We start from the raw sequence: 113960 nt of genomic DNA, 5'->3' as shown, positions 1-113960 counted from the left end.
TAATTATTGAATTCACCGAAACTGCTGGCAAATATCAGCAGTTATTGTCCATTTATGAGTTTGACATATTCTAATTAAGTTGGCAGCCAGAAGTGAAATGCAAAAGTGGGTATTAATTAACACGAACATCGATTGAGCTACTTTGAGTAATGCGATGCGCGGAAAGTAAACATTGTATGCACCGTCTAATTAGCCCACACTCGATAGTTTCGATGTTAGTCCCTCGTAAAACCAAAACCCGCGAGTTTCTCATGAAACAATCCTTTCTACATTTATTATCCGCCGATGTAACTCCATTCCTGTTTTATGAACTCTATTATCCGACGCTCCATTTACGATCAATTTTCTACTTTTTTCTAGCAATAGAGATTCTTCTCAGAATTTCAAAAGACCTGACAGAATGGTCACGGCGTATGGTTGTCTTCTAAGTAAACATGAACCTCAGGGAGGTGAGTAATATTTGAACAAAGACTCAGGTTGCAGGTCTTATTTCCTACCTCACTCGTTACAAGAAATGGAAGGTTGCTTGATGTTCGCGGAGAATCACGTAAGGGTAATCAATTTCTCTATGTTTGCGATTCGCAAGGTACGAGCTGGCGCGAACCGAATTCGAGCATGATTCCGGTGCGTAAGGATTACAAAACCGATGGGAAGTTAACGATGTTGTTGTCTTAAGGCGGCCCATCAATGGCGCCGTGCAGGAATAAATCTGGGCATAACGAACGGCGCGTCGGCGGTTCGCCGAAATTAGTAACGCAATCCTTCAATTCGACGCATATCTAATCTGCCGAAATTCCTATAATTCGTCCGTCGTTAATATGCTTTTCATCGAAATTGTCGGGCAATAAGAAGAGGAGGAACCGAGTGTACGCGGCGCGCTGGCAAGATGCTCCAGTGCACCAGTGACGTCAGCGAGTTTGCGGTCGCCAAATTACAATATCACGAAAACGATCGAGTTGAGATCGACCTATGGAGCGGAGGGCAGCGGAGGAAAGGTCCTTTCCGCCGGCCGTGCGCTCGTGGAATAATAGCCGCCTGATTATATGCATTATATGGGTTGAGATTGATACGGTTCGTAATAAAATAATGAAAATAATCACACGGCACAAGGACGACTTCGCGTTAGAAATCTGTTGACTAAACTGCGACCGCAGCGACGCATTGATGACAAATATTCTGTGAATGATCGGGGCGTTGCGGGCACTTTGCAAATTCCGTCTCCATTTCTACCAATAAGTGATATCGAATGTCATTCCGCGATGGTTAGAATAGTTTTTATTCTATGGCGACTTGGGAGAAATGTCTTGTAACGAGGAACTTATTTTCTTTATTGATTTATGGAGTAGTTTCAAACTTTTTGTAGGTAATATACTTTCCCCCAAGTATGACGAGTTTATATTCAGTATATCATACCGTTAAAAGGACGAAGGAACGACTTTTACTTGGCAAATAATTTTCTTCGTGAAAAAATGAAAGAAATTTCCCGTTTAGTTGCGAAGTCGCCGCACCTTTTCCTGTTCTGATCTCACGGCGCCACCAGGGCAGACATCAGAGCACACACACATACACATGACTGCCTTCAGGTTTTTTTTGCTTGATTCTACGGCAATCTTAATATTATCCTTCGAATTACGGCCCTCCGGTGATCCACGGCGCGCGTTCCCATCACATGAACACACCAATAAAGAATACTCAAATAACCGCACATGGAATTCGAAATAGAGCACTTTTCTTTGCGAACATATGTATTATGTATACAAATCTGAAATAATATAATGACTGAGAATTGCGAAATTGGCAGCATTTATTTTATTCGAATCGAAATGCAGTTTCTGTCGCAACTCTGTCAGCCCTGAGTAGTTCTTCTCTAATACCGAAAGGGTTTCAAATTTGTTTGGAAATAAATAAGTGCGTTTATGGTTTCCGCGAAAGCGTTGCAATTATGCCTGTTTGATGGGCCCTTTTTTATGAGAGATTGACGCTAGCGTTTCATTTCGTAAATCTATTCCCAGAATTACTATGAAGTTGTCCATGAATGGTCGCTTCGTGGAGATACAATCATTGGAATTAACTGGAGTCTCATTTTACGTAGATTAAAGAGCAATGAAGACCGAAATTTCAAGGGGAATAATTAAAACGGGAAATAAATTTAGAATGCAATTGAATATCTATTGTACTTACAATTTGATGTAATGCGATACTATAGTTAAAAAAAAAAACTAATTGGAGGAGAAATTTAATTAAATAAATTTGTCCACCTTACTAGTCCTAGACCTTAAAGGATGCTAACTAAACACACTACATATGCAAAGTACCTTTTCTGCTTTCGAAATTTTCTTATGAAACATGATTGCAAAATTGATTCTAAATCGATAATGTAGAACCCTGTTTCACAACAGAAGGCCGCCGGTCGAACGCGTGACGTCATAGTGGTGCTGTGTTCCTTTCCGTGCCACGCGCTGTGTAGTGATATTTACTTCATAAAACCCACCAGAATTCATAAGGTATTAGATCAGAATTCAGATACTGCTAACAATGTGTAGTGAGTGGAAACAGCATCATTTTCACAGATGCTAGCGTACCTTTTTCAGAAGGCAGGTAACGTACGTGCATGCAAAAATGATACAGTGCGGTCACTCTGATAGAACAGCCAATACAGCCTAGATTTACATCTAGACAAAGAATACCTTCATATTAGAACCCTATCGCAAACCAAGACAATTTAAATCCTTAGAGTTTGTTAGAAACAGCTGTATTTAGTTACGAAAGTAAGGTTAAGTTCAGTGTGCATCTTACGCAAGGTTCGCGAACTGAGAGCTGTGAGGCAGCACTGTGCTATGCAGCCGAAGCTCGTAGCTCCCCCTATAAACAGAATCCCATACTATCTCTTATCCGCGGTTTATTCAAATCCAATAAATCTAGAATATACATTTAACATTACACTATATTCCATCTAATTACTATTAATAATCGCGATACTATTACCCTTAGTTTCTCGTTAACTACGGCAAGCAACAGACTCAGAACTCATACTGTCATAGGAAACCAGGACGATAGAAGGGGAAGCGAAGCTATACCGCGGCGCCAAAGCGGTTCTTGAGTAGCATCGCGGGCGGGTCCCTTCTTCTCTTCCATTATCGTAATTTGCAAATTTCCTGGGGACCGTGATGAGGAATGACGAGAGGTGGCGCGCGATTTCACGTTCAACCGTTCGGCGACTCGATAGTTTCGGGGCTAGACGACGGAAGAGGAAAGAGAGGAGCGCGAGGGGAGGACGAAAGAGGAGAAAGGAGAAGAAGAACCGCGAAGACGGTGGCGGATTGGCGGCCTGAGGCGCGGTTGCAGATTCCCGGCGTGATGCCGGTGATTCGCGGCTTTGGTGCCCAGTAATCGCCGGTCCCCTTGCCCAGTATTCCTCCTCCCTCGCATCTTTGCTCGGTGAATCCACCTCGTCCCTTCTTCCCTCTCGCCTCCCTCTCGCCTCCCTCTCGCCTCCCCTCGCCACCCGTAGGCGTCTCGTACCTGGTTCGTCCTTTGATATGGCGCGGGCCGTTGTACACCGGAGGACAGGGAGGAAGAACGGGGGGCAATCTCGCGGTAAATACAGCAATCGCTTGATGTGCCGTCCGCATTAATATAATTAGTCACCCGGAGCGGTCGAAAGCGACCCGGTGCTCGAGAAGCCGACTGGACTCGACTCCACTCGATTCTGTTCGAACCATTACGAGGCCGGGGGCATTACACGTACACGCGAACCATGCTTCGAGTCCTCGAGGTTCCGAGGGTTGGAGGAACGAAGGCGTGGCCGATCCACGTTGGATCATTTTCATTTCTATCCATGGAAACCGATATCCCCCTCCATACATGTTCATGCTGCGTTCATTTTTGCATGCCGATACGCTACAGCCTGTGGACTACGGACAAAGAGGTATCGGCGTCTGTGGCCACCGTAAGACCATTCAGGCTGCAAAGCTCTGTTGGATAGTTATCGGATAACAGTGAACGCATACTCTAGTGTTCGATTTCATTTCATGTCGTTGAACGCTTTTCGAGTAGATGCGATAACGATGGATCGATATTTTGTCCTAGAATGGCGCCGAAAAAGGTCGACGAGCCCGAACGGAAGCCGCTTATCGGCCGCGTGGGGACCAATCTTAAAGTTGGCATAGTAGGCATACCGAACGTAGGGAAATCGACTTTCTTCAATGTTCTCACCAAAAGCCAGGCGGCTGCCGAGAACTTTCCCTTCTGCACCATCGATCCTAATGAAAATAAGTATCTCAATTCACTATGCATGCTATATATTTATATTGTCTTAATACTGTAGCTTGAATTTACTTTATCTATACCACTGCGAACTGCTAACCTCTTATTAACCTTATGTCATTTGTTCGCAACTGTATACCACGACACGATGAACCTCAAAATGAATCTTTCGAGAAAAGATTTTGTCGATCGCGGTAATATATTTAGCGATGTGCGACAAAGTTTCGCGCCACGAGAAACGCGATGAACGCAAGAATGACGGTGGACTGTTCTACGCGCATACGTCGTTTATCATAAAGAAGAGTTTCTTTCGTTACATTAAAGGATATCCTCGAGAGGAAGTCTCTCCTTCGTGGCTGGAGCCTCATCGTTGCGTATATCCGAAAGCTAACGTTTACTATGCATTCGTCGAGGATACGAATCCTTTTAGCAGGTTCTCGGCCAACTGCCAGTCGAGAAAATATGGAAACGTCCAGCCACACTTTGAACCCTTCGAAAGACCTCATGAAATTCGCGATCCCTACTACGGGTCCGAAGCAAGAGGTAGATACCTTCAAAAAGAACCAACGTGCTTTGCTATCTTCGGAAAACCCGATCTGAATACGACGAAGCTCGCAACTATGATCGCGGAATCTTGGAACTGTGTCCTGATTTCTCCAGCGGCGCTCATAAAAGAGGAAATGGACAAGGGAACCGAGAAAGGTAAAGTGATCACAGAAATCTTGAAAACTGGAGAATGCTTAGGCCCTGGTGTTGTCGTGAATCTAGTTGAAGATAGGATCAATAGAAGAGACGTGCTTCACAGAGGTTATGTGGTAGATGGCTTACCCTTGATTCAAAATGAGGCGCTCAATTATTGCTCCTATCCAAGTTACGCAAAAGGAGACATCGCTGAAAATCTTGCGCAATATTTTATGAAACTTTTTGACTCGTCGTTCTACAGAATCTGCGGCAAGAAGACTGGTCTTGAAGAAAGTTGCTCGCTTTCGAGCGATGCCCAAGAAAGTTCAATTTCTTCTGATCAAAAATTCAAAAATGATACTTGTACGACCAGGCCAAATTACGAGCATTATATTCCTAGTCAAATAGAAAATATGTTCACAACGTGGCCTATAAAACCATCAATAATTATCTACGCTGTGTGTCCGAGCGAGGACGTTGTGAGAAAGCGTGAACATTTTCGACTGGACTCAGTAACAGGTCGCGTGGTGGATACAAGCCACACAGGAATGAATAGGAATATCGAGACGCTGTTTTCTCATGATCGAACAGAGATTGATATGAACGTTTCTTTCGAGCTGTATCAAGAACTGATGAGCGAAGAGCGAATCCTAGACGAGCATCAAAGGAAATATTTATTGAAAAGACTTCCAGATAGAAAATCAAACGTGGAAGCACAATGCGAATTGTATAAACACTACGCAATACCTACTATCGAAAAATGGATCACATTGCACAATCCAGAAAACGTGATACGAGTGGATGCTCGGTCGCCAGTATCCCGAATGTTTCAGACTGTGATAGCACGTCTGCGAATTTTGCCGATTCCAAGAGTGATTCTTCCAAAAAGATTCTCAGATCCTGTTCAGTTTGAAGGTGAGTCGCCAGCGATGGCTGAGCCGATGGACGAATTTGAGGGAAAATCAGCGGAAGAAGCGTTTCGAGATTTGACGAACAGAGAAACCATTTCACCCTTATATCCCTGGAGATTATCCCCTTGGAACTTTCTCTGCCCTGTTGAACTAGCCAGAGGTAGAACCGTAGAAGGTCTATCAAAGTTCATCGTCAGGTTCATGAACAAAATTTTCTTTCTCTCGTCGGCCGAGGCAGTTGACTTGTTCATCGAGAATCCCAGGACTTTTTTAATCCCTTTTTCCCCAAGACCAACATGCAAAATTGCTATCTTTGGTCCCAAATATTCAGGGAAATCTGATTTGGCTAAAAAGCTAGCGCAGGAATTCAGAGGAACGGTATTAAACGTGAACGAAGTCGTGAAAGCTTTCGTAGATGCTGATTCCAATATTTATTTCGACTCGCCGAGTAAAGTAAGTTTACAGGAAAGAACTGATATCATTGTTAGAGAAATACAGAATATTCCAGAGGAAGAAATAGGTGTGGAAGTGTGGAGGGATGGAGGCTACATTGTAGATGGGATGTACCCTGATATTGATAACTGGAAGATGGTTGTGGAAGACTCGAATATTATTTTTGAAGACGTGATTCTCTTATATGACGAGGAACCATACGAATATTTATTATCTAAATGGCATAATATTCACGATGCTAAGGACTCTCATGTAGATCTTGAGGAATATGAGGAATATCCAGAAGATATAATTGCATCAGAAGACAGAGTAGAGGAGGAGGAGGAGACAGGAGAGGAGGAAGAGGAACCTGGAGCATTAGTACTGTATCTGAGGCACATTCAACAATTTCAGCTAGACTGGGAAGAAATAAGAGAAAGAGTTGCAGATAGCTGTAAAAATTTGATTACCTGCAACCTGAATAAAATCAATGATGTCCCAAAATACGTCATTGAGCTCATTAAGGATCGCTACGCGAATACAGCACGAGTTATGAGTGATGAGGAAAAAGAAAGGGAAAAGGATCTTGCAGAATATATGGCCATGACTGATACAGACAATCTCGAAGACGAGGAGGCGCGAGAGGGCGGAGAAGAGACAACAGAGCTAGACGTCAAAGAGGATAATCGCCGCTTCGGCGACACCAATTGCTACTGTCCAGTGGCGCTACTGCACTACAACATTTTCTGGAGAGGCAAAGAGGACTTCAGCGCAATTTTTATGAACAAGATCTATCTTCTATCTAGCGCTCAAGCTCTCGAACAATTCATAAGTAATCCACAGAAACTAAATCTCCCTTTTCGGAAACCATTATCCAGAATCCCATCTCTTCATATTAGCATCCTGGGCCCACTGGGAAGCGGAAAGACTACCTTGGCTGATGCGATATCTCGAGAATATGGCGTGGCTCATGTTGACTTCTATGATAGTCAAACTCAGTACATGAACAATCGAGGAATGCTCCCAGTCACTCGCAGAAGCAGCTTGATTTTGCCTGCGGACCTCGCGGAAGAAGTAGAATTACCCGAAGATTTGAGCGATGAAAGATACAACAGCGATGAAGCCACAGTGCAAACTTTCGTCCGACGCTACTGGAAGGCTGGTGGAGTTCTCCCTGAGAAGATGCTTCAGGAATGTTTGATAGCATATTTCGAAGAATTCTATAGTTTTTGCGGTGTCTTGCTGGATAGTTTTCCAAGTTGCTCAGAGGACGTGGAAATCGCGATTAAAGAGCATACTGTACCAGAAATGGTAATAGAGCTTCGTTGTAGCAAAGATAAGGCATATGCACGAGAAGTACCAGTAATGTGCGAAATTTGGAGGGAGATACTGGAAGAAAAGAAACGCATCGAAGAGCATCGCTACCTGGAAGAACTTGACGTCTATGAAAGAGATCGAGACTTATGGATCGAGAAAATGTTGAGCGAAGCGTTTGATCAGTACAGTATATGGCACAGGCCCTCTTTAGCCTCGATTGAGGAAGAGGAGCATGAAATGGAAGAAGACGTTGAAGATATCGATCCAGAATTAATAGAATTGAAGCGGTTTGAATTGGGAGAATCTTGGCTACGAAAGCACCCTGAACCGAAGCTTTTCACCGATTGGGAAGATTTCGAGACGGCGAAGGAGCGAATCGAACAAGCGTTCGAGGAAACTTACGAAGACGAATCCCGAAAGATAGAGGCAGTACGTAACGCTCTGGAAAATGAATCGATACCATACATAGTAGTTGACGCGGAAAGAAGTGTAAGAGAGGTTTTTCTGCACGTTGTGACAATTCTTGCTCCCTATCTTAATCGAAACATTTCCGCTTTGGAAAAAGTGTACACCATTGATCTTGAAACAGCTGAAATGCTCCTTGACTGCGGCTACTACCTCCTAAGTTCCTTTGGTCGTTGGTGTCCAGTACAATTGCACGAAGACAAAACCCCTATACAAATGTTTCTACCAATGGAAGCAAAGCAAGAAATCTACCCTGTGATACATCGGGAATTTATTTATTTTCTCGGTGGTAAAGATGCTCACGCTGCATTTTTGAAGAATCCATTGATGTACCTCGAGCAAGATTCCTGCGGACCCATTATTCCATTTCGGCTTTCCATTATTGGCCCACCCAAATGCGGAAAAACGACCCTAGCGCGGCGATTCGCGAAAACGTACGGTCTGAAGATAGTAACTCGTGGCGCAGCTTTGCGACACATCTTGAGATATTTTCCTTGGACAGAATCTGCACAATCCACGGAATCTCGACTCCGAGCAGGTCACATGGCTCCTGGAAAAGCTCTACTTCGCACTGTCGAAATGTACTCCGTCGATCCCCGTTCGACGTCTCAGGGATTCGTGCTGGATGGCTTTCCTACAAGCTGTGAAGAATTCGAGGAGCTGACGTATCTGGGTCTTCAACCGATGCTTATATTTGATCTTAAAGCGAATCTGGAATTTTGCTCGTACTGTTTATCACGCGAGGCTGATGAAACAAAAAAACCGCCAAACTTCTCTGAAAAATTCCTGGAGCATCGATACAAGAATTGGTCGATCGATCAAGAGAGTTTTCGCCAATGGTTGAAGAGATTCACTCAGAATGTAATTGAACTCGATGGGAGTAAAAGTATGTGGTATATGTGGACACGAGCTGATGAAGAAGTTCGTAGGAGGTACACCAATATTAGACGATATTTTCGTGAATCAGATTACGATAAAGTTCACAGGCTGGAATTTATGAGTGTCTCGCCATATGAATTCAAGAAACGGCAAAGTCTATATGAGTCGTATTGTCCTCTGTGCTTGTTCCACGAGAATATTACAAAGACTTCTGGATCTCCTCCGGATCATCAGGGAATGGTTCAATTCAGAGAGCATTTCTATTGGATTTGTCCACAGCACCTGAACGAATTTATTAGAAAACCGGAGAGATACCTTCCTCCACTAAATACCGCACGCCTACCAAAAGATCGTCCTCGAGTTCTCACCGAAATTGTCGACAAGGAACACCCTTGCTGGTCTAGACGTCTACAAGTGGGAGGATTCTGTTTAGTGACATACGTCGATAACCTGCCAAGTCGCAAACTAGTGCCTGGCAAGTCCAATATAAGCGTTTTATACAAAGATAATGTCTACCTATTTTGCTCAGAAGAATGTCGAAACAAATTTCTATTGCGGGATACATACGCCAAGGTTGAAGTGAAATTTTTGCGCACAATAGATCCAATTGACATTAGAGGTTTGCCTAATCTTGGATTTTTGGAGCAAACTGTTATCAAGGTATTAGTTCAAGGAATAACTGAAACCACTGTATTTCGACCGAAACTGCCTGGCGTATCACCTTCTGTTGCCGCTGCAATATTTCTTGGTGTGTTCTTGAAGATCAACAACGTTTCCTGTCCTATAAAAGACGCACAGATCTATGAAACAGTCTGTGCAAGGATGTTCAGTCGTGACAAGATCCTTAAAGTGGCGGTTCGGACGATAAAAAAGAAGATAAACCCATATGTGAACATGCCCATATACAGATATCGCTCCAGGTCACAATTTAGAATGAGCGGTGAAATGTCTGTATTGTCACACTTTTTTATAAAACCTTTGAGTCTTATCACGTTCCGACGGACCTCGCCGACGCAAATTCTGCACGATCCAAGCGAAGAAGAATCCTGATTTCATGTATTTTAACAGTATTCTATATTTATGTTATGGAAAACTTGTATCTCAGTGTAATAAACAAATGTTAAGTGAATAATATGTCTAGCTAAAGTTTTGTAAAACTAAGTTTGAGCCGCCCTCCAAGAAAAGAAAGAAAAATTTGTAATTTGGTATCTAACTATTCCTTTTCTTTCAGCACGTCGCGTACCTGTACCTGACGCGAGATTTGACTACTTGTGCGAGTATTTTAAACCTGTCAGGTGAGTGACTGCATAAATATTGTTCGATCGCAACGCGACAAATACCCGAACCGCGCCTCCACTATGTTAGTAAAGAACAGCCTAAAGTCTGGAGATGCCCCTCGCGATGGGAAACGAATTGGAATAACCATCGACATTTCCATACTTCTTCGCTTTTATTTTCGTGAGCTGGGGACAGGGTCGGAGGAAAACGGTACGTGATCTGCAATGCAGATTCGACTGAATTCGTCCACTGGACACGGAGTCCATGCTAAACGTCGCTCGACTTTCCTATAGTTCTCTTCCTTGCTCCCTTTATACTCGTCCCTTTCGTTCTTGAGACCGAGTTAGAAGAGAATTAGGATAAGCCGACGCCAGCTTTCGCGGAAATGAATACCTCGTGCAAAGGAATTAATCCCGCGAGGAGTTCATCAAAGTCCTCAACGCACACTCGGTGCTGGTCGACCGTGATGATGGCTGTTTCACTGAAACACGTGGAAACCGCTATACTTGCTGCGGTATGCATCAGCGTGGGTAACTATCGATACAAGCGGTGTTTACCGTGCCGCGCGTCATCACGCTGCCTCGTTGACACGATGAGATTGAATGTACAAAGCGGCGGAGTGACGGGACGATCGGAGAGCAAAGCGAACATTCGCTTAACTGTTAACGATTGAAAAATATTCCCCGACGGTGTGGCAGCGAGTCAACAATCGGCTGGGAGCAAAAGAACGACCTGACAATCGATAAACAGTAACTGTTCGAAGTGTAAAAGGAGGGAGTAATGAATAATTATTAAATGGAAGACCGATAGGAATCGAGAGAGTTTACTTTAGGAGACACGTGCTCGCTCACAATTCCCCCAATTTAGAGAGATTAAAATGCGAAACGACGATAGATCAAAGAGCGTCTGTTCAGCTTGGCCTCTCACGATCCAACTGCGGAGCACTCTTGCCAACGACATCGCGTGGTTGGACTACTGGCACGTGTCGGATGATTCAATGATCCCTAATGAAAGCCACCTAACGTGGCATCATCCCCCTTCTTGTTCATTTCACCAGTGCCTCTCTTCAAAGGCTAATTGTTTAATGAGGCTACTCGCATTAGCATTTAAATACGGCTCGTCGCTGCTGCAACACCCTCGATTCTCGATTCTAAACGCTAGCGTGTCAGTCCTATGAACGATATCCCTCTGGTTACTATGTCTGTTTGTGATCGAAAAATATCGCTCGAAATATCCTCATGTGTGCTTTCAGCAAAGTCCCAGCCTTCTTAAATGTGGTGGACATTGCTGGATTGGTGAAGGGCGCTGCCGAGGGACAGGGCTTAGGAAACAATTTCCTCTCGCACATCAACGCCTGCGATGGCATTTTTCATCTCTGTCGTAAGTCATATATTTAAGTAAATTACCAGTGCAGTAGAAATGCATTTCAAAGTGCAGTGAAAAATTGAGATTCTCAATTGTGCAACGATTACTGTATAAATAATCACTAACTTGCAAACCTTTATGCATTTATATATTTATGTATCTCCATGGTATATTCTCCACGAGTTGTTCGCTTAGCCTTCGCGTGTATGAATGAAAATGTTATTCTCGCGGACAAATGACAGCTGATAAAAGATTATGTTAAGGGGAAAGGTAATGGCTCGTCGACGAGATGGGAAGATTAGTTTGTCACCATGTTCGCTTCTTCCCTGTTTCGCGCATGCAATCCTGGATGCAAGCTTATCTAGCCTACACTTGTTTTTTATTAGAAGTGAAAAGCGCGTGTTAGAACTTTCGTTAGTTATTTTCCCAGAAACTGCCACTAAACGTATTTTGAAAATGAGGTTAATCTTGTCTTCTGGATCACCCGAATACAGGAGCGTTCGACGACGACGACGTTACTCACGTAGAAGGAGATGTGAATCCCGTGAGGGATCTCGAAATTATTAGCGAGGAATTACGGTTGAAGGACATCGAGTTCCTCAACGGACATCTCGAGAAGTTAGAGAAGCTTGTCGTTCGAGGAAACGATAAGAAACTGAAGCCTGAGTATGTAAGTAAAGGCCACCCTTTTGAATATTTTATGCTTCGTGTTTGCGCGCGGATGCACCAGCGCGATAGCGAACCACAACAATCTAGCAACGTGATCGCGATCCGCTGTCTACGCGATCTACCCTTTGTTATAGCGTACACACGTGTAATTGCAGCTCGATTATCATGTAGCTACGATATGTCGATAAAAAAAGTACAGCGGAGTGGTTAGATCTTAAAAAAGAGGTGGAACTCGCTCATAGGCTTCGTCCCACGATTAGAAGAAATTGTAAATGCAAGCATATCGTGAAGCCCGAACTAAATCACCGAGGAAATTAAGAGAGCGCGGTCGGTACGCTGGCTTCCTAGAACGAATCAATCGAATTACCCTCTTTCCGTGGATTGACCCACGGCAATTTCCGATCTCTCCCTCGTTCTAGACTTTGCAATTTGCTAAAACTTTTCGAGAGTTCGAGGTTGGCTCTTCGTCCTCTCAAAGTAATGGAGCGACGTTTCGCGAGCGCGCAGTCCTCTAATCACAGCTCGATCACGGAATCATTCCACTCGATGGCGCGTACTCGTGCGGCTAAATACTAGACCGAACGTTGCTTTCCTTCGATCGCAAAGTAAATTTGCATGGTTGGGAAGTTTGAAAAAAGAAGGCTGCTTCGTTGTCTCAGGCCGCGCAATGTAACGAGCCACGAACGCGTCAAAGTTTCTTAATTTATCTTCGAAACTACTTTCTGCCGTAGGATACGCTGCTAAAAGTGAAAGGCGTGATGGTAGATGAAAAGAGGCATATTAGGTTCGCCGATTGGAATGCTACCGATGTAAGTCAATTGTACTCCCAATTTTTTTGACTCGCGAATATTTCTGAATATATTCGAATTATTATTATGCTTCTTACAGATCGAAGTACTCAACAAATATTTATTCCTCACATCGAAGCCTGTCATTTACTTAGTTAATCTGTCCGAGAAGGACTACATACGTAAGAAGAATAAATGGTATGCGTAACAAATAGTTACTTCAAATTCTTAATTATTTAGCAATAATTTTTTCAGAATATGTAATATTCATTGAATTTTAATAATGTGTTACGTTGTATTATCCAGGTTAATCAAAATAAAGGAATGGGTTGATAAGAACGATCCAGGGGCAGTTTTGATCCCTTTCAGTGGAGCATTCGAGAACAAGCTTGTCGATATGGAGGAACCAGAGCGTGCAAAGTATCTCGAAGAAAATAAAGTTACTAGGTACGTAAAAATGACTATAATTTTTAGCAATAAGACCTCATTGGACCTAGAAGAACTCCACTTGAAAGTAGAATATCTTGAAACACATATCCTCAATCAATTATGAAATGCCAAACGTAATAGGCTATGAAGCAGAGAGACGATCGTTTGTAAAATTCGTGAAGGCAACCCTAGGGAAGCCGGTTCCCACATTTAACTAGGCATCAAGTTATCTTCTAACGGTAATAATAATATAGGGCTTGGTCCAAGCGTCCAGCTTCGGACCGTTCTCATGTAGGGCGACTAATAAAAACTACGGCATCTCTGCTGCGCCGCATTATATTTTTACGAACGGCTATTCAAATTCTTGCAAAATTACATGAAAACTTCCCAGCTGCCCTCGCGGGCATACTGGTGCAGCAGGGGGATGAGTGGAATGAGGATCGACCGGTTCAGTCGGCTAGTAGGTCATTCGCGAACAAGTCCAATTCGTGTTACAATAAATTTAATTAGATTATACAATCTGATTAAAAATCTGTACCAAACCTTATCGATGATGTGAGATCGAGTGATAATCGAAATAAAAATTTCAAACTAAAAGCATAATTCCAACGATCCTTGGACTATTGGTTGATTGCAGTGAAAAATATTAAATCGCGGTCGCCAATGGTGGCCAGTAATCTAACGTAGGTGGTTAGAAATCGAAATCCTTGGTCGAATTCTGTCGATCCTTCGAAATGATCGGCCGAGTAGGCTCGCGCAGTAATCACAGGGGACAAACGGAAGATTTCTAGATACCGCGATTTTATTTCGAGACCACGGATAACTGAGGCGCCGAAGCGGGCCTCGAGACAGACTCCGAGTGATAAAATTGCGGTATTAAGTCGTTCGGCTTTATGTGTATTCTCTGAAGTCTCGAAGTCCGTCGGGGCCCACGGTACGGGATGGCCTCCCTTTCAATACCCTGTCATTAAACGATATTCGGTTCGAGACAATCATATTCCACAAAGTCCTGCTCTTCACCACCCCCTTCTTTCAACCATCTGCATTCTTTTTCGAATACATCGCGCCACACAGTTCGTCATCTATTTATTTGCCAGCCATACCGATCATATTTATACGTTGTAATAATTTGAATCGTTTTCCAATCTCTCATACCATTTACCTAATGTTCACTTACAAATTACTAGTTCCACGTTTCGTTCTCGTTAACATGTATAATAACGCAAGATTTGCACGTTCTTTCTAGTGCTCTTGACAAAATCATCGTTCAAGGATACAAAGCATTGCAGTTGCAATACTTTTTCACGGCGGGACATGACGAAGTCAAAGCATGGACAATTCAGGTACGTGTACACGTTATTAAGGATAATTTCATAATCTTACTTATGATATTTTGAATATTCTAGAAAGGCACAAAAGCACCCCAAGCTGCAGGAAAGATTCACACAGACTTTGAGAAAGGATTCATCATGGCTGAAGTCATGAAGTTTGATGACTTTAAAAATGAAGGCTCAGAAGCGGCAGTAAAGGTGAGACCTGTGAAAATATCGTGGGCGCTATTCTCATAGATCTAGTATGTACTATTTTTATTGTTTTTGTGACAGGCTGCTGGAAAGTACAGACAACAGGGTCGCAATTACGTCGTCGAAGACGGAGATATCATTTTCTTTAAGTTCAATGCTGGTGCTGGACTCAAAGACGCAAAGAAAAAGTGATACTTCTTTTCCACGAGTTATATGCATTGTTGCTTGTGCATTTGTACAACATCGTCGGCATGACTGTTATACACTTCACACGCCTGTGAAAAATGACCGAAATCGCGTAGAAATACCCTCTGACATTTTTTTACTTTGACTTCAAACAATACATGCCACTATTGATAACAATAGCAACATTTCTATGGTGATATTCGATAATCGACAACATATTTTTACATTTTATTATACGATAAGAGTAAAGAGCGTCCCTGCTTGAATTATTCAATTAGTCTTTCAAAATCTTCTAATGTATCAATGTTGCCTACATTTGCACTACTCACAGCATTTTTTACGTTACATTTGTGATAAATACAACAAAGTTACAGTGTGTAAATAAATGATACTGGTTTTGTGCGACATAATAGACTGCTCCTGTTATTCTTTGCAATCAATCAAAAGAACAAAAAATGTAAAAAGAGAGAAAGTAAATTGTGTTTTTGAATTTGTTCTTTGTATGTTTCCATATTTATTCTATAAATATATTTACTGAAAAGTGAACATAAGATTAAATCACTTTCCATTATAACAAACTGTAAAAATCTAACAACGAAATTGATCGAATCAAAGTTCCATCTATCACCCTTTAAAAAAATCTAAAACTCTAAACCTTAAACTAGTTAAGCAAAGACATGGGTCGAAGCCACGTTCTATCCAGGGCAAGTTTAAGGGCTAGACCAAAGACGAGTGTACAGAATAGACTGGACCGGATAGATTATGGAGCTTCGTCTTATATTCTGAAATACCGACTCCGCAACGAACCAGTGGTTTTCAAGCGCCCTCTACAGTTTTCAAGCGGTGAATGTACGAAACACAATGTTTCATCACTAACGCTGGTAAAGTTAGCAAAGGAGAAAATATTCCAACCATACCCCCACATATACAAGGTGTTCCATTCAATTATCCTTTTTATTCGTGCCTATAATTTTAAGTAATATGCTAGAATTCTATTTACAAAAGATAAATTGTTGCAAAAAAACTTATATTAAAAAGATAATATTTATTTTAAATAAGATGTCTCACTTTTAATGGCTATCCGTCTCACGGGGATCTATAAGGAGATAGATCAAATCAAAGTCCCATCGATGTTTCTTCACAAAAATCTTAATGTCTAAAACTTAAACTAGTAAACTAAAGACACCTGACCAAGTCAAACGGTTCACTGGCCAAAATAATTCAGAGTGCCCCAGGGATGTCCAGGATAGTCCAGAAAGTTCCTTCAGAAGATCGCCAAGACATTCCGCGGCCGCTGGAGACTCCAAAACGAATGATCAGAAGAAAGAGAATCAGTTACTGAATTGCGAGATTGATAAAACGAAGAATAATCTATGAAAAGTTACTAATTTTCAATTTCGTTAACTAACAAATAGAAATAACAATAACTTACACAAGTGCAACACTGTATGTGATTATCATTAACAATATCTACACTCGAAATTGTTGCTGAGATGATTATTTTACGCAAAATATCAATTTTTCGCAAAATATCGTTCGTTAGATCAATCTCGAAATTTTAACCAACTGAAAAACTTCTCTGATTGGTTTCTCATCTTCCTCAAGACAATATAAATACAGCTGCAGGGCCACGAGTATCTCACTTGCCGCGGGTCCTCCGGCGGGTGCGGACCTCCCCCTGGGGACCTGGAGGGACTCCTGGGCCCTGGACCATGGACCACCATGGACCCATGGACACCGCTGACCAGTGGTCAACTGACCAATGGTCATCTTGGACAATAGGTGAGTTTTTGCTCAAATTTTGAATTTATTTCTACTGTTGTCCCACTTTTCTGTTTTCTCCTTTTTATATGTACCCCAGCCCCTACCGGGCTAAATGCAATGCTCTATCTCCTTATTACCATTAAATTTCGGATTCAATTGAATCCAGTTACTATTTTTACTTCTTATACTTTTGTTTCAACCATCTCTTTGGCTTACCAGTTATAAGTTTGAATTTTAAAATTTTTGTAAAGGGAGATCGATGGAACTTTGTTTCCATCTATCTCCCTGTGGGTCTCCCACCCACCAACCTCCTCGTGGTGAGACATGGGCGGCTTTGACCGTGCAAATGGCTATGTATCTTGTATTAGATGTAAGGGTAGTTACATACGGATATGTATTCATTCCTTCGTTCTCTGTAACATCTGTGGTTTCCTTTTTGTTGTTGAGGAGGCTTCACTTTAAGCTTTCACCTCAATCATTTATGTATATCTCTTCATCTCTGATTCATGCCTTGCTTCTGCAATCATTGACATGCTTCTGTTATTCCTCCCTTTCTTCTTTGCTGCATGACCCTCTACTCTCTTCTTCATATCATTACAGACTATAATTATCCTTCACATTTCATTTACAGGAAGAACATTCATCGAACGAAGACATCGTATCCCCCGAGGGATTTCACTTCCATTTCTAATTTTTAACATTTCAGGATTTAGGTGAAAATCAAATTAAAGTACTAAAAGAAAAATTCAATTCAATACCAACGTCGTCCAATTCTGGTTAAGCGTTCTCTCTTGATTCGGAGTAGGGATTGTTCTGTCAATGCTTTCTTATTTCTGTGATCTCCATATGGGTCTCCAGCACAGCAACCTCCCCGTGGTGAGACCCGGGCCGGTTCTGTCCGGGCCAATGGCTGTGCCAACGTTGGGGTATTCTTGGGGAGGCTCCCCCGATCATTCATGTATTAGTCTTCATACTCTTTCTTCGCTGGTTCCCTCTTTACTCTTAACTTAAAGATTGAAGAACGAAGACGTCGCATCCGCCGAGGGATTCACCGCTTCTAGTATATAAGTCACAATATCTTAGAATATTTTTAAGGCCCTATTTCTAAGTTTTCATTGTAAAGTATTGTAACACTGCCAAGTTGTCACTTCTTAGCTTTCCTTGCTCGGTCACTACCTCCTCACCTTCTGTGAGGAGGTCATCTGCTTCTCTTAGTAGAAGCAAATGTCCAACTGTGGAATCGGCGGTCGATGGAGCTTGTTCTTCTTCCCTTGGGGGTTTGTACTAGCGAGAGACGATGTGGACACCGAATGGTGTGTGGTATGACACACTTGCAGGTGGAAACCCCACAGTTCAATCAGGCAACTGATTGTGCTGTGAGGTGCCAGTCGCCTTCTCCTAGTACCCGCCTTCAAGGTGGAAGGACTCGCACCACCGATTGTCTATTTCATGGTTGCCTTACGCGGTAGACTCTAAATATTCCCAATCTTCACTCTATGATTACTTGGCACTTCTCTGCTTTAAGATCCAAGGCAAAGGCGTGGATAGAACTTGGCTTCCGTCCATGTCTTTGCCTCTCTAGCTTAAAATTACTGTACAATTGTCGAGTTGTCATTTCTTAACTTCTTTTCTTGAAATTTGTTCCTCATCTTTGGTGAGGAAGTCACCGCTGCTTCTCTTGGTAGAAGCATGTGACCAACCGTGGAATCGTCGGTCGGTGGAGCGTGTTCTCCTCTTGGGGGTCTGTACTAGGAGTGACGCGACGGACACAGTAGGGTGTGTGGAAAGACACACTCGACTGTGGAAACTACACGTTTCCGCCTTTTGCACATTCTCTTTACCAGCCTGTCGGAATTAGGTCTACTTCGGTAGCTCCTATGTGGCAGCAGGGAGCAATGGACAATTGACTGAATCATGTAGTGCCGTGCGCCTCTCCGACCTACCGGCCTTCAAGGCGGTAGTGCTCGCACTATCGCTCGTCTATTTCACGGTTGCATTAGCTGTAGAGTCTAATTTAACCAAATCATTCCTAATGATAACTCGACAATTTCGTACTTTAAGGTCTAAGTTAAAGGCTTGTATGGAACCTAGCTTCCATTCATGTCTTTGGCTTGTTACTTTAAGATTTTTGTAAAGGGAGATCGATGGAACTTTGTTTCCATCTATCTTCCTGCGGGTCTCCCGCACAGCAACCTCCTCGTGGTGAGACCTGGGGCGGCTCTGTCCGTGCCAATGGCTGTGCCATCGTTGGGGTATTCTTGGGGAGGCTCCCCCAATTATTGATAAAGTACTCTTCATGCTGGTTCTCTCTTCACTTTTTACTTGAAGACTGAAGAACGAAGACGTCGCATCCGCCGAGGGATTCACCGCTTCTAGTACATAAGTCGCAATCGCTTAGAATATTTTTAAGACCCTACTTTTAAGATTCTATTGTAAAATATTTGTAACACTGCCAAGTTGTCATTTCTTAGCTCTCTTTGCTCGGCTATTTCCTCCTCACCTTCTGTGAGGAGGTCATCTGCTTCTTAGTAGAAGCAACTCGCAACCGTGGAATCGGCGGTCGATGGAGCTTGTTCTTCTTCCCTTGGGGGTTTGTACTAGCGAGAGACGATGTGGACACCGAATGGTGTGTGGTATGACACACTTGCAGGTGGAAACCCCACAGTTCAATCAGGCAACTGATTGTGCTGTGAGGTGCTAGTCGCCTTCTCCTAGTACCCGCCTTCAAGGTGGAAGGACTCGCACCACCGATTGTCTATTTCATGGTTGCCTTACGCGGTAGACTTTAACTATTCCCAATCATTTCACAATGATTACTTGGCCCTTCTCTACTTTAAGGTCCAAGCTAGAGTTATGGATGGAACTTGATTTTCATCCATGTCTTTGGCTTGGTAGTTTAAGATTTTTGTAAAGGGAGATCGATGGAACTTTGATTCCATCTATCTTCCTGCGGGTCTCCCGCACAGCAACCTCCTCGTGGTGAGACCTGGGGCGGCTCTGTCCGTGCCAATGGCTGTGCATTTTGTTTAGATATTGGAATAGTTAGGTAGACGTATATATTAGTTTGTTCGTTCTTAGAACATGGTCCTTCTCTTGTTCTTTGTTTACTCTTTAACTGAAGATCGCATATAGAACGAAGACTGTATCCGCCGAGGCTATTTACTGACATTTCTAATATTTAATGTTGTAGGGTTTAGATAATCATTGTTTGAAGATATCAACAGGAAAATTGAATAAACCGACAATCTCGGTTTCTTTTACTTAAATGTGTTCTCTCTTGATTTAGAGTTTGGATTGTTTTGTTAATTTCTGCGCTGTTGTCTGCCAGCTCTATCGATTATTCTGTTATATTTTCTATTAGTCTTTTTTGCTACGAAATTACTCTGTGTTTCAGTAGGAGGCTCCTCAGTTTCCAGTACTTGTGATCATCCCTGGTCCGCTTTTTCGACTTTTTAGGACATCCTGTATTTATTGGCTTGTCGGTATTATAGTTTGAATTCTTACCACGTATAGCGCTGCACTCTTATTTTAGCCACAGCCGCTAACGTTGACTGTGTCACAAAAATGGTAGTCGGACTCTAGAGCCTCAAAATCGTGGAACAGAAAAGACATTGGTGGTGCAGTTTATCCTGCATACTCGTCTGTAAATGGATGAAGGAAACACACTGTCACAGAGTTACTGTCGAGTTACTCGCTACGGTATATTCTTTATTTTCCGCTTAACAATAATGATAGATCTTCACCAAAGATGGCGGTACATACACATTCATGTATGAAATGAGAATTATGTACATACATGTACATACTACATTTGAGATAGAAAACATACTTCAGTGTAATTTTATTAAGTAAAATACTTTATTTTTATTAGTGTATACAAACACTGTAAAATGTAGTTTTTCTTGTACAATTGTATTTGAAACTCTTAATATACTAAAGTAGGTAAAATACTCTTTATATGCTTTAGAATCAAATATTATCACGCCTTAAAATTTGTAAGTATGTATTTTTTATTTAGTAAAATACTTTTTCTCAATATGTTTCTTGGTAGTATATTCCTTTCTTTAAAAATATTTTTCCATTGACTTCACTGAAGTGGGCAGCCGTTAATATACAGCAGCCTGTCACTTTTTGTTAAAGAAATACTGTCGCAGAAAACTTAGTATAATTATCTTTGGCGCAATTTAGAACTAACGAGAGGGCATAGCAGTTTCACTTCATAATCGTTATCGTTTATTAATGTCATCCAATGTTTCGTTGAAAAGTCGAAATTTTAGCCACTGATACAGTTGTATTTCGTCCTCAAACAGTTTGAAGAGGAAATCTTTTTCTCGTGGCTTTAATATAGCCGCATTATCGGAGACATACTTCTTTCTAGGTCCTAAATAAAAAGAACCGGAAAAACTGAAACTAGAACCTCACAAGCTCTGCAGAGAAATATTTATTCTATATTTACTTACGAATATTTCTATAAATTTGTCTGGCACCACGAAAAAAAGATGGAAATTTATGTTCCAATACGCTCATCGATTGCTCTATGCAATCTAAAATTCCAACGACAGGATACCATTCGACAATATTTGTTTTAGCCCGTTGCAATGCCCATTTGTTATTTATCTCTCTATAAATTACACGTGCTGCGATATATAAAGAGATAAAAGAACAAAAATAGCACCGGAAGAAAACTTTATTTCACTGTATACTTACGTGCAACGAGGATCTTGCCCGCAGAATGTAGGAATGGCTCTACTTTCTACAATCGTTTTCGGCCTCTCGCGATACCTGAAATGAGAGAGCGCACGTGTAAACGCGGGATTTGACATTTCCATAATTTCTACTTCGCATTCAGCGAATCGTATCAACATCCCTCCTTTAAACGAAATGCTTTACCTTAGCAAGCTTTGAACACCTACAGGATTTCTTACTAGAGAGATAAACGTAGGAGCTTGTCGTCCGAAATTGGAAAAATTTAAAAATCTCACATCCCCATCAAAGCTCAAAGGAATGGCTTCCTGCCTTATGATATTGGTAATCTCTTCCACCAGTAGTTCCTGCGAAGTAACAGACAGTCTCTGAGATTCCACCACGGATGGAATCCCAAATTCGTCGTTGAATATTAAATTAATCTCGTCCGTGACAGGGGGACGCTCAATCGCCTCGTTGTGCATCGCTTGAAATTGCAACGAAATAAGCGCAAACACCTCGCAAAGTGTCACGATGATTGATTACCATACTCCAAATGTATCGAGTCTCTCAATATTTATCGACTTTCCCGCATAACCGTGCTAGTTCCTTGACACTGCCTGGCTGCTCCAAATAGAAATTCCCGACTTTGTCGATTTAATTGGAAAGCTGAAAGTAGCACAATTTCGATTGCAAATTGCAACACCGAAAACGTACGCCAATGTGAATATAAAGTGCAACGATCAAGTCGTGATCAAATTTTTCACGTACTTATGCGATCAATGAATCGGCTGCTGATTCACGTTTCCTGTATCAGTGTTCGCTTTTAAATCGATGCAACGATAAAATGATACCGCGATTATTTTGCAATAATCCACAAAAGGTGGATTGACCGAGAAATATTACTGGTCTCATTGATAAGAAATTAATTGGTATTAGAGCTAATTTATCTCTAATCTACATTGAACTCCTACATATTCATAGTACCTATACCACAAATGGTGTAGTAAAAATATTAAACATTAACAGTTTTTGACAAAAAAACTCAATAGTTGTTTCCGATCAATTCTATAGCTAATATGGCAGGAAGTAATTCGAAGAATTCTGCGGTGAATCATGCAACCGCAACATAGGAATCCATACACGATGTCCTAAATACTTTCAGCTCGATGCGTGTGTCATGGATTTACCTCTTGCAAAGTGGATAAGGAGCCATAATCGCCACGAGGCAAACGTATGTGCTTGAAAGCATTGTAGCCCTGCAAACGCTGGAGGATCAGGACCAAGAGCTCAGCCCCAGCGTCTGGCACACGTGTCAACATTAGGATATGCTCGTTCATCTTCGGCAAACTCCTGCGAACGCCCAGTTCCGCGAGGGAAGGCGTAACGTATCGATACGTCTGCGTAGTAAATCAGATTAGCGATAATCAGTGCCGTCTCTACAATTGGTTAATCGAATTTATCGCGACAAACGGGACGGTCATACGACGCAGAAGTAATCGTTAGTATCATTGTTAATGATGTTACGCGAAGCCCAAAAAGCTCTTTAACTTGATATACTACGCGCGACTTCCAGTGAACCCGTTTATAGATCGCAAAAGGGAAAGATCGCTTTCCAGCAATTACATCCTCCGCTGACGCACTTTCACTGCGCCGAGCACGCTTTGAACTCGACCAGTACAGCGATCCGAAAAAAAGGGACGCCAACTGCAGTGCACATTGGGATGCAACGAAGTCGCAGAAAATGTTCAACAGAAGCTCGAGAAACCGTCAAATGAACGCGAACGTAACTTTAAACTCGATTCATTGTTATTCGATGTAAATTTATCGTACACAATTCACCTGGACATTATTGATTTTCTGTTCTCCCGAGTAACGCTTTTCTACATAGCCTCTTGAATTATTCGTGAATTCTATCGTAGATTTCGAATTCAAAACAACGAACAGAATCGTCGAGCAGACAGCGAGACTGGTTAAGAAACCACGACTTAGACGCATGTCAAAATGGGATTAGACGTTTCCTACGCGATAGTGAGTATTTTCCTTTTTTAAAGAATATTCGGTCACCAATGATCCTGATTACCGACATCGAAACTTCCACTCACGGATCATCGACGGTTGTGTCTACTAAGAAACTGAGGAGAATGTCAGTGGGTCAGAGACTTCGTACTGCTTGATCCCCACATCTTCGGCTCAACTCCCACCGATGGTGGATCTCGTGAAATGCGAAACTCCGCTTTTCCAGCTGCATTTACTTAATTATAAATGAGAAATAGGTTCCAGATAATCGCATGGAGAATTAAATCCGCTCGAAGCGCTAATAAATTACACTAATCTGACGTTTGAGGTATGGTCTGGTTTCTCTGAAGCTACCAAGCTTAGCCCGAGTTACCCAATTTTCATTGCCTAACCACAGCTGCGAAGTTTATCGATTTTTTCATCTATCCAACCCGTAAATAACTTGTTATTTGTACGGTACAGAGTCAGGTGCGGTGAAAGGAAGGTAGAGAGCGATGATTCCACTTTGCGTACCGCTGTTTCGATTGACCTTCGTGTCTCTACCGATGTTAGTTCGATACGAATGCATTTAGGTAAATGGCATAGGAGATACGATCAATTGGGTCTCAAAAATGTTAGGAGCTTGATAGTTGGGAGGTTTCCTCAAACTTGGAACAGTTTTGTCTGGTCTAAGAGAACCAGACTATGATCAGAAATGACGAAACCCCCGTATCATAAGAATTTTGATAGAAAAATAGATTTTTAGAAAAATAGATTCGAGCCAATAGAAGAAAAATGGCGCGCACGCCATTTGGCAGCTTGAAGTTCTCTGTTTCACCACTGTTCGACCGGCCGGCGTAGTGGCGCAGCCGTCCACGTGGTACAGGCGCTTCGCGATCCTTCTATCTACGAGTTTATTTGTAAACACGCGACATCATTTCATAAGATGGACGCGTACGAAACACGTAGGAAAGGTTGGGAAGATTTGGAGGTGACCAAGGAAGAACTGAAGAATCTGACCGAGTGCTTGAAAAAGGAAGAGTTCCGCAAATTGCTGATCGAATACGCCGAAGAGGTGACTGATCCGGAAAATAGGAAGATCTACGAGAAAGAGATCACGCAGTTAGAGAAAGAACGGGGCGTCGACGTTACGTTCGTTAACCCAGAGCCTGGTTACGTCATAAAAACCAGCGTCAATGGAGACAGAAAATGTTTCCTGAACATTAGCAAAAGCGACATTGTGGCACGGCCGAGCAGTCAACCTTCCTTCGAACAAGGTCATCGGGGTTTGCAATGGTCTATTCCGTATACGTTGATACCGCCACGGGATGACCTTGACAAGAAGAATGTGCGTTGCATGGTCTTCGACGTGGTCTTCCATCCCGACACCCTTTACCTGTCGTCGAAGAACGCGCAGTTCCGCGAGATTGTCCATAGCACCGCCATGGATGGAGTGGAAAATAACTTCAAGGTACGTATCATGAATTCCATTCGTGTTTGTTCGTTCCTTGACCTCTGCCAATGACTCTGTTTCATCATCCTAGGTGAAACTGGACAGGAAGAATCTCAAGTTCCCCAAAATAAGTTACAAAGGAATATGTCATCCCACTGTGATCAGGAAGCCATCCAAGGAACCACCTAAGGAGAATCTGGACATAGATCCAGAGATTTATCAGAAGCTGATGACCAGCTATGATGAGAGTAGAGAAAGACATGTGAAGCAGCCTGAGAGAAAGCCAATGCGTGCTTCACCACCCACTACTTACTACAAGGAGAAATTGAATGAAAATGAGGATACACAGAGTAAATATGTTACACCCAAGTTCTTTATGAAGCATCAGTCTGATATAGAGTTGGAAGATTTCAGCAACAGTAAAAATGCAAAAATGAATGCTACTGTACCTAAAAGATTGATAGTCACTATAGATCTGCCATTACTGAAGACTGCCAGCAATGCTTCCTTGGATGTCCAAGAACATTTTCTTACTGTGAAGAGTGAAAAGCCTGCAAAGTATTTATTAGAACTTCCACTGCCTTACTGTGTGGATGCAGACAATGGAAATGCCAAGTTTGATCCGAAACACAAGAAGCTTACTGTAACTCTGCCAGTTATTCCACCGGCAGTGCCAGTTCCATTGGACACCAGAGAAGATAGCGGTGTCGATAGTGATCATGGTAGTCCTGTTCCCCTGCAGTCAGATGAGTCAGTGGAAGATTCCCTTACTAAAAGTCACCCAAGTGACTCAGTGTCTAAGTTAATCGAAGAGTGTGAAACTACAACTGGAAGAGTGGGAAATGATAGTGAAACTCTAGAGCAGTGTAGTGACACAGCACTACGGACTAGTAGTATAGAAGAGATCTCAGACACATTTCTAGATCCTAGCATTAAGTATTCACTGCCAACATTTACTTGTAATATATACGATAATCAATTAGCGATCACTGTAAATGTAAAAAACGTCGACCCGAATTTTATTCGGCATAGAATCTTACAAAATAATTTAGGCATACATGTACTATTAACGTCCGTTGGTGCAGGATTTTTCCCACAGCATTATTCGTTGTGTCTAAAAATACACGAGGATTCTGTGGATCCTGATTCTCTCACGATCGAGCCATGGGACAATAACGTTGTATTCACCGTTACGTTAAAAAGCACCAAAAACTTGGCGCGCTATTATATTGGCCTCACCCAGGAGTTCATGGAGGAGAAAGATTTCCCCACTGCCGCGTCTTTCAAAAATCAACTAAGAGAATTAACGGTAAGTTTTGTATACGACTTATGTTTATAAATGTTTCAAGTTTAATCGTACATGTTCAATGCTACAGGCTATAGAAGATGGCGAATCAGAAAAGGATCTAACAGTCGATGTACAAGCAGAGGATGACGGTGTCGTCATCAACGTCAGCTCGAATCAATTAGATTCCGACGATGAAGGGGGTCATGGAAGTATGGAATCAATAGAAGAACGGTATAGTCGACGGCACACCATGACAAAAGCTAGATCGCTCTCAGAAAGCAGCGGAGATGAATTGACGAGTAACAGTAGTGCCACAGGTACATTCTCAAAAGGTATATTAAAGTCTCGGCGCACTCACAATTTTTCGCGTTCAGTATCCGAATCGAGTGCAGATGAAAATGGAATGCCTGCATCGTCTGTGGACTGCCACTACGATTCTGTGCAAGACGTAAATTCTGAATCAGATTGCTCCAGTTTAAAGAAAACAGTTCGATTCAACGACGTAGTATCGCGGCAACTATTTAGGTACTGGTTACTTTCACAATATTAGAAGTAACCTTCCCATAGCAGTGCGTCATGCGTTACTAATTTCATATGTTTCATCTTTCAGATCGAACTCCAGCATTTTAGGACAACGTAAGAAGAATCAACGCAAATTACGGAATAAGAAACGCGCCCATGAGCGTAGAATGAGCGAGAGTGAGAATTCTGAGACGGAAGAACGGGACAAGTACAAGGTGACTCAAAAGAGCACAGAACCCTGTGAAACTGTGAAGCCTATACTGAATCGAGATAAACAATCGGCTCAACAGAAAACTGCCAATATCGAAATCAAGAAAAAAAGAAGCCACAATAATCGTTCCAAGCCTAAACGAAAATCCAGCGCTGAAGAACAGGCTGTTAAAGAGAATAATGCCGATAACGAGATCGAATCTTCAAAAGACGTAGTTAAGGCGGAATTTAAAAATGATTTAATATTCGACCTGGATATGTAGATTTTGGCGCATTGCCAAGACACACGTATGTGATAATTTTTTAAAGTCAAGCGAGTAACGGCGATCCACTGAGCACCTTGAGAAAATTATCGTCGTGCTACTTGCAGGGCTTGTTATAAAAAGAGAATGCGTTTATAGAATTTACTTAGAATTATGTGATAATTTTTTTAGTATTTAACCGGTGCGAGAAAGAGAAGTGGCTAGATAAAAATCACAGTCACAAAAATTCATCGCGAATCAATGAAACTGTAAATCTATATTATTTTAGGGAGCTCGTAGCTACAAGAATGTAGTCCTAGGTAATATTTTTAGCAGAAACAGTTTTAGTTTGATCATTTAATGGTAAAAGATCTTATATTCCACTATATTTTACCTTCTATATTTATAAAACATGCGTAATCAATCTATAGGATGAAAAAACTCGAATCTCCGTCAAAGACTTCGCAGGCGATCTATTTTAAAATTTCAATGTTTCTTAACGAGAATGAAAAAGTTGGCTTCGCTAAGGGTTTTCGTGAAATTTTCGGCAATATCTCACGGTGTATAAACGACTGCGAAAGCACGCACTCTATTTTGTAGAATAAAATTCTAAAGAATGAATTTGTACCAATGTTTTATAGATCGTCATACAATTATTTATATTCGATGCATTTAATACACACATCCTTTCGTAGTGTACGCACTTGTATAGTTACTACTATTTCATGATCGCGAAATATGTCACGTCCTCGTTCCAAAGTAAACAAACACATGTGTTTTTAGTAAGGTGTTTGCCATACTGAATGTGCATGCCACACGAAACTAGCCTGTTCCATGCAAAACCAGAGAAGCAAATAAAAAAAAAAAAAAAAAAAAAACGTAAAGTCGTAACGTTATGATCAATTTGTCATCATTCATCGTTATCGGATCCTTGCCCTGAAATCGTGTCAGGATTAAAATATACGGCAGTATATTTTAGCGCACCGTTTATATCGGTTCGTTGGCTTTAAATCAGACTGAACTACTCCCAATCTTGGTAGATTTAATTCAATATTTTATGGGCTCTCTATTTTCGTCCACCAAATGTTAAATCGAGTGAAGCTAATGTGTTTCATCTTTCAGTCACGAACAATTATACCCTGGATATCATTTACAATCACCAAGATAGATCTCCGCGTTTCATGACACATGAACGACTCAGCTGGGTAATTTGTCGTTCTATGCCGTATTATGTAATTGGTATAATTACGATAACAGTTAATAACGTAACGATAAGCTACCATGTAATTACGCGTTACTTAAAACATAACGCAGATAGGCAGTAGATAGTGCCTGATACTTGTAAATCTAGAGTAGCTCGAGAGGTTGGCATTGTTATCACTCGTAATTTTTATTCATTGCCTTTGCCGCAAACAATCCAAAAGAGACTTTGAAAAAAACATGAATCAGTCAATCTGCATTTGGAGAGTGAAAGAGCTCGAGGGATAATAGCTCGAGTTCGGGCATCGACAGAGAACAGAGTGGTCTCGCAAGGTGCGAACCACGAAGTGCGAGCACATCATCGTAGTAGTAAAACGTGATAGAAAAGTGGGACAAGCGAGCACGGCGGAGGCAGTCGGCCCACGCTGGTAGGAGCTGTGGATGAGAGGTTGCCCGGAGTTGGAGCCCATCGATCCCGCTACCTGCGGGGGTGTAAGGTCGTTACACTCGCGTCTACCTATGCACAAGCTGCATTGCATAGTTCCTCGTATTATTCCTATTGATGCCCCGCCGCAGGGCCGAGACAGCGACGACCCTCACGAATGCAATGTTCTAATTTCGCCGGCGCAACCCCTTACAACCACTACCACAGTCGCGGCCCGCGTCGACGACGACCACGACGACGACGGGGTCGCGGCCTGATTCGCAAACACTCTAGGAGACGACCTAGAAGGACAAGGGTCTCTCGTCGAAGACTGCGAAGGTACTCCCTCCCCCTTCTCTTCCCTATCACTCGGGAGCGCAGGCTAAAGAGTAGAATACACATTCAGAATCTTTTGATATTCTTCGAGTCGTCGCCGATCCTCCCTTTCTCAAATCGATGGATCCATCGTGGCAGAGGGCAGAGCTCGATCTACCTGTATCTAGGTAGGTCCTAGAGTGCAGAAAATGTAGATTGCAATCGTCGAGAAAGACTCGTGAGCCATCGTCGTGGTATCACGTATCGTTTGAGATTCTTCAGGTACTCTAGCTCGAAATCGATTTAGTCGACGTACTTGAGGGAAAATGGCGCGATCGAGTAGTCGGCCAGCAGATTTCGCGATTCGAGTACCGATGAGATAAAGGTGGTAGGCCTGACTAGCACCAGGTCGATAAGTCGTCCACCCCTTGAGAGAGTCAGAGGTCGGCGTGGGTGCACCAGGGTACACGTACCCCACGTACCGTAGTTACGGCAGGCACGACATCGGCAATGCGGCAGCCATTTACGTCGTTATATGGTCTGGCCATCGCACCTGGCACCACTGGGGAGCGCAGACCGGTATCAAATGCGGAATTACAGATGTTGGTCGTCGTCAGGCTACTTGCCACTACCACGATCTTGCCAGACCAGTTCCTTCCTCCATCGAGTTCAATCGTGGAGACTGCTAATAAATATTTGGACTCTAATCCTTCCAGTGCACGTCATCGCTGAACCTTGACTCGATACGTTAAATCGAATGTCACATGTCGTAATAGACTTGCTGGTCCCATCGTATTATTAGAAATGTTTAATGCTACAGTTATCTCGGTAATAGGAAATTCTTGTCTAGAAAGATCGTGCTGTTTGCACAAAGATGTAATAAGTTCTTTGGTCTGTGAAGAGCTTTAACCTGAAAGCAATTTCTCTGCGACCCAGAAGTGCAGCCAAAAGGCTGACGCGGTGCATTGAATGCTGGAGCTAAAATAAGTGTTTCGAAACACGGAGCGATGAGAAACGGGGTTGTTTATGCACGCGTACGTTACTTTCGACTAACGATGATGATATTGATCGTGGGTGCATTCAAATTAATAGACACGTAAATCGACGTTGCGCTTACTGAACTGCCTTCAAAACGATTTTATATGCGTAATTCTTGTTCCTCGATTCTTTACCATCCACAGATTATTACATCCCTTTCCCTCGCGTCTAAATCCGCACATTTTGCATATAGCTGAATAATGCATAAGGTCATAACAAATAGGCGCTTACGACTCCACTGTGCCCTACGGCAAAACCGCAAGATGCAGAGACGAGCAAATAAGGAAACTTTATCCATCAACTCGTTCAAAAATGTTCCTATTTCTATAATTATTATATTACTGGAAAAGTTTAATTAAGCTGCGCCTCGCATCGGTCTGTGGCGAGTGGAATAAAAATCCGAATGAGGAGGAAATAGATTCGAGTACACAGCTAACTACAATTTCATTAGAGCTTTACTTCCCCGCTCTATCCGCGAGGAAAACGATGTTTTACGCATCGTAAAGGTATGTTTATGCGAAACGAGAAGCGCAGCACGTACAGTCGGAAAATGTGCGTTGTAAAAAAAAAGCGAGAGCGAAGAGGTGAAGTCCTCCCAACAAGGAACAAAGAGAAGCGGAGTAAACCAGGGGGAAAAACAGCCAAAGAAAATGGACTCGTTAATTTTGCCGTCGTTCGTGCGAACGGCTTTTTATTATTCCGGCATTCCTTGGGGACGAAGGGAAGAGCTGGCAGCAAAACAGGAGGGAAAAGAGCGTGCTGGTAGGTACCCTTCCAGAGTCTCCCTGCCTCTTTTTTATCTCGATCCATCTCCTTTTCTCCATCCCTCCCGACAGAGTCAGGTACTCGAAGTAGTGAGGAGTATCGATTATATGGACCCTGCTTCGTGACCACGCGCCGTCTGTACGCCGTGCTGCCCGGATAACCCACTGACACTGACAATTTTCGTGCAGCACAGACATTTTTTCCTATCGATCATTTCCCTTTTAGCCGACGGAAATACCGTGCTCCTTCCGCGCAATTCTCGCCGACGTTTTCCCATTTTTCATTACGTCTGACGCGGGAACCGTTTTCAAGCCGTTTCTATTAAAATTTGATGTTGTTCCTGGGTACCCAGCCACACGCGAGGATTTCATATCCGTATCCGGCACGTCATGAAACTGGGGAAATAAATGTACGCTTTACAGATCGTTGAGCGTCTTGATCTCGCTTCCTCCATATTCTTGTATCTTGAGAAGTTATCGAGCACGATCGAGAGGGGATGAAATATACGTCGTGAGGTTAATCAAAGGAGCTATAAAAAATAGGACCAGGTTACGTCGCCCTGGGGAGCGACAAGGGCGAAGAGATCAAAAATGGACTTTGACCGAAAGGGAACGTTCGCTTTATTCGATCGACTCGTTCGAATCTTCAAATCCTCCCCAGAAAATGTCAGTTCTCGACAAAAGCATATCAGAATAAGACGTCTAAAAGCACGATCTATGCTAGCCAGCAGGCAGGTTGCCTCGGTCGTTTGGTTCGTGCTCAAAAAATAGGCCGGCGAGTAGGATTTGCCTTTCACACGCGTCGCGTTTGAAGAAACCTCCCTCCTCGGCAAAAAGTACTAATTACCCGGGGAAAGAAACATCGCGAGTGTTTTGTCCCTGCCTCAACGATCGAGCAAGATGGAAAAAATATGAAAAAGTTTGACCCAGCTGAAGACGTTAAGCTTTACTGCTTCACCCTCGCGCGCCTAATTTCCTTGAGGACAGCACGGCCTGAGAGCTTTCTTGGGAATGCGAGCACCCCCGATCGTAACGGAGCGGGATCTCGAGGAAAGTTTCACCTCCTGAAGGATAACGCGTTGACGCAATACGCATCCTAAGAATAGCGTTGAACAGTAAACATCCATTTCGAGGGTACACCAAGACACCATCGTTCTTCGTTAACCCGAATCCCTTGATTCCTCGTTGCGACTGCCACAGACGCGTCCGTCACCTTTCACCGTTTTCCCTCCTCGTGTCGTTAAACGCGTGATCTTAGCGGCGACCACGAGCCGGCAAGATTTTTCTACGACGATCTATATCGGGATGGCCTGCGAGATTGCATGCCTCGTTCACGAGGGGCTAACACGCGAATACAGTCGTCGACCCCCTTCGGCGCGGCCACCATTCTACAATACTACGAAACTGACCTGACTCAATGTTTCATTCAATACGTATAGATGTGTTTCTATGCAGAGCCGCGAGCGTGTACATAGTTAGCAAAAAAGTCGATGGAACGTTGCACGAAATCGCCGCGACGGTAATTTCATACGCTCCCCGTCCTGAGTCGTAATAAATATTATGGCACTTGCAGTGAATGTAATATTTCACGCGGTCCTGGTCGATTAAACGAGAAAGAAATTTCATCGTTCCTGCAATTGTATTTTACAGCTTGGAAAAAAATAGGTTTGCGTGTTTTAACGAGTAGCATCGATCTTTTATATTTTTTTTAAACAAAAACCATGGTGCGAGATCATTTCGGCGAAATCGGAAGCATCGAAGCGTGGAAAATCGTCGGGAAATTCTTGACGTTGCGAAAAGGAAGAAAATTCGCCTGGTCTCACCAACTGAATACATAAGGAACAATGAATTCCTTTATACAAGCTATATATCGCAGTATATCTTTGCGTATCTGCCTGGTAGTCGCGGATATCAAATAACCTCGGATATCGCCACTTTCATAATGCTCGGAACGTTACACATACGGGCCGCTCGATACCATCGGGGGTTCGATTTCTCCCCCGATTTTCGAGTCTACTTCAAAGAGGAGAGGCTAACAAGACGGGACGTAATTCTTATTGGCTTTCCAGGGGCCTTTGGCTTTCCTCTATTTCTCGGAATATGTTGAGCCGTTCCTCGTCATAAATGAAAAAGGAAGCTCATAGAAGTGAATAAGACGGTTTTAAAAGCGTTACGGGTCTTTGAAGTGTCCCTGAAGCAGTTCCGCGGATTTCGCATCGACTTCTCCGTAAAGCGGCGCGGAGTTAACATCTACAATAATCTTTTATGGAAGCTCGCTTTATCTCGGAAAAGCCGCGTTACTTAACGTCGCGAGACGAGACACGGATGAATTATTTATAACTGCTGGCATTCCTTTACGTGTGAAATTACGCGAGGACCTAGCGGAGACGCTGGTCCGTATCCACGCAGGCTGACCTTTGCTCGAGCTACTTCACTTTCATTTTCTATTTGTCGCGGGGAGCAGCGGCAAACAGCCGTCGTTTACTCTCTCGGTCGATCGAAGGATTGCAAACGGTAAATCACCGAGTGGGAAAGGGCAAAGGTGTTCACGTCGGGGTTGACGTCTCGATAAGGGGCCAGTAAAAAGCAGCCGTCTCGTTGCAGCTGGGGATAGGATTCCTCGTGGAGGGTCACAGTATCAATCGTAATCCTCGTCGTAATCACCGATGAAGGCGCAGAGCAACGCGTCTGATCCTCGCTCGGAGTCTTGACCCTGTTTCACGGCTCGCGGTATACACGCGTTGGGGAACGATCAGCGCGCGTGCGTGTGCAGGTTACACGGTTTTGCATCGGTGTACTTATCGGAGTACACCCGCGTACGTGGCTGCACGTATAGGTCGATGGGAGTGTGTTCGCGTATACCTTCAACGGTTTACCACATGTTGCGCCTTGGTGCGCGGAGCGCAAGTCAGCCAGGAGCCCGGGCCATCAGGATAGAGAGAATCTCTCCCCTCGGCTCGGTCAGTTACGCGAGTACCAGCGAACGTTCCGCGTGTCTGACACGTTTTCCACGCTGAGACCACGGTAAAAGCCCCGAATCTAGCGAGACGCGACAGAAACACGGCTTTTCTCTTTACCAACGTGTTCAGTGCGATTCTGTGAGACCTTTGAAACTGGAGGATACGAAAATAGGTGTAGTGCTCCCGACAATGCTTAAGATGTTCGGTCAGTGAGGTGGAACTTTTCTCTCGATAAGGTCTGTATTAGTGACTTTCGATGTTCAACATTTTTTATGCAAAAAAGGGAAGCAATTTGCCAGTCAGAAGTTATTATCATTCCTCGTCTCCTTTAGCAAAACCGCCATGAAATTTTTTAACGTGTAACATGCTTCTTATCTCAGTCCTTTAGCCAAGCTTCCCTTCTTGATAACAAGATCGCTGCTTAATTTTCAAGACCCGATAAGAATAATATTACGAACTATTTCAAGAAGTAATTTCACTAAAGGAGAAGTAACGTCTGTATAAGAATCGCTTGCACCAGAAATTCTTTTCGCGTGGTGCAATAGAGCTGTTTAAAAAGCCGCGCTTAATTTTCCTGAATAGAGTGGCGAAAACAGATGGCTTGAAAAAAGTTCTCGTGTTGGATAAGCCCGTAGTGAGTGTATCCTACACTCTATCCTCCTCTCACACCTGTTACATTGCCAGAATCGCTATACGGTGGTACAGATTTGTCTCGTGGCGAAAGTAAAGGATAACGTGTTGGTATCAAGCCATAGAAATAAATTCGCGAAAGCTTGTAGAGTCGATAAAGTTTCAGTTTCTATTTTCTTGATACTCCTGAAATGATAGACGATCACAAATTACTGGTTAGTACTTCTACTTTTTCATAAAAACCCGCGAGTTGATTTTATTAACCGACGTCCGAGTTGAAATGAAAGTTACGAAATTGGATAACGGCGAAAAACGCAAAACCAGAGTGAAGTATCTAATTGCTGCGTTCTATATCTAACACGTTCAAATTTTTCTTTTTCATCGTTACGCGCGACGACAGATAACACTGACTTAAATTTATCACGTTTCCTATTTATAAATGACATTATATGTTTTTATTTATAAACCGGTGAGTTATCATTAAAGTTTAACCTAGTTTAAAGATTTCTTAGTCGTACCAGGCGGATACAATTTTTCTCTCCAGAAATAGTCCAACTTTCAATGATATTCTAACGAAATTTGAGTCCATCGCGTAAAATTAGTTCCACTTTGAAACAGGCTTTTATTCCTGCCTTAATACCGAATATTATGGCTCACAACATAACGTGGAAAACACTGTAAATAAGTAATTTCGGAATATGATTATTATCATTAATCATGAATACGCTATTATGGGAGCGCGTAAAATTATAACCTGTGGAACAATAACGTGCATGCAAAGAGGCCTCGAATGAAGGAAAAGTGCAACTTCGGTTGGATTAATTCCAGAAATCACAAACACTATTGAACGAGCGAAGTAACAATAGAACTGTCCAATAATGACAAGCTATGAATATCGCCAACTTCCAGGCTTCTCAATGAGACTTCTCGCGCAAAATGCACTTCTGTACATACCCTTTAAATCACACATAAAAAAAAGAAGGCTGAAAGAATTCCTTGCAACGTCAATGCGTCGTCGCGTCGCGCAATACATTCAAAGCCGAAAAAGAGCGAAACTGTAACAGCGATACACAAAAAGCTCGCGGAAAAGTTGGGGGAAATCATTCGTCAGCGTGTTACGTAAACGTGTCGTGAAATCATGAAAGGGGCCGAAGTAAAAACGGGATAAGTTTTATCGAAATCGGCGATCATTTTACGAGCTGTGTTAAATTAAAACTCCTGACCCAAGAATAGCTGCATTCGACTTTGCTTAGCCTGCAATCATCTATCACTGCGCCGCTATACTGCACGCAATCCTTTATTTTCTCATTGGACCACTGACCTACCTATCGAAGACTCGGACCTTTTTTCTCATGCATAATTTTCCAAGCTTAAAGCACGCTTCTGCACACCGCTGACCGAATGACAAACGACCTCTACTTTTGCGACCGACATACATATGCATTCGAGCTCAAGATCCATACGCTGTGCATAATTAGGATGACAGAGTTTTCATGCATTTGATTAAAAACGATGTTCTCGGTTTCGTTTCCAGATTCGAGCGCCTGACAGCGCGGCGGGGCGGCCCCAATGCCGGTCAGGAAGGGCCTCCTCGCCCCACAAAATACTTTTCTAGATACTATTGCCACTCGCTTCGATGGAACCCGTAAGTATTATTTTGTGTCTCTTTTATTTTGAAGTGTATTCAGTCAAAGGAAACAGAATTACAGAGGGATATTTTTTTTATTCCACTGGCTCCCAGCTACGCCATGTAATTGATTCCCTCTAGGAATTAAAAGGCGAATTAATCGGGGATAAAGTTTCCTGCTTTGCGGAATCGTGAAGGGCATAAATAAAATGAGGTATAACCAATGAAATTCCGATCACGCCACACCTGCCGCGCAACCATTCGCGCTAACTTTCTAGGGGTATAAAGGGAACGAACGAATCGCAGCGTCGCGACCTTCGATTAGCCCCGATCCCGACATTCAACAACGACCCTCGTTTGCACGTTGTCAGGCTACAACCGGGCAATTTGTCAATAGAAAAAGTTTCAAGCGGATCCCGGTAGTTTACGGAGGGAATCGTGATTGATCGTTTACGTATCCTTCGTCTGATGATCGCGCGTTTCCTTATCTTACGTCGAGCGGAATTTGGGAACACGGAAGCTTAGTTTCCTCCCAGGAAGTGTCGACATGAAGAGATTCTAGTTTCAAAGGATTTTAGAAATCAATTTCGGGAAATGTGCATTAGAATTCTCGTCATTACTTCGAGTATTCCCAGAGACATCGTCCCAATAAATCATCCGAAGCAAGATCGCAAATGGCAAACCAGCTGTGTCTACTTCGAATAATGAAAAATGTGCTGTCACATACTGCAACCAGGCAACCACATTTTCAGCACAGGAATAAATTTCAAAATTTCGAAAGTGCAGAAGAAAACGATGTCTTTCATTCGATCAATAAGAACATCCCCGTGATGCGTATTTTGCTTGAACATTGCACCCAAATGAAACAACATCTAATGTGATTCTGCCCCTCGTACGTGTCCCTCTATATTTACCAATCGCTCGATCAAGCTGCAAATTAATACCGAAGCGTCTCTCACTACTTGCCGCGCCCGTTGACGTTGCGCCACGCTAATTCGTATACCGATATATAGTATAATGGGTCGCAACATTAACAGCCCGCGAAACCGAATTGTCTCAGAACCGCTAGAGCGCTGTCGAATTCGCAGGATGGAAACAATTTGGCGGGATGATTACGCGTTGCTTCGCGGCTACATCACGCGCAACAGTAGAAAAGTAGCAGCCAGTCAAGACCTTTTCGCCAATAATAAAGCTCTACCTAGCGTCGCCGCCTTCCCACGGGACCAGCTTCAACCTTTCCTTCCACGATCGGAACATAGTTTTGGGGTTCGAGAGGAAAAAGTAATCTGAACAGAAACTGTAGCTAACACCTTAACTGGGATCCCTTTTCTTCTCGATCTGCGATAAAAACGACCAAGAAGGACCAGGAGCGCGATCGACTGCATGGGAACGTCGCCTTTGCAAAGGAACGTGAATGTTTCACGAACAGAAACTACCCAGTACGTTTAATTCAGTCCGCGTTCAGCTATTTGACCGACGGTACGAAAGCAATCTTTTCGGACAATCTTCGCGTTTAACCTGATCCACTTAGATCTCCCGCAAAGCCTTCGGTTTTTAGGTGAGGTCAAACGATGGCCAAGTAAAAGCGTCCAGTGATACCGATACTGAAGCCTGGGTCTACAAACCAAGGAAACTAATTACAGAGAAAGAGTAGGCCAGGGAATCGCCTCCGTCATTGCCGTCGTAAAAGAATTACAGAAAAGTTACGTCCTTGGGTCGTAATGGAATCGTATTTTTCCCCCTTCTTCGTCGGGCCGCTGACGAAATTGCATTTCTGTCCGTCCAACTAATCTCCGGCAGTGCATCTCGATTTAATTGCGGGATATAAATTGGGGATATTTACTTGCAACGAGACCTAATTTGTCGCATGCACTTAGGTATCGTATCCCGTCGAGTTATTAACGCCTGTCTTGCGTAACGAAAGGGTTGCTCGACACTTGCGCAACGCTGGATTATCATTCTCCTAAGAATTAAATTCGTGAGGGACACCTGGCCAGTGGTGTTAAGACGATTAAAGCTGCCTGACCACACCACATGCGTCACAATGAAAAACATCGTCTTTATTCGCCGGATGCTTATATTACGGTTCTTTTCCATTGGATTTCACAGCCCGAGAAGTTGGTAACGAATATCGAGGGATTTCCCCCTTCCATTCGCCGCTGCTTTCTCAGGCTATACCTTCAAACTCGATTTGCTGGATCGCATGCAAAATGGTATTTGCATTAGTTCAAGTAACTTAGAATAGTGATCGAGCACTTGCTTGTTTACCACACTCGCGAGCAGACGATCGTGCGGTTGTAGCAAGATGTCTCGCCGCACCGAGAGGATACGACGACCCTAGAATTACGCTATTACCGCTCGATCTTTCCCGCTCCATCAAATACTTCGGTTACTCCTCAAACTCCATCGCTCTTCGGAAAACAGGACTGTAGTTTACACAGTGTCAAGATAAAATAATCAGACAGAAGAGAGCAAGGAAAAGAAAGCGGAAGAGGCAGGCGTCAAACACCAGATGACACCATCTGCCGATGCAAACAAGGATCAACGAGAGGAAATGGAAGCAATCGTGCAAATGCATAATTAACGGTCAACTCTAGGTCGGGTAAATTTTTCACGCAGTGCGTGTATCGATTCGGCTGGTTCCATCGCGCGCGAAACGTCAGGGAACAAAAGTGTGTACGCGTGTATGAGTGCAAGTCCGCGACCTTTCCCCATCGCAAGCGCTCCGAATTCGCTTCGGGAGAAAAAGGGAAATAATTGCTCGTTAACAACGCCCCGAGTACCTATCCGAAGATATTTTTGGCACTCTCTTTCTTTCTCCGAGCGTGTTTGGCGCACCGCCAACTGGGCTAAAGGATGGTTGACGACTGTTCAAACACTCGTTTGTCTTTGCTGACCAAGACTCATGGAGGACCAATTGGAATATTCGTTTTAGCGGCGTTTCACGCGTCTATCTGCGGTTTTTTTATCGATTCAAACGTACACAGACGGGGCCACGAATTTCCACAAAAATAAAGCTCGTGATAAAGCGTATAGAACGTTGCCACCGTACGGATCGGTCACAAATATTTTCTATTTACTCGAGAACAATAAATCTGTTTAATTTCAGCCAGTTTCTATTCAGACTCGTAATCGACAATTTCGGAAAATTCCTGGCCTCCTCCGTATCCAGCCCCTGCGGCTGGTCGTTTCAATTCGATCTTCGATTCTTGATGGGAAATTTAGCTACCGCATCGTTCGCTTGATTGCATCGACCACGGGGAGCACCGAGATGTTCAAGTTAAGAAGCTTTACTTAATTCAGCGCGGCAGAAGAGAATATTCAGACCGAAAGAGAACGCTGAGAAAGACATGGAAGTTTGGTATAAGTTAGAATAAAGCAAACTTGCCGGTGTTTCAATAGCTGCGCCGAAGGGGATGCACGAACCTCTGGCGATGGCGCACGGGGGTTCTCGGTAATATGCCCTCCAGTTTTATCACGAAGTCCGTCGACCCTAGACGAGTCATGGAATATTAATCTAACACTGGCGCCGCGAAAATCGACCTTATTCTAACTGTATACATGCTTGTGATCGAATCGTGCGCCACGCTCAATCGCGATATCCATTCGCGGATGAGCATATATGCACTGCAGCGCAAAACAGATACGACAGGCGAATGAAACATTGATATAATGTATTAATGCCTGTTTATCCGTGTTTAATTATCCCGAAAACGGCAGATTAAAATACATTAAATCCACCAACCGTGAGGCAGTCGATTTGCACGCGTTACAGATTTCAGGTTTTGTGTTGCTCTTTTAACGGGGGCTGTTTATTAAATAAGATATTGCGATCACGCGAGCACGTGGCCCGTAGAAACGGCTATGAAACGGGAGAGAAGTGTCGCCTGTTTCGTGACCTTAATTCAAGATCATTAATTTCTTCTTAACGATCGATCAAGCCACTCTTCTTTAATTGTTCTCCTCGAGCGTCACGTCTTTGTAAGTGTATTCATGTCGTGTTCCCCTATACCGAGGGGGGATCGCGCGTAATTCTAGCAAATGGCAAAGGGTGGATAAATATCGATGAATATTACCTAGAACGACAAATAGAGCCACGCACAGAATTTTCCCGAACAATGTATACAGATTCTATCGCGGAACATGATTAATATCCCGTTCGTTTCTCTATTAAACTCAGCGATCCGAGATTCACGATGTTTCCTTGTTAACGGAGAGCGAGGCGTGCAGTTTGCGAGCCACTCTGCAATTTGTCGAGAAGTTTCGCAGAGCTTGTGGCAAAAAGGTCCTTCGTTTCGCGAAATAAAGTAGCCCACAACGTGCGGCCGAGTAACGATAGACGTCGAGTGGGAGACTGGAGAGTCGGAGAGGTCAAGAAATCTCTTTGTGCACGTGGAACGACCTATTTATTCGTCGCGGTTATCTTCTTGCCTTTGTTTGGGTCCATTTCGCTGGAAGAAATTGACAATTGCAACATACGAAGCTGGGAGGATCGAGCAATTTCACGAGAACGAAGTCATGAGACTTGGAACAAAAAACCGCTCTTGTCGCGGAACATCTGATTTATCCGTTCTTGCCTCGGGGGACCTATCTCGTCGGATCGCGTAAAAAGAGTCTTTCCCGAAAACCTTACAAATTCTCCTACAGAACATCAAACGGACGAATTCTCGTCGCGCAAACACAGTTACAGTCAAATCGAACGGGGAATCGATTGCGAAAACACCGTCAATTTTTCCAGCGGGGACAACTGCTTCTCTTCTCATTTCTTTGACTTCTTTATGGATGCTGGCTCTTGCTGACACATATATGTACCGCGCATTTTTATTCATTTTAAACGTAGTTGACAAAGACAACAAGTACAATTTCTCGACAGAAGCACGACGAGTTTATGTTGAATTATTTCTCGACAGCTTCTATACATTTCTAGGAATGAGTTTCTGAAGAATCAATTGTCCAATAAAAATGAAATTAATGATTCATCTTACAGGACCTATAATAGTCAGGATAATTCCTTGGGATACACTTCATAGCACTTTCCCCTACCAATCAAGTGAACCCTCTTCGACCTGACTGAAGCAGTCTCAAGTAGTAATGGTCAAGCAGACGTCAGCCAAGAAATAGAAACGCACGCGTGCTGGTTAAATGCTTCCCCTCGAGGCTCGTCTGACGTTACTACAACGTAACAGATGAAACGTAAATACAGAAAGGAAAGCATCAACCGTCGAAAGATATAACGAACATTCTGAAAGAAAAACGAAGTGAACCGCGGAGAGAAATTGAAAGCAAAGCAAGCCTCGATATCCCTGACAGCTTGAAGCTCCCATCTGAACGTCGAATCTAGGCTCGTGTGTATACCGAAACGCTATACCTGTCACGGCGTTTGCGCGCACATTTAACCCAGCTATACAATCTCGCTGCATTCGCAACGAATTCAAAGCTGCATATCACCTCTGTCGCCCGCGCAACTTCTGCTAACAGTCGAGTGTTTCTCGCAAATAAATTCCACGACGGGGAAGTTCACTGGCCAGCTTTGTTCGCGTTTCGAGGGGACCGATAATGCCACAAGTGTTAATAACTTTAATTGCCTTGCGGTTGCCTTTTGCGCCGATGCGTCGTATTCGATTTTAAAAGTAGCGCGGCTGAGGGAAGGAAGCACGAAGCCTGCAACTTGCTGGAAAATGCATATGAAACGCGCATCTGTGCAGTTTCACTACGTGCCTGGAATTAATTGCATTGCAGCCTTACGCGACGATAAATTCATAAGCCTCGCAAGCGAACTACCATACCGTATCCGTGTGTCTGGGAATTAATCTCAGAGTTCCGATTGACACAGGACATCGGGTAAAAATAAATTCGTAGCGAAGTGTCCATGGATTTGAACACGCACCGATGAAACGAAAACAGAAGAATTCGCGTTCAGCCATAAACGAAACACAATCAAGATTTATTCAGGAATATGTATTCCATCCGATAGGCGAACAAACACCGTATCGCTTCCTTAACGCTCCGTTACCGTAATTGCACGATGTTCTTGCCGGGCTGGAAATTGATATCGATTTCGTGTCGCGACAGGATACGGGCCACTCTGCAAAAATCGCTTCCGGCTAGTTAAACCACTCGAGCGATCTGAAACTATGAGAAGTCTGACGAGGAGAAGCTACAGTGGCGATTATATGGACCATCGAATTTCATCGTGGCTGCCGTTCCGTTTTTAAATAGACGCTCGACGGATCGAAGGGAGTTCTTGTTCCCTTAAAACCGACCCTAGATGCATGGCCTTAATTTCGCGCAGTCGCGAGGCACAGCTTTTAAGTATATTCACCACGAAGCGTCGAGGAGGAAATGCATTCACCTGTCGGGGATTCAGGTATTGATCAGCAAGGCGGGAGCTAATGATTGCTCGACATCGATGACGCTTATCTTATCGCGTAACAATCGAGGATTGTGACGAAAGATAATGACGCAGTTCCTTCCTGAGATAGATACATGCACGTTTATAGATTAAAGTCATAAACTCGATCGCTTTCGAGCATAATGAATATCTACGCTCTGCCGCGTGTACTGCTTTCGACGGGTATAAATCGTTTACGGTTTGCTGCAGTTCCACGATATCGTGAATGAAATGAAACTACTGAATGCCAATTACAAGACATTGTTCCATGCGAAACGCGCAACGTTCAGCTGCCGGCGAAGGAGCACTCGATAACCGTTCAATTTCCCCGACGAAACGCGCTGGACGTTCAGCGAATGAGAATACACTAGCGATGGATCCCTGTATCGAGGGACGATGAGCGAATTTTTTCCGAAAGAGGACGGCCAAGCCACTCAATAACCAGCGAAGGAGACCCGCTATGGGTTCCCTTAGGCAACCGACTCGATACTGTCAGGCTTAATCTCTTCATATTCCGGTCCGAGGAAGGCATTCTACAGCGAAGGGAGAGCTAACTGGTAGGGTGAAAGAGGAGACATCGGGCTCGAACGAGCGAACAGGAACCGTCTTTTATTTCAGTCACCCTTTTGAAACAGAATTCCAAGTTTTCTCAATTCGCTGTAACTACGCTCGCTCGAAAGGAGGAGAGAAATGCTTAAACATGATACGCCCGACGTAAAACGAAATCACTTCCTCTACTCTGAGGTAAATTACTTCTTATCGGCGATTATTTTGTTTGCACGCGTCGCGACACTTGGGAAACTTTGCACAAAGGGTGTGAAACTTATTCAAAAGAGTCGAAAGACGTTTGGATATTGAATCGAGGGTGAAATTCTAGGCGAGATAACACGTTTCATACGAATTATACGAGCTAACAAAGTGTGAAAGACGAGTGGTTTCAGAAGACAAGTGTTTTTAAGCGAGATGAATGTTTTATATCTACAATGTTGTTTTATGATATAAAAACCTGAAACGCTTATCTTCGTTAGAGAGAGGTATTCGTTTAAGCTTGTTCAACGTCTAGGTACCTATAGACGGTAACATATTTCTCTTTTCCACGGAGCTATGTACTATTCTTACAGGAGACGCATGAAACAAGTAACGAAAAAGACGGTCTCGGTAAGTGGCCCCATTCTACGTGCCCTTTTAACAACGATCTGTTCCCGGAATATCAGCTGGCCTTTGTGCGTTCCCACGCGGCGAGGAAAAGTCGCGTCAAGTCCGAAGGAAACTTTTGTGAAATGAGGCAATTTAAAGCGCGGAACGAGAAGCCGACTGTTCCATCTGCCCTCTTCATTTCACGTACTCGAAAATTTTGTGGGAATCTGATTAGAAGGAACGGTACACCGCGACCTCCGTGGAAATTGCTAAGTTATCATCGTCACGGACCTCAATCATGGGTGATAAAGTTCCGCTGGTAATGAGTCTCCCTCGACCTTCCTCTTTAAATTGCCTCCAAGAACCAAGAAGATTATAAATACGAAATCTCGGTTCGCTCTCGTTTTCGCGGCGATTCACGTCGCGTTACGAATCGCGCCACAGGATTCTCGATCGCCGGTTCATCGATGAAGAACAAATAGAAGGGGCGACACTCGTATCGCAATACCGGTGACGTCTGTGTACCAGGAATAGAATCTTAGCCCCTTCGGAAGGAGGTGAAACGTAACATAAAAGATTTTGAGCTAAGTGCTTTCCGGCTGGAATAAAAGTTTCTTCGCGGAACGAGAATATTTTCGGTTGCGGAGTGTTTAAAAGAAACTGCGGCCCTCCTGATGGAGGTCAACTTTTGCGAGTGCTCTCGCAATCCTTTCAAGAATATTACGTCCACGACAATGAGCGACACAAAGAGATTGCAGCCCTCGAGACGGCAGTAATTTTATGAAAAAACCTGCTGTCGAGCAACCGATAGGGCTTCTGAAGGAAGTCTAGCCATGGCCAACGAGCGAACGATCGTTTCCTTCGACGAATTTTCAATCGAAACTAATTGAAAGTGCAACGACGCCCCGATGCACGTAAGAAATGAAAAAGCCCTTCGGGGTATCGAGTACAACTGGATACCATTTTCTTCCAAGGTTTTTTCCTCTTCCGGCTACAATTTTCACGCTAATTTCGAACTCCATTTAAACCACGTTTCTACATTCTCTACATTCTTGATTGTAGTACTGCTACTGCAATTAGGAACGCAGTCACTTTCAGCAGGAAAGTCCAGGGTCCAGATTTTAATCCACGGAAGGGAAAGATTGCAGAGAGTGAAATGGAGGAAAAGTTGCGATGCATGAATCATTTATTTACATGGACTTTACTCGAGTCCATGGTACGTGATGTAAAACGCAAGGTCGACATATTACGAATAATTCCATATTTTTAATCCCTAATGACCACGATATACCGTCGTCGTTAAACAACGCTTAGTTTTCATTACCACGTAACATAACCATTTCGACACGTTCGTAAATTTTCAGCCAAGCATCACGTTTTCTTAATCCCCCCTGTGTATTGCCGCGACAAGAAGAATCAAATCCCAGTGATCGTTTTCCTGATTGTTCGATTCTCGCTAATTCAGCGGGATACCGAATCAAGTATACGATGTGATTCAAGGTAATTTATCCTTGAGAAGTGAAGACCTTCAGAGCGATGGAAAAGTGGGACATTTTCTCAAATGACGAAATGAAGATCCTGTTGCTTGAAATTCGACATAGAGACGCCTATAGAATGGCAACCAATCTGTCTTCGTTGCATCATCGAACATCGGTGGAACAGAATCTTACAATTAGATCCAGCCGAAGGTCTGAAATTGAAGCTCTGTCCATATTGCACGGTGTTCCGATATTCGTTAGCCAAGTTTTAATACGCCGAGATTTAATATTATTTTTAACTTTTAAAAACTGAAGTGGATCTATTTGGTGTTTTATCGGTTATACATACATGTATTTGTGCACGATTTTTTTTATTATCCTCATATCTATACCCAAAAAAATGTTTCATATTTTCGGGAGCAGTAACGCTGTACACGCTCTATACAAATCGGTTCGCAAATACGCTCCCGTTTAACACGCTAAACCGGACACAAATTCAGTCGCATTAACCACAATACCTACAGCAACACACCGTCCTATCCACTTAATTATTTTGCGGTTACCGGGAAATATGGGCAGGAACTTATGACGTAGTTATCGCTTTTCAATTAACGACCGGAAAACACGAAAATGTGTTTGCCTACTCTGAATACGGTTACAGTTCCGAAAATATTCGCTAACTGAGCCCAGCCGGATTGCTGGCCGAATTTTACTGAATTATTTTGAAAACGGATTTCCGCGTACTCGACGAGCGAGACGAGAGAAAATTTGCGGGTAATAGGAAATGGTTAATCCTTATACATTTTCCAGATATCGGCAGTAACGGGAAGACTATGTAAAAATTATTAATCTCGAGTAATGGGAGAGAAAAAGAAGAGTACTCTTTCATAAAAAAACATTTCAAATGGTCAGTGCAATAATTAACGTGAGATAACTGGGTATTGCTTTAAAACCATTACCTCTTTCCCACTTTGTATATGAAAAGTTAACAGTTGTAGCAATCAAGTGCCCATGAAAATTAGAAAATGAAACGTGGGGTATTGATAGACCCGTTAGATCGAACGGAGCTACCTTGTTTGTTTTTCCTTGCGCTAGTTTTCCCGCCGTGCATTGGTACCATCATAAAATCCATATTTGTTTAAGATGTGCTTTTCACGAACTGCATCTGTCTTTATTAGATCGTTTAATTATTTACGATGTTACATTCACGCATATCCGATTACCAATTTTCATCAGACAAATTTCGGGGATAATAATGATGCACTTGTAGTGATCGAAGATCCGCGTATTCTGGTCGACTTTTAAAATTAGAATTCTTGAAAGAACTTCAATTAGAGCTTTGTCGATAATCGAATTCTACTGACAGTGTCGATGCGTACAGGCTCGATATACACGACACAATCGGCTCCATTAGTCTTTGCTCAGACGCGAGTGAAACTGTAGCGTTTACGCCGCTTTTAGCGGCTGATGCGATGATCGTAAACGCTGTCGTTGTCGTGGCCACGAGTTTATGCATGCCACTATGCCTGCATATAGCAGGAATTGGATATTCGAACGATGATTTCACTTGCTTATTGAGTATACGTAAACGAGAATCAAAGGGGACATTGAAAAACCTACTTAAACACTAATACTATCCTCGATTAATAAAAGAATTAAAACAACGTGTGATTCAAGGAGAAAAGCAGTCTATTAAAAGTAGCATACTACGATCAAAAGAACGTCTATGTCTTTTTTCATGTTTATAATTAATAAGAAGCTTACAGAGAAGCCTACACACCACTCTGTACATCTATCAGACACACCACTAATGGAAGAGTCACCCTTAAATTTTGTTTTTTTACCTTGCAACCCTTTATGGCCGAACTGATTGTTTTTCACGTAACATAAAGGGTGGCATAATCGCCACTCACATTCTATTAACTGTAAAAAAAAAAGTTACGGGATATTGTTTGGACGTGCTCGTTCACCGATGAAAAAGGAACTTCCATCCACATCGAGGGAAAGCTGTGGCGTTTTTCCATGGCCGGACAGCAAACAGAGCATTCCTCGAATTAAAAGAAATTCTCAGGGGTTAATGTTCGATCAAGTCTCAATCGGATGTCTTTCGAGCAGGAAGCACGGGAATTGAAATCGCGTGTCGTGACGTTAAGAGAAGATGAAAGTGTTTCAGGGGTGACCATAAAATTAAAAATAGTCTCCGTCGTTACCCCTGAGAGAGATTATCCGTGACGTCAGACACGTTGACAAAGCTATCAACCAATGAACTGTGCCATGCGATGCAGTCATGCATCGACCTCTTGCATCATGCCTTTCACGCATGTGATTATCAAAATCTTGTTTACATGGCTCGACTTTTGTTCTATCGTAGCGTAGCGTGCGACTTTCGCGATGGAAACAGGCAGAAAAATTGCTGTATCCATTTTGTAAAAATAATTCGAGGACAAGCTGCATCGAATGGCAGTTTCTTCACTATGCTATCTGATTAATGCTACTACTTCATTTTCCCCTCCTGAATGCAACCGTATAAACTGACACCTTTTGTTTCATAAATAAATGGGTAGGTGGAGACTATGGAAACGCAGAAATTATATTTCACACGGCCCATCTGGATAGACCACTTAATTTCCCCCTAACTATAATGCCACGAAACTTTTTAATCACGCGTTCCCACCGAGGAACTGAAAACGATCAAAGCTTGTGGTATACTGCATGGCGGAACTAATGTGACACCCCTTTGTGTCGGGGCGAAACTGAATTGGCTAGTTTCGTACGGATTAAAAGTTTAAACAAAACTACTGCGCATCGCTCTCTTCCCCATTCTTTATATAGCTAGTGTTCGTTCGATTGAATCCTCTCGTCAAAATTGTCGCGCTAAGAAATAATTGAAAACAGACCCAATACACGCGGAACTAATTTGTGAAACCTGTGGTCGTATTCTCGTATGAAAACGAAATATATCACCGTCAAAACTGAGATAAAATACTGACGAGCACACACTGCGTGCCCCCAATTTTTCTGCTATCGATTAGAAACGTAGAGATGCGAGTATTTAATCAATAGTCGTGCTACACGCTTCATTCTTCTATTTCAACTGAAAACATTCTTTTGTTCTGTTGGCAGACAGCAACTTTGTGCTGGGAAATGCGCAGGTTCCGTCGCTCTACCCGATCGTCTACTGCTCGGACGGTTTCTGCGAGCTGACAGGATTCACGCGAGCGCAAATCATGCAAAAAGGTTGCGCTTGCAAGTTCCTGTATGGGCCGGAAACGAAAGAGGAGCAGAGGGCGAGGATCGACAAGAGCCTCGAGAGTAAGACGGAACTGAAGATGGAGGTCGTATTTTACAAGCAGAACGGTAAGCATTATACGCCCTGCGATACATCGATTCGCTCCAAGCCGTGAGCACCGGGGCAACCTCGAAAAACTTTCCGATTTTTCCGAGTTTAATCGGTTAAGAAGATACTTGTATGAAGTTTAGATCCTCGATACAACTTTACGAGCTAGAAAGCGGGCAATTACGGACAGTAGAACACGTCAGTCTTTAATTCGATTTCTTCTAACAACTTCGAGTTTACCTGGGAGCGAGCTTCGTGTTATTCTCTCGACTTGCTTCACTTTTCTTTCGCGTAGCCGCTGTGCACCGTGTCTCGATTGAAATTTAACCGAAGAAAACTGAAAGAAACATGGTTTCATAATTGGTTAGCTTGATGATTTGCGACGCAGCAACCGTTGAATCTAGGATTCGATAACATTAGGGAAAACGATTCGATGCGAGCGCGTGCACGAAGAGCACAGGTGCAATAGAATACAATTTAATTCAGCTAATCGATTCACCGTAACATACAGTTACGACTGCCGCGCGTTTTCGAAGCAAACTTTTATCGCTCTCTGAAGACAAGGCTTTAAAGTTCACGTTCAATTAACGCGAGCTGAAATCGTGGGAATAAGGGACATCTATGAGGATTCGCAGACCGTCGTTTGACATTAATTATGGAATTCAGAAGACGACGTTAATTTGCAGGAAGTCCATTCGATTGCTTGCTCGACATTGTTCCGATTAAAAACGAAAAAGGCGACGTCGTTCTGTTTCTGGCATCGCACAAGGATATCACCCACACGAAGAATCTTCAGCTGTGTGAGTTGCACGATAGTGGTGAGTTCTAGCCATGCTTCGCTGCCGATCCCCGGCCTGACGAAAACGATTTTCCCTGGAATGCAGTTCCATCGACGCGACTGATGAATTGCATTCCAAAGTATCCCGGGCACGGACCCATACGGATCGGGTATGAATTAAACGTTCCCAAAACGTACACGATACTTTTTCCTTCGATGCGTTACCTAAACGTTCCGTTGCTTCCTACACCGCGACCACGCAAAACACCGCTGCACGTGAACGATGCAACACACTATTATCAGCGAGCCGAAACACCGAAGAGCACAAATCACCAAAGCCAAGCCAACAGCAGTTCTCGAATAGTTTGCTTTTCTTGTAGAATTTACACGTCACGCGGTTGCACGTGTTAGTTTCGTTACAAAATCAACCTATGTAGACAAGCTGCCGTACATATTTCACTTTGGATCGGATGGTATTTTCAACACGCGTGCTATTTTACACGGGATACACTTGAAGCGAAAAAGCAGATGAGGACCGTGCTGTCTCCGACGAGAGGTCGCCTGTATCTAATTGTTAATTATAAAAGTATACTGTCCTCGAGTTTCTTGATTGCACGAGAAGTAATTTTCAACCTGCATGGGAGTAAGAAAGCGTGTACAGCAACGGTCCGACTGCATTTCAGATGCAAATGGCGGTCTCGATCCAGAGGCACCGCCGGCTAATTATGGCAGGAGAAGGAGTCGTGCCGTCCTTTATCAGCTATCAGGCCATTACAAACAGGACAATAAGCACAAAATTAAGTTGAACAATGTAAGTGATTCGCCATTGTTCCGGTCACTAGTTTCTATCTTTTGTTTCTCGAGATCTCTTGCATTTTTTTCCGAGAGCATTGATTAATGCGTACTAGTCATCGAAATCGAACTTGTTTCTTGTTACTGGGGAAATAAGTTCCTCAAGCACAACAGTCACTTTTTAATGAGTCTTTGCCGGTTTGTAGAGCTCGAAGTCAAATACAAACATAACCTGTTTCAAAGTTTAAAAAGTTTCAAATATTCAAATATTCAAATTTTTAAATTTTCAAATATTCAAAATTTCAAATATTCAAAATTTCAAATATTCAAATTTTCAAATATTCAAATATTCAAATATTCAAATTTTTAAATATTCAAATATACAAATTTTCAATAAGATGTTAATTTTATGCTAAATCTATTATTTTAGAATCTTCTGCATTCCACTGGACCACCCCTACCAGAATATAAAACAACGGGAATCAAAAAGTCTCAATTCGTTTTGAGCCACTACGGTGGCTTTAAGTCTTGCTGGGACTGGTTAATACTACTAGCAACCTTTTACGTGGCAATAGTTGTCCCTTTCAATGCGAGCTTCATTAATACCGACAGGCCTACGATGGTCAGCGACGTGGTGGTCGAAGCCCTCTTTATAATTGGTGGGTATCGCTTTCCGCTACTTATTTTTACGATTCTATTCAGCACGACTGTCTGTATCGGTGGGGATTCGCGAGGAAAGAATTTTCAACGCGACGACGAGCTTAAAATATTTGAAAGCAGAATTGTCGACATATCGATTGGCATGCTTTTAAAACAATTCAACAGGGAAGGAACGAGAAAGGTGCTCTTTTTATCCCATCGGTGATTCGAGGAGCTCGTTAAGACCGAAAGTCGCGGATTTTCTCACCCCTGTTGTCAACCTAGTCGTTGAATTCAAGCCACTCGGATCGGTGTTCCTCAAATGAGAGCACAGCGCAATACCCTTTGCCTTCCACACGTTTATTCATTTCTTGACACGCGGTCTAGATACGGAATTGATTCCGCCCCGTTTATCCCCGCGAATCAGGGTCCTCGAATCACCTCTTTAACGGGTGACGGATTCGCTCTACAAACGCGGCGGATTAACTTGTCGCGTTGAATATTGAGTAACGATCTATCGTGGAAGAACTCTTGGCGGGTGTTTGATAGGACTGTCTCTGTTTGAGGAGAAAAATGGGAATTGGATTCGCGAACGCGTCAAAAGAAGCGATTCCCTCTTTAAAGACCACTCTTTGCGTTCTCTCTCACTAAATTCATTTTCACTCTACCGCTAGACGACCACAACTTCGTATCAAACTAGTCTGGCCGTCCAGTGCGTACACGGGCGTGACGAGCGAATTTCGAGAAGACATAAATCCGGTTTGCAAACGGGATTAAAAGCAGTTCGCAGAACGAACGCGAAGTTCCTTAACGTGGTGCATTTCCCTGTTGCGAAACTCGAAAGGACGAATAACTGTAGGAGTAGTTTGCCCCTTTGATCGACCCCGCAGACCGAGCACTACCTAGTCTGGCTCTGGCATTTCTATTTGCCTACGCAGTGCGCACCGTTTCGTCGCGGCAATTACCTAGACTACCCCGTGACGATAGTGTAATCCGTACTTTGCTTTCCAACAGATATCGTTTTGAACTTTAGAACAACGTACGTGAGCAGAAAGGGCGAGGTAGTGAGCAATAGCAAAAGCATTGCCGTCAATTATGTAAAAAGCTGGTTTTTCGTCGATGTGGTCGCCGCCCTGCCCTTTGACTTTCTTTACGCCTCTGACCTGTACAGCGGCGAGGTGAGTGGCTCATTAATTATTCTGACATACTTTTTAAATGGCTTTAAATCTTGGAAGAAGGGTGTCGACCTGGGCGAATTGTTTTTGCATACAGAGTTCGACTCAAAAAGTAGGGGCTAACGAATTCCTCCCAATTCTTTCTACTCCCTTCACAGTTTCTAGCTCCAGCTACAGCGTTTTATCACATTTTTTTTCGGTTCGTAGAACCATATTCGTCGACCTTACTTTAATATTCCAGAATTCGTTCATGCCCTGCAGCCCCTACTTCTCGACGAGCCGAATTGTATACAAAAAGCGCTCACCCAGCGCTCCTGATCAGACGAGGTACATAGCTAGTAGCTATTGAAATCAATTCGCGTATTGGGAGCTTTAAGTCAGTATAAATTTACGTTATTAAATTTCATGGCTCGATTACGAATATCAGAGAAGTTCTGATGTCGTCAGAAAGCGCAGAAAAGGTACGCGCGCGAAATACCGTCCGTAGGATATCAAGAAACGAATCGTGAATAGAGTTCGTTTACCGAAGGTCGACGTATTATTGCATTGAACGCGTATTTTCGCTGGAACAGCACTACGTTTCACCATAGTAAGTCGAACATCATGTCTCAACTATGAATGGCACAATCATCTAGCCGTCATAAGTTTGCAGTCCGCTGGAATTCGTAATTACATTGATTGCCGTTAAGTCGGATATTCAGAATATGAACATTGAACATTCTGACGTAGAAATTCCCTTGCGCTTACGTTCCTTCAAATTATTTCCAATATTACTTCTCGTGTCGGATCGATAGCTAATACCGTAGAAAATCACGACTGAAATAGTGGCCGGGTGGTTCAATCTTTTAAATGTTTTGTGCTTTAGGAATCGGGCCACGGTAACATACATTTGGTCAAATTAACGAGGTTACTAAGGCTCGCGCGACTGCTCCAAAAAATGGACAGGTATTCGCAGTACAGTGCTGTGATCTTGACTATGCTGATGCTCTTTTTCATTCTGGTGGCACATTGGTTGGCCTGCATTTGGTTCGTTATCGCCGAAAAGGAGAGGCTGAGGAACGACAATGAGTGGGATCTTGGTAAGTTCGTTTTCTTTTTAACAAAATTCCTATTCATCAGAAGTATGCTCAGAAAATTACAATTTAAACCCGTGCCTTGTAACAACGAGTCGTTATAAAAGAACAAATCGCATTTCAAGAAAGAAAGAAAAGACGGGGATGCCCTCGACAATTGTTTATTCATGAAGTCAGCTGTTAATAATGAACTAGATATCAATTTATTTTTCTGACGATCATAGTTGTGATAATCCTCTATAAAGACACGCCCAAAGGAAAAAGAAATAAAGATCTAAGTGGGAGTATCCTCTCGAACAAAAAGATCTTTTGGCATTGCTTTGGGACGTGTCATGTGTAGCCCATCCCATACCTGCATGCTTAGATATACAGATCGGTCTCCTGTGTCTCGTTTCGAGAAACTTGTCTTTAGAGAGCTTTGGACCCTGCGTGGAAAACGCCGCCTGGGAAAGTTAGAGCTGCATTCGTGCTACCCACGTAAGCTTTTCTCTTTTAAGGGCAACTGAAGCACGTAATTTAACTGCGGGCAGTTGCCGGCAGGCGGTTATAATTCCATTGCTCTTTAATCTGTCCGCGTAAATTAATAACGTCTTATTGAAAATCTGGAAAACCGAGAACAACGCGGATTGTATCTAAGCGCTTGCATCGCGGTTCTCTCTTTCCCCAGATTCTATAGAGATTCAATCTGTTATCCGCCTTGAGAATGCACGCCCGTGCATCCTACTTCGATGCGATTGAATAGATTTTATCGGTTCTAGCAAACTTGTGACCGACATTCCCCGCGACGTGTTATATTTTAAGATTCTGTTGCTGTTTAACCCTGCTGTTCTGCTCTACTCAAACCCAAGCGATTTTTATGTAGCGCTACAGAATTAATAAGGAAACTTTTATCGTATTTTTCATTTTATCCTCTTATATCTATCTTCTTACGTTCAATCGCTTTACTAGCTGCTTTGGGTTTCTGTCTCCACAAGAAAATGAACAATACTCCAGGATTGTTCATGAAATTTTTACGACATGTCGTCTTTCTACTACTGATTCGATTCGAGATATATGTATATATTCACGAAAACTGACAAGATTATATTTTATTACTATTAAGAGTGTCGAAACGTATTTCTCTGTTAAAATTTTATTAGGTAACCTGATGATTTATGGAACAGGCTAATATTTTAGGTGAAACAGGCTCTGACAGAACGGCAGAGTTAAAGATCAAGGAGCAGAGAAATGTTGTATGAAGTAAAAGTGTCGATTCTAATAATGACAATTTTTCAGGCTGGATTCACACATTGGCGGAAAGATTAAAGATTTCCGTGCAGAATGTAACGCACGCAGAAAGTTACATCACAGCGTTGTATTTCACTTGCAGCAGTTTAACATCGGTAGGATTTGGCAACGTTTCGGCCAATACGTTCTCGGAGAAGTTCTTCTCTATTTGCACGATGCTTATTGGTGGTTAGTAATCGCATCATTAATCGATATAGTACACCTTAATCCGAAGGGATTATCAATTGATTATTGCATAATCAAGTACCGGTCCGCGGAAGCTTGTTTGATCGCTTAAGAGTTTGCGCTGTACGCACGTTAGATGCGGACGCGATATTAATTAGTGTGAGATCTGACACAAAAAGGACGAGAACCATGACTAAAACTTCTTCAGTTTGCTCTTTCAATTTGATAAATTACCACTGCCCAAATCTTTTCTCCAGGTTTGGCGAGAAACTTTTATTTCTACTGACAAACAATAGGCTCTCTTGGGCCTAGCTTTGATCTTCGAAAAGAGAGAAAATCTCAGAAGCAAAGAACTGTTTTGTTAGCTGAAAGCTGCTTAAATACCTTGCATATTTACCACCCTACTTCTCTGTACCTTTTTTCTGAAAATTAAGACTGTACTCAAGGGAGTTTATCCTTTGTCAGTAGAAAAAGTAAAAGCAGAAACAATAGAGCTTTTCAAGAGACTTACAGAAAGAGATCTGCGTAATGATTGAATCAGAGGGGTTTTATTTCGGGCCTCTGCGCGCAATGAATTTGATTAACTTTGAAATTAGACAAAAAGAAAAGCTGTCTCAATTTTGTACCAGATCTCGTATAAGATAAAGTTGACGTAAATTTATAGTGGGAGATATTTCCACACACTGTACGTATCGTGTATGCTACAGCTCTGATGCATGCCGTGGTGTTCGGTAACGTGACGGCGATTATTCAAAGAATTTACTCTAGAAGATCGTTGTATCAAACAAAATTGCGGGATCTCAAGGATTTTTTCGTATTGCATCAGATCCCCGAAGAACTGAAACAGCGAATGCAAGACTATTTTCAGACCATGTGGTCCCTGAATCACGGTATCGACATTGAGGAGGTAAGGTGTGCAACAGTGGTACACGAGTAATTATGGTTAGCGACAGGGCTGAGCTTATTTGTAACGTAATCGCCTATTCGGCGAGATTAATAGCGGCTGGCTAACGAGACCAGACACATTAATCCTTTTAGACCCTCAAACAATTTCCCGAGGAGCTCAGAGGAGACGTTTCGATGCATCTACACCGCGAGATCTTAAATTTACCAATATTCAAAGCAGCGTCTCAAGGTTGCCTCAAACTGCTCTCCCTCCGTATCGGCAACAATTTCTGCGCCCCCGGCGAGTTTCTCATTCATAAGGGGGATGCTCTCTCTTACATCTACTACTTGTGCAACGGCTCGATGGAGGTCGTGCAAAATAATATGGTCGTTGCGATCTTAGGTAGGATTCCAAATAATTCCAGAATTTCTCAAACAAAGTGTGCTGCTTAAAATGTCATTCAATTCCATTTGAAGGAAAAGGTGATCTAGTGGGCTGTGACATAAACGTTCACCTGCATCACGGCAGCAACGGCGGCGGAAGTGGTGGTGCAGGGGCAACAGACGTCGTAGTGAAATCGAGCTGCGACGTTAAAGCGTTGACCTACTGCGATTTGAAGTGCATAAATATGCAGGGTCTGGTCGAGGTGCTCAGATTGTACCCAGAATATCAGCAAGAATTCGCGGACGTTATACAACACGATCTTACGTACAACATACGGGAAGGATACGAAGCCGAGGTAATTCTGAATTCTATTTCAATGTCCTTGTAGGAGCACGAGAAAATACGAGAACTGTCGGGGTAACTTTTATATTCATAAACTTTCAGCAAGAGTCTGATATGAACGGACCGTCTGTAACGCTCCCATCGATCAGCGAGGACGACGAAAACATACCTGAAGAAGGGGAAACTTCGCCCTTATCGCCACCGACCAAGTCACCCTTGCACACGGCAAGTCCGCGACACGCTAAGTTTAGGTAAAGCTCACTTAAAACCCTATTTCTCTTACAAGTTGTAAGTACACTTCGATATCGTTCGATAGGGAAGAGTATCGAGATGGAAGAAGAGCAGGAAGGGGAGTCTTAGTCAGAGGAAGGGCGGCTCAAATAATAGCTCAAGAATCCATGGAAGAACACATCCGAGGGTCGGTGGAGAGGCTGGATTCGCAATTCTCTGCCCTGCATCAAGACGTTATCGCGCTCAGTTGTCAGGTAATTTGTCATGAGATTAAGTCTGAGCTATTATGCTGTCAATATAATGGAAGTGTAACACTGTTCATCAGCTTCTTGCATTAGTTCAATAGCCACATACAGTATGAATGATATATTTCCCAAACAATAAATGGAAACGTAATAATTCCATCACATTAGCTATGGATTAAGGGAAAAAGCTAAGTACGCTAAAGTGATGGACTTAATAGTAATTTCTTAATAAAATAAATTTTAAAACTTACCCTATTCTTCAGTCCATTGCTTCAGCGTCAGCTGCTAAATAAATTCAAGGCAAGACGGGTGCTCAGTTCATGTTCCCCTTTTGCTGAAAACAGATCAGAAATGCCATTCAACCTCTGCAAATGCTAGCGTGTTCGCCGCGGAGTAACCCGAATTTGCCCACGCCCGCGAGCCGTGGAAGTGGCGTTTTAGCGAGAAGTTCGTCCCATCCGCCAGATGCTATTTGCTGGAATCCTCCAGCGAAAGTGTACGAGGCGTCCACGCAAACAGATTGGCCCGTGGACTTGTTCGAGGCTTGGGTTCGAGCAAATCCCCATCGAGTTCTAAGGATTCTCGAACTCGATCCAGCCGTTCTTTTGAGGCAACCCCCTTCTCCGACACCCTCTCCGTCTTCGCCCCCACCGCCGCCTTACGAGCCCCTATCGCCCGTCGTGGGCACACCACCGCAATCGCCGTCCCCATCGCAAGGTAATGACTTAAAATATTAGGTCTGCTGGGAAGTTCTGTCGTGCTACCCGCTCACGTTTTCCATGGGATTTCAAATTATTTAAAGTTATTATCTGAGATTAGATTGTGTAAGATCGTTTAAGGAGACCGATAAAAATGAAATTAATTAGGGTGGGAAAGTATGAGTCACCCGGCGTGTTTGCCCAGCCTCGCCCTCTTCGATCACCACCCATTTCGATTCATAGAATGCTTCCCAGACACAGGAAATTTCAAATAAAGAAAGTGACAGAACTTCCCGATTCTATCATTTCCCTATGCAATATCCTATGTTAAACGGTTATTTAATTAAAATTCCAGGAAACGATAATTTCGTTTTTGGAAGTAACCACGGAGAAAGACACATTCCTCGTTTATACAAACCAACCTGGGACCCTGAGAATAAGGTGCCGCATCGTTTCAGCGCTGGCGACGCAGACAACGCGTCTTTGTATCAAGCACTGAGTCGTTTACCGGAATCACGATCATTAAAATTCGACCCTTTCGAAAATTGAACGTCTTTAGAAACATATCAGGGTAACGAGCCGTGGGGCACGACCCAAGAACGGAAGCGAAAAGAGTGACGAGAAGCAGGACCACAAAATATCTTGAATATTCGAATTCGTTCACGTTTTATCAGCTAATCATGGAAATCGTAAGACCCGTGGATTTTTTACAGGCACAAAATAGTGGTATTGATACTCCCAGACGATAGAAAATTTCCCGATCCTAATAATCCTATTGGAATGGTTGAAAGAATTAATCGAAAATTCATTGTACCGCATTTCGGAGCATTAATGGTTTTCTTGGGAATCCCTACACCGCGGCACGTGTATGTACAATCATAAATCTGAATTGAAAACATGACGGTGTTTGTACCGTTTTTTCACAACTCTATTTCAAAGTAATCGGAGAAACGTTTTCATCTGAAACATATTTTTTCATCGACTCTTCCAATGTGAATATTTCAAAGTCGGATGTCGATATTAATACGTATTGGAAACCTATTTCTCTTCGAAAGAATTTCGCTCGTATCATTCCATACGCGTACATGTTGCTGTGATTGATTAAATCTAGGTAGCGAGATTATTTCGTTTAAGTCGTCAAGACGTATTTCCAACATTTACATTTAAAGGGAAGAAAGACGTTCTTCCACGGCGATTCTGCTGGGAATAAATTCAGCAAAACGCGTGCAAGAACGTCGTGTAATTTTGTTGGATATAAAAAACGTTTAACGTTGAATGATATCGCGAAGTCTTCTCCTAAGTAAATGGGAAGACTTTAAAAACACACGGAGAGAAGGAAACATTAAAACTTTAGCGTAGCAATAATATGCACAAAAAACTTTCGATGTATCCGCCGACGCGACGTCCAAATTAGATGATAGTCATTGTAAAAGTAGCAGAAGCATTTACTTATCACATTCAAAACAATGTTGATTTCAAGGATAGATAAGATGACACATCATAGGTAGATGAATCACCTGCTCGATTCGAAGATCGACGTACCATATAAAATTGTGTCGCGTGAATGTATATCCGATTGTAAGTAATTCTTGAACGGATTCAATGTACATAGTATATCGCTATCGAAAATATGTGATAAGGCACGGCTTTGGCCATGCACGACAATTGTATTCGTTCACCTTTCATCGTCATTTGTGAAAGTCTTACGATAAGGGAGGTTGCTTGTGACATTTATAGTCTGAACGAAGTAAACTGGCTGTCCAAGGTCATGGGTCAGTTATCTCCCTATTAAATCGATTAGCTATCCCTAATATTTTGGGTATCTCTTCTAACAGAGTAACAAATTAACGTAGTGTAATATAGAATTGACCTTTCGTGGCCAGTGAATTTTGTTCCTATCTCTAGACCTCATATCTTAATGAATTAAAAAAAGAAACAAATTAATCCCCAACAGACGCCATAACATTTTACAATCAAAGTCATTGTAAACACCGCTACAAAAAAAGGTAACTATAGCTGTATCATTTTTTTCACAACTAAAAATATTCTACATATTTTCTTGTAACGAATCAATCAGATATTTAACGAACGATATTAATTTTTTAACCAAAACAATAAGCAATAATAGTAGGATTAATGAAATAAAAAGGTAGAGCATTCTAAGAAATGATGGTACCTGCTGAGGATTAAATAATTTTCGAAAAATGAGAGATTTTGCGATAGAAGTTATTCAAAACAATCACTGCATCGAAAGAATATCATTATTATCGAAGAGACCAATAATCGTTTTAAAAAAAACAATAAAAATACCCCGTCTATGTAGAAATCAGTTTAGAACATGAATAATGAAATGTCGATAGTTATTAGTTGTTATAACATCGCGATTTCACAAATGTCAATGAAAGCAGCCGTTTTATAAATATTTCATATATTTTGTTATACTGTTTCTATGCTCCTCACTTTATAATTCAAGCTAAAACGTATTGTAACGTTGTCTAGCCCTATTTCACATATTCTACTACTTTTTACACTCTTCGAACGACTATATAAAAAAACATTCGTCATTTTAACGTGTACGAAAATGTCGATGAGCACAAAATATAATTACTCGTTGAGCGTGCAACACTTGTTGTGCACAGAATGTTGAAGAATTCTCAGAGAAAATGTGTACAATTGTATTATTCGATATACCAATTCAAAATTGTATTTAGAATTAATTGAAAAGGAAGAGAGATATACAAATTGTTATCCATGTTAGATATGGTAAAATGTAAATCATCGATGTATGTATATACATATGTATGTATGTATGTATACGTACATGTGTACGTATCTAACATTTCCCTGTACGAATCTAGTCAGTAAGTTTAACGTCAAGACGATGTGAAAAGATACATCAAATTATCGAGAACATTTAGCTAAACTTAATTAAATTTTTTATCGTAAGTTTTTTAACCAAACTAGTTAGAGAACTTCGAACCAACGGCCTTAAAATAAAGATTTATTTTTTTCACTGCTCTTAAATGACCGAGGGATAACAATCAAGAAATGTGATTTCTGTGCGACTTACGCCCATGGTTTTCGTTTCAGACGCGTATCAAATTACAAAACACTTCGGAAGCGTGTGCCAGAGGAACTCGATGAAAAGAAATCAACCGTAGAACGTACAACCGAACACGGTCGAATTGTTGCAAATACCTAATTGCCATGTTTTGTAAACGTATCATTGGACATAATCATAACGAAAATTGGATTCCTTCGGGGACGTCGAATATCGAATTATTTTGTATAGTTTGAAAATATTGATATTGTACAAACGCGGAAAGAGAAACGTATGAGTCTAAAGAGGCAAAGTTATATTTATAATTACACTATCCGAGAGTAATGAGATCTTGAAAGTAATATCGTTAATGAACATGTTTAGCGTGAGAACGGATAAAAAATTCTTTTTCACCACGCTTTCACGGCTGAAATTTTAGTTTCTACCTCGCGCCTATTGTACAAACTTTTTATCGATATTATTTCAAGAGAATATCGTTGTATTAATGCGCGTATTATACTTTTTAGCGATACAGAATAACAAAGTAGTGAAACAAACGATAAGAAAAGCCAGTCTACTCTTGTGAAATCTTTCAAACGTTTGTAAATATTCTTAAATGCTTATTGTACAGTGTGCATCATTATAATTGGCATCCTTTGTTCATTCATCTCATTATAAAACAAAAACAGAATAACAAATAAAAATAATCACTGAAACAATTTCGTGGTCTGATTTCATTATAAGAACACAATTCCACTGCAACGGTTCAGACACTATCTTTCAATTATTTCACATATTCACATGAATGTCGGACATGTTGAAAATGCTACATAACGTTCTTACTTCGCGTAAAATGAGCGTCACTGGAATCGCCATGTTGTTTCACCGGTTCGAATCAACGGTCAAAAACTTTTCGTACAGTTTAGACACATATTCTCGATGTATGAACGCAGACACATCCTCAAAGTCGTGACAATATGTAATAAAATAGCAAACAAACACTGAGAACACTATGTCATACGATATCAATCACTATCTGTCATACGTTCGATCGTGGATCGTACCGGCTAACACATTCTTTGGACAATTATTTTACAATTTAAACTGCAGTGGTACGCTCATGCACTTCAAAACACATTTCGGCACTTAATTTATGTCTATACTGTATGAGTTTATCGAATTAACGATGTTTTATCCGAAAAAACTAACGAAACAGCAAAGTTGCATAGCACCGAGCTCACGCGCGCGACGATGGTGATATCGTGTAGCATTTTTTGGTGAATTTATCGATAATTTCTACACAAAAATATCTAATACTCGTAATAAATATCGTATAATTGTATTTGACTTACTTTTTGACCAGAAAAACGCCTTTTCTCAACCATTTTCTTACTTCAGTGTGCAGCACCTCAGCTTCTCACTTCGCCGTAGCACGATCCGATCACAGCCACCGCTGAAGACAATGAGTCCGGTAACTACGCTAGTTAAAAACGCCATGACACCACAAGTGGCAAACTTCGTGAACTATGTAAAACTCACTAACCATGTATAATAAATGTATATTAATGGATAATATTAGCTGATTCCAAAAAATATTATGAAAAAAATACTGGAAAAATTTTTTTTGATATTTTTCATTCACTATTTTTTACTTTGTAATTTTTAATCTTTATTTCATTTTTTAATTTCCAACTTTATATCCACTAGGTATTCATTCTAACGGCTATTTCTCTACACGCGTAAATACTGACCGTGTTTTAGAGATAACTGTTAATTTATTACTGAAAATGGAAAAAATTAATGCATAAAACTAATGAAAAAGAAGTTAAATACAACGGCAATTATGTTGCTTCAGTTAAAAAATTCAAGGTGACCTATGAACAAAAATTATTCACTAAGATATTTCTGAAATATTTTGTATTTTTACATATATCTCGTACTTAGCCCAGCTATATTTTGATTAATAATTTTTTCTTACAAACAATTAAAAAATTGAGAAAAAAGCGATTCATATACCAATCATACATTCCCGCCTCGCACTTCCTGTTCAAATTTCGTGCGCATGGTCACGTGACTGCTTGCAAATTTTAGTCTTCGGAAAGATCGTCGCCGGTACGCGTTTCTCTCGTTTTTTCGTGCGATTTTATTTAGAAATTTCGCGAACCAGTATTCTTAAGTGTTCTAAAACGTGAAAACAGTATGCAAGGAAGGCAGACTAGCGTTTGTGGTAAGTTTGATTGAGTATTACATTCGATATTATGATAAATATGCATAACGGTTTTCGCGGGAGCGTACCGAGGCTAGTATCCCTGTATAATCGACCTGTTGCATCACTAAGAATACATTTGCTTGTAAATTATTCATTGTCTCGCCTCCTCAGTTTAATTGTAGCATCATAAATGTTTATTTTTCTACTTGAACGTCGAGAATGATATCACTAATGATTTGATTTTTGCAATAGATCGTTGGAAATAAGCAGCGGTTCTCCACCAACGACACTGTCATCGGATCCATCGACTGGTGTTAACGGACTTGAAGACAAGGAAGCCTCAACGAATGGTGAGTGGAATATACATATACTGCTAAAGTTAAGTTACCGTTGCATATTTAGGGCGATTTTTTTGAATTTGAATTTGAATTTGAATTTTTTAGTTTTGAATTCAAATTTTAAATTTGAATTTTGAATTTGAATTTTCAGTTTTGTATTTAAATTTATATTTTTAATTATAAAACCCACATATTTGGTGTAAGAGAGTTCTATGTTATCGGCGTAATGCCTTCGTCATACATAGTTGAGACAGTGAGCTTGCGAGCAATAGTGTGCTACAAGATGTCGCTGATCGTTCAAATATTTCGGAGTACAAGTGGCGGAGGGTAAAGGATGGAATTCAACGAGAACTTGATAATCTTTCATTTAGATTATTTTACGCCTCGTGACTGGTTCACCTCACTCGGGAACTAGTTCTCTTTTTATTAGGGAGATTTTATAAATACCACGTTTATTTCTAAAAAATTATTAATTTTTAAATTGTTATAAACTAACTTTTTGCAAAGAATTTTTATTATTTAACTGACAGTTACAGTGTCATACAAAAGTTGTTAAAATGAGTAATCAAAAGTCAGTGCCAAATGTAGTGAAATTCCTCATTGGAGGAACTGCGGGGTTTGTCCTTCTGTTTTTCTATAATTATTGTTTTAAAGTTAATGCATTCTGATAAAGCAATTTTAAAGTAAATAACATATGAATGTGGAGAGAGATCTATAGAAAGTACATTCATTAGACCTTGAATGTCATACAAATTTTATTCTAGATTATTTACTTTAATTGCTCGCAGTGTTACAAGTACAATGCAGCAGAATTGATTTTTTACTTCAAAATAAATTTTTTTTATAAAAAATGGCAATGATATCAAACAGTTATATAAAAGTCTTTAATATTAGCTTCTCTCTATTTTGATGTTAAAAATAACTTTGTGTAATTTGTACTTTATTCTTGGCTTCCTGTTTGAGTGTAGCATCTTAGATTGCATTTATTTATTAGTTGCATCTAAAAACACTTGAAAAAATAAATGCAAAATTTTCTACTCAATGTATAACTTTATTCTAGAATGGCTGCAACATGTTTTGTTCAACCATTAGATTTAATAAAGAATAGAATGCAATTAAGTGGTACTAAAACATCAACACTAAAAGTGATATCTTCAATATTAAAAAATGAGGGTTTCTTAGCTTTGTATTCTGGTTTGTCTGCTGGTTTATTACGTCAAGGTACATATACTACCACAAGACTTGGTATATATGGGTGGCTCTTTGAACTTGCTTCGTGAGTATAGTCTTGTTGTTAAAAATTAACATAAAACATATAAAAACTATTACATTTTCAATTATCATTTGGCTATATATGCAATCCATCTATAGAAAGGATGGCCCACCAAATTTTACTGTAAAAGCACTAGTAGGCAGTGCTGCTGGATGTGTAGGAGCATTTGTAGGTACTCCTGCAGAGGTTGCTTTAATTAGAATGACTGCCGATGGCAGATTACCTCCTGGTATGTCTGTAATTTATTGATTATTCAATTGTGATGTTATAATACTCAACAGTGTCATACTTTTAGCTGAAAGACGCAATTATAAGAATGTATTCAATGCACTGATTCGTATAGTCAGAGAGGAAGGTGTTTTAGCCTTGTGGAGAGGTACTGTTCCAACTATGGGAAGGGCTATGGTTGTAAATGCTGCTCAATTAGCATCATATTCTCAAACTAAAGAGGTTCTACTTAACACTGGTTTGTATCTATTACAAATAATGCTAAAGAAATAGCAAATTAGTTGCTATAGCATTTTTCTTATGTGTTTGGATAGGCTATTTTCAAGAGGGAATTTCATTACATTTTGTAAGTTCCATGATTTCTGGTTTAGTAACAACAACAGCTTCTATGCCAGTTGATATTGCTAAAACAAGGTAAATATTGTAGAAAGTTAAATTATTAGCACTATTGTGTAAATGCTTTCACACTATTGCTTTAATTTCTTGCAGAATACAAAACATGAAAGTTGTGGATGGTAAACCAGAATTTAAAGGTGCAGTAGATGTTATAATTCGAGTTTGTAGAAATGAGGGTTTGTTTTCATTATGGAAAGGTTTCTTCCCTTATTATGCTCGTTTAGGTCCACATACTGTTTTAACATTCATTTTCTTAGAGCAAATGAACTCAATGTATAAAACATATATTGCTTAACCATAAGTAGAATTTCAATCTAATGTACATGTATGCAGTGAATTAGCTAATCTTTCACAATATTCCACACACTTGTTACTCAGTGTCTTTTTCATGGATGCTACACTTTTCCAAAGTATACATTTACAGAACAGCATTTGTTCTTGAAATACAATGTATACATAGTATCCTTTACTAATCATCATATGTTGTATGTGTATACGCACAGAATCATTGTTGAGTTAAAAAAGTGCTTGTCTTCTACCATAAATAGTATATAAATTATTATAAACCTAATTTCTTTTGCTGAAGGAATGATACATTTTCCTAAGATGACAAATCGTTTGATATGATTGTTATGTTGTTATTAATGTATATTTTATTCTTTTATAATATCTACATGTAGAAGTCATGCCATAATGAAACTACAACACAATTAAAGTATCTCCAACAAATATTTTATAGAATTTGTACAAATGAAAATGCAAGCAGATGTATAGACTACAGTGTTTAATATCAATAATAGTTGCTGACACTGTATAATACTCAAAGTGTATAAATAACTGTTGAATAAACTGATAAAGTTATTTTTGTACTTTAATGTTTTCATTCACAAATACTGTGTCCTAACGCGGATAATATCTCAAACATTACTTAGGAAGAAAACGGCTTAGCCGTTTGAATTACCCATTCTGTTGAATAGCGCCACCGTCCTGCTACGAAAGGTCTTATTGATAATGAGGCTGGATTCTATTGTAGTACGTCATAAGCGCTAAAATTTCAAATACAAATTTTTTGCACAAACTAGCTTATAGTGTTTGAATACGAAATAAAACAGCGCGATCAAATTTTTCGACATATTCAGCAGACATATGTAAAACAACAAAACACGATCGTGCTATTCGATATTTTTTAAAGTAAAACAGAAGCAATGCGATTGTATTACTTTGCAAATTTTTAATGCGTTTCCGTAACCGTTTATGGTACCCAGCAGTTAAATATTCAAGATAGTAATTTATAAACATAAAGTAGGATGACCTGTCACATGGCCTACATTGGACGCAATAGTTTGTGTATGGCATTGACGGTCATTTAACACAAACATGTTTTGTACAATGTGTTAGTATCGTGTTTAAAATTGTTTAACTGCTTCTTGTTTGCATATTTAATTCGTATTTGTAACGGTGTAACGAGGCATATTGTTGATAATTTTTTCTAGTAAGGTTATGCTACATTGATTTTTTTAAACACTTTATAAAAGAAATGTTTTATTGCATCACGAGACGTAATTAATGAAGAAATGATAGATATTAAGCTCCATTTTAATATGCTGCCTTAAAAAATTGAATTGCACAGTGTTTATATTTTATTTAAAATCTTTTACAATGTCTAAAAAGAAAAAAGGTGAAGCCTGGGGGGAGAATGGATTTGAAGATTGGGTATGTAAAGGAGTAATTAGTACTTTTATAAACAATTGAATTAAATAGATTTAGAGATAACATAATGGTTCTAGGGTGGGTATATGGCTGCTAAACAAGCAAAATTAGAAGAACAATTTCAGATTGAAGCTAGCAAAGAATTTAAAAATGCATCAAATATATTTCAAGGAATTGCAATTTTTGTAAATGGGTACACAGATCCAACTGCAGATGAACTGCGTAGATTAATGATGGCACATGGAGGTGTATATCATCATTATATGAGACCACAGGGTACAACTCATATAATTGCATCCAATTTACCATATTCTAAGATAGTATTATACAGGAAAAGTCAAAATCCTGTTCCTATATGCAAACCTGAATGGATTATGGATAGTATAAAGGCTGGTAGAGTTCTAAATTTTCAAAATTATTTGCTTTATTCGAATCACACAGATGTTCAGCCTCAATTAATGTATAAAATAAAAAATAAAAATTCAGCAAATGTTAATTTGAATGCACATAATGAAGTGCAAGGAATTAGTCATGTTTCAGAGAATAATGATGATAAGAAAAGTGAAACAGTAAGAAATATAGTTATAGATCAAGAAATATCAAATCCTGTAGCACCTCTCACTTCAAGAGATGCTCATTCATCAAAAAATTCAGAATTCATATCAGAATTTTATAGCCACTCCCGGTTACATCATATCTCAACCATGGGAGCTACTTTTAAAGAATACGTCAATGAGTTAAGAGATAAAAGTAATGGAAAATTTCCTGGCCTCGCAAGGTTGAAAGAGTTAAAAGATAGAAAATTATCTACATTGCTATCTAGTTCTCAGTCCAGCTTCAGCAATGAAATATTTGACTTAGAAGAGGAAAATAAGACAGAAACTAACCAGGGATCAATTATAATGCATATAGATATGGATTGCTTTTTTGTGTCAGTAGGCATTAGGGACAAACCAGAATTAAAGGGTGTACCTGTTGCAGTGACACATGCAAAGGGGAATAAGAAATCATTAAATAGCAAAAAAGAAACTTCAGATGACAATGTAAATAGAGATAATGTTAGAGATGAATTAGGGTCATTGTCTGAGGTAGCATCTTGCTCTTATGAAGCAAGGAAAGCAGGGGTGAGCAATGGAATGTTTCTAGGGGAAGCATTGAAAATATGTCCTAATTTAAAAACAATACCATATGATTTTGAGGGCTATCAAGAAGTTTCTTATACATTGTACGATACTGTAGCTTTGTACACATTAGATATTGAAGCTGTTAGTTGTGATGAAATGTATGCAGACTGTACAAAACTCCTTGAAGAATCTGGCTTAACACCAATGGAATTTGCATCTGTGATCAGACAAGAAATAAGGGAAAAGACAGGTTGTCCTGTATCAACAGGATTTGGGAGCAGTAAATTGTTGGCAAGATTAGCAACTAGGAAAGCTAAGCCTGATAATCAGTTTTACATAAGACAGGAAAATATTGAAACATGCATTGGTACCTTTAATGTTCAAGACTTGCCAGGTACAAATTACATTTTAACTCTTCTTTTTTTTTAAATCAAGGTAGTTCATTAACTACGAGGTCATTGGTTTATTTATTCATATCAGGAGTTGGATGGACGACAAGTAACAAGTTGAATGATATTAATGTCCGCACGTGCACAGAATTACGAGCAGTTCCGTTATCAACATTGCAAAAGGAGTTTGGTAAAAGAACAGGAGAAATACTATATAATATGTGTCGTGGTATTGATCACTCGAAACTCAATTTAGAACATATTAGAAAATCGGTTTCTGCTGAAGTTAATTACGGTATAAGATTCGAGAGTAACGAGGATGCGATAGATTTTCTGAAAAAATTGTGCGTTGAAGTATGTAATCGTTTGAAAAAGGCTAACGCGAGAGGTAGGTGTATCACATTGAAGCTTTTAGTTAGGGCTAAAGAAGCGCCGAAAGAAACAGCAAAATTTATGGGTCACGGGTTGTGCGACTACATGACAAAGTCAAAGAATCTTATCGCTCCTATCGACGATGTGGAAATAGTAACGAAGTGAGTTATTTACTTTTCTGCTTTCGTGAAAATGTACATGATTGCTGATGTAATCTATTTCTGTATACTTTAGGGAAGTCATTACCCTTTGGAATCAAATGCAAAAAGTGCCCGAAGATGCAAGAGGCATCGGGATACAAATTACCAGATTAGAAATAATGAAAACCAAATCGCGCGATATGACTTTAACTAGTTTTGTCAACAAGAAGAAACATACTGATACGATCCTCCGATCTACTGAAATAAATAAGATTAATGAAGTTCAAATTCCAACATATTCCAATTCTGAAATATCAGTTCCTGAAAAAGTACCTTCTATTGGTCAGCAGGATGTGGACATTCCAGCTCATATCAATGAATCGATTCTCTCTGAATTGCCAGAAGAAATTCGAAATGAAATTCTAAACGTTCAAAAAAATAAAAATTCGGTTACTTTGGCAAATAGTGGAGAAGAAAGTAAACCTGATGCACCAAAGATTAATGAGAAAAAACCTCAGAAATCTGTACAAACACATCCTGAGAACTTCTTTAAACAAACTAAACCTGGTGTTTCGAAATCGACGAAAGTTGAAATGCCACCTATACAAGAAATCGATATGTCCGTTTTGATAGAACTACCCGAAGAGATACGAAACGAAATTCTTAACGAATACAGTACCAAGAAAAATCAGGATAAAGTAAATGTTAGCTTAGGCCACGGTGTTGCTTCTTCGTCTTCAACAAGTAAAGAAGCCACTGCACAAATTACTCGAGATGAGGAGAATATATCTTTCTCTCAAGTGGATCCAGAATTTTTGGCTGCACTGTCGGAGGACTTAAGACGTGATGTTCAGGTGTACTGCACGGCTAAAAAAGCAGAACATTCTTCAAAAATAAAAACAGACGAGCCAGCTCGTAACAATTTACAGACGAAAGGACAGAATATTCCAAAAGAAAATAAAAAAGTTGAACGTAATTCAAAGGCAAAAAATAACGGTAAAAATGCTAAAATATCGTCTTCCAAAAATCACAAAAAGAAAGGTATACAGGCTGCGTTCAAAAATGTACAGAATAAAAAGGAGCCTGCAGGAATACCGAACGAAAAAAATAATAAAGAAATTACCAAACCTTTAATGCTTTGTACGGAAAAAGTGGAAAGTGTTTACGATCGACTTACTCCTGATGAAACTGAGGCCATTCTCTCTCATAATCGTACCATTTCGGAAGATAATGAAAGTGCTGTTCCACATCAAAACATTTTAATCAATCTTGTGAATCGGTTACTTAATCTACCTCTAGAACAGGTAGTGTTTATGATTATACTCATTTATCGCTATAGAGTACTACATATTTTCGCTTCATGAAACGTCTTCATCGGAAAGCATACAAAATGTTATTGTGACAATATCGGATATCGATCGAATTACTTATTGAAGGGGTAGTGGGGGATAGTTGCAAGGAATGCATGCTCGATCATATATCATCTTTTACGAATGCCATTCTGCTAGGACCGATACAAATATAAAATACACGGTTGCAGGTGAAGATGCAAATACAAACATGGATAACTAATTCTACAATCGTGAACGAAGTAGATTTCCTATCACTTGCAACATTTCTTAGCATGCTTCCGGAGAAGAAGCGCATCGAAGACTTACATCTTTTATTAAAAACCATGCATAGGTAATCTGTCTTATGCAAGATTTGTTTATATGTATATATCTATATGTATGTATGTATAAACACCCGTATAGCAGGTGGATATTATAATTAATATAAACACATAGGGCTTTAAAGGATAGATATCGTTTTACTCGGTTACGATAGATAAATAAAAAAGTGATATTAAAGACATAATACATTAACTTATTTATGTTCATATTTTTAGATGTATGACAAAAACTGGAAATTGCATTTGGCATAGGACATACAGGAAAACAGTAAAATACGTTCAACATTATATGCAGATTGAGTACAACAGCGATCTAATGGTACCACCAATCAAATGCAACCTTTTGCAGTGTAACAATGATATAGTGTAAATTCTTTTTTTTTCGGAATTTAATAAATTAATATTTTTTTACAATGAGGTTAATAAGAAACCTATTTACAAGCAAACGTGATACTTACCTTCAATTTCATTGAACACAGTATCAGTATTCGTATTTTTTTTTTCATTTTTAGATAACATATTAATTTACAATCGAGAACATATATGTTTTCTTAAATGAATTTTGCTCAATGATTCCATATAAATCGGTAAGAAGTCACAAAACCTCAAATTCGTACGTACTTTTGTAATATATATCTATATATATTTTTAAATATACTTTTTACTTTGTAGTCGTTACGCGCAGGGATGGTGAAAAAATAGAAAGGGGTGAGTTAGGGATGAGCGTTTACTACTCCCATTCGGTAGTTCCCGGTGGCTTAGATGTTAAGTCATACAAAACACGCGAGATACCGGGTATTGCAGATATTTCGATCACCATCTTCTTGACCACCTGCAAAATAAACAACAAATTTCGTTACTCCATTCTTGAAAGCCTGTGTCCGAATTTGGCCACTAATTTAAGCTATATCGAACTCACATGTAGCGGTAATTCTTTGCCCGGAATAGCTGGTGTGCCGGTCATAAAATCGTTAGTACAGAACGGCCTAAGAACAACTGAACGTTGGCATGAAGGTATTCGAGAAGCAGCATCGCGATCAAAATGTATGGGGATTAAAACTACTGGCATCTGACTGATTGCTCCCATACAGTCATTAGCAGCTAACACTTGGTTGGCTACATGATCTGCTTGTCGAAGTGTGGCTATCACATTTGACGTTAGATGAGTCGTTGTGATATCTGTTACAGGATGATGCAATTGACAGCCAAAAATGTAACAAACACGATTCACATTGTGACATACACGAGGAATTAATTTTGCAAGGAACAATAGGTCTTCCCAGTCCGTTCCCTCGGACATAATTTCTTCGTTAGATAAACCTACTACATAGCTGTAACTTCTTCGATCTCCCTATAATAACAAAATGCAGTTAGAATCTTTAAGGGCTTCATTATTGTTTCAAAATTTCAGGAATTAAAATGTACCTGAACTCCTACACTACGTATAGGCAACAGTGTTGCAGCGATATGGCGACGACTCGAAACTCGTCGCAAGTGTTGGCGCTCGAACTCACTAGTTGCACCCTCTACGCGATTCAATAGTCCGTGTTTTTTCTGAAGCATTTGCTCGTACTCCGCCATTATTTTAACTATCACCTTAGATTAAATAAAAAGTTGGTTAGCTGAGTGGAAGAGGTACTATATTTTCGGGGATATTGTAAAAGAAGATACCTGCGTTTCCGAGAAATCCTTATCCATATATGGTTCATCTGCGCAAAGAATACGCACGGCTAATCCAGGTCCAGGGAACGGGTGACGAGCAACCAATGATGCTGGCAATCCAAGATCACACCCTAGTTGCCTAACTTCATCCTTGTGAAAGTCCTTCAAGGGTTCTACTACGTGACCTTGTGCTCTTAACGCCCTGACGAGTTCACTATCATTGTGATGTGTTTTTATAGCATCTGCTTTACCTGGTAGAAATGTTTACATTTCACATAATTCTGTGTCATTTATAACATGTAAACAATGCATTGAAAAGTATCAATTTACCACTTGCTAATGAACTGGCGCTTTCTATGAGATCAGGCCTAAGTGTGCCTTGTCCAAGGAACACTTCTTCTGGCTTCAGACCCATTTCTGCCATTGCTTCATTTGCCACTTTTACAAAAACATCTCCTATGATTTTTCGTTTTTCCTCAGGATTGATGGTTGCGCATAACATTTTGGTTAATCTTGTTCTCGGGCTAGTTCCCGTTCCACATATTCCTTTGTTGTTTATGGTATTTGCATTGGCTACTGAGGTAACAGTGTCCAGAGGGACAGATGTAGTTCCTTGCATGAAGTAATGTGCAGCGTTGATTACTTTTAATCGAATCCCCAATTGCGCCAAGCTTTGCTCCACAAATTGTGTCTCTCCTTTCCGCATGAAGCCGTTATTGATATGCAGGGCAATGACTTGATCTTTGTTTAAAGCTTTATGTAACAGCGCTGCACACACTGTAGAATCCACGCCTCCGCTCACTAGCAACTACGATGATTTTTTTCTATTTTAATTGGCAATCACATTTTGTGCATCTTATACTACATTCTTAATCTCTCCTAATTACGATTCGAAATAGCTTATGTGATTGTTACAGTATATATAGTTACATGCGTGCAAATTAAACTCTAAACTTTAATTATCTATATGTCTTACCAAAACTTTTTTGTTGCCGACAGTATCTCTGATATACTGAATACACTGTGCCTCCCGATTATGAAGCGTATATGTGCCAGTAAGGCCAACAATGCTAAACAAAAAATTGTGCAACATTGTCTTTCCATTAAGAGTTAAATCCACCTCTGGGTGAAACTGTACTCCATATAAATTCATTTTATCATTTGCTATCCCTGTTATAAAGTTTGATGATTTGGCAGTAACACGAAAACCATCAGCCACCCTATCTATACTGTCCCCATGGGTTAAGAGTACCATTTGTTCTCTCTCCATGCCCCTACAATTAAATTTGTATTTTTGTTAGAAATGAGAAAATCAGAATATGAAATCAAATGAAGATTTTTCATTCACTTACTTAAACAACAGACACTTGGAATCTATTTCAATTGGGAACTGACCGTCTTCTCTACCTTCCTTCGGCATTACTGTACCACCAAATTCCTTATTCATCATTTGCATCCCATAACAAATGCCTAGTACTGGAATTCCTATTCTAAAGATATCTGCATCATATCTAGGTGCATCTTCTGCATATACTGAACTTGGCCCTCCAGAGATTATAATAGCTCTATAAGTTTTTGTTCAAGTGATGAGTACTATTTACAAATACTTCAATCGTGATATCAATATAACGCAATCAGACATTAAGACCATCTTACTTATAGCCCTTCTCTTGAAGATTAAATGCAGGGGTGTCAAGAGGCAGAATTTCACTGTGAACATTTAGTTCACGAACTTTCCTGTCTATCACTTTACCATATTGTGCACCGGCATCCAAAATGGCCACTCTTTCTTCAGCACATACCATATCCATTGCTCCTTCATCAGCCCCGTTATTTCTCTCTGCGCGAAACAATAATCCGTCCGCGCTCTTTTCCATTTCAGAATTCCTTGTATTGCTATTGCTATTGCTATGATTTCAAGAACCCTATAAAGATTTCATAAATACTATCAGAAACAAAATAAAAAAATGAAATTAATACTAATGATATAAAAATATTCATAACTTTTCTAAATTCTCAATAACTTTTTAGGATTTAGTATCAGATAGCAAATAATGACAATGCAAAAACGTTCAAGTTCGAAAACCTTACATTGTGCTATAAATATCACACTGTTACATACATTGAAAGAATTAGGTGATAGTACCAACATTGTTATAATTAGACTTTAAATTTAATTTCAATGCATGAATAGAAGTATTATGACAAAAATGCATTAATGATCTAAGTTCATTACAATTTTCATAATGAACTATAATCTGTAAGTAAACTGATTTGTAAACATAAAAAGACATGGACTACATTTAAGAATTATTTTATATTGTTGTAGAAAATTGAATATTATGGATCTTACTAAAATTTTGTTAAGTTCTAATTATTTGGTCCTTTGTGTTACACCAAGCCTGCTTAAAACAGCTGAGTAAAATCACTCTATACCTTATGCTATATAAATATTCTTTGATATTAAATATATTTATATTTCGTATTTGTTTTCTAATCAAGTAACAAAGTTAAAAATGGAGTCACAAACCACGAACAATAACTAAAGATATCGCTACATATAAGATGCTATTATAGCATGACACAACCCAGCACAAGCTCTGACAACTACTGTACATTATAGATATCAGGTTCAACCTAAATTTTTATAAAGGAAAGTGCATATCTAATCTGAATGGTGTAACATACGAGTGTGGTGACAATTAAAAGAAAAAACTACTAAACACGACATTTAGCAAAAAATAAATAACCGGTCGTAAATTTTATGAGCACGTTTCGTAGAAACGAAAGTGTTACAATAATGCACCTACCATACGAATCATCTGTCTACAGGTGCTTAAAGTGTATCGAAAGACTTACCAAATTATACGAGGCAGAGAATATTTCACGCGTAAATCACCAAGTAACGTAAAATTAATTACAGCAAAACAGAATGTGCATTCTCTAGACGAGGCAGCCATTCAATCGCCTGCAATAGCCACAGTATAGTGACTACCTTCAACCCGAGAGTAATGTAGGTATCCAACATTACAACGCGAAAGTTACTAGGAAAATTCGTTTTTTTTTTAATTAATTGCCTCATTTGTGGCTCAATGTTAATCTATGTTTTAATTTTAGTCATTCTCATTATAAAAATGTAATGCTTTAATGCTGAGAGCCATTTTCCTGAAGAGTTTGTTCTTAGTAACCAGATGACTTCTAATTCATCTAGAACTTTTACGAAATGGGAATAGTGTGAAGCTAGCAAAATATGGAATTTATTGAGCAGCATTTTTGGACACGTTTAACGTTGCATTTATTGTTCTTTCTGTATTTATATAATACAAACACCCTAAGGTGTGGCTACAATAAAAAGAAAGGAAATTGCAACACATAATAAAACATATCAATATCCCCGATTTATCTCTTTCCAAATTAGCAATATAAAATAGGTCAAACACTGTTTCGTTATCATGTCGGATGTTTCCGTAAACTAGAATTGATGTCAAGAACAAATCAATTATAGAATTCATTATCACTAATTACCTAATTATTACTGTTACTAAATATGTAACATCTACATGCTGTTACATCAGTCAACACAAATGAAAATCGTTCAGGACAAAGCCCAAAAAAAAAAAAGAATTTTTGATACCATAAAGTATCAGAATGTCTGTTTGCGTGACGGAAGCTGCTTCCTTCGAAGAAGTCGATCACGAATCTAGTACAGATACCATTACTGATACTGTTAAAGAGGACAAGTATTTTCTACCGACAGAAGTGTCGGTTCATAACACCCCAAATGACTGTTGGGTCTCTTTCAACGATAGGGTGTATGATTTGACCAATCTTTGCAAAGCTTGGGCTGGTAAGAGAGAACTGAAACCGATTTTGGCTTACGCTGGAAAAGATATAAGTCACTGGTTCGATCACGAGAAAAATGACATTAGGCACCACGTGCATCCAGTTACTGGAGTTCTGGTGCCTTATTGTCCTCATGGACCCATACCGGATGTATCTGCTTATGAGGTTCCTTCATCTGCCTGGCGACCTCTCGATAAATGTCCTTGGTGGCTCGACGAAAAGTATTGGATAGGACACTTAACCAAAAACGCACGACCATGTAGAATTCTAAACGTGCTTACAGGAACTCAAGTTGTTATCATGGTAGAGGCCTTGCTTTTGTTTTAACGAAAGGAATTCGAGATCAAAGCGAAGGGATTAACGAAAAAATTTCATGAAGGTTTGCGAGGAGGATTCTATCAGACGCATCCAAGAACGTGCTCTAATTTACAATGCGAACTCAATATTTTATACGTGGAAATTTGAAGGAAAGGATTTAAATATTGACTGGACTTTAACGCAAAATGGTATTCCTGATGAACGTGAGCGTTTCGCTGCTTGTGGACTTCCTTACGATTATTATATTCCGTCTCTTATGTGTTATTTTAACGTCAAATGACTTGTGGGATCATATGCATAATTTTGTTACAGAAAAGCTAAATATTAGAAATTTTGGGAGATTAAAAATAAATTATCGTTTCCTACGATATCATCGTTGGAAGATTTAATCATGGTACAAAAGATGGCACCACGCACACTCATCACACTGGGTACCTAACTTTTGGCCAAAAAATACATATTTTACTTAAAACGTACTTGTAAAGTATAATTTGTTAGGAAAATTAAAAATTACATCATCAGTATTATCTGTGTTTCCTTACGTATACTTATATAACTACTCTTAATATTTTATCGCTAATTTCTTTTTGTTATTTGTCTTCAGTCAAAGATTTATAATACTGTTTTAATATTACAAAGTTGTTTTATCGTTAAATGAAAATCTCCGCTCTTCCATTTATTATCCTAAATGATTTCTTATTTTGCGCACGTTCAAGCAGTTTATTACCTTGTATAGACACAGCCTGTAGCCAGGACATAAATTCATTTTTTACCTTACTCTTGATACTTGTTCCTGGAATGTCGTCCAATTATTTAACTTTGTTTCGTATTTTGCGTAAGTCTTGAAGCTTCTAAAGTAGAAAAGCACGCTTTTGCTTTCTGCATACGCAAATAGATATCGTTCGACCACACGTGACGAGTCAATCATTTGTTCAAGGAGTAAAGCATGTTAGTTTTCCACACACCGATAAGTACCTATCGGTAAAAAAATGTTCAGTATATCGTAGAAATATTTATAGTAATCGTAGAAAGATAATGTAACGATATGTTCTCGTTTTTGATCTCTATGTCTCGAAACTTCACTTCACGTCTCTTTCACCGAAAGTGTCTTCACATTTTGACCGAAAAAAATGCATCTCGGTTGCTTGAAACGAAAGAGAATGCTTCGAAGAAATGCTTTCTCGAGCAATTTAATTCGTTTTCATCGAAATCCATGAAAATAGCTATCCTCGGCGCTAGCAGTGAAACGGGTAAATAGTTTAGGTTACATTTGCCTAATTTTCCTTCTCTGTACTTATATTGTACTACTGTGTTGTAGGAAGCTGCCTCTCATTATTTTTGAAACAATCATATTTGATCGACGAGTTGGCACTATACGATAATAAATCTACTTATGGTCTCGCGCTGGACTTGAATTATATCGACACGAAATGCAGGGTTAGCACGTGCAATTCATCTGAAGCAGGTTTGAAACAGACCCTCGAAGGAGCGAAAATAGTAATGGTTGTTGCTGATCGAAGTATTAAGAAAGATTCAGATCCGGAAGCAACATTGAAATGCAATGCCGATACTCTATCGGATTGGTTACCGAATGTTATTAAATACTGCCCCCGGGTAAGCAAACGAAACTTATGATTATAATTGTGCCCTACGATGTAAGCAAATAGTTATGCAAACAACTCGTATCCCTTTCTTGCGTCCCTTTCTCGCGATATCTTGCTGAACGCTTTAAACGCGGTTCCGCTTATCTCGATGGATATATCCTCGACTAATCATGATTTAAAAAAAAAACTAAGCATGATATCAAATTGCAATTTCCTCTTGTTAATACCAAAACAAGAAATCTTTGCTATCGTCCTCTTCAATTAAAAGTGATCACCGTTACTCTAATGTATACTAATTAAGCCATTTACTCTGATCTTGAGCTTCTTATTACGAGTCATTGATCCTCTGTCGGCAAATTAACGATATTACTGACGATTCTCCTGTTTCTTCACTTCCTGATTTATTTGTTTATACCTTATTCCATAATCGAGGAATTGTTTAATAATGAGTATGTATTTATGCAGAGAATTGTGTTCATAGAAGTATGTCCAGGACGTTTCAAAACATATGGTCACAGTTTGAATGTAGAATTAATGAAATACAAATCTTCTTGCAAGTTGAGAATAAACTGAATTGGAATAAAGGTGTATACGTTTGTACATGTATGTTGGACGTATATGCCCACGTCTTTTGAAATCCTCTCTATAAGCGCGACATAAAAAGCGAACCGAATAATAGCCCAACGTGGAGCTTTATACACAGTCGAGTGTAGTTTCTTTGGTGTAGCAGTCGACCTCGGCTTTTAACGCCCTCGCAGCTTCATTAATTATGAGCTGGCTGTTTTCGACATTCCTCGTGACGATCCCAGCAAGGACGAGGGTGTTTGTCGTCGGTCGTCTTCCATTTCCTTTATGGTGATGACGCGTTTCTTTTTGTGGCTTGTTCGTTCCGTTCAACTCGTAAATTCTGCGAAATACCAGTACCATTAGGACGTCACACAACTTCAATTCCACAAACCTCCGCGCCAAGTGCTTCTCGCCATTTCAACCATTTTTCTCTTCAGGCGATGGTCGCGGTTGTAATGAGCCCGATAAATAGCTTAATACCTCTGGCACTGGAGATGTACAAAAGGGCTGGAGTTTACGAATACAATCGACTCTTTGGTGTAATCAGTCTCGATTGTATCAGAGCGAATACGTTCCTCGCGGAAGTCGTAGGAATCGAGCCAGAATGCGTCACGGTGCCCATAATCGGTGGAAGTTGCCCGGAGACGTGTATACCGATCTTTTCTCAAGCCAAACCTTGCAACAAGTTGTCCCAGGTTCATAACTATGCTAAACTTTCAGTAATATCACTTTCGTCACTTTAGACGACTGACTTTTTGTTCATCGTTCAGCAAGAAACTGATAGATTGACAAAGGCGCTGAGATTCACTGATGTGGAGATTGCAAGAATGGATAAAAACAAAGAGACGATTTCTATCGCTGTGGCTTTTGGAGCAGCCAGATTTTGCATGTCTCTTTGTAAAGGTATCTTAATCATATATTTACATACTCCACAGGTTATATTCTTTATGATCAAATATCGTTCCATCTAGCTTTACGCCACCAGAGTGGAGTCATTGAGTGTGCTTACGTTCGATCCTGTGTGGTACCAGATGTAACTTATTTCGCTGGTCCCTTGGAGTTAGGCCCTGAAGGGATTCAGAAACATTTAGGAATCCCACCACTGAACGATTGCGAGTGCAGACTCCTCAAAAGAGCTGTGCCTATTTTGAGAAAGGCTATTTCACTTGGCGAGGTAATGGGATGTTTTAACGAGGAAAACGCGAAGACTACTGTACTCCAATTTTAACAAAATTATAGGTGCTTCATTTTGTCATAGTTTCAGTTTCTTTTGCAACACTCTGGAGACCGTTTAGAAGACAATTTGCATACGTGCAAGGTTTCATTAAAATTGGAGTGCAACACCTCGCGCGGTTTCCTCATAAGATCTTTCACCGTGACTTTTACACGTTCCAGAAACAAGATAGACATCTCTCTTTGTCATTTTACAGGCTCTTGCTCTTGGTCACGAGAGCATTTCCACCGAGGCGTGTGTCCGAGAAACCTGTCCGCCTGAAGAAACGAATTCATCGTCCTAATGTCCCCGGTGACTTTGTTACGCGCGAATGTGCGATTAAAATAATTTACAAATTTGCTCAGCCTCCTACATTTACGATTGCCCAAAACTACCAAGGCGTTGCTATATCCTTCCACGTCAGCTTCGCTCTGAACAACCTCCACTCGTTTTCCTACGAGGGCACTTCCCGTTGCTCTCCAGGATTTACTTTTGCAATGCCTTCGTGGCTTTCAGGCTGCTCTCTAATGACCGTGCTCCAGCTCGCTCGACCAGAAGGATCTCAAAGACGGTCCGCCGATCTTGAAATTCCGTCTTCGAACTCTTCTTCTTTCTCTCGCGCTGCCTCCGCTGTCCCTTCATTCATGCTGATCGTTATTGACGACAGTTATTGCGAGAGACGCGGGAGGTATCCTTCGAGTGATTTACGATCTTATCCAGTCGTACCGCCCGTTGGAATTAACCTCGATTCATTACGGCTGAAAAGACCACGAGCTCCCCATTGACGTCCAACCGCTTTATTTGCGGATTCGGCGACTACAGCGCTTGAACGCGTATCCTGGTTTCATAAGAGAAACTATCCTGAAGCTCACTGCCTTTGGTCAGCCCACTACTCTATATGGCAAGCACTGAAATAGGCATGGAACTCATTGTCAGCTGGAGGTCGATTTCCCTTCGCTCCTCGACGAACGGCCCTGACCAAAATTTGTGAACTCCAATGTAACTAACACTTTCCCGCGATCAAATGAATCTATCACTTGCGCTGCGTGGTCGACTCGCTTTCTGCGTCAAAAAATCCCCCAGCAACTGTCAGCGAAGTAGAAACAATAGTTGGCGGAGAGCACCTCGTCGGAGCGAGACGTGGCGCTCGAGCTCCAACCACGATAAGCCTGTAAAACAGTTAATGGCGATCGTAATAGTGGCAGTGATCTGTTGTATAGGGCACTGCTTTACGAGCGGTTCGACCGGAGATCTGGACGCATTTATTTTCACGTAAATCGACGAGCGTCGCGCATAAACGCTCGGCCGAGTTTTCGAGCGAGTCACAGCTGAAAGTTCGAAAACAAAGCGATAAAGATACCTCGACGGCGCGGTTGAAAATATGACTGGAAATCGTTTGGTGCGTCTACGAGCGTTGGGGACGTCGGAACGAATGGGTTTCGTATTTCGTCCAGGCCATCGAGGGAAGAGAAATCAAAGACGACACGAGAAGAAGTCCTCGTTTGATACGGTCGTTCGAATGCGTATTATATCGAAATTCTTGGCCTGTTATAACGGTGATGCTCTAATTATAAGAAACCCCACCGGTTTGATCGCGCGAGGTTCGCTCGTTTATTATATGTATTGCGGCGGGCAGCTTAACTGGAGTCCCCTGACCAAGGAAGCCTTTGGATCTGATAAGAACAAATACAATCTGGTCTCAAAGATTCTAGAGGCGGACGCGCGGTTTTCGAAGAGCCACCGCATCACCGCGTCTCAGGTTACCAGGTAGATACGCGCAACAAAAGTAGAAGAAACTCGTCCTTTCCGCATTCCCGACACGCTATGGTGTTCCCAAGTGTGCGCCGCGACTGCAGACAAGCTATACCTACGTATATACACGTACGGGACGACTGCAGCTGGCAACTCTTTGGCAGAAGGGATTATTGCAGCAACTCGCGAGGGGGAGAAGGCGCGGGTGTTGCCTATCGCAAATCCTCTCCGAGCGAGTCTTAAACTCTCTACATTCCAACGCGATTCGACCTTAGCCACGGCGAGTAGTATAATAATACCGAGCCGCATGAAACGCCGCGTTTCCCTGACGTAACCCTCCGCTGTCTCATCAACTATTCACTTAACTCTCTCGCCCCGTCCCGTGCGCGAATTCGGTTCAGCGCGGCTAATAGCGACGCGCACGCACGCTGCACCCGCGATTATCGATCTTGTGCGCGGAGCAAACATGTTGTGTCGCGTTCTTTTTATCGCGTTTCGTCACGTTTATGCCCCGACACGAAGCGTAACTCGACGCTTTTAATGAGACATCGATCGTGACTAATGCACGACTTAAATAGTTTCGAGCGACGATCCATCTTTTTGCCGTGGACGCACCGGTCGGCCTTGATGATATGAGCGACGAGGATCAGGCTGACTGTTACGATGAATTTCAATGCGGCGTCGATGCGTATAAAGTAATAATCTCGGAGAATAAAGACGCGGAATTGCTTGAGCGGATCATTTATCTTTGGGATTCGTTACTCTTTAGTCGTTCAGAGTTCGGATCATTCGAGTATTTTACGAGTATTGCAATGGGAACTCTAATGACACGTAGGTATATGTCATGCACTGTTGAATCGATTAAACAGCAATTGAGAAATTGATTTCATTGAAAAAGGATCACTTCTTCTTCATTAATTGAATTCTTGAAATTCAATCTAATCGATTCGAGGTTAAAGATAATGAACTCCGATGGTGGCAAACCTCAGAGGAAGTTGCGTAATTGATTTCTGAGATAAAATTTGAAAGCAGGTAGTCGGTATAGATAAGAGTTGCATCGATGAAGGTTGAGATGGCAGCAGAGAGATTGAACCTGGCGATAAATATGTAGAATCTTTTGATTCTGCGGAATGCTTTTGGCGGGAGATTGAAAACCGGATGCCTCTTTTGACTGGTCTTTGCTAGAACATCGTCTGGACTTTCTTGCTACCGCAACTTATACGTCGGTAGCGCCAGTAACTCGCGGAGCAGGAAATTAATCGCATAGTTTCTCACGACATAATAGCGGCGATACCCACCTGCCCGTCTCTTGCCTCCACGAGATGCTCGTCCGTCCGAGAGATCAGAAACGCTGTGTCTATCGATAATTGCTTTAATTACGTCCCCGTTAACGGCTCCTGGGACGTTAAAAATATAATCACTCCGGTAATGACAGCGAATCGACGTTAAATGGTACATTTAACGAGCAACAGTTTCATAGAAACTGTTCGGCGCGAAGGCGCGACTACGCACTTGCTCGCTAACGCGAATCGGACGCGTCCCTTTATAAATCCTCCGCGAGCAGCCTCGTCCCCCTGTAACCGCGGATAATTTCTATGTTTTCCAACGATCGGCATTGGTAGACTTTTACGTTACACCAGGCAGGTTACGACGGCAAAATCTTGTAATCGTCCCTGACGATCCTACACGCGAGAGCTCGCGTAGCTTGGTATAACTGTCAACATCCATCGAACGACGAACGGTTATACCGTCTAGAAATACATAAGCTGCTCGGTATTCGAGCATTAGAACGCCTCACACGACCGCTTTTTCCTAGCCGCGGCTGGCGCCGTCTGGCTCTTTCTTGTTGAATTCTTCTAATCAAAGAGGTTATCGAGGATTGCGCAGCGTCGAATGCGTGCGTTCCTCTGCCCAAGGACGAACACTGGAGGACATACGGTCGCGATTAAGAAGAGAAATCGCTCGGAGCGTACCAGAACGTCAAGGAAGAACTCGTCTTGCTACTGTGCTAGCCTCGTGAGAAAAGCTTCGAAACCACCTTCTCGAGGGGACGCGAGTTCACAGTCGCTCGTCGATTTTCCACGTCGTCCTCTCCATTACCGACGCTCGTCTCACGATTAATGAGGAATACAGATGCAACCTCGACCGTTTAGCGTCAGTGATGCAACTTCATCACCGCGAGACGGTCGATTTTTCATCCCCCTGAATTCGTCAACCTAGACGCTTAACCGGACGACGAACGCGCTCTAAGGACCGGTTATGAGGATGCGTTAGGAAGATAAGAGGATACAGGAGGACAAATGGACGGGAGGTGAACGGCCGAGACAGCGTCCATTCGCTGATATACCGAGTATGAAAGCGTTAAGACGCTAATCGTATCAGCTGACAGCTATTGTAAATGTACCTATTTTGCCCTCACGTATCCGTTCCATTCGAATCGGCTATGAGATACTAGTTCCGTATCGCAACGCGCCTCCCGTCACTTCCTTTATCGTCTTCTGTACTTCTTATTGCGCTCGCTCTCGCATCCCATATTTCCTACTTACGTAACTGGCTGGGCGAACGGTCAAGGTTCAGGACGGATTCCATGCGAGATGGTTTCGGTGCAAGCTCGTTCGGAACGGATCACGCGCATAGGCACCGCTCATATACATATATATTTATACATGTGTATGCGTAGTAACAATGGTGGTTATTGGCTATAGCCGAGATAGGCAGGGAAAAGAAGACGGGGAAGAAGGGAAAAAGAAAGGGATGACGGGTGAACGTCCGCTGAATGGCACGACCTTCCGAGGAGGCCGAGCAGCCGAGCGGTCGACCGTCCTTACGACGCGATCCTGCATCTGCACTCCCCCGCAACGAGCTTCCGCGTTCGAAGAAGCGTTCGAAGAAGCACTCGAGGCTAGATGCACGGGAATATCGCCTAGAGAGAGCTTACGGTGTTTCGATCCACGGGATAGGCCACAGAGCAACGTACTTTCGCCCGACACGTCGGAAAACTTGTTCCTGCGTAATGGATTATACCGATTTCTGCCAGCCTGAAAGTAAACAGTTCCCAGCATTTCAGATTCTCCCTGCGTCATTCAAATCTAGCGTCACTCGGATGCTGCGTCATGCGAATCACGTGTCATCCTGTGCATCACTGAATCGGAACCATTCTTGCGTCATTATCCTTGCTTTTAGAGTACAATATCTTACAATTAGTTCCAAAGAGCGACAGATGTTTGATGTTCCATATTTTTCAGCGCCTTAAATTGTGTTCTTCTCTCCACAATTGAGAAACTGCTGCTCAGAATTTGTATCCTGCAGACCAACTTTTATCTCAATTCAGACTAGCCATATTTCTCAATTCTCCTCCACCACGTAGGTAAAAATTATCTCCTCAGAGTATCTTTAATGTTAAGTTTCGTGAAGGAGCCCAGAGAAGACAGCAAAGATACCTATGCGCTGAGACCCACATCTTCGCTCGGTTGGCTCGTTTGCCACCCTCTCTCTCTCCCTCCTCGATAAAGCGAAATCGAAGCCAAACTATGGATCGGAGGGGAAATCGATAGATCGCGCGGGTCCGTTATTGGTGTGGTTCGAAGCGATATTAAGTCGATTCGTTACGGCGTTACTCGCAGAGTTATCTGCCGAGGCGGTTGCATAGCGCGGCAGAAGATAGCGCGCCGTCAGCGCGCATACCTGTCCCTACAATCCACGTAATCTTATTTAAGTACGCTTCTAATAATAGTTGGAGCGAACTTTTTACCCCTCTCGTCGGTATTAGCGGAGCGGGGTAGATCCTATTTTCTCTCATTGTCAATGAAAAATACCTCGAGAGGCAGCAAACCGGCTGCAATACGGCTGCTCGCTCGCTCGTCCGTTCGCCAGCTCGCTCGCGTGCGCGCGCGCGCTCGCGCGCCCAGGGAACTCATGGCGGTGTGCGCACCGGGGCACAGGAGTGCAGTGACTTTGCGCGCCTAGCCTCTCTCGCAGATCCTCCGCTAGGTTTCTCTCTTTTCCCCTTTCACTACTTACCTCCCTCTTCCTATGGCGCATTCAGATCCACCTACATCATCGCCATTGGCGCCTGTGCGATCCTCCGCGGAGATCCTGTTCGGGCCAAGGCGAAAGCATTGTTGCCAGGAGCCCTTAAGGGCAAAGGCGTAGTTCATGCGTCGGGATTGCAACGAGGTCGACTTGTTTATGGTGCCGTCGTAACGAGATACCTTTCCCCGAGATTAATATCCGAACGAGCCATCGCGGATGTTTCCATCGTCGAGGAAATCACGTTTTCCGAGTTTGTCGAACCCATCTTTTTCAATAGCTGCTGAGTGGGATCGACTTCGTGGGTTTCCTCGATTGTATTGCTCTTTGCCATCGTTTCTTCATGCCTTTGTAGAGACTCTTTGGCAAAAAACTTCTTTAAAAGTGCATCTGGTGTTTCGAGGGATTCCTGTACGAGTTCCCGAGTTTAATATTCCTTGTTTCTAGCATGGAAGCCTTTGGTCTCCGTCCATGCTCCACTGAATACGTTTGAAACTCATCCAGGCAGGCCATAGGAAAAATCCAAGGTCGCAGATTGGGAATTTAACCGACCATCGTAGCCACCGATTCGCGTAACTGTACGGAGGCAACTCGCGCGAATAAATAGTGACTGTTGCGATAAAAATTCTACTGTCGCGTGGCGGTGACCGCGCGTGTAGTTTCGTTATTCTTCTCGGGTGTACTTTGTGGATTCGACACTCGTCTTTGTGGACAGGTACCCTTTCGTTTATCAGGGTTTATTCGTTTATTCGCGTTGTCAGGCACTGTCACTTCTCGGACAAGTTGAACGAACTCATCTCGTTGGCGATGCAATATCTTGGACGTGTGATTTCCTGGTCGTAATCAACTCGTGCGCTCAAGAGAATGCTGCGATAGACATAGATTATCCCAGTCCTATTCTATCTGGCTAATAATACCACGGAATGCGTCTAAATTTGGAGTTTTGCGTGCCTTGGTGGTTTGCCAAATGATGTTTAGCTGTGTCACACTCTGTGTTTCTTCCAATGGAGAAGAATATTCGTTTGTCATAGAAAATAACGTAAGTGGACACTCGAGGATAGTTGATCGTCGATTTACCTCTGTAGTTGATCGCTAAACCTGGATCACCCTTACAAGTGAAGTTGATTAGCAGTTCCCTCAGTTAATGGCACTCTTCGGACCAAAACTTGCCAGCTACTAACTGTACCTTCGCGTTCAAGCGCCTGACATAATCGATCTAATCCACGCGGCACTCGATTATGCAATCTCGGCAATCGTAATTGCACATGTAATTAACAGAAATCGTTAATCATCGATGCCCAGCTCCCGTCGTAAGCTTCCAACCACGCCTCACGAAAACTGATACTCGAGATCAGCTTTTCCAGACGCAGTTGCGTGAGCCGGCGCAATCCACTTTGACCTGGAACTTTTCGAGTTACGATTGTGGATAAATAGGGATAAATTAGTCCTACCTAACTCGAGCGCTCCTTAGCCCGCATTCTTCACCTTTAATTCGAAGCAAGAGCAATCTCGAAGGCAATCTTTCGCGAGCGATCAACGGCAGGTGTTAGTCTGTTTCTCAACCGTCGATGGATTGGCAACCACTCTGGGGTCTCGTTTTCTCGAAGAATTTACAGCCGCTTTACGTTAAGGAATGCACGAGTTCTCGTTTTTTCAAAGTATTTCGTACTATCTTGGTCGAACCTCGCTGAAGTCTGCCCGTAATTGTACGTATACGTACTGGTGCGCTGATGCTACCATAAATTTGCGTTTCCCTTCGTGAAAGGTAATGCTCTAGTAATGGCAAACCAGCCAGATACAGCAGCCCGTTGAATACTGACGCGATAAATATTATCTGGTTCTGTCGATAGCACGCTCACTTTTAAATACAGGGTTTCTTCGGTTCTTGGCTATGACTTGGATCACGCGACGTCCACGTTTCAAGGCTTAGCACAGGATGCAGGGACTAAGAACCAAGGAACACTGTATACGTATACTTTGTCTCACGTAATTTCAATCCTAGGCTCAATAGGCTGGCAATTATTTCCCCTTCAACCAGGTACGTTGAATTTCATCCACGGCCAGCGCTGAAAAGGTAGACGTGGTCCATGTTCTATCATGACTCGCGTATCCACGGGCACAATGACACGTTAGTTTCCCAGGACATCCTTGAACTTGACGACCGCCAAGGGTGAGAGGACTTACATCGTATGTTGCCAATATAATGCTCGGATCGCAGAAAAAGTCTCGGCAACATCGAGCCAAGGGATTTCTATGGCGGCCTTGCCTTCGTTGAAGCACGTCTCATCGTTACAGCGCGTACATGGCGAGCCAATGTACACGACGCACTTTTGAAACAATGTACGTATCTTGTTGGGGCATCGGTGCTCGAATCCTCAGATACGCGAGACGAGCTAGAAGAGTAGAGTCTCTCTCTCTGGGCTCTGGCGCAGCTGTGCACGGGGCTGTCCCTGTTGAACCTAGACCTCAAAGGCATCCTTGAACTTGACGATACCCGAGAGGGCTGAGGGAGCGAGTTATGCGTGCCGCTCGAGCTACTCGTATCCAGTTTATACATATTCCTGTCTTGAGTTTGCTACACGGTGCTCATCACGCCGGAACACTGATTCGTAAATAGATACGTTCGTTTCATGGCGATACCTTGTGACCACAATAGGGCGAATAAAGTTCAGGGACATTGTTCTGTTCGGGAATCGTGGTCGTTTAGGTGCAGACTCTTGAAAACACTGTTTACTAACAAATGATCCTACAAATGGGCACGCTGTACTTGTATTTCACATGGAGGATAGCAATGATGGAGCCAAAAAGGGGAGGGGCTTAAGACAGGCTGGGCAGTTTGCTTTTCTTCACTTCCTTGGCTAATTCCTCTAGTCTTTCGCGTTCCACGGCGCTAGAAATATTGAAGCGGAGTCGCGTCGCGAGGGTATCCGCTGAAACGTTTATAGACGCGTTTAACGGATGATTTATGTAAGAATTTTCTATTTCGTCTTCGGCTTTCGATATTCTATTACGGTGCCCAAGACCGGTTGTTCCACCTTGTATATAACTCTATTAGACGTTCGACGAGTGAACGATTAAGACGCACACGATCCTCGATATTATACTGCTGAGGATATTTATTTTCAATAAGTTTATGCAAACACCGTGGCAGTTTCGTCTGAATTATTGTCAATGAGGAGCAACGTTTTCTCCTGGTGAGCGAAAATATTTTCCTCTTGCACGTTTTGCTGGAAAAACGACGTGCACAGACGTTAATTAAATTATTCGCTGAGAAGGATAATCGATCTCTACTTAAGCAAGGCGGCCGATAGTGGTACATCGGTTTCGCGTTTATCTGCAACGCCATGAATCTTTAAACGGACTGGCCGTGCCATCGTCCCGTGATTAATTTAAATGTATCGCTAGCCATTCACCGTGCTCTCATAATTGCACGCGCAAAATAAATTTCGAATGATACACGATAGAGGATACCACTTAACGTGTGCAAAACGCTCTGCTGTGGAGCACCTTTTGCATTTGCAATGCTGATATTGTAAACAACCAGTGGATGCTAAAGATGAAATAATAAGCGCATTGTGATGCCAAGGATTCGTTGTGTAACGTTCTAGGAACGCTTGATGTCCTCTAATGCGTCTTTACTTTATAACGTGATAAAAATATCGGAAAATAATTACAAAATATAGCAGTCGCGGGTGTCCTTCCGTGAAGGACTCGCTTAATCTAAGATCAACACAGGGAACCCCACCGCGAATACCAATTTTGTATAATCGCATATTCTGTCCGACCGTTTGCTATATCGCGGCAGGGATTCACGCGCGCTTATCTTAGAAACATCGAGCAGTATTTCTGTATAATGCACGAGGCACAAGACGACTACATATAATTGTGTTTACATCGCAGCTTTATGCTTATTTACAAAATGCTAAAAGTAAGTACTTTTTATGTCCAGGATAGCGAAGTAGTGAATTTGAGTGACAGAAATTGATCAAAGTGGTACCTATGTCTATTCTTCCGTGTACCTTATCTAACAGTACTGCGTCCTTTCGAAAGTCAGAGGAGTTCTTTCGAAACGAAAGAAATTAAAATCATCTTCTAATTACTATGCTCTCATCCCGAGGCCGATAATTATTCAGTATCCACGGCGCTTCCTCTTGATCGAAGAAAGCGACTGCAGTTCACTTTCGTCAAAATCGAACGGAACCCCGACGACTTTCTTTTCGTTGCGCAATACCCACGAAGCATAGGTTTTACTAGCAATTTTCCTTTGATCACAAATTACCCCCTTGCGATTCTCGGTCAACGGAGGGCCCCCAGAATCAGGAAGCAGATTTTGCGCGACGAATATAAAAGTCATCGCGTGACCACGAGATAGCTCGGTTTTCTATGAACATTTAGCGAAATATACACCTGCGGTTGCGCAACACGTTCCCCTCCGTCGTCGCCGGTAACGTGGAAAGTGTTGCGTTTCACGAGGCGGACGTTTTCCACCGTTATCCTTCCACAGCTATAGATCAGCCACGCTAATGAGGTCTCTGTAACGGTATGGATATTCCCTCGCGTCGATACGCCGGTGTTGTATTACCGAGGACAACAATTACTGTCAATCGACCGATTTGTTAGGCAATGCAGCGCATAAAATACGATGCATACTCTAATGCTGCCGATCGCGGCCTTATAATATCGCGGCGATACCAATTGCTTCCTCCTACGTCCAGGTATTCGACGAACGAGGAAACGAATTTTCCGGAGGGCACTTTCCAACGAAAGTCTCACACGTTCCGAGCTGCTCTGTGAGATTAGAGTTACGACACGTCGGTTCGATGAGTTCAAATTGCATCACGTTGCATTGCGACTACCGATACAGGTTGTCAATGAGTCCGAGTGCACGGTACTCTGCGGCTTACCGCACAGTTACCTTCATCAACTTTTTGATAGCTTCTCAGGTCCGCTATAATAACAGATAGTAATAATAACGATCATGGCAACGTCTAATCGTGATAGAAGTAACGTTTCCCAGTCGATAAGCTTTTTGCTCGATCGTGTTAACTATGCCAGCTTAGAACCTGATTTATATATTGCTTTTACGCCGCTTGTTAAATGGCTGTTGACTTTATAGCTACGATACTTTTTTACGCACAAGTAACGAGGAAAAGCCGAGGGACTCGTGCCTTCATAAATCCGTAAAACGCGCTTGGGAGCTGGGAAACGCGGTTGAAAGTAAGCTGACGATCGCCAATTTCCGGGATTTTGCGTTATTCTGTTTCGCGATATGTCTTGGGATTACATATACCTATCAGGTGAGAAACTCGCATAATATATCAATTTTCGTTTTTTCGTATCGTTCTTTAAAATTCAGATCTTTAAGTCACTTTTTACATACTTTACTCAGCTGAGTACTTGGTCTCTAAATTTTCCAGTTTTTGTACTGTATTTCTGGAACAGAATATCTACCTTTCAAAGGATCGTGAATGCAAAACTCAGCAAGTGCATGTATCGATCTCTATCTCTAAAATAACAGACTGATACGCCGCGCCGAGAATACCTATGCCACTATCCCGTGAAAGCGAATCAAAACGATGATTGATTACGCAATAAGGATGCGTTACGTAAGGAAAGCCTTCGGTTCATCGATCGATCGGCGTGTCCCGATTCATATTTTCACGGATCGGATTAGAGCGCTGTACGCAAGCCGAGGACAACGTATACGGATCTCTGGGTGACCGCTCTTGCGTAGAGCGTGGCAGATGAAGACACGCGAGTGTGGTTAGACGTCCAAGCTGTAACTTGAGATCCGTCCGAGCTTCGCGTTTTCCTGGATTATAAATCATTCCGCTGTCCACGGGAAAAGAACTTCGGGTTTCTGCAATCGTGTACCACCTTATTAGAAAGTCTGTTGCGTAGAGGAGTTCCCTTTCATCCAGTTTCCCTGCAGTAGGTGAGAAATTTTGGCAAATTTCAAGGAATATTCAAATATCGTGCCATACTCGTTCCCCGTGCGAAAAGCTGGGCTCCTCGGAAAGCGTCGAACGGGTCACGGGTTAGGTGAAACGTAACAGTACAAGGCGAACGTTCCTCGACGACAATGGTCCCAGTCATTTACCATAATGTCACATTGTTCCCGAGCAGCATGCCCGCGGAACACACCCACGACTCTGTTTCGCTATACGGGTAGAAGACGGATACAACGTGCCTCGATGATTATTATAAAATCATTTTCCTTTCTACCGTGCCCGTTGCACGAGCCCCCATGTAAAGGAGCATTGTTGGCCTCCAGTTACGCCTGCCATTCGCGAAACGACAGCGCGCTGTGTGCGCGCAATCCAACTTGTACATGGCCGAGCATGTTTGCGAGCGTAAAGCTTGAATCAGGTCAGCCTGCCTTTTATCCCATCAGTTTGGTCGGCGAACCGTTCGATTTGGTGTTCCGAGCGCGCTTGTAATCTTCTGCCTGTGGTCCAGTTCGATCGATTGCCATTTAAACTTGTCAATATTCGTGATGACGTTTTCGAAAATAGCGTTGCTTAATGAACAATCAGCGAAGAGAGGGTTCCCTTTCCAGAACGACAGGAGTCCCAGTTTTCATCAGCTGGGCGTGCCCGAGGGTGTGAAACCCCAAGATTTATCTCCGACTTTACAATTTGCTCTTTCTGAGTCCAGCCAACAAACGAACCGCAGTCTTTTCGCCAGTTTTATCGTATACTTGCTTCTACCTCGTGTGTCGTAAATCTTAAAAAGGGAATATGTCGGCGCTCGACATTCGCGTTATAACGAGGGGAACGATCGCTGCTCCGGTATCTTTTTCGCTGACTGAGATTTTCTGTGGTCGATAAGGGCGTACAACGCTTCGAGATACTCGGTAGGATTTTTCTCTGGGCAGATGGAAACTATGGTCGATTTTAACCAGCGCTACGAAATCCAGGGCGAATTATACGATCATGTACTCCTCGCTGTTGTCTTCCAGGGAGATCGTTCATCTTGTTAACCGCCTCCACGCGCTACCGTGGTATCGTGGACGCATCCACCGGTGGAATTGCAAGGCGTAAAGATCGTGAGGAGGCAGGAAAGCGAACTCATCGTTAACTCTAACGGTTCCTCGCTGGATCTCGGTAGGCTCCTCTATGATCTTGCGACCACGATCTCTGCTGCTCCTTGAATCCACGGATGCCTCTGGCTATCTCGAATTTAAATCGGTCAATTTATTAAACGATTTCTTTTCGACCCTTCCGTTTCTTCCCCTGGGCTATATGTATTAAAACGTATGAGTTATCGAAGGTTAATTCTAATTGCGAGTAGTTCTCTTTTCTTGTTGCTATATCACGTGTTCCGTGTAACTGTTGCTATCATTTTTCACGGGTCTCTTTAAACCCTTAAGGTATTTCATTACATCAAAGAAGCACATGAATGTTTCCTTAATTCGACTTTACCTATCTTAAGATAGCTTTGCGTAATTTTCATGGAATAATTCATGGGTTTTCTTTTAAAGTTCAGGGGTTACATTCGTAAACATTATTCCTTTTAAAGTTCTGCTATTTCTTCGTATGTTCCTACCTTCACTTTAGTCTCTTAAGTAATCCACTTGTCTTCTCATACATTTCATTTACTTAATTCAAATTCAAAGGGTCTAATAATTACGACTTGATATCGTATCAAGCTTTCTCGTTCCCTCGCAGGCCCTACCCCTTCCCTCCACCCATTTTTCTGCCTGCTTGCGTTTCCCCGACGTTTCACATGGACCGTAATCAGAGTCGTGACTACCGTTCGTTCGCACGATGGAGCCACACAGGAATTTCGTTCGAGGCTGTTATGGACGGAGCGAGGCTTAACTCCCGATCAACATCAACCAAGATCATAGGTTAGTTGGGGTCGGTACTTGTTTAACGCTTTTACCTTCGGCTAGATGTGTCGGCGGATACCTCAATCGTCAATCAACGAGGAAAAACCTGTCCCCTTTGCGATCACAGGTAGACTTTTTCTTTAAAATATCTTACCCCTCGATGAGAAAAAAATTCAAGAAACCCTTTCTTACAGCGCAATGGAATCTTATGATACAATTACGCCCACATCTCGAGACCTTTTCGTTCTGTTGTCCTGTATCGAGGAAAGTCGTATTTATTGCCGTCATAGAATCGTTTTACGCTCGCGTTGATCTTGCCAGTCGATCGGTCGTTGCGAAGCCGATCGTGTTGATTCAGCGATCCCATTCGTCATCTATTCTTGTTGCAATCGAGTCTGCGGCGGCACAGTATAGACGATCGGTACCTCAGATACACGTCTAATTACGAGCCATTTAAAAACAAGTCCATTCAGTCCGGTCTGAAAACCTTTTATCGTCGCGAGCGAGATCACGGAAAAGAATAATTAGCCCCCTAATTTGAGCCGTTTATATCATCCGGCTTCAGTGAAATCCTTTGATGGTGTTCTGTAACTGCATTCGATCTTACCGATCGCTTAAGATGTTTACTGGCACTCCCCCAAGATAGAGCATGATCCTATGGTATATTATTGTGGGAACGAAAGACTCGAACGAAGAAAACGGTTAAAACTCTTGTTATGGTCATTTGAAATATATTAGCTAACGGTTCAGCTGTTGTCAAATGAATGTGTTGGAGAATTTCTAGTTGCGTGAGTTGCGGTCTGTTTTAATAAGCCAACCATGGCTACCTTAAATAGTAGAGAGGTTATCCAGGTTAATGCGCACACATGCATTTAAATTTCTATATCAAATTTTTACACTTCCTGCATCCTCGATTCATTTCATTTCGTTTATACAACTCCAAAACATTTCTTTAATATGCGTTTACAGCTATTATTAAGAGCAAATAGGCTGAGTGTACCAGTAAAGAAGATTGAAAATTATTGAACCACAGTAGCTTTGAACGCCTTAAGTGCATACCTGCACGAGTCTCGTGCTTATTACATACATGTCAATCAAGATATATACACCAGTCGCAAGGCCAGCGAAAGGTAGAAACGTTCCTCCACAAGTTCTCCCTAGATACCAACGTTTTTATTTAATTCCCTGAATAACCTTTATTTTCCCGTTGAACGATTGGAAAAATTGTCCATTGCGGAACACGTCGAGATTGAAATTCGTCCACATCGAATCGAGGGATATTGGTATGGCAAGGTATCAAGCAATCGCAGATATTATTGTCTGATATCATTGCTCCACCGTAAAAAGGGTTTGACGTTTTATCTGGCTATGTAGGTTAGTCGCTATTACTGCACAGAAAAAAGTCAGTGGAGCGAATGTTGACTGCAGGTCGGTCGGGTGGTGCAATCTCGCCGTGGCAAAAATCCCCCGTAGCCTGTCCGCGTTCCCTTCCTCGGCACGAAGTTTAAATGTTAGCCACAATAGCGTGCCGTGTCAGCTCTCGATCGTGTCGAAACAAACGGGCGAGAGGTTCGATCGACGGGCCTTCTATCCGAGTTAAACCTGTTGTACAGCTTGCATTAATGTTCCTTGGAAAAGTACACCGACGCAGCGACGTCTAAATCCCTCGTTCGCTCGAAATTAACGGCGACCTTAAGTGAAACCTCAGTTTCTTTCTCAGCCTCGATAGATACAAGTTACAAGTTATTCTTGCGGCTTCTCTGATTCGAGATCACTTAGTTTTTCGTAATTTTGCAGCGTCTCGTAGAGAATAATGTAATTGTCGCGCAGCTGGACCAAACGGTGCCACAGGTTTACGTGAATCATATCGTCGGGCTTGGATTCCGCCTCTGCCACTACCTAATAGGATTGGTAAGCTCGTTAACAAGATTGAAAACGGTATCGGGAATTGTTGCGGTAGTATTGCTGTGAAAGGGAGATTAGCGTGTTCGCCGTTAGCGATACGCGAGTGCTACAATTGCCGTGAAGGATTACTTTGTCGGTGGTCCGTCGTGCGCGATTCACTTGAAGGTACTTGAGATGAAAGAACAGCTCGTAGGCCCAACAGTCGATGGTCTCGGTGCTGCGGGTCGCGTTCGCCAGTTCGATCGATGACGATGCTGCGTTCAAAGCAGCTGTTTGTAACCAGCGCTTCAACTAAACGAAACAAATACTCGCATTTATCTTTCATACATTTGTGACGGCTATAATGGCTTTGAGTTTATAATTGTTATTCTTTAATGAAGAATTGTATGGGGTTTAAACCTCTTTGATTAAATCTAATTTAACTTTTAGTGTTATTGATGCTATCAGGAGAACTAATGATTCTATAAAGTTTTAATTAAACAGTTCTTACAGCTGTGGTGTCAGCGATAAGCTTTACCGTAGCTGGTCTCATGATATCAATAAGGGTCCCAATGCTTGAAGTGTCTTTCTTGAGCGTGGTCACGTAAGTCGAGAGAGAGCTGTCCCAATTCGGTGAAGGTCCGCATTGTGCGTTCTTCAATTCAGGCCTGTATGCAAAAAACATCACTGATAATCTTACACCTCCTGAAAATTATTTCTATGTTAATGCAGAGTTGTACGCCTATAGTTGTCTTTTTTATAAGAATCTGAAACAAGTAGAAACTTTACAAATTTGAAAATTTAAAAATTTGAAAATTTGAAAATTTGAAAATTTGAAAATTTGAAATTTTAAAAATTTAAAAATTTGAAAATTTAAAAATTTGAAACCTTTGAAACCTTTGAAACATTAATCTTACCGTTGGAGGAACGTTGAAACAACATGTTCAAGAATATACTGAGAGGGAGTGATGACAATTTTCTTGGTGCACGTCGCCAAACTGCTAACTATAAATGCCAAAAGCTGCCCTAGTGGTCCAGGTCTACGACGTCCGTTGCATCCAGTTAAACCTCGCGACCGATAGTACCGCCTCTTGGAGATTCCATGTCGCGATCGACTGCGATCACACATCGACAGAGAGTAGTAACTCGAAACTGGGGGAATGGAATCCAAAAAGTGGAAATTCGTGTCAGTACCGTGAACACACGGGTTTCGATTGTTCGTCACGACTTACCGCCATAATCCGAGATGCTGGCCAGGTCGTTGTTCTTCGCGGTGGACAGGGTGGACTGACACTTAGTTTTCCGTTCGACAGTACTCTCATTGTATTTGCTGTTTCTCACAGACTCGGGCATGTACTCGTTCACGAAATCATTCAGCTCGATGATTTTTTCCGGGAAGGTTTCTAAGCAGTTAATGGCCTGTACGAGAATATAGTGGGCGACGTAAAGGTTAAGCGTAATGATAAATTCATCTGCTTCGTACTTCTCGATGAAGACGCTCGAGGCACGGGACCTCGCCGTTCGTCTCGGAAGTCATCGCGATATTTCACGAATGGCCGGCGTTAAGAAGCGTAACGAGATATCCCACGTAAATTTGGACTAACATTCATCTTGGTATCCCCGCGGGGTGAAAACCAACGAGAACGATTTTCGAGCAGCGCTCACGAAACTCGGACAAATTTCGACAACGAACGATCGTACGTGTTCATAAACGTGAATTTATCGTCGGCATTAGTGACATCGGTTTATTAGTTCCGTGGCTTGGCACATGCGAAACTGTTACGCGTAAACTCGGCGTATCTGGATCACCGTCAACTTTTGCAGAGAGAAAATCTATAAATTCAATCAGAACCAGGAATTAGTCTTTGTTGGGTTGTGCTACTTCTGGATAATTTAGTAAGTACATAATCCCGACATTTTTTAATAAATATTGCTACTTCTCTCATTCTCCAATCTTTTTAAAAAGGCGTTTCTCTCCTTTTTGAAGATTAGCATTTGCCATAATTTATCGTTTGGGTCATACTCCTCCATGTTGCGTAACATCTGCACCATACTTGGAAACGTACTTTTTCCCCATTTCAGAGGTCTCGTATAGCTAATATAGACATAAAAATGGAAACGGTGAAAGTTACAAGCATTCGAATAAGAGATACAATCGATGGATCTCGATCGCGAGCAAGGCCAACGATCCGCCGTTCGCTTCTGCTCGAACGCGCTGTTTGTTCAATCATGCGTCTTATATCACACGTCGATAGAATCTCGCTCGAATCCGAGCGTGCGGGGACCGCACAGGGTATCCTTTCTCAAATGTCGCTCCCATTAATTATAGACGATTAACTCGTTCGTGGTTAAAAGAGGAAGGATTTCTTGGCGAAGTTGACGGCTGGTCGCATTTAACTATCGACGATTTTCTCGTAAAACGTAACATACTCGGTTTCTCACGTCGATATTGCGATAAAGTTGCAGGGGAATAGACATTCCTTCGCGTAACGGTGTTTTAATTATTAATAAAACTCGCATATTTTCTCTGTTCCCTTGCTGGCATCGTGGGGGAAAAAAGGGTAAGGAGAAACAGCGTCAGATGAATAGCGTTTAATAGCGCATTTATAAGGTACGCATATTGAAAAGCTGGCCGATAGAGATTGTGCAGAGATAAGGAGGCGCTCGGTCGTATTATCATGGACACAAGCCCGTTTTCCGCGAAACAGAGGCCCAAGATAAATAGTGTAACGAGCGATTCGCTGTGCGGTGTATAGGCCGCATTCAAAAGCGGACGGTTAATGAGAATGCAATGGCCGCCTTAACTCCACCTAGGATCGCCGAGTTGGAAACGGATGTGCTTCCAGATTTTTCCTAATTAAGATGTGGCTGGTGCAACTCCATTACGTAAAGCAACCATCTTGATTTACCGTTCGACTCGACTCGCCGATCCGGCCGCAACAAAACCTTTATGGCCACGAGAGAATTGGAAGGACACGAAAAGGGAGACGGGGACGAAGGGCTGCTGGTCTTTTTTCACCTGCCTCCTCCTCCTCCTCGTCCCTCTCTTCTTCTTCTGTCTTCTTCCTCCTGTCCGTGTCTTCCTGGCCCCCGTGCCTCTCCTCCTCCCTTCTTTACGTCCGTGTCCACGAGTTTCGCGGAGGTGCCGAGGTGAGATCTCCTCAAAGATCTGCCTACGATGCACGACCACTATTACCGGCCAGTGCCAAGGGCTGCTTGGAATGCGATGCAAATTTTATACGAATCGGTTACACCGGCCCCTTCCACGGCACCTCTCCGACGAGGGAACCCCTGATAGGCACGCGGAGATCGTTGAATGCCAAGTGGCGACCTTCGGGGTGCAAGTAACGCACGTCCAGTCCCTTTATGCGCTCCTCAAACGTTATTGAACCGAGCATGAAATACGAGAGGGTGCCGTGCTTTCTTTCCTCGCGACGGATTTATGTGGAGCGTCGTCTAGATCTTGATACTTGGCTCAAAAATCGGGCAACATGCGACGAAGTGATATGTACAATAGGTGGATGGTTGCACGGAAGGGGAGAATAAAATACATTGGTTTATTTTAACTGAAGTTTCTTTAGAGAGTAAAATATTAGAGATTTAGAGAAATCAACTAATTGTGAAGTGTACGTGGATGGTACCAGAATTTTTCTGACTCCAACTTATAACGTGTAATTCAAGACAGTCGTCTCTCTTCATCGTCAGATACAAGATCTCTTTTCTTCAGTCACCACATCTTATCTCTTGACTCCGAAACTGCTCTCCCGCAATAAACTCCTTACCAAATCATGTTCTTCAATTACAATCATCTCGAAATAATATATTACAATAATTTAACAAATCTTCCGACACAATATACCGAAGAAGTCGCCGAAAGGGTTCGAGAACGTTGATTCTAGAGACTGATACGGGCGCCGGGGCGGCTGACAGTGCGGCCAAAGACGGCCTCGAGCAGAATGTGAGGAAGGGAAGACAAGGAGAAGAGACAGAAAAAGAAGAAGCAGCAGCAGAAGGAGAAGAAAGAGAAGAAGTCAAGAGGTATCACGGCCGAAGACATTTCTATGCGCGCCCACTGTCAGCGAAGATAACTTACGACTTGGCGGAATGGTAATGGCCGTGGCAGACATTCCGTCCTGTTGCAGATTTAATAGACTCGTCCTGATAGGGGGCCACGGAACATGTCACTGATCGTGGCCAACCGAGCAGAGGCCATGATTTACCGATGGACAACTCTTGTCAACGCCACCACGATTTTGAATCTTCTCCAGAACGCGTAAAATCGATTGATAAGGGAGGAAATGGGTCGTGTCTCGCCAATCTACCTCGAGTCAAGTAAGCTGCTCTTTTACGATTTTTAGTGCAGCCGAGCGAAAATGTTACGACTACTTAGCGACCAGTCGACTATTCTAACTCAAGCATAGCAACTTCGTTTATTCAACCCGGTTGATATTCGTTCGAGCTTAGGTTTCATCTCATTGGTTGGACGAGAACAGTCGCCAGGCCACGAAGCGCTAATGAGGCTACAAGATAGGTCCATTGGCTCCTATCCTGGCCATCGAAATCATCCAATGGGGACTATGTCCTCTGTCCAGTCATTGGCTCGACTACACTGTAGAAAAGAAAACGGCAGACACTCGGAGGAACAGAGAAAGGTGTTTAGTTTCAAGAGTTGCTTTTCTGCCCAGGTGTTAATGAACCGTCACACAGTGCGTCACTTAGCGCCTCGTTTTTCGAAGACTATCGCGACAACAAATGGGATTAACACTTCGTTTCTGGATCGCTGCATTAGGCGAAACTCTGGGAAGCCTCGATAGTCCCTAATCCCTTCATTTTCTCATTAACATCGTTAACTTCAAGGATTTAACTTTGCAGCATTGAGCTCTTCGAGGCGATTATCGAGGAGGGTTTCACGGTATCGTTAACTGCTACAAGGAATCGCGAGTCACGAAGCAATTGGCGCGACCACGCAACGCTCCCTCGCACCCTCGCGATCTTCCACCTCGAATTAAGTTCTCGGAAAGATGCCCCCTTTTCTAACGCGGCTAATCTGCCTACCACGCTTAACGCTTGTTTACGCGTCGCGTCCCGCCGCTCGTAAAATAAATCGCGCGTACCGATTCCGACGAACGTGCAAAGACGCAGCTTGCGATACTCGTCGCGGGGCCCCTGGTGCGTCGTTACCAGGCCGAAGCGACAGCTTCGACGCTCTTCGAAGTGCTCTCTTACCGGGGCACGCGATTCTGCTTTATCTGCCTCGCCTCGTCACACTCGCCACGGTACGCACCTACATATACCCCTTATTTCGCGTAATCGCGTGCACACTCGGCTGCATTTGCATGCACGTGCGCGAAAGTACGCCTGAACGCAGACACGGTGACCCTTTTTGCGAAACTGGATAATAAAGGTGCGCTACCCGGCTACACTTGCACCTATTACTTTCGTCTTTCGAAATAGTCATGTGGAATTCGATGTCTGTTAGTTGCTTAGGATTTGGTCACAAATGGGACCTGATGATGGTCATTTCTCAAAAGGACAGTGATGGAAAATGGTGAACTTTAGAAGGTGGAGAGAGGAAATTCTTTCACAGCGTGGTCTTGGATCTGTTACGCAGACTGAAGTCAATGATTAATTATTTTAGAAGGTTTCCTGTTAGACTCCTACGATTTGTACCAGTTCATAATTTGTTAAGAAATGGAGACTCGCTATTATTACTCGAGACGCACTCGTTGCCATCGCTACTAATTATTAACGATAAAAAACGACCCGAGCAGCAAAGCGACGAGGCAGCAGCAGCATAAACCCCAATAAAGATAAACTTAGTCCGGCTGCCGTCTATATTTAAACTCTCGCGACTGTCCTCGCTAAATCAGATTGTTCCAAACGCTGCGGCCCGATGCAAATCGGCCAGCGAACATAAATAAATTCCATAACTCTAAAGAATTCCTTTTACACAGCTTTCTTTCGCTCCTTGAGCCACCATACCGCTCGCTGTCGTCGAAACGGGACACTTGGAGCCGAGTTTGGACAAAAGTACGACCGTTTGGTCAGTGAACAGTCGTGATGCAACGCGCAGCTCCTTCGTCGTCCCAATTCGAGCTGCACGCGCAAGGAAGCGGAAAGGAAAGGGACTGTAAACGGAGCAAGACAATTTATCGTCGTGGCAATCGTGTTAATTGAGTTGACACTGCGCGTGCACGACGTTGACACTTTATGAACGACGTCGCCGTCGTCACAGGGTCACTGATGATAGATAACCTGGGAACCGCTTGCGTAGCAACGATTGGCAACGGTTTTCCGTAAAATCCAGCGACGGTTACGTTTCATTCGACGAGTTAAGAGGATGACGCAAGCAAACGTGAGTCGCAACTAGATACAGGATGGCCTTTGGGAACGACGGAAGTTCGATACGTTCGACCGTTGACAGCATCGATCGAGCGTCGATAGTTTTCTATGGGGAAGTGGGCGTCAGAGAAGGAACATGAAGCAAACGTCAGTGGAAACGTCTTTGCAGCGTAACAAGTTCCCCGTTGACGTAGAAAAAGGAAAATAATGAAAGCGTTTCGATAGAGTTAGTTTATACTTGGTTGATTATACTGACCCGAGGCAACGACTGGTAGCGGCCGTTCTCGAACAGTCTTTGCAGCCATCTGTCAGCGCATCTGCTCTGAGCGACCGATTAGATCGTCTCTCGATACCTTTTGCCATCGTGCAATTACCTTTTCGCCGTTTATCGGACGCCGCCGCGTTATACCGTGAGATTTATCGAGCCGTCGAATCGTGAATCTCTAAATAGGAAAATCGTTCACACTGTTTTCGTTTCTATCGGTGTAAAACCGATAAGCCAGCCGGATGACTTATTATAGGTGGAGCATTAATACGATGTAAAGGCTGGCGAAGGGGGATGGAATATAACTGGGAGGCAGGGGAGCGTGCGCGATGGACGAAGAAGAAGAAGATTGGTACGTGGCGAGGACGGCGTAAAAGTTACACTGCAGCAAAGTCTCAAGCTTGGTGCACCAACGCCGTGGCGAATCTGCTGGCACCTATCTGAAATGGCATCTGGATTTTTACAGACACCCGTGTCCCGCGAGTGCCGCGAGATATCGCGTATTCACGCTACGTTAGGAGGGCCTCGCTGCTTCCACGCCAGTGTCTTGCACGCTAATTACAACGTATCCGCGGCTGAGATTGAACGCGGGCGATATTTCATATAGGACAGAACGCTCTCGCTTGCGCAACAACGTCTAATAATGATTGCGAAAGCGATACGTAAGCGAGGCTCTCCGCAAGGGGATCGAGGCCGAAGAAAGTACGAGGCGGACAGCCTCGTATGTAGCGAGAAAAGGAGGAGCAGATAGTGTCACGCGATACGAAAACAGAATTATACGGGGTGTCAGCGAACTGTTGCTACAAAAGGGGCTGATTCGAGGTAGAAAAGGAAATCGAGTCGCTGTGGGCTGTAATAGCTACTATGTTCTATGAACAGAGATCACGAGAAATGTTATCTAATATTACATTACAATTATGGTAAAAATATAAAATGTTTCAAATGGGAACGAGGATGGTATTGCTTTCGTTGTTCATTCGATATGCCAAAGTACCATATAACCACAATGGTTGCATGAATATTATCTTCAAAAATAAATTGGTCGCGAAGGATTAGTTTCTAATGCTACCTATTACTCAGTGTCCAATCTTTTTCTTATCAAGCTTCCTAATACCTATAAAAAATATCCTATAAAAAAGAAGTTCTACGCATTCCACGAGTCATCTTCATACACTTGAAGTTTCATTCTAAGTACTCAAGAAACTCAACTTTTCCGCATTATTGCATCTAGGAGCACATCTTTTGTACTCCTCTGTCGCCATAATAGCTCCGGCTTGACTATTCGAGTTCGATTTGCTGTCGCAATTAAGGAATTATAGAACGTAAGCGACTCACTCGAGACAGCAAATGCACTGGGACGACGCAGTGCATACGTGAAATGGATACGCGGAATTTTCTCGCGAGAATGGAGGCGCGATCGCAATTGGTAGCGTGAGTGCCTTTCTAATTTTCGCATGGCGCAACGCGCGATTCTTCCTCTCGACGTTGCGAGTCAATTAGCATTTCTGGTTAATCGCATTCCCTCTAATCTACCTTAATTGCGATCACCTGGTAGATTCTGTGCCGCCGCTTGCGAGATCATATGATTCGTGGAGTGGTAGTCAATGCACATGGCATCTTGATGGCTGATGTGACAGGATTATTCTACTTTGCTACCGACGCGTAATGCTTACCTGTTGCGCGAGATCTGGCATAGTAGGAGAGTGATTTTTATCATAATTACACATTTGTGTTAGATAAACATTTATAGCATTATGAAATATGTAATATGTAATTTTCTGATGTTTTAGTCACGTTCCTTCTTTGTCGGACCACGTGCAATTCCGCCGACGGTTTCCTCAATTTCCTTGCTCGTTTCTGCGTTAGTCACCGTTTATGGATCTCTCGGAGGCAGTTCCCGCTCGCTGGCGAGCTTTGTCTCGATGGCTCCGCGGTTTGAAGCCGGCCCTATTATAGTCGAAGCTCCAGTTTTCTGCCGCTTATCGCGCGGCAACCATCTAAATGTCGTCGTCACGTAAGAACCATAGGGTAGATCCACTTACGACGGATGCGCGAACTCGTTTGGTGCATTGTGCAGGATAAACCTGGCCCTTGCACGAGAGCCTGATTAACTCGGCGAACGTTCTCGATATCAACAGAACAAAACTGCGTTATGGGCCTGCCGAGGCATAATCGTGGGCCCCGTTCGTGCCTGGACCCCACTTATATCGCCGATATCTCGGAACGGTCCAACCTTGATTTATCATTATGATCGTCTCGATACCGACGACACGGTCCGCGAACGCTGGGAAGCCGTCTACTTCGCCTAGACGCTTCAAGGATGCTCGCTGTTATCGTGAAAGTAGTTAACGATTGGAAATTCTAACGCGTGAAATATGCTGATTGCGTGGGTTCGAGGAGTTCAGGGGTTTCAGGTTTGACGCGAAAGCCAGGAGGAGCCATTCGTTTGTGTCCAGAGCGTTGCATCTTCAGAAAATGCTCACCCAGAAGCAGGAACATCGTGTTCCTGCCATTAGGGTTATTGCGAGCCGTGACAGAGGCATTTAGATTCAACTGGAATGCAGCCCTGTAGCTACAATAACAGGTAGACGTAAGGTAGTAAGCGGTAGGAATCTCACTTAAGGGCTCGGTCTCTCTCCGGATCTTTCCTTAGTTCTCTTTCTACCAACCATCTCCGTGATTCGTGCGATTCACTTTCTACGACAATTACAGCGATGCAGCTTTTCCGCTCCGATTGCAAAAGATAAAACGGCAGCCAGTGACACAGTTGCTGCTTCGAACTGAAATCGGCTCCAGTTTCTTTCGCAGTCTCGAACTTCGGAATTCCATCGGATGTGTATGCGCCATGCCACGATGCAAATGATGAATGCACTCAATGTAACGCGCGGGCCGCTAATTATGCAGATTGGCACCTAACGCAATGCTCGTTAATTAACCGCAATGCCCGTTTTATATATCCAGGTGGGACGGAAGGACGGCCGGGCACGGCGCCATATTGCCACACCAGAGCTGCCCACGCTCTTGCAGCAATGTCGTGTGAAATGGTCGCCCGTTTACGATTTATTGCATAACTGTACGCGAGATTGTGCGCTATGAGCAGTTCCTTGGTCAGGCTTATCTAAAAACACTTTTCGACGGCCCAATATGGTGATGTCCATCGAATGGTCTTATGTAGTCTATGCGAATCAAGTTATTTCAAAATTCAGAGTCAAACTCACGATTGACAACTCCTATGAAGCTTACGACTTAGGATCTGTCGTTATTAAGTAATCGTAATTGTTAACAATTTGGAGGAGGCGATGTATGAAAGTATTGTTAATAATATGGGTAGTGTAAATTGGTGCTAGGACCGTTACTTTATCAGAAATTTCAACTTTTCGAAGAGTATTCTTCGTTAAGTAAACCTTAACTAACTGTCAGTGTTACGTATGTCCTTTTTCTGTTTTGGCCGCGAGAGTATAAATACCCTGCGAGGTCAGCGAATGTCTCATTCGCTCCGCCGTCGTCGGAGGGTGCGGATCGTTCTGTCGATGCTCTGTCGGTTCTTGGGAGGTCCTTCTGACCCTTGCCCCCTTGTCCCTTTGCCTTTTTATCCCCTTCCTCCTTTCCTTCCTGCCCCTTTGCGCCCCCTAGTCCTCTACCTACTGTTCTATTATCCTACTATTACTCTAGCTCTCTAGATCCTTAGTCCCCTACGTTCTAGTCATTCTCGGCCATTGGTCAGCGCTTTCCTCGTTACCTGTACACTTCTATGTTTCCTTCTGGCGTTCATACATCCACCGAAGGATTTCATCAGTAAGACTTCCAATTGTTAACTATATAAGTACCTGTATTTTTTCATTATATTTTTCTATGTTGTACAGTGTCTTTCAATTGTCACTGCGTCGATCTCACAGAGTGGTCTCCTCAGAGGTTACGTTTGATAATCCAAGTCGTCCGGTCTGTCGCATGATTTATGCGGTCATTTGTCATCATTACGCGCGACCATCCAGTAAGTAGACGGATGAGTCGTTCGCCGCTCTTTAGATTTTTCAACGGCCCACACGCATGAGATTGCGTCCGCCAAAACGTTACACTTCATCGTCTGTTGTGATACTTACGCTGCATTTAATTTTACTCCACAATTTCTGAAACAAATTTTCCAAATGTCTGGACAGGATTGTTGCTCGTATTATGACCATACACGGATACTTTATCATTCTTTTATCTAGTCTCGCATTTATTCATACAACCGTTGAATTCCCCCCCGTTTCTAAATTCAATTAAACGCATACGTGATCGAAAAGGCAAATGAAGAAGAGGTTCGCGTAACAGTGGACTCGTAGCGTGGCTTGCGCGGCTCGCTTTTGTCTCTCACCTTCCATTCCAGGAACGACAGTTCGTGTTACGCCGGACGTGGTTCAGGGCGTGCCAGTCACGAGGAGGATGTCTTGGGCGCGTTTCTGACCCATGGTGCTTGCGTCCTCTCTTTTGCCAAACAATATCCGACTCGTAGATTACCGTTGTTCGATACATCCGGAGAGAATCTGCTAAATTACTAAGTCCCCATGCACGACGAAATTGAGTTGATGCCTTTGAAGACCGTCTGTCTCAGTACTCACTTGAGGCATCCAAATTCGCTTCCTTCGGTCTCAAGTATTTTAGCTTCACCTTGAACATCTCTTTTCTCCGCGATAACATCGATAAGCCCCAAAACGCTTTATTATGTCCACGATTGTTCGAGAAAGGGACAATGCCTTAAAAACCAAGAAGCTTGTCTTTGGACGACAGCGAGTCACGTGCCGAGATAAGTGCTCCTCAATTTGGAGACAATCGAATTCCTCCTCTGCATACAATTCTCGGTGTAACGGTGAGATACAACGCGTGACATCACGTACCCCTGCTGGGTGACCGAGGCGGCTTGCTAAACAGGTGGCCGTTTATTTTGTTCCTTCGCCTCTTCTCCTTCACCTTTCCATTGTCGTCCCCGTGTCACGGGCTCGGAGAAATAGAGACGTTTCCAAAGGGATCCAATCAAAATTCATTTCTTCTCTTGTTGCGACAAGCATACCTTTGAATCCCTCTATAAAATTCTGGTCAACGACGGAATCGTGGAAACACGACACTTTCCTCCTATCGTTTTACCTTCACCTATTGCTGCTAAGAGAACAGCGTAAGTAGCTGGAATGTCAGGTTTGGAAAAAATGTTTATTAAATTCCAGCGAGAGAAACGAGTACCTCGTTTATAGGCGATAGAAGGGGTAGGAATACCTTTGGCATTGAATTCCGTGATATCCCGAGTAAAGAAATGAGAAGAAAACGCGGGATTTTCTCAGGATAGAATGCCGTCAGGTTAACGGATACTCAATTGCATAGTGTTGCTATCAAAAGCGCATACCTTCTTCGCTCGCGGAGCACCAACGACCTACCTGACTGGTCGAGGCCATTAACTTTATTGTGAGAAGATATGCTAATATTCGTGCTACTTGGTAAAGTCGCTTCAGCCCAGTACACGTAAAATCGCCGTGATAACTCCTATCACCATCCTCAAATTTATTTCATACCGGTTTGTTCTTCATGATATACGAGCTGAGGATTTTATTTTCCACGGTGTTTCTACTTTGGCTATTAGTATAGATTCTAATCGCTATTGCATTTATCATATACATAACGAGTGTTAGTAAAATTGTGGGATATTTTCTTAGCCCTGGCAGAATATACGTTTGAAGATAGAAGGTGTAAACTCCCGTTATCCACGTTACGATTACCATTGTCTTTGTTGTAGAATATTAATATTAAGATTATTAATAGATACAATTGAACTCGGATTATCAGACATAGATACACATTAATTTTTCTCATTCTTCTGCTCTCTACAACCAATTCCGTGAGAACGTCCCACATTTCTGTTAACACCCACTGCAGGTATCGAGTCCCGGGCGTCATACATTGAATTTCGATTTGAGAGCGTAGGATAACGATAAATTCCGCGACTTTTCTCGCTGAGAGTTCTAACGTTACGAACGATGCGTGTGCAGCACCGTGTCCCTACCATAATTCAGGTTAGAGAAGGCGAGTCCAGCCTCCACTGTCGTTCGAAAGACCCGGGGTTGTGTTCGCGAGAGGAACAAACAGCCACCCTCGTGAGGAACGTCGATTCGCAGGCATAACGTGCGGCAAAAGCTCGCGCAGGGTTTTAATTACTTTAGACAAATTCGAAACCGGAGACTCTCGCGACGCTGGTGGCCCTCTCGTGTTACCTTGGCTCGAAGACTTGCGCTTGTTAGGCCCTCGCCACGCGGTGGTATGTACCGGCACGCTGCTGTACGGACACGTTGACTGGTTTATTTGGTGGTATCTTAAGTCTCTGCCTGCTGGCGGAATTGAAAATCGAGGACTTACGGTTGTATGCAAGCCTCAGCCGGCCCCGTTGTCCCTGGATCATGTTGCCTGATAAATCGCTCTTCGATCACTCGTCTCGTTTAATCGATTCTGGGGACTGTTGTTGGTATCGTTCATTGACACCTGTACACAGGATGTTTGAAAAATATCACGATTGATACTATATGTATCGTAACACATCGTTTGTTTAATTCAAAACATGTTCCCTCGGCATTGATACACCACTGGGGACTGTCAACCAAGGCGCGGAGAGACTTCTGAAGATCTGCTTTCAGCGTCGCCTCGAGTATCCTTGTCACGACTGCTGGTACGGTTGGAATGTCATCGTGACACCTCCCTTTTATCGGAATCTCAAGTTTTGGGAATGTTAAACACTTGCAGAATTCAATATTATTTTTCTTCTGACCAAAAAATGACCTATGGTGCTACTGCAAAACACAGGTGTGTTAAGTAGAACCATATTGTAGATACTCGACGCAACCAGATACAGGACGCAATAATTACACCAGATGCGCCGTTCATAGCAGAGCTGCGACCAACTAATACTTTTATATGACGTAATAGATCAGAATTTAGAGACATAACGCAAGATCCTGCAGACATATGGCTCGAGCTCATCTCGCGCAGAAGTAGGGTGATGTTACCTCTTAGCATATAGCGCAACGATTACTCTCGCGTTACGTTTGACCTTCCTACACAGGTAAATGACTTTTCTCCTTTCAGGCGAGCAGCGTTCAGCTTCTGCGCGTAAATTGATAAAGATTTACGCAACGTTCTAGCAAAGTCCTGAATCGCCCGAGGGGAAATGGACACGAAGCAGTTTCACGGATAGCTGGCAAGTTTCCTCGTACCTTTGTTTACTCGTTCCCTTCGGGCAAAGTCACTCGTTCACTTTCAAATATGCAAATCACCGTGCACACGTTATGCGTCAGTGCACAGAGGAATTTCGAGCGGAAGGACTTCGTATGAAGTACGTTACCTTGTTGCAACGATATAATTAACAGTACATATTCGATAAGTACACCATTCGCTGTAATTGCAGGCTCAGTTTGCTCAGTATTTTATTTCATACGCTGCTTCCCGTACGATTTAGGCGATTCACAGCTCGTATCATCTTCCTGAGTGTCTGGAAGCTTCTGCTTTGGAAGATTCCTGGTGGGCAATGAAACTACTCTGAATTTTATCTATTTCAATTACATAACATGATACTTTAATGTTTTGACTATCTAATACACTGCTACTGGTTATCAGATTCTTCACACGTGGAGTGTTATATGTCTTTAAAACTGAGATTTACTCACTCCCGAGCACCTTTCTTCAACAAGTGAACTTTTCACTCTTCAGTTCGCTGACCCTTTTACCAATTCTCTAATCCCCAGTTACTGCGACACAAGAAGGTGGCAACCCTATTCGAAACTAAAGGTAAAACGCGACCTGTAGGTCCTGGGGGTCGTAAAGTAGCCAGCAAACAGGGGCTCGGCTTGTTCTACGACTTCTATTTGTAGGTGTTGTCCTGGCGTTGCATGCACCCGACGTGCATTATGGTGCAACGCCACCGTCCAGGCAACTTACTGCCCCATCGTTACTTATTGGCTGGCCGTTGTTGCCGCCATCGCAGTTCCATCCCCTTGGTCCCATCTGCAACGAAGATCCAGCAGATAAACGGCCAAGGAATCCGAGATATCCGTCTTAAATAGTGGCCCACGATTTGTAGAGGGGAAAGTTAATAGCATTTGCATCCCCGCGATCGGATACGTCCCCTGCTGGGTTCGGTTCGCGCCCGAAGCAAATAATCCAGAATCGGTCGATCGAAAGCCTTCTCGACGAAAACCAATGAGACAATAATATAATACCCAAAGCGCAGCGTCGTGACGGTTCGTGTTCTGCAAGATGTTCGCGTGCTTTGGATACCGAGTTCTCGGCTCCCCTTGCGCTTCATTCCCTCGTGGAGTAATCAAACAAGTCCCGCGGCAGTGTTCCCTCCGCTAACAAATTACACTTGAATCGTCCCGATTTTTGTCCAACCAGTCCCTTCGAGCTTGGAATTTCGCACGATTCCTCGACGATTCGAAGGATACTCGTCCCTCGCAAGGACGAGCCGAGACGATGCGTCTCTGCCACATGCCGCGGGTCGATCTGTCTTGTAATTTACCAGCCTCTCCGAGGCTATGATAGCAAAGCCTTCTGATAACAGCGGGCCGTCACTCTCCCTTAAGAGATTCCCCGATTGACGTCGGTTTGCCGCTTGCACCGTGAATGGCAGATCAATGGCGCCAACGCGACACGATGCATCGAGTCACCGTCATTAAATCATTCATTTCGCGCCTCCGCGTCGATCTCTTAGCAAGTCCCCTGCTTTTATTCTGTTTCCCGTCGCTGATCAGGGAATTTATCGCTGCTCAACGATTTCGAGATATTTTCGACAATGACCACTGAAAGCCACGACTGTTTCAACATGTAATTGATTTATTCTTTACGGCTACTGATACAGCTATTTTATCGCTGAACATTACTCAATACACAAATCGCATATGCAAACGAGATGGTCGTTTGAAAGTCGCAATGTGTCATCAACCTAGAAAAGACCGATACTCGGCGAAGAACGCATAAATGAATCATCATAGAAATTGTTGCATAAGTATGCACCATGACTTCATCGTACTCATTATATTTAATGAAGAAAGAACGCAAGTTTGCATTCGCACCTGATGGAATTCAAAGCAGGAGAAATGGCTCGCGGGGTAGCCGACTGGATTTCTCCTGACTGCAGGCTGACCGAATTATTTACGTCAGCGCGAAATCATTTAGAAGCGATTAAGTCGCCGCGGGGCCGACGTAACGGTACAGCTGCATTGTCTTCTCGGGTGTTTTCTTCTCATAGTCGAAGAAGGAGTTCAATGCGGTCGAACAGCTTCGCCTTCGGCCACGTTCGCTGCAGTAGATCGTATCTATCGGTGACCTTGCGGTGTGGCCGACATGTAACGCGAGATCCGTGTCCCATATGCGGGTGTAACATATTTTACTTGACGCGGCTTGTAGTCGAAAGGACACGTATATCGAAGACCTCGCGGTGTTTCCTCCGCGGCAAGGTGAGGCGTAGCCTTCGATACTGTGCATCGACGCATCAAATGTCCGATCCACCTGAATTAACGCGTCCAAGTTTCGCGTTTCAATGTGTCCACTACTCTAAGTGAGGCCACTTGGCCCAGAAATACAACCGTCGAATAAATTACGAAGCCGAGTTGAAAGAGAAGCGGTAGAGAATGTGAGAAGAAAATAGAAGAAGACATAGAGAGGACAACAGACCATATTGGTAGAGTCTAGAAAAAGTATATTCTCAAAATAGCCTTTAACACGCAAGCAAAGCTGGATAAGAGCTCATTTTTCCCAAGGACGCAGAACCATAAGCATCGTCAACAGATATTCATAAGACACTCTGCAGTGGTAAACAAAACATTATAGAATCTGGAAGGAGCGACACATCACAAGAAATATAAGAAGTTCAATTTTTATCTGAATGAATTTATTTTGCCCAATATGGAGATACTTCTAACAAGTTAACCACTTAATCCATCAAGACGTGTACAAGCTGACGGGTTAATTAATGGCAACCATATAAATTCGGCATCATCGAGCTCTGTCTTCGCAGAATTTGAATTGTAAATTGCACTTTGCCGATTATCGATCTCGAACAGCATTTGCTCGCGTTAACCTCGAAGACCTTGCAATGAAAGTGGTCCGATTGACGTGAGGCTGCCGAACCAAAATATCTTTCCCCGAACCGACCTTCGAGAAAGATCATGTGTAAGGATTATCGTGATTTAACCTCACGCGGATTACACGGCATACAAAAGTAAAGGATACCAGCGCTGTAATTTACATCTCAGACGACGCTAATGCCCGCGAAAGTTAAGAATTTTGGAATCTGACTTCTCTTGCGAGAAATTCGATATCGGTGAAACCGTGTTGTGCTGCATCGAGTATTTGGTGATTCCACTTCGCTGCACGTTTTCGTTGTTCTTCTTTGAACTCAGGGGTTTCTGTTACAGCGCACAAAAAGCATCAATATCCACTTCTTCGGTTTCGTACTACAGGCGTGAAGATTTCTTGCTGACTTCGCTGCGACGTCAGAACAAAATCGTACGAAGGATGAGAAAATTAATTTATTGGATCGCTGGTACGAGTACTAAGCCAGTTGGAAACCGATCAACCCCTGAACCATTGTCATCGTAAATCTAGATCAGCGCGTCTGACTTGTGCAACGGGTTCATTATACTCCTCGAGCATTTTGGGTCAGACGAAAAGTGCTAAATAAAGAGGAATACGTCCAAAACTGTTCGCTCGACTTGTTACCTTGGGCTCTCTACAATGAAGGCAACACAGATTGTGTCATTACGTCATTTTCAGGTACGTGATCGTACCCCTTGCTTCACTAGAAGAAAACATACATATCTTGCAGCCATAAATACACATGTACGCATAATCGCCTCGTTCAAGGCTCGAAACCTTTCGTGCGAAAAGGCAATGACCCCCTCCCCCCCTGTTCATTCTCGAACACGAGATTCTCCTTTTTAGATTCCCTTTGTCCGCCTGCCGACGTGTACCTCGTCGAGATTCAGGAGATGAAGGAGTAGAAGGACGAGGAGGAGATGGTCTCTGAAAAAAGTTTCAGGTTCGTCCCGTGTAGAGAAACGCGAGAACACGAGACTCGAGGGAAAGGAGCTAGGATGGATGGCCTTCTGGGGGTCCCAGGATCCCTGTTTACTCAAAGCCCACGATAACCGAAAGTAAACGCGGTTCCGATCGTTGGCGTGGCATGGATCACGGAATACGTGGATCGTGAGTCGTGGTCGATCGTCGAGGATCCGCGCAACGGTTTCAATTGACCCCGACCTCGGTCGGTGAATTCATAAATTACAGATTCAACCCCTGCTGGCATCTCCTACGATTTCACGCGATCGGCAGCGCACAATCGGCGAACCGCGATCACGTATAGACTGCCTGTGGCGTGTTAACCCGTCGCAGGTTCCGCTAGGATTCTCTGAATCTTCAAGACACTCTTCTGCCTCGGTTTCAACTCGTATTATAACGGGCTGTCCTCGACCGATACTCTGGTAATGGTTTCGTAGCTACTTTGCCGAATCTAAAGGAAGAAATCGAGACTTTGATCGGCGAGAAGAAAATAGCATAAAGCAACTAGACGGCAGAATATTTCCTGATCGAGCGTGTAAGCGTGCGAACTGAAGCGAGGTAACGGTTCGACGCGCGAATCGTCGAGTCAACAGGACTGCAACGAGATAAGAGGAAAAATGAAACGTCATTCTGCAAATGCCATTACGTAGGAACGGAGATTTCCTGAACCGTTTCCAATAGCAATAAACTGCAGGAAGAACTGGGTGTGCGCGGACCAGCCGCGCATTTATAGCGTCCTGACCGTAAACGTGGGCAGCCTTTGTCCGACTAACTGTACTTTTGCTCATTCTTCCCATCTCGCCTCCCTACGCTACACGATAAACATTACTCTTACTCTTATTCTGTTTTCCTTGCCTGTCGCGTGGAAACGCTCTCTAGTTCGTGCCTCGTCGACCAGCATCTAAAGGTGTATCATAGCGGAATCGTGGACTCCTTAATGTGTTAGACTTTTAAAGTGTCATAGGCCTCTGAATCGTGGGCAGATAAATAGAGTGCCTGTTCTGCAGTTTTACAGTTTTACGTACAAATACGTACTTCTACGAATACAGAATTTCCTCATGTTATACTCGCTAAGTTTCGCAACATATTCTCAATATTATTTTATTAAGAAAATTCAATAGCCATCCTTGAGAAAGGTTTATATTCGAAAGCTATTTCTCTGATTTATTCCACTGATCGGCGATAAAGGAACGCAGAGCCTTAGAAACAACGATACTATCTAAGAATTCTCATCAAGTTCTCGCGGTAGCTCAAGGCGGAACGCAGTCACACGCGAAGATGTAGCGTGGCTGTAGGTCGGTAGGTAGGTAGGTAGATAGGTAGGTAGGAATCGTCGCG

General features: G+C 42.4%; 11 protein-coding genes across 13 annotated transcripts; 8 read left to right on the top strand and 3 right to left on the bottom strand.

The window, feature by feature from the left end:
* The first annotated feature begins 2423 nt into the window (after positions 1-2423).
* Positions 2424-15727, top strand: LOC143183951 (obg-like ATPase 1). Its single transcript, XM_076385797.1, has 11 exons — positions 2424-2504; positions 4090-4271; positions 10186-10246; positions 11482-11609; positions 12089-12264; positions 12995-13072; positions 13152-13249; positions 13358-13498; positions 14727-14823; positions 14887-15009; positions 15085-15727. Exons 2-11 carry the CDS (start codon positions 4091-4093, stop codon positions 15193-15195), a joined length of 1194 nt encoding a protein of 397 aa, XP_076241912.1. The 5' UTR covers positions 2424-2504; position 4090; the 3' UTR covers positions 15196-15727.
* LOC143184152 (adenylate kinase 9-like) lies at positions 4291-10113 on the top strand. Its single transcript, XM_076386185.1, has 4 exons — positions 4291-4296; positions 4328-4399; positions 4446-7794; positions 7834-10113. Exons 1-4 carry the CDS (start codon positions 4291-4293, stop codon positions 9999-10001), a joined length of 5595 nt encoding a protein of 1864 aa, XP_076242300.1. The 3' UTR covers positions 10002-10113.
* Positions 15728-21179: 5452 nt separating the features above from the next.
* Positions 21180-23634, bottom strand: LOC143183486 (uronyl 2-sulfotransferase). Its single transcript, XM_076385031.1, has 6 exons — positions 23479-23634; positions 22827-23036; positions 21844-22004; positions 21661-21735; positions 21414-21574; positions 21180-21334 (listed from the first exon to the last, which is right to left on the bottom strand). The coding sequence occupies exons 1-6, from the start codon at positions 23632-23634 to the stop codon at positions 21180-21182; spliced, it is 918 nt and encodes a 305-aa protein (XP_076241146.1).
* Positions 23635-24577: 943 nt separating this feature from the next.
* On the top strand, positions 24578-27970 carry Nop17l (PIH1 domain-containing protein Nop17-like). Of its 2 annotated transcripts, XM_076385502.1 has the most exons (5): positions 24578-25105; positions 25179-26396; positions 26464-26692; positions 26750-26900; positions 26986-27970. In XM_076385502.1, the coding sequence occupies exons 1-5, from the start codon at positions 24581-24583 to the stop codon at positions 27368-27370; spliced, it is 2508 nt and encodes an 835-aa protein (XP_076241617.1). In that variant the 5' UTR covers positions 24578-24580; the 3' UTR covers positions 27371-27970. The 2 variants fall into 2 exon arrangements, with proteins under 2 accessions (XP_076241617.1, XP_076241615.1); XM_076385500.1 differs by having other exon boundaries at positions 26464-26900.
* An 8242-nt stretch (positions 27971-36212) lies between these two features.
* Elk (Eag-like K[+] channel) lies at positions 36213-57894 on the top strand. The gene is made up of 15 exons (XM_076385459.1): positions 36213-36325; positions 48437-48670; positions 49337-49468; positions 50112-50239; positions 50651-50879; positions 51874-52037; positions 52900-53113; positions 54383-54562; positions 55267-55466; positions 55598-55847; positions 55922-56184; positions 56274-56422; positions 56488-56656; positions 56992-57364; positions 57701-57894. The coding sequence occupies exons 1-15, from the start codon at positions 36250-36252 to the stop codon at positions 57892-57894; spliced, it is 2955 nt and encodes a 984-aa protein (XP_076241574.1). The 5' UTR covers positions 36213-36249.
* Positions 57895-63261: 5367 nt separating this feature from the next.
* On the top strand, positions 63262-65698 carry LOC143182777 (mitochondrial 2-oxoglutarate/malate carrier protein). Its single transcript, XM_076383995.1, has 6 exons — positions 63262-63548; positions 63993-64208; positions 64304-64434; positions 64501-64671; positions 64748-64847; positions 64923-65698. Exons 1-6 carry the CDS (start codon positions 63490-63492, stop codon positions 65122-65124), a joined length of 879 nt encoding a protein of 292 aa, XP_076240110.1. The 5' UTR covers positions 63262-63489; the 3' UTR covers positions 65125-65698.
* An 828-nt stretch (positions 65699-66526) lies between these two features.
* On the top strand, positions 66527-70606 carry Rev1 (Rev1 DNA directed polymerase). The gene is made up of 5 exons (XM_076383991.1): positions 66527-68057; positions 68144-68585; positions 68659-69868; positions 70105-70247; positions 70453-70606. The coding sequence occupies exons 1-5, from the start codon at positions 66626-66628 to the stop codon at positions 70604-70606; spliced, it is 3381 nt and encodes a 1126-aa protein (XP_076240106.1). The 5' UTR covers positions 66527-66625.
* Bur (GMP synthase burgundy) lies at positions 70525-74855 on the bottom strand. Of its 2 annotated transcripts, none has more exons than XM_076383993.1 (9): positions 74758-74855; positions 73555-73823; positions 73251-73463; positions 72875-73172; positions 72229-72706; positions 71908-72149; positions 71662-71832; positions 71480-71587; positions 70525-71068 (listed from the first exon to the last, which is right to left on the bottom strand). In XM_076383993.1, exons 2-9 carry the CDS (start codon positions 73773-73775, stop codon positions 70967-70969), a joined length of 1833 nt encoding a protein of 610 aa, XP_076240108.1. In that variant the 5' UTR covers positions 73776-73823; positions 74758-74855; the 3' UTR covers positions 70525-70966. The 2 variants fall into 2 exon arrangements, with proteins under 2 accessions (XP_076240108.1, XP_076240107.1); XM_076383992.1 differs by having other exon boundaries at positions 70530-71068; positions 71156-71587.
* Positions 74856-75546: 691 nt separating this feature from the next.
* LOC143183485 (cytochrome b5 domain-containing protein 1) lies at positions 75547-76381 on the top strand. Its single transcript, XM_076385030.1, has 2 exons — positions 75547-76044; positions 76121-76381. The coding sequence occupies exons 1-2, from the start codon at positions 75547-75549 to the stop codon at positions 76337-76339; spliced, it is 717 nt and encodes a 238-aa protein (XP_076241145.1). The 3' UTR covers positions 76340-76381.
* A 723-nt stretch (positions 76382-77104) lies between these two features.
* On the top strand, positions 77105-79747 carry LOC143182774 (malate dehydrogenase, mitochondrial). The gene is made up of 6 exons (XM_076383994.1): positions 77105-77309; positions 77378-77673; positions 78668-78925; positions 79001-79133; positions 79202-79404; positions 79661-79747. The coding sequence occupies exons 1-6, from the start codon at positions 77105-77107 to the stop codon at positions 79745-79747; spliced, it is 1182 nt and encodes a 393-aa protein (XP_076240109.1).
* A 15054-nt stretch (positions 79748-94801) lies between these two features.
* On the bottom strand, positions 94802-96192 carry LOC143183926 (uncharacterized). Its single transcript, XM_076385748.1, has 5 exons — positions 96175-96192; positions 95860-96094; positions 95454-95610; positions 95093-95254; positions 94802-94957 (listed from the first exon to the last, which is right to left on the bottom strand). The coding sequence occupies exons 2-5, from the start codon at positions 96069-96071 to the stop codon at positions 94802-94804; spliced, it is 687 nt and encodes a 228-aa protein (XP_076241863.1). The 5' UTR covers positions 96072-96094; positions 96175-96192.
* Positions 96193-113960: the final 17768 nt, after the last annotated feature.

The sequence above is a fragment of the Calliopsis andreniformis genome, chromosome 9 (assembly GCF_051401765.1).
Source record: "Calliopsis andreniformis isolate RMS-2024a chromosome 9, iyCalAndr_principal, whole genome shotgun sequence".
NCBI lineage: Eukaryota > Metazoa > Arthropoda > Insecta > Hymenoptera > Andrenidae > Calliopsis > Calliopsis andreniformis.
Note: the sequence above shows the minus strand (reverse complement) of the source record. Positions and strands in the feature narration are given on the sequence as shown.

Bases quoted from the DNA above. Each gene is read 5' to 3' on its own strand.
- LOC143184152 (XM_076386185.1), top strand. The intron at 4,400-4,445 runs GTATACCACGAC...TTTCGAGAAAAG, and splicing joins TATGTCATTTGTTCGCAACT to ATTTTGTCGATCGCGGTAAT. The intron at 7,795-7,833 runs GTATATGGCACA...CGATTGAGGAAG, and splicing joins CGAAGCGTTTGATCAGTACA to AGGAGCATGAAATGGAAGAA.
- Elk (XM_076385459.1), top strand. From the start codon at position 36,250: ATGCCGGTCAGGAAGGGCCTCCTCGCCCCACAAAATACTTTTCTAGAT. The intron at 48,671-49,336 runs GTAAGCATTATA...GTTAATTTGCAG, and splicing joins CGTATTTTACAAGCAGAACG to GAAGTCCATTCGATTGCTTG. The intron at 57,365-57,700 runs GTAATGACTTAA...TTAAAATTCCAG, and splicing joins ATCGCCGTCCCCATCGCAAG to GAAACGATAATTTCGTTTTT.
- Nop17l (XM_076385500.1), top strand. From the start codon at position 24,581: ATGGACGCGTACGAAACACGTAGGAAAGGTTGGGAAGATTTGGAGGTG. The intron at 26,397-26,463 runs GTAAGTTTTGTA...TCAATGCTACAG, and splicing joins ATCAACTAAGAGAATTAACG to GCTATAGAAGATGGCGAATC. The intron at 26,901-26,985 runs GTACTGGTTACT...TTCATCTTTCAG, and splicing joins GTATCGCGGCAACTATTTAG to ATCGAACTCCAGCATTTTAG.
- LOC143183486 (XM_076385031.1), bottom strand. From the start codon at position 23,634: ATGCGTCTAAGTCGTGGTTTCTTAACCAGTCTCGCTGTCTGCTCGACG. The intron at 23,037-23,478 runs GTGAATTGTGTA...TTTACTACGCAG, and splicing joins AGAAAATCAATAATGTCCAG to ACGTATCGATACGTTACGCC. The intron at 22,005-22,826 runs GTAAATCCATGA...GTTACTTCGCAG, and splicing joins CCTTATCCACTTTGCAAGAG to GAACTACTGGTGGAAGAGAT.
- LOC143182777 (XM_076383995.1), top strand. From the start codon at position 63,490: ATGAGTAATCAAAAGTCAGTGCCAAATGTAGTGAAATTCCTCATTGGA. The intron at 64,435-64,500 runs GTATGTCTGTAA...TCATACTTTTAG, and splicing joins CGATGGCAGATTACCTCCTG to CTGAAAGACGCAATTATAAG. The intron at 64,848-64,922 runs GTAAATATTGTA...AATTTCTTGCAG, and splicing joins GTTGATATTGCTAAAACAAG to AATACAAAACATGAAAGTTG.
- LOC143183485 (XM_076385030.1), top strand. From the start codon at position 75,547: ATGTCTGTTTGCGTGACGGAAGCTGCTTCCTTCGAAGAAGTCGATCAC. The intron at 76,045-76,120 runs GTAGAGGCCTTG...AATTTCATGAAG, and splicing joins GAACTCAAGTTGTTATCATG to GTTTGCGAGGAGGATTCTAT.
- Rev1 (XM_076383991.1), top strand. From the start codon at position 66,626: ATGGCTGCTAAACAAGCAAAATTAGAAGAACAATTTCAGATTGAAGCT. The intron at 69,869-70,104 runs GTAGTGTTTATG...ACACGGTTGCAG, and splicing joins TTAATCTACCTCTAGAACAG to GTGAAGATGCAAATACAAAC. The intron at 70,248-70,452 runs GTAATCTGTCTT...TCATATTTTTAG, and splicing joins TTATTAAAAACCATGCATAG to ATGTATGACAAAAACTGGAA.
- LOC143183926 (XM_076385748.1), bottom strand. From the start codon at position 96,071: ATGTGTGATCGCAGTCGATCGCGACATGGAATCTCCAAGAGGCGGTAC. The intron at 95,611-95,859 runs GTAAGATTAATG...TTTTGCATACAG, and splicing joins GTTTCAACGTTCCTCCAACG to GCCTGAATTGAAGAACGCAC. The intron at 95,255-95,453 runs GTAAGAACTGTT...TGTTTCGTTTAG, and splicing joins TTATCGCTGACACCACAGCT to TTGAAGCGCTGGTTACAAAC.
- LOC143182774 (XM_076383994.1), top strand. From the start codon at position 77,105: ATGTTCTCGTTTTTGATCTCTATGTCTCGAAACTTCACTTCACGTCTC. The intron at 77,310-77,377 runs GTAAATAGTTTA...ACTGTGTTGTAG, and splicing joins CGGCGCTAGCAGTGAAACGG to GAAGCTGCCTCTCATTATTT. The intron at 77,674-78,667 runs GTAAGCAAACGA...TTTTCTCTTCAG, and splicing joins TTATTAAATACTGCCCCCGG to GCGATGGTCGCGGTTGTAAT.
- Bur (XM_076383992.1), bottom strand. From the start codon at position 73,775: ATGGAAAAGAGCGCGGACGGATTATTGTTTCGCGCAGAGAGAAATAAC. The intron at 71,833-71,907 runs GTATCTTCTTTT...ATTTAATCTAAG, and splicing joins AGGATTTCTCGGAAACGCAG to GTGATAGTTAAAATAATGGC. The intron at 71,069-71,155 runs GTGAGTTCGATA...TTTATTTTGCAG, and splicing joins GCAAAGAATTACCGCTACAT to GTGGTCAAGAAGATGGTGAT.
- LOC143183951 (XM_076385797.1), top strand. From the start codon at position 4,091: ATGGCGCCGAAAAAGGTCGACGAGCCCGAACGGAAGCCGCTTATCGGC. The intron at 11,610-12,088 runs GTAAGTCATATA...ACCCGAATACAG, and splicing joins TGGCATTTTTCATCTCTGTC to GAGCGTTCGACGACGACGAC. The intron at 14,824-14,886 runs GTACGTGTACAC...TGAATATTCTAG, and splicing joins TCAAAGCATGGACAATTCAG to AAAGGCACAAAAGCACCCCA.